Source organism: Molossus molossus, unplaced genomic scaffold (assembly GCF_014108415.1).
Source record: "Molossus molossus isolate mMolMol1 unplaced genomic scaffold, mMolMol1.p scaffold_m16_p_20, whole genome shotgun sequence".
Taxonomy (NCBI): domain Eukaryota; kingdom Metazoa; phylum Chordata; class Mammalia; order Chiroptera; family Molossidae; genus Molossus; species Molossus molossus.
Window position 1 is genome coordinate 18,391,067 of NW_023425356.1, and position 144,179 is coordinate 18,535,245.

Sequence of the window (144,179 nt, forward strand, 5' to 3'; positions counted from 1 at the left end):
TGAAGGATTTTAATATACATGCTAAAGTTTAACTATTAATTTGCATTAATGTTATACTGCTTGACATTAACTATGAAAATATTGCAACAACATAATTTCATTTGCTCTTTCGCAAATCCCTTATGCTGAAATTGTTATATATTTTACATCTGAAGATATAAATGCCACAAGAAAATGTTGTAATTTTTGTTTTAAATAGTACTGTATAGCATAAAGAAATTTAAAACAAAAATATTCTTTTACATTTACGTATGTAGATATTTGCCATATCCGATGTTCTTCCTCTCCTGAACATCCAAGTTTCTGGATTATTTCCCATTAGCCTGAAAAACATCTTTTGGCATTCCCTGTACTGCAGATCTACTGACAATGAATAATCTCAGTTTTCTTTTATCTAAAGATGTCTTTATTTCACCATTATTTAGTATCTTTATTGGTTATATAATTTTTGGCTAAGTATCTTTTCTCAGTAGTTTAAAGATGTTGTTCTACTGTTTTATATTTTCCATAATTTTTGATGAAGAATTAGCTACCATTTGTATCATTTGCCCCCATATGGAATAAATCATTTTATTCTGATTGCTGTCAGGATTTTCTCTTTATTTTTGGTTTTCATCTGTTTGGCATTCTTAGGCATGGCTGCCCTTGTGGTTACCTTGCTTGGAGTTGTTGAGCTTTTTGCATCTGTAAATATATGTATTCTATCAAATTGGGGACATTTTCAGTCGTTACTGTTGTTTTCAATATTTTTTCTACCCCATTTTTTTCTCTTTTGCCTCTTGAACTATAGTTACATGTATGTTTTACAGGTGGCTGAGACACTTTTCATTTTTTTCAATTCTTTTTACTTGATTCTTTCAAATTTTTTTTTTTTTAATCCTCACCCAAGGACATTTTTCCATTTTTTGTTCAGATATAGTGGGAGGGAGAGAGAGGAAGAGAGAGAGAGCAAAACATCGATGTGAAAGGGGCACATTGAGTGGTTGCCTCACGCACGACCCATCCAGGGCCGGGGACAAAGTGTAACTGAGGCACTCACCCCTTAGCGGGAACCGAACCCGGGTCTCTCCGGACTGCAGGCCGAAGCTCTAACTGCTGCGTTAAACCAGCCAGGGCTGATTCTTTAAATTTTTAAACTTTTATCTGATCTGTCTTCAATTCAGTGACTCCTTAGGTGGCTCCATTTTGCTTTTAAGCCCATCCAGTGAATTTTTAAAATTTTAGCAATTGTGTTTTTCAGTTCTAAAATTTCCATATGAATATTTTATAAGTTCAATTTCCCTGCTGAGATCTTTTCATTTCACCCCGTTCATTCATTGCAAGCATATTTTTCTGTACATCCTTGTACATAGTTATAGTAGCTCCTGTGAAGTTATTTTCTGCTAATTTGAACATTTGGGTCACCTCTGGGTCACTCTCCATCAGTTATCTTTCTCTCTTATATTTATCTGGTTCTTCACATGTAATTCTGGATTATATCATGGGCATGGTAAATATTATATTTTGGAGACTCTAAAGTATGTTATATTTCTCTTAAAAGTTGTATTTATAATGTTGTTTTATCATGAAATTAGCTTGACATTTAAAAATTCTGCATTGTAACTCCCAGCTTCAGTTTCAGTTAGCTTCTTTAGTGTAACCTGGTTGTTTGTAGTCTGCTCTGCACATGCCTAGTTCAGGGTCAGAGGCAGTGGTTGACAGTTTATTCACTAAATTTGAGGCCCTCCCTGGTTCTCTCCTTTCTGAGATACCACCTTCACTTTCTAGTGGCTGTGGTTTCAGCAGCCTCTGCTCTGGTTCAACCCAGACAGACGATGAGTTTTCTATCAGTTCTAGCTGCTGTGCTATGTGTCAGCCTTGGCCTACACTATGGCTGAGCCGTAACACTGACGACTCAATCCTGAAATTTCCTTCTCCCAAGTATCCACTCCCATCTGGAATCTGCCTGCTGTTTTTACTCTCAAGAGCTTTCAGGTCCTTGTAATTGCCTGCAGTTTGTAATTCTTATTTGCAGAGATTAGACAGAAAGTGGAACCTTAATAGCTCTTTTAAAGTTCTCTCTGACTGTGATTCTAACACCCTTGTCATTCCTGGGGCTATTTCTATTGGCTGATTCTACTTCTGGTATTAGTCACATTTTCCTGCTTCTTTGCTTTTTAAGAAATTTTTAATTGTTTGTTGGGCATTGTAGATGCTTGCTCTCTTCTTTCAAGGGGCTTTGAATTTGGTTCTGTGGGTCTAATTTGTCCTAATTTTAGCCTCAGTGTAATCTTGCTCCTAAACTGTGGACTTTCTGGGAAAATCAACTGAATGCCTGGAGTATTTAGCAATAGCTCTCCATTCTGGATGGTTCTAGCTGCATCTTCCAGTCCTGTGTGATCTCTGGAATATTTGTAATTCCGAGATCCCTGAAGTTAATTTCTGTCAGGATCTCTCCATATACACATTAGTGTTGAGCCAAAGCTCAAGGAGCCTCTATGAAGATTTCTGGAGTTCCTTTTCTGCATGGCTTCATCCTTTAAGGATCTGCCCTGCAAATTTCATCTGTCTCTGAACTTCAGAAAGATCACCATGCTCTCTTTGGGGATATGTTTTCCTGGGACACCGTCTGGAAACTGACTGTGGGCAGAAAGTTGGTGTGATTTGAAGCTCACCTCATTTATGTCTTTCAGAGATCACAATCCTGCACTGCATGTGTTCCTGTATCTGCAAATTATTTAATATATCTTGCGTACTTTTATAGCTATTTGTAGTGGAGGGCTAGTCTAATACCAGTTCTTTTGCTACAGTTGGAAGTGGAGGTCCCTGTTTCCATAAAAGCTGAACAAATGCAAATTTATTTTTGCATTTGTCTTACAACAAAGACCTTGATTAAATATGTTTGTAAAGGGACCCAGGGTCTTCACTTAGTAGCCTTCCTCTTTTCACAATAATTTTGATGTAGAGTGTCATACTGAGATAGAGCTAGGATAAATGAAACAATACCATCTAAAATTTATGTTTATTATAGTTAAAGTCAGATTGGAGGCCAAATGTCAGCATGGTCATAACTTGAGTAATTCAGATAAAGTCAAGAAAGGCAGTCAGCAGTGAGAGACACAGACCTTTTAGAAATTGGCAGGGGTCTGATTGGAATCTGGGACCAAAGAAATAAAAATGCTGTTTGAAGTATTAACTGGGAGTAATTGGAAACAGAAGAGGAGACTCTTCCCGCCCGATGGGGAAGATGCTGGTAGATACACAGACTAACGAGGCTTTGTTCTAGATTTGGCTTCTGGTCACTCACGACATGGCCCTTGAGTACAGACTAAGAGTTTTCCTTCTGATCTCTGGTGCCACGTTTCTCACCACCAAACTTTGCAGCCAAGTGTTCCCCAGGCTCTTGGGAGAATGGCAGGTTCCTCCAAGCAGAGCTGCCATGCTTCTTGGCAGATAGCGCTGTTTATGTCAACCTGCTCTCAAGAGCTGTCTGAAAGAGTGAAGGGATTTACTGTTCAAAGGAGATGAAAGGTTGGAAGAGGCCAAAGATCTTAACTCAGAGAGAACCCATTAAAAATATTTTGCCTTGTCAGAGCCGGTCTTTATGCCAGTTCTGTAAAAAAGGAACATCTAAAGACACAGATTTATAAAGAGACAGAATGGCAGGTAAGAAGGTGTTAGCAAAACTTGTTTTCCCCTACAGGTCCAGATAGCATTCACACAGCTCTGTTGACTGCCATGTAATATTTGATTTCCTTCTCAGCCCTAGCCTTACCGTTCCTTGAGTTAATTATTCTTAGTAGCTGGTTTTCTGACTGCTTGATTTTGTTGAGACTTCACCTTCCCTTAAAGTCCCCATACCCAACCTTAACTTATACTTGGAAGACAAGGTTGGAAGACAAGGTTGAAAAGACAGGCCCTGAATAATATTTTCTACATTCTCAAACAGTGATTTTCAACTGGTGTGCTGAAAGAATTTTTAAAACATACAATACCTGACTGTTTAGTCAGGGGCACTGGCCTGTTTTCTCTTAGATCTGGGGTGGGGAAACTTTTTTCTTCCCCATCTGCCATTTGGATATTTATACCATCACTCTCGGGCCATACAAAATTCTCAATTTAAAAATTAGCTATATTTGGTCAGCCTAATTTGGTGAGGTGTATGATGTTAGCTGACATTAATTTCACAGGCTTTATATGGCTTGCGGGCTAGACATTCCCCACCCCTGCCTTAGACTGTCAAAAAAAACTGACAGTAGCCAACACAATGATAGCTGTCTGGTGTGAATGAATCAAAATGATACCCATTTCTTTTTTTTTGGCAGATCAGCAAAAAATATAACATTTTTTGGTGTGCTGCAGAATTTTAGTAATTAGCTTATGTGTGCCATGAGATTAAAAAGATATAAACAAAGTCTATTCTTGCTTACCCATGGCTCCAGAGGTTAACCTTGGGCTTTAACTCTCAAGTCCCTCTTGTTTCATTTCAGGTTTTTTGTTTAGTTCCTACAAGAGCCATTTCTCAGTACATCATTGTTCCTTGGAGTGCTGGTATCAGATACCAGAAATGCTGGCATTACAGTTTCCTTATCCCAAACCACCACCAACTGCCTTAAAATATAGTTCTAGCTGCTAGATCTCCCAATGGGGGACAAAGCAGGGTTGCTGTCATGCAGAATCACAGATGAAAATATCAGGCAGCTTTAAAGGCATCAAATTATCTCCCTAGTTCAAATTGCCAGCCTCTGTCAGAGTGACATGGTGCTTCCTGGTATTTTGAAAGCTGCACTGTGATGAAAGGAAGAGAGTGCCTTATCGAGCTGAAATTCTGCACTGGATACCCTGTGGGAGTTTTGTATACACTTTTTGACTCATCATGATAAAGACTGGCTGCTGACAGCTCATCAACTTTGACGCTTGGCCAAAACTCCACCACCCGGCTCCCTTTTCCTTCCCCTGCAAACTCTTCCACGTCTCCTTTTTTAACTTCTTCTACCCACTGGGTCTGAAGGCAGCTCTGACCATGAAGTGGTACTAGTCCACTAGCTCACACGCCAAAGAATGCTGGGTGTTTTGGTGCCAATATTGTAATACAGCTAATATTTATTGATCACTCTGTTAGATGCTAGAGATGCAGAAGTAAAGAAACATGGTTGCTGTCGTCATGGAAAACTTCTGAAAGTGTGTTCCTAGGGCCACTTACATCAGGATTCTTGGGAAAGTTTGTTACAAATACAGATTTCTGGGTCCCAGTTAAGTTTTACTGAGTGGAAACTTCTAAAGTTCGGTGAAAAAATCTACATTTTTAATGAACTTCCCAAATGTGTTTTAAACACATTGCAGTTTGAGAGCCACTAGTAGACATGCAAATATAGACTTAACATTTATGATAAAGAACCTAAAATATAGGAAGGTGACATGGGCAAGGTGAATTTAGATTGAAACACATGGATTCAAAAGGGCCTAAGGAAGTGGCATTTGAACCAAGACTAGAGAAATAAGTGGAATTGTTCAGCTGAAGGATGGGGAGAAACATTTTTCAAGCAGGAGGAAAACTTAGCAAAAGTCCTAAGGTGATAACACTGATGTGTCCTTGCCCATATGCTTGCCCCGTGTCTTATCCTAAAGGAAACATCAGCATGTAAAGACAGACACTTCCTAATCTGGGTTTAACTTCACTCTCTGCTTTTTCTCTAGCCTAAAAAATTTCCCTGCCAGGACCTGAGTTAAATAGGAAACTTTATCCAATTTAAGCTTTACTAAAACAAAACCAGTGAAACTGATTTTATAAATTTTTATATAGTGCACATTCAAAAAGATAAATATTTATTTTCAAATCACCCCTCATCTCAATTTTTCCTCTTTCTTCTCAGTAATGAATGTGGTTTGTGAGCATGCAGAGTTAAAAAAAAAAAAAAAAAGATCAAATACTATATATACTGTATAGTTTATAGAAGCCCATGTGTACTTCTGGGCCAGTATAGCCAGTAGGAACTTTGTAGTTAGATGTGAGGGGAATAAAACTGTCTGATGATGAATTTCTAGAAAAATCAATTTCATGTGGCAGTTTCACACAGTCTGAACCCTGTAGGGATTTTGGAAATTCTGAGCAAAGTTCAATGAGTTATTAAACTAAATATTTGTGAGAGAAATTAGCAATCTAAAAAGTAAAAAGTGCTCATTCTGACTGATAATGTGACTCCAGAGCTGCACAGGAGGCTATTTGTAGAGAAGTTGTATTCACACTGTGCAATCTGCTGATGATACGTGCACTTCTGCATTCATCTGCACTGACAAGGAGGAAGTCCCGTTATTTGGAGATGACATACTTCTGTACTTAGAAAATATAAAATAATCTACATATGTTATTAGAATTAATAAATGAGTTTGACAAGGTCAATATATAAAAATCAATTTATATTTTAATGTACTAATAAAAAGCAGTTAGAAAAATGATCATAACATCCAAAACTTAAAACATGGACTATATTTAATGAAAAATGTGAAGACCACAGAAAAGTATAAAACATCATTGAGAGGAATTACAACATACTTATATTAACGGAGGGTTTATATGTCATATTCGTGGATTGGAATCTAATTTTCCAGAATTGATGATTTTACGGCTCCTTAGTCTCTAAAATCACAACATATTCCAAATAAGGATAAATCACTCATAGTGATTCAGCAGAACACCAAATCAAACAGATGATCTTAAAATGCCAGACAGAAAACGGATTTCTTAGAGTGGAGGGCAGCTAGGCCGACAGCCGACAGCCGACTGCCAGGCGCAGTGGGACCCAAGGGGCCATAAAATAATATCTAGAACGTGCTGAAATCAAATAATTGTTGACTTAGAATTACATTCCCAGTGACCTGTCCTTTAAAAATGAGCACATAATAAAGGTCTTTTCAAATAACAAATAACTGAGAGCACTTGTAACTAATGGAACTTTTAAAGAATGTTATCATGAAGAAGGAAGATGAAGTCAAAAGGAATATCTGAGATATAAAAAGAAACTAACAAAAGAAATTGCTAAACATGCATAATTACAAGTAAGCAACAAACAAAAATGTGAAGGATTAAAGTAATGCTACGAAGAGCTAAAACACAATAGAGGGTTTAAAAACTCTCCAAATAGCAGGCAGTGAGAGGCGGCAGTGTGCTCTGGCTTCTCTGTGGCTTGGAGAGGGGATAAGTCTGCTATCAGTTTTCCACTCTGTTAAGTTTAATTCACATGTTAAAATTTCAAGGATAACTTCTAACAAAATAGAAAAAATAATTTCCAAACCAAAAGAGGAGAAAAATAGAATTTAAAAAAACAACAGCATAAAACCTCAAACAATTAAAAAAGAATGCATGAAAGAAGTCATAACATAAGACAAAAAAATGAAGAAGAAAGTACAGAATGAGTTGGTAAAATAAATGCAAATGTATTACAATGTAAGTAAATTGATAAAATCTTCAGATAAAATAACAAAATCCACCTATATGCTATTTAAAAGAGACTCACTAAAGTATAAAGACAAAAAGTATTAAAAATAAAAGTATGATTTAAAAAGCTACAAGGTAAATACTAACTTAAGCTATTCCAGTTGCATTAATATCAGACAAAATAAATCATTTTAAAGCAAAAACATAATTAGGAATAAAGCGGGTCAGTACAAAATGATAAAAGGGTCAATTCAAAATGATAAAACAAATACAATTGTTCTAAACTTGGGTAAAGGTAACAACATAACCTCAAAATAAATCAAGCAGTAGAAATAAAAGGAGTAATGGACAAATTCACTCCCTTCTCTGAGCAAAAACAAAAAGTAAAGAAGACAAACAGTAAGGATTTAGAGGATCTGAAAAACAAACAATGAACAATTCTGATATATATAAAATCAGAAAATATATAGAAGCTTTCATTACACAATTTGAGAATACAGTTTTTGAAGAACACAGTTATATTTATGAAATTCATAAACCACCAAAGATAAAGCAATGGTCAGTGAATTTCAAAGAATCAGTATCAAATAGATCTTTTCTTGTGACCATAATAATATTAATGACAATAATAAAGCTTAATAAAAAAATACTATGTGTTTGGAAATTTAAAAAGTCAAAGAAAAACGCTAAAAGGCAAATCAATAAACATTTAAAACTAAATTATAAAATATACTAAATAACCAAACTTGTGTGATTCAGCTAAAATAATATAAGAAGGTTTCTAGCCTTAACTGTTTATCTAATAGAAGAGAAAAAATTCTGAAAGAATGAGTTAAACACAGAACTAATAAGTTAGAAAAAGATTAACAGAATAACCACAAATACAAAGATAAAAATGTAAATAATTATAGAAACAGAAAAAAGAAACAAAATGAAGATAAAAATAATTAACAAAGAAACATTTAAGAAAACAAATAGAGCAGATAAATCTCTGGGAGGATTGAGGAGAAACAAAATAGGTGAAGTCACAAATAGCTGATTTTAATATGAATGAAACTCACAAATGTAAATGTTGAATAGGAAAAAGATACAGAAGAATACAAAAAAGTTCAAAAATATGCAAAACAATATACTCTGTATGCATGAATGCATGTGTGATGAAGCTTTGAAGAGCCGGGGGTGGTAAACAGGGTGGTGGACGGTGGTTCCTGCTGTGGAATTAGGTGCCTCTCCAAAGTGCTTGAACCCATGGGCTTGATTCATTCCTTAAAAATGTGTGATTGGTGTTCAGGAATTAATTACTGTATACTAATTCATTTCTCTTAATAAGCATGAAATATTTGTAATAAATTAAACATTCTATGTGTCACTCTTTAAAAAAATATTTTCTCTTTTTAATTGTCTCATTCCCTTGCTTCCCCCCGTGTATTGCTTTATTTGTCACTTTAGGAAAATTAGTTGCAGGGTATCAAGTGAGTCAAGATTTCAGAGCTTTACTATCTAAACAGAATTGGAGCAGAAAAGAAGATAGGTTTCCAATTCCTTCTACCCCACCATTCTGTTTAGTATCTGACATCATTTCCTCAAGGGCCATATATTTACAAAGTGGCTTTCCTACTGTTTCCAACTTTGCCTTAAAATATCTACGCTATAGTCTACTAGAGCCTTGCAGGTAGCATACCTTATAAGATATATTACATTTGGTTATCCAGGGTTTTCAATATTTGTGTTTTAGGTACCTCTTTGGCTTTGGTATAAGTCATGGGGTTTGGCTGAGGCCTATTTGAGGTGATGTGTATGTAAATCATGAAATAACAAATGATGGCTAAGACCCCATATATATTACCTATGAGGAAATTTTTCCTCCTTCCATGGGTGGGATGCCATGGTGACTAGTGTGTGGTGTGTGTATGTGTGTGTGTGTGTAGGGGGGTGTCAGCAATGAGATTTGGAGGAAACGGGGAGATGTTATCAAATTGAAGAGCTAGAAAAATGTATGAAATTGTTCCTCTGATGGGCTTGGGCTACCAAGTGCCCAGTTGAAATTCCTGGGATTTCTTGAGTTTGCAAGGTTTTCTGTCACCCCTGTGTTGGCTCACCAGCCACAGCTATGGCAGAAAATGGATTCTGGACCTCTTACCAATAACAACAACAGAATCAGTAGATTTAGGACAGAATTGTAAACCCAGGTGAGATAGCTTGTCACTCATCCGAGCAGATACTGAACTCAATATTCATTGTCATTATTCCCCCTCTCCCTTCATGTGGAAATGCAGTTCTTGCTGGTGGAGAGGAACTGATGCAAAATAATGGGGACAACTGCCCCTCGTCTACCAGTGGCTGGTCAGGAGAGGTGAGCCTGCAACACACAGATAAAGCCTTTCCAGGGAGAAACTTAATGGGGGGTGAAGTGTAGTAAATAAAACAGTCAATGGAGAAACAGCAAGAAAGCACGGTGCCAAGGGGTGGGTGGGGGGGGCAAACAAACTCAGATGTGAGAATAAAGTGAAACTGTCTTGTCAGAATGAGAGAAAGCAAAGCAAGTCAGAGGAAAAAGTGACAGAGGCAGAATCGAACCTGAACTTAATAATTTCTTGTTATTATCTCACTCGATTCTTGGAGCTCAAAGTGCTTTCCGAGATTCTGTCTGACATGGTTTGTTAACATGAAGTAACATGAAGACGGCTTATCCCCTCGGAGTTTTAAGCCACACGCTGGAGGTAGTCAAGGGGAGAATTATTTATAATGTTTCATAAGCTAAGCTGCTAAACTTGTTTACCCTTGATTTTTTTTTTTTTTTTTTAAGTCAGTGGCTCCACTTGAGTATGGAGAAGAGGGGTCAAACCGGGGGAATGATTTCTTGATTCTTGTCTCTTTGTATTGCTGTTTTTCCTTCTCTTTATTCCACATACTGTTCTCATTTCACTTACTCTTTTTTTTTATTTCACTGCAATTTCTAGTCCTACAAATGTTACCTTTTCTCGAAGCTCATTTTTCCCTTCATCTCCAACCTTGCTTGTGCTCCTTCCCAATGTGCTCCTACCCTTCCCGACGGACACCTGCATGTACCTCCTTGCAGCGGTCTCAGGCTGCTGGACTTCCTGTCCTTCCACACGTTGTCTTCAGGGTTTCCCCAAGCCACCTGCTTTGGCTGTTGTAATATCTGGGAGCATGCATTATTAGTGTTTGCATTTGTATCCTCTCCCTTTTCAGTTTTTTTTTGCTGCACTGTGTATTTTTTTGTTTTTGGCTTTTTTTTTTTTTTTTTTTGGTCTGTCTTAAGTATTGATGTTTCACAGGGCTCTGAAAGTGGCCACATTATATCTAATTCCATGTGCTTTCTCTTCATGGATCATTCGATCTCCTGGATTCAATTATAAGCTCTTGACTTCAAGTCTCTTATCTCCAAGTGAGCCCTCTTCCTTGATTTCCAGGTCTAACTATTAAATTATTCCCTTGATGACACCAGTTAAATGTTTAAAACTTATCTTCAAGATCTGAAATCCTTACATTTTTTCTAGAATTTATTTTTCTCCTTTTACTTCATGTTTTGAAGAGTGACACCACCATATGTCTAGCCCCCAAAGCTAGAAACAGAAATCACTCAAGACTTCTTTTTTCCCCTCACTTTCCACATGATATCAACAAATCTGGACTCAGAATCATCCTTAGAACTTCTCACATCCATTCCCACTGCCATGCCCTGGCTTATCGTTATCTGGGACCATCCCAGTAGTCTTCTAATTGCCCTCCCTGCCTCCAATGCTTCTTTCTTCCAGTCTGTCTTCTTTATTAAGGCGAGAGTGTTCTTTCCAAAGTCTGAATCTCACCAAGTTTCTTCCTCGTCTGAAACCTTTCCCAACTTCCCATTGCTTACCCAACACTTTTTAAACTTTAGAGAATGCATATGAGGCCATTGATGGTCTGGCTTCTGCCTACCTCTACAGACTTTTTTCTCACTCCCTTTCTTTCTCTTCCTTTCACTTCTCACTGACGGCCAATACATTCTGTCATTGTTGTCAAATACTAACGTTTATTGAGCACTTATTATATTCCAGGTACAGTATCCATTGTTTTACATGTTCTGTCTTCTTTGATTCCCAAATTAACGCCACGAGGAAAGAACTTCTACTGAGTCTTTTTTGAATGAGCAAGTTGTGGAGCCAGAGTTTAAACTCAAGCAACTCTACCACATTCTTTACTATTTTCCTAATTATCAGGCTGTTTTCCACTCCAGGGTCTTGCTTAGCCCACACAAGTTTCAGGACTCAGACCACATACCATCTTCTGTATGAACCCCGCCTGACACTTCTAGGTGGCACTGACGTTTTTCTCCTTCTGCATTCTTTCTATCATAGTTTCCATAGACTTAATCACAATTATTTTCTTGTTTTTCACTTCGTGAAGATTGTGAGGTCTGGTACTGAAGTCATTTGTGTTTATTTGATGAGGACCTAAAACAAAAGCCTTATACTTGGTTGTAGCTTTGGATTTCTGTAATCTTATCCTCTCGTTATTTATATGTCGGTTACCTCCACTATAGAATAATCTTGTTGCGATGGTAAATTTTATAAATGTTACATTCCCATATTCTTCTATCCTATTGCTAATCATAGTACCTCAAATATAATAAATATTTAGTAAACATTGGTTAATTAAAGCATTGTATTCCTCCAATACATGGCAATTCAAATTTAAAATATTCTTGAATTTATGCTGTAAAAGAAAAATGTGTGTGCAAAATTTAATTTGAGTACTATTTCAGAACAAGCTAGATATAACATGAGGTACATATATTAAAGTATTGTTTTCTATTCTTTTGTGCAGCAGAGAATATGAATTTATGAGTCACATAAGAGCTTATTCTTCTTTCATTGTATTGTGTTGTTTAGACTTGTGCTTTAGTATTAACCTCAATAAATGCATAGAATTTCTCATTTAGCAGCTAATCAACTCTCAGTCAGCTAGCTCTATGGCAATTTTCTAGTTTGGGATACACAAATGGAAAGGAACCAGAGAGGTTCTTCTTGCCCTTGCCAATCACAGAAGAGGAGTTAAATAACCCCATTGATACAAATACATATGGATTCTTTTTGTGGAGTTTAAAGGTACTCTTTCTCAGACTTTAGGACAGAAATACTTTAACTTGTGATAGTACCAGTGGTAACCATATTTATGATATAGCAGTAAAAACAATCATAATCCCAAGAATAGATTAGGGAGTGGACTGACCCCAGGTCCCTAAAGTATGGCAGCTACACAGTAAATCCTCAGGTACATCTAGCAGTGCAATGATGACGGGCTTACGTAAGACCAAGGTAGGTTTCTGCTGGGCTTGCATTCAATAGCTGGGAATTGTGGAGAAACTCTGCTTTTGGTAATTAACTTCTAATTGAGAAATTATTTGACTAGGAAAGGGTTAAAATCAATGTCAGTCTTTGCATACTGCAGTTTTTCTATTTTCAGAACCTATCATCTTGAAAAAAAAAAAAAAAAAAAAGAAAGCAACAACACAACTCTAATGCCCTTAGCAGATGGATCTGTGTTATTGCAGAACAGGGACCTGGAAAATCTCCATATACCAAGCTATAAATATTCCTTTGACATTTATTATCCTCACTTGAGTTCAGGTGCTTAAATACTTGGACTGAAGTCATGTTTGTAGCAGAAAAAAGTTGATCTTTAAGCATACCTTGTCTCTGGCTAAATTATTAGCAACAGACAAAGATGGAGGGTAAGTACACCAGAGCAAGGGAGTCTCCCACTTAAGAAAGGTCACAGAACCTTTAAGTCAAATTAGTTGAAGTTTAGATTCACTTGTAGTACAAATTCCCAAACATCTCACCTCAGACAATTTGATGGATCACATCCCAGCAACTCCCCACCAACCCCCAACTTTCCAAATATGTATCTACTAGTGTGGTATTTTGTGGTCTTGAATTTGAGGCCCAGCCCTGCCAGCTGCATAGGATTGTAAATTCAAATTCCTATGAATCTCAATACATATTGCCTTAAGGGAAGTATAGGATTATATAAACCAGGAGATGATAACCCATATAAAATACTTATAATAAAATAAAATCAAGCTAAAGGTGTCAGCATAGATTAACAGTCCTTCTCCATTTAGGGGTTTGGATTCCTCATATGTGGTTATTTGTGGTTCAGGCTAGGATTTAGCAGTATTGTTCTTAATTAGGGACTACTTAATTCCCTTGGGGATGATTACTGGGAGCCTGGGGTAGGTTTCATTCTGAGAGGAAAAGAATCCATGCATGACTTTGCCTGGGATGTTGCGTAACAAAGTCTTACAGGGATATCCATCCCGTGAGTGACTCCTTGGTGGCTGTCAGAAAAGCTGATCCAGTGGGACGCTACACCAGTACCTTTACAGTGTCTGGATCTGGGCGACACATTTTATTGTATTTTATTTTTATTTTTTAAAATCCTCACCTGAGGATATTTTTCTATTTTATCTTTAGATAGAGTGGGAGGGAGGGAGGGAGAGAGAGAGAAACATCAATGTGAGAGAGACACATTGATTGGCTCCCTTATGTTCGACCCCAACCAGGGCCAGGGAGTGAACTGCAACCGAGGTACATGCCCTTGACTGGAATTGAACCCGTGACTCTTTGGTCTGTGAGCCCATGCTCTAACCACTGAGCCAAACTGGCCAGGGTTGGGCAACACATTTTAATTCGACATTGTCAAAATGAATTGTCAGGAGAAGAATGAGAGTCCTAGAAGTTATGAAATACAAATATAGTCAAAGAAATTAGACGTCCCCTTTCCAAAGTAAACATCAGTAAGATATTGTAGTGCCAGATGCACAGGCTCAGGGCCAGACTGTCTACTTCAAATGTTGGTTCTTCCACCGAGTAATGTGTGAACTTGGGCAAGTTATTGAACTCTTATGTGCTCCAGTTTTCTCATTTTTAAAGGAAAAATAATAGTGCCTACCTTATAATGTTGCTATGAGGATTAAATACTAAAGTGCTTAGAACAGTATTTGAACATAGTAATGCCTTCATCAGTGTTGGACAAATAGATGAAAGAATATAAAAACTGTTTTCACAAATTTGAGGGGCTGTAGTATAGAAACCTAAGTAGGCTTTTATTCAAGTTGTTATAGGTCAAGGATTCTTAATTTGGGAGTTTGTGAAGATTTAAAGGAGCTCTCCAAACCTATAAAGTTACATGTGAGTTTTGGGTATATGAATTCACTTTTGGGGAAAGGTTCATAGCTATTCTTTATATTTCCAAAGAATACTACAACTTTCAAGAAGATTAATTATTAAGAAAAAACTAAAATCAACAGATGAAAGTTTCAGTGAGGTTCACTTTGGCTTGCAGGAAAGGAATTATTCTTAGGCTTTAATGATCAAAACGCAGTGGATTGTTCTGGGAACATCAAAAGCTCTACCCGAAGAATTGTTTCATCTGATTCTAGGTGAACACATCTAGGAATTGGAGGGTAAACTAAAGGGACTCTCATAATCAGAGACCTTAGAGCTGAGATAGGTCTCCGCATTCCTGCCTACCCTACACCCCTCTCTTGCTCGTCCTGTATCACTCCTTCCCCGTGATTGAACAATATAAGAGCCTTGTGGGTCTTGGATTTTTGAAGCTGTAAGTTTACATAGTTCATCCATAGTACCAATTACTCAATGATAAAACCAACCATATCACCCCCTTGTTGAAAATTTTCTGGTGACATTCCAATGCCTCGGTAGTTCTTTCAGGAAGAATGTAAGTCCAATTGTAATATGACCTTGTCCCACTCTTCTATCCTTATTGCTCACCTAATAGGCTCCTAATCTTTCATTAATATCCAATTCAAATGTTATATTCTCTGCGAAGCCTTTCCTAAGTCCTCTAAAAAGAGTTAGCTAGTCTGTATTATGAATTGCTATGACATTTAATCGAAGTCTGTGCTGTAGTATTCATGATTGTAGCATGTCTCCCATATTGTAATATAAACACATGAAAGGCTGAGACTATATATTTGTATTTCTATGGTAGATATTGCTAGTTATGTACCAGATATCTTTTCCCCACTTTTTCTTATTAAACTCTCTTGCAGCTAGAAGTTGATCATGTGACCAATGAGCTATATAAGAAAGCCATAAGATTGGGTTCTGGCTAAAGCAATATGGATTCAAATGTTGTTTCTACCACTGGCCATAAAATCCCCACGCATGGTCCTCTACATGCTCTTTTCCCCTTCTATTATTACCTTGTCTACATGCTGAGGGTAAAATGGAAGGAGCCTTGTTTCCTGAATGACTACCTCATCCTCATGGACCACATTTTTTTGTGTTAAACTTCTAAGATGTCAGGGTTTATTTGTCACAGAGGCATAGCCTTACATACTCCAACTAATATACAAAGGTTGATAAAGTGAAAGCTGAAGAAGCCTGGTTTCTTGATAGCAATCTAGAACTCCTGTGACTATGCCTGGACTTCTTATTGTAAATAAATGCCTATTTGTAGTAGCTTTTCTATTATTTACAGATGTTAGTGTTACTGATGTCAATATTCTTGAAGTAGTAAGCAACATGGTTCTAAGAAGGTATATAGTAATATTATCTCAGAGTTTTAAAAAGTATCAAGTTAATTGAGAAATGGTAACATATTAAGTTATTTAAAAGAAATTCCAGCAAAGAAATTAGACCTGAAGCTACAAAAAGAATTGGTAAAAAAAAAAAAAAGGGGGAGAGAGAGAGATAGAGTAAATACCATGTAGGATAAGACATTAGAATGTGAGTTTGATACAAAATTAATTGGGGAAAATGAATAATCAAAGGAAGAAGAAGCATGACAGAAAACACCATGTTTCAAAAGTTGGATCCAGTTCCAAGGTGAAGTTCTCAAGAGAACAGAGGGAAGCTGCATGCATGTAAAGCAGGGCAGTTGCAATGCAGCACTACTGCAAGGGATTTTTGAGATCTGATTTCCAGGGTGGATAGACTAAGGCTTTCAGTTTTTCTTGTACACGCAGGGATTTTTTTTTTTTTTTTCAGAGAACTTCAAAAAATTATTTGTAAAGGTCCTTGTAAGACTTTAAGCATTGCCCTGGCCAGTTTGGCTCAGCGGTTGGAGCGTCGGCCTGCGGACCAGAGAGTCCGGGTTCAATTCCTGCTAGGGGCACGTATCAAAAAGAGAGAGAGAGAGAGAGAGAGAGAGAGAGAGAGAGAGAGAGAGAGAGAAAAGTAAAAAAAAAGTCTTTAAGCATCAAAATAGCCATAGACCTCTTGTGAATGAAGCTAAATGTGACTTTTGAGGCAATGAAACTCTGAGTCCTGGAATCCAAATGGTGAGGCTTTGTCCCCAGAGGGAACAAGTGCATATAAAATTAATTAAAACATGGAAATACTCAGAAGTTTAGTTAAAAGACGTTAAAAAGTTTAAAGGGCAGAGAAGAGACCCTCATTTAGGGCTAAGGCTTATTCTCAGATTTGTTAAATTGCTGCATCTTATGAATTTATGTAGAATCTAAGTGGATAAAACATGCACTTGTGTGTCACAATATTTTATGTAATACTTTAAAGCTCTATCACATATATGAAGAGTCTGACCTCTTTGCACCATAAAGAGCAACACCCTTTGAGAGAGATATCTGCTTCCTCGGCTGGAGGAACTAGATTTTTTAATTTTTTTTATTTTTATAATCCTCACCTGAGGATATTTCTCCATTTATCTTCAGCTAGAGTGGGAGGGAGTGAAGGAAGGAGAGAGAAAGAGAAAGAGAGAAAGAAACATCGATGTGAAAGAGACACATTGATTGGTTGCCTCCGCACAACCCCAACCAGGGCCCGGGACTGAACCACAAGCAAGGTACTTGCCCTTGACCAGAATCGAACCTGATATTTGGTCCACAGACTGATGCTCCAACCACTGAGCCAAACTGGCCAGGGCATGGAGGAACCAGATTTTATGTACAATCCAAACCTAAGTTAAAGAAAGGTTTAGTTGTTTTCTACCTGTTTTTAGTGGTGAGTTATTCCAAAAGTGACACTTGTCATTTGTTGTTGATAGATCTTTGAAAGAGGTACTATGGTTATTTTTAATGTTCTGTATCTGAGTTAATTTTCAAATAGCTATACGATGCTCCTTCATGCCTATCTTTGTCTTCTGGACAATTTTTCTAGTGCCAGCTCAGAGATGTGCTCATTCATTTGTGCTTTCTTTCAATGGTTGTTTAAAAAACATAAGCCGTAGGCTAGGCATTGCCCTAGGGACTGAGGCTAAAGAAGAATAAGACATTTCCACCTTTTAAGGGGCTTAGCGTTGAGGAGAGAAGGGGAGGAAGTGATGCATAGCCACTTGTAAGAAGGTGTATAGGTTGATGTACAACAGGGTAGCCCAAAAGCATGATAATATACTGAATTTGGGAAGAGGACTGAGAGACAGATAGGAATTTTGATGGTTCTCTGATTTCTGTCTTTGAAAACATTGGTTAAATGGTTTTTACAGTCTACCAAATGAGGAGAATGCAGAGCGAGCTGATGAGTCTGGCTGGTAAGCAGTTGCCCATGGCATCAGTCTATAAAAGCTACTAAAATACTGTTGTTATCAATCAGTGGTGCCAATTAATGACTCAGGTTTTCCTGGTATATTTGTCCTAATCTTGATAAACTAAACAGCACGTGGAGGAGAAGTAAACATAATTTTCATTGATGTTACCCTCTCCCCTTCAAGAAATGATGGGAAGCATGAATTGAGGTTGCAAGGTGTAGCTATGTGTCTTGTCCCCAAACATGAGATCATCCATGAGTCACCTGATGCAGACAACTACTGTCTGTATGATTCTGAAATTAAAGTACGGCAAGGTGCTGTTTGCCTGGAACATGTGTCTCATTATATTTAGTTCTCTTATCAGCTAAAATGTTAACACCTTAATATGTCTGTCAACTTTTTCACTGGTAGACAGGACAAAAAAAAAAGGGAAATAGAGATTCCAAAATGGCGGCAGAGTGAATGGAAGTTACACAGACCATCTCTCAGAACCAAACTGAAATTACAACTATAACACAGACAAATCGACAGAAAAAATCACCAGAAAAGCAGCTTGCGAGGACCATATAACCAGGGACATTGACTTGATTCTGGTAGGATTGCGAAGGCGTGAGAAGGGGGCTGGGAGCCCACAGACAGCAGTGGCCCTAGCTGTGAGCAGCAGCCTGGGGTTAAAGTCCCAAGTGGCTCCACAGTGCAGAGCCGGGACAGAGGCTAAAAAAGCCATAGCCACTCAACTTGGGCTCCGGCAGAGGGAGGGCGGACTGGACTGGAACTGTGTGGGGACACTTGGGATTTGGAGGGTGCTCAGAGCTTTTGCTGAGTTGCAGCCACGCAGGACAGTGGCCATCTTGCTCCTTCCCAGGGCTCTTTGGAGAGACAGCAGCCCTCCCTTGGAGATCCAACCCCACCCTGTGGGCCACTGAAATGCTAATTGAGGCTCACTAACAACCAGCACCTGCCCCACCCTCCAGAAATCCCCTTACTATGATCACCTGATGGAGTTTTCCAATCAACTGACAACCCAAAACTCTTCAAGTAACCTTGACTGCTAGCCTCCAGGCAAAAAGCTAGAAGATAACAGTACCTTTCCTGGGCTAGCAACTTTAACCAGGAAAGTAAGACTTGACAGTGGTGTTTAACGTGGGTCCTCCCTCACTCATCTAAACCCAGGAGAGGGAGCCACAAACAGCAGAATACCAACACCCACAGGAAAAACTTGACAGGCTCCAAAGCCAACTGTGATAGCCAAAATGGTAAAACACAGAAACAAAAGCCAAATGAAAGAACAAGAGACCTCCACCGAAGATGAGATTAATGTGGAGCAGTTAGGCAAGTTAACAGAGCTAGAATTCAGAGCCATGATCTTGAGGAAACTCCAAAGCATGAGTAAGGACATAGAGATGCTGAAAATAAACCAATTGGAAATTAAAAACCACCAAGAAGAGATAAAAAACGACATATCAGAAATAAAGAACACATTGGAAGGTCTAAAAAGCAGAGTAGAGGAAGCTGAGGACTGGATCAGTGAATTGAAGACAGGGTAGAAAAAATCAACCAATCAGAAAACCAAAAGGAAAAAAACAGGAAGACAGCTTAAGAGAACTGTGGGACAACTGGAAACATAATAACATTCGCATCATAGGAGTCCCCGAAGAAGAAGAAAATGAGCAAGGGATAGAGAATATATTCAAAGAAATAGTGACAGAAAACTTCCCTAATCTGGTGAAGGAAGAAGACCTTCAAGTTCAAGAAGCACAGAGAGCCCCAAGTAAGAAGAACCCAAACAGGCCCACACCAAGACACACAGTAATTAAAATGCCAAAAATTAAAGACAAAGAGAGAATCCTAAAAGCAGCAAGAGATAAGCAACAGGTTACCTACAAAGGAAACCCCATAAGGCTCTCAGCTGACTTCTCACAAGAAACACTACAGGCCAGAAGGGAATGGCATGAAGTAATCAAGGTCATGAAAAACGAGGATCTGAATCCAAGACTACTCTACCCAGCAAGGCAATCATTCAAAATAGAAGGTCAAATAAAGAGCTTCCCAGACAGAAAAACGCTAAGGGAATACATTAGCAACAACCAGCACTGCAAGAAATGTTTAAAGGACTGCTGTAATTAGCAGAAGTAATGGGAAGAAAAATAGAACCACACTAAACAAAAATGGCAATAAATAAGTACATATCAATTATCACCTTAAATGTAAATGGATTGAATGCTCCCATAAAAAGACACAGAGTAGCTGATTGGATAAGAAAGCATGACTCATCTATATGTTGTTTACAAGAGACCCACCTCACAACAAAAGACTCACATAGGTTGAAAGTGAAGGGATGGAAAAAAAAATCTTTCAAGCAAATGAAAAGCAAAAAACAAAAAAAAAAGCTGGGGTAGCAATACTCATATCTGATAAAATAGATTTGAAAATGAAGGACATAACTAGAGACAAAGAAGGCCACTACATAATATTGAAAGGATCTATCCAACAGGAAGATATAATCTTGATAAACATATATGCACCCAATATAGGAGCACCAAAATATATTAAAAATCTTCTGGGGGACTTCAAAGGAGAAATCAACAGCAATACAATCATAGCAGGGGACTTCAATACACTGTTGACACCACTGGATAGATCCTCTAGACAAAAAATTAGCAAGGAAGCAGAGACTCTAAATGAAGCACTTGACCAAATGGATTTAATAGATATCTATAGAGAATTACACCCCAAAAGTACAGAATTCACATTCTTCTCAAGTGCACAGGGGACATTCTCAAAGATAGACCACATGATAGGACACAAACTAAATCTCTACAAGTTCAAGAAGATTGAAATCTTATCAAGCATCTTCTCAGATCACAATGGTATGCAACTAGAAATCAGTTGCAACAAGAACATGCAAAGACATTTGAACACATGGAGGCTAAATAGCATGTTATTAAACAATGAATGGGTTACTGAGGAAATCAAGGAAGAAATTAAAAACTTAATGGAAACCAATGAAAATGAACACACAACAACACAAAATCAGTGGGATGCAGCGAAAGCAGTTCTGAGAGGGAAGTTCACAGAACTACAGGCCTACCTCAAGAAAGAAGACAGATTTCTAATTGACTGTCTAACCTCACAACTTAAAGAACTAGAAAGCAAACAAAAAGAAAACCCCAGAGCAAGTAGAAGGAAGGAAATAGTAAAGATCAGAGCAGAAATAAATGACATAGAGACCAAAAAACAATTCAAAGGATCAATGAAACAAAGAGCTGGTTTTTCGAAAAGATAAGCAAGATTGATGGACCCTTAGCTAGACTCACCAAGAAACAAAGAAAGAGAACCCAAATACACAAAATCAGAAATGAAAGAGGAGAAGTAACAACTGACACCACAGAAATGCAAAAGATCATTAACAACTACTATGAACAATTATATGGCAACAAATTTGTCAATCTAAGCGAAATGGACAAATTTCTAGAAACACACCATCTCCCAAAACTGGACTGGGAAGAGATAGAAAACTGCAACAGACTAATCACAACTAAGGAAATTGAAGAGGTAATCAAGACTCTCCCAGCAAACAAAAGCCCAGGCCCAGATGGCTTCATGGGGTAGTTTTACTGAACATTCAAAAAAGAACTAACACCCATTCTCTTCAAACTATTTCAAAGAATTCAAAAAGAAGAAAGACTTCCAAACTCGTTTTAAGAGGCAAGCATAATTCTAATTCCAAAACCAGAAAAAGACACTACAAAGAAAGAAAACTACAGGCCAATATCTGTGATGAACATAGATGCCAAAATCCTGAACAAAATACTAGCAAATCAGATCCAGCAATACACCAAAAAAAATTATTCACCATGACCAAGTGGGATTCATTCCAGGGATGTAAGTCTGGTACAATATTCGCAAATCAATAAATGTGATACACCACATAAATAAAATGAAGAATAAAAACCACATGATCATATCAATAGATGCTGAAAAAGTATTTGACAAAATCCAGCATCCATTTCTGATAAAAACGCTCAACAATGTGAGAATACAGGGATCATATCTCGACATAATAAAGGCCATCTATGAAAGACCTACAGCCAACATCATACTCAATGGGCAGAAACTAGAAACATTTCCCTTAAGAACAGGAACAAGACAGGGATGTCCACTTTCGCCACTCTTATTTAACATAGTACTAGAAGTCTTAGCCACAGCAATCAGACAGGTAGAAAAAATAAAAGGGATCCAAATTGGAAAGGAGGAAGTGAAACTGTCATTATTTGCAGATGACATGATATTATACATAGAAAACCATAAAGACTCCATCAAAAATCTACTAGACTTAATAAATGCATTTGGCAAAGTAGCAGGATACAAAATTAACTTCAAGAAATCGACGGCATTCGTATACACCAATGATGAACGCACAGAAAGGGAAACTGAAAAAACAATCCCGTTTACCATCATGGCAAAAAAATTAAGATACCTAAGAATAAACTTAACCAAAGAAGTAAAGGACCTATTTTCTGAAAACTACAGGACATTGAAAAAAGAAATAGAGGAAGATATAAAAAAGTGGAAGCACATACCTTGTTCATGGATTGGAAGAATTAACATCATTAAAATGTTCATACTACCCAAAGCAATCTATAGATTCAATGCAATCCCCATCAAAATACCAATGATATGTTTCACAGAACTAGATCAAATACTTCAAAAGTTCATATGGAACCAAAAAAATCCCCGAATAGCCACAGCAATTTTAAAAAAGAAGGACAAAGTAGGTGGGATCACAATACCAGATATCAGGTTATACTACAAAGCCACTGTAATCAAAACAGCCTAGTACTGGCACAAGAACAGGCATATAGACCAGTGGAACAGAACAGAAAACCCAGAAATGGGCCCAAGGCAATATGCTCAATTAATATTTGACAAAGGTGGCAAGAGCATACAGTGGAGTAAAGAGAGTCTCTTTAATAAATGTTGTTGGGGAAATTGGACAGCTACATGCAAAAAAATGAAACTAGACCATCAACTTACACCATACACAAAAATAAACTCAAAATGGATAAAAGACTTAAATGTGACCCGTGAATCCATAAAAATTCTAGAAGAAAATGTAGGCATCAAAATTTTGGACATCATACACAGCAGAATTATCACTGATACATCATCTAAGACAACAGAAACAGAAGAAAAAATGAACACATGGGACTACGTCAAACTGAAAAGCTTCTTCACAGCAAAAGAAACAATCATCAAAATAGAAAGGCAACCTACTGTATGGGAGAACATCATTGCCAATGTTACATCAGATAAGGGGTTAATTTCCAAAATATATGGAGTACTTATACAACTCAACAAAAGGAAGATAAAGATCCCAATTAAAAAATGGGCAGAGGAGCTGAATAGACACCTCTCCAAACAGGACATACAAATGGCCAAGAGACAAGAAATGCTCATCATCACTAATCATCAGAGAGATGCAAATTAAAACAACAATGAAGTATCACCTCACACCTGTCAGAATGGCCGCCATCAACACATCATCAAACAACAAGTGTTGGCCAGGGGGTGGAGAAAAGGGGACTCTAGTACACTGCTGGTGGGAATGCAGACTGGTGCAGCCATTGTGGAAAACAATATGGTGTTACCTCAAAAAATTAAAAATTGAACTTCTATTTAACCCAGTGATCCCACTTCGAGGGATATACCCTAAGAAGCCCGAAACACCAATCTGGAAGAATATATGTACCCCCATGTTCATAGCAGCACTACTTACAATAGCTAAGATCTGGAAACAGCCCAAGTGTCCATCAGTAGACGAATGGATAAAAAAGCAGTGGTACATATACACAATGGAGTACTATGTAACTGTAAGAAAGAAAGATCTCTTATCCTTTGAGACGATATGGAGGGACCTGGAAAGTATTATTCTAAGTGAAACAAGCCAAGCAGAAAAAGACAAATACCACATGATCTCACTTATATAAGGAATATAATGAACATAACAGTCTGAGGATTATGGTAGACCCAGAAACATAGAAGTAGGGTACAGACTGACAACCCTCAGTAGAGGGGGTGGTGGGGGAGGGAAGAGGGAAACTACAGAACTCATATGCATGTATGCATGACCTATAGACATGGACAACAAAGCCGGAGATGGGGCGGGGGGATGGGGAGGAGGGTGCCAATGGGGTAAAAAAGGAAAAACATCTGTAACAAAAATAAAATTAAAAAAAAAAAAAGGGAAAATACACAATGATAAAAAAAAAATTGAGAACATGCAAGTGAATTAGTCAATATATTTCTATTTCTGCTCTTACGTTAGAAATTTTTTTGGACTTCAAGTAAAAAAATAGAGTAACATTCAACCTCTGCTGTGTGAGAAATTTACTTTCAAGATTTTGTTTCTGAACGTTGATTGCTTGTAAGTGTTCTTCTTGCAGAGCCGACGCTGCAGCTTGCACAGCACAGTGCTCTCTGGCTAATCGCTGACACTCCTGTAATCTAGCTAGGTGGCCGACTGTGCTTGATGTACCAATATGAGGCCAAATTGTATTGCAGTGCATGTATACAAAAAAGAACAGTGAGTTTATTTGTTCTCAGGATTCTAATTATAACTGATGCTCTGTTTCAAATATTATAGCAAAAGTGCTAAGGAATTTTGTTTGTAAATCTGGCTTGTGGTTTTAGGAGCATTTAGAATAGCTCATTAAGATGAATTTACTTACAATCTTGTACAGATTCTAGATGGATACAACATTCATTGACATGTTAACAACGTTTATTTCCATAGTAATTTTGGTTTACTTTAAAATTCTGTCACATATGTGAAGAGTCTGGCCTACTGGATCTAGAAACACCCATGTCATAGACCATCTGATTTATTTGACTTTATTTAAAATGTTACTACTCAAAAAGTGGTCACAAGTGTTATGATGACCTATAAATCCGAAAAATAAAAATGTTAAAATGTATTATAAAAAGACTAATCATATCCACAAGAGTTAAACTTCTTCCTTATTAATCGGTCATTTATTTCAGAGTGATGGAGAACTATGAAATACAAGACAATTTCAATACTATCAGATGTTATTTTGTATCAGGGGATAGAGTAAGTCTTTTTTATCATAAAGATATAAGTATGCAGTGTTTATTAAATCAATCTCTCCCACCATGTCTACTTAAATATGACCAGATAATGAAAGGATATCAGTTTGAATATTAGCCTGACCAATGTTGGTTATACTGGGAAGAGCTAGTTTTTAGAGAGAGGTATTGAATCAAGTTTTGAATATGCTGAATTAGAAATACTCAAGTGATAGTAAAAGGAAGATATCAAGAATTTATAATATGACAGGAGGACAGCACAATGGTTGACAACATACCTTTGGAACCAGACTCTGAGTTCAAGCCTTTGCTTTGCCCACCGTTAGTTATGTGACTTTGGGCAAGTTATATAACCCACCAGTGCTCAAATTTCCTTATGAATTCCTACTTTATAGGGGTTGTTATGAGACTAAATTAGTTATAATTTGTAAAGCTCAGTGCCTAGAACATGGAAAGCACTATTTAAGTATTTGCTAAATAAATATGTGGGATCTAGAACTTGGAAATGACATTTGGGCTGGGGTGACAGAAGCGGGCCAGGGACAGAATCTTCAGGAACACTAACATTTAAGGAGTAGCTACTGCTAGTAGGTTCAGTAAAGGAAACCAAGAAGGAAAAGTCTCAGATAGGAAGAAGCTAATGAGAAAGTATTATGTCAGAAGTCATAAAAGCGAAGAATGGAATTGGGAATAGCCAACAATATCAAATGTCACACAAATACACTGAAAGGTGTTTACTGGGTTAAGCATTTTGAAAATTATTATTTTATGGACTGGGTTCAGTTGAGTGAGTGAGGGGGGCTAAGACAGATTGCCGAGGGTTAACTAGTAGAAAAGACTATGGGAAAGGAGAGATAGAAGGGTAGATTTTGGGAGGAACTTGCTCACAAGAGAAGCAGAACAGCAACTGGAGGCGAATATTAGATCAAGGGAAGTACATACTCATTTAAAAAATGTTTTTCTTTTCCCCCTTTTAAATGAGAGGAAGTTGAGCCTGTATATCTATGAAGAAGGTGACTGTAGAAAGGGAAATCATACAAAGACTTAAAAGAGGCAGGAAGGGATCAGATACAGAGCACGGGTAGATAGCTTGCTCTGACCAGGAGAAAGAACCTGTTCTTTTAAACTGAAGGAAGAAGGGAGGATGGATGCAGATACGTTTGGGAATGGGAAGCTGAGGGAGTTCAGATCTCATCAAGAACCTGTTTCTGCTGTGCCTGCAAAGGGCAATACCAACCAGTGTGAAATACAGGGCTGTGATCAGTAGCTTACCATGGGTTGCTGAAGGGCACAGATACCTACGGTTGTTGAGCAGGTAAAGAAACACTGGTGCTAGATTGGCTGAAGGGTCATCCATGTACACAGTGAAGTCTCCCATGATGATGGCAGGAGTTGGGGAAAGTGAGACAGGGAATGACAGCACTGAGGAGTGTAGAGGTGGTGGAGTTGAGTTACATAAGTTTGAAATGAAGGAGGGTTTTTATATGGAGGTGAAACATCAGGTCTTAAGGGATGTGCTGTTTATTCTCTGCTCCTTCCCCGGTAAAACCTTCACCCAAGGCCCGCATTACTTGGGTGCCCTTTGACTGGCTTGTAGGTGGGTTTGGACAAAGAGAGACATGGGTAGGAGATTGCAGGATGAGAGAGAGGTTGCCTGACTGCTTCCCTGCTGCTCCTGTATTTCAGCACCACTTGTGGAGCAGCTGCGTCCTCCCAGGACTACAGGCTCAAGGGCAGCCCTGCCCCACGGCTCACCCCCCCACGGTTCTGCGGCGGCGCTCCTTTCCCTTGCCCCGCTGCCCCGGGACAGTGGCACCTTCCCATCTGTGTCCATCTCTGCACGCCCAGTGTTCCCACTTCACCCGCGAACCTGCCTGCTTCTCCGTGAGTAGCCATCTCATTTAGCTAATACAAGCCATTCTTTGCCTGCTGGGCCCCTCTGTGATTCACGAGGCAGTGTGGAGTTGTGCGAAGGCTTTACTTCGCGGCCCGAAGTATGACAAGTACGGGAGAGCCAGCACCTTCCACTGCTGGGATATGCATGAGGTGAAGTCAGTGAGCTGTTCCAGGAAAAGTCGGAGAAAGATACATAAGTTGGAAATCATTTGCTTAGGAGTAACAAGGTCAGAGTTTTAGATTCCTGTCTAAATTTTGGAATGATAGAGGCAAAAATAAATTAGAAAGTGACCCTAAAAGTAGAAAGTCAAGGGGAAGCACAAAAGTGCTGTATGGGTTAAAATAAAAATGAAGAGTAATGACATAATTGAGAAATATAAAGGAATAACTATCAAATAGTTGAAGAGAATTAACAACAGGTGGTCTTAATCTGCTATGGGGTGGAAACTGGAAATTGTCTATTTTGTTTATCGTAAGCAAATTATTTTGGCTGGAGACCAGACTGAATTTTCTCCTTTCTTTGTTTGCTCAGGTTTCCCAGCCAGCAGGTTATTGTGAAAAGCTGTTCTGGTGTTTGCAGGCCGCTTGCACTCAAGACTGACAGCAGAGTCGGGCGGTTGGATACTGAACGACGGGATGTAGCCGAACAGTGGAAGGGCTTTCTTTTCTGTAAAACACTGGTGACAGAGCAGTCGCAAGTGAGTGCTGGAAAAGGGAAAGGAATCGAATGCTACTAATCACCTTCTTTTTCTTTCTTTTATAAAAGGAGTAGGCAGTGTTTTGTTTTAATTTATGTTTTTTGGGGGAGCAATAAATATGGATGTGCTATCAAGCATTTGTGTATCCAGTACCGAGAATTAAAGAATATTAATATTTTGGCATTAGTGCTTCAGATATCCTATTTTGATATTTTTGCTTAGGTATACTTTATATATGAAAGAAAAGTTCACTTTTCCACTCATTCTTTTATTTATTTATTTTTTGTTAATCCTCTCCCAAGGATATTTTTTCCATTGATTTTTTTTTTTTTTTTTTTTTTTAGAGTGGAAGGGAGGGAGGGAGGGGGAGAGAGAGAGAAAGAAACATCGATGTGAGAGATACACATCAATTGGTTGCCTCCTGCACACACCTGGACTGAGGCTGGGAATCGAACCTGCAACCCAGGTACGTGCTCTTGACTGGGAATCAAACTCAAGACAGCCTGGTCCAGGAGCCAAAGCAGGCAGGGCCACAACTTTTTAATCTGCTCATCAACTGATGGGCACCTGGGCTGTTTGCAGATCTCAGTTCTCTCAAGGATGGTACATAACTAGTACCATTTTAAACATGTAGGAAGAAGTTAATTCATTACATATAATGGATGCTTTAGGCCACTTGGGCTTAAGTCTCTCCTTGACCTGCACTTGAGAAAGCCTACCTTGTTTAATTACTGCTATGATTTATTTCTTTACTCCCCTACTGACTGCATTTAAAATGTTACTTGCACAACTAAACTTCCCTCTACATATACCCTAGTGCACATGCACAAGAGTTTCTCTGGTACATTAATCTAGAGATAAAATTGCTGAACTGTGGAGTGGGGATGTTACCGAGATCGCAAAATTGCTGTTTAAAGCAGTTGTTCCAAGTCATACTCTTCTAGCAGTGTGGAGATCTCACACCCCCACGTTCTCACCAACACTGCTTATTGGCAGACCTTACTTTGGCCAATTTGGTGGGTTTGCAATTAGAGGCTCAACAGCAGTCCCCTCTAATCCATAAGGGGGATATACTATGTTTCTTCCTACACATACATACCAATTGTAAAGTTTATCTTAAAAATTAGGCACAGTAAGAAATGAACAATAATTACCAATAATAATACAGAACGATTATAATAATATACTGTAATAAAAATTATGTGAATATGTTCGCTCTCTGTCTTTTAAAGTATCTTACTGTATTGTACTCACCCTTCTTGAAATGATGTGAGATGATACAATGCTTATGTGTTGAGATGAAGTCGGGCACTCAGTGATGTGCATTAAAAGCTTATTAATTGCATATTTCTGGAGTGTTCCATGTAATATTTTGAGACTGAAGCTGACCATAGATTACTGAAACTGCAGAAAGTGAAACCACAGATAAGGGGGAAACTGCTGCTTCCTCAGTAACGAGACAGAATAAGCTCCAGGCAGTCTCCTATTCTTTTCCTACCTAAAAGATTGAAGTACAAGTTTGAAAGGATCAGACTTTTCCCTAGTAAGTTAAATGTGCTTTAGAACGAAGCCCCTATTTTTTATTTTATAGGAAAAAGAAATATTCTGGCTGGTGTGGCTCAGTGGTTTGAGCGTTGTCTCATGGACTGAGAGGTCCCAGTTCGATCCCTGGTCAGGGCACATGCCCCGGTTTTGGGTTCGATCCCCAGTAGGGGGCGTGCAGGAGGCAGCAGATGGATGTATCTCTCTCACATCGATGTTTCTGTCTCCCTTCCTCTCTCTCTCTAAAAAATCAATTAAAAATACATCTGAAAAAAAAAGATAAAAACAAAAGCCATCCAGTTTGTTGTAAATGGAAGGATTTTCCTTTTTATGGCTCAGTAATATTCCACTGTATATATATAACACATTTTTAAATTTATTTATCTGTGGATGGGCACTAAGGTTGTTTTTAGGTTTTAGAAATTGTGAATAATGCAATTAACATGGAATTGTAGTGCAGATATGTCTCTGAGATAGTGGTTTCATTTCCTTTGAACATATACCCAGAAGTGAAAATGCTGGATGAAGTAGTAGTACTATTTTTAAATTTTTGAGGAGACTGTTCTTTTTCCATTGAGTATTCTTGTCAATATTAGTTGACTATATATGGGTAGGTTTATTTATGGACTCTCTAATCTCTTCAGTCAATTTGTGTGTCTGTTTTTTATGCCAGTACTATAATGTTTTAATTACTATAGCTTTGTAATAACAGTTTGAAATCAGGAAGTGTGATGCCTCCAGGTTTGTTGTTCTTTCTTAGGATTGCTTTGGTGGTTTTGGATCTTTTGTGGTCCATACAAATTTTAAAGTATTTTTTTCTATTTCTGAAAAAAATGCCATTGGAGTTTAATAAAGATTCTATTGAATCTGCAGATCACTTGGGTAGTATGGACATTTTAACAATATTCTTTCAACCTGTGAATATGGAATATGTTCCCATTATTTTGTGTGTCTTCTTCAATTTCTATCATCGGTGTTTGGTCATTTTCAGTGAATAGATCTTTCACCTACTTGATTAAATGTAATTCTGAGTATTTAATTCTTTTTGATGATATTGTAAAAAGAATTGGTTTTTAAATTTCTTTTCCTGATAGTTCATTGTTAGTGTGTGGAAACACAGCTGATAGTTTATGTTGATTTTATATCCTGCAATTTTACAAAATTTGTTTATTAGTTTTAAGTTTTCTTGGGTGAGGTCATTAGGATTGTCTAAATATACTATTATGTCATCTTCAAACAGTGATAGTTTTACTCCTTCCTTTATGATTTGGATATCTGTTTTTTTTTCTCTCATCCTCCCTCCCTTCCTTATACTCTCTCTAACAATCAATTGAAAAAATATCCTTGGGTGAGGATTAACAACAACAACAACAAAAAGTGGCAAGAGTGGACATCCTTGTCTTATTCCTAATCTAGGAGAAAAAGCTTTTAGCTTTTCACCCTTGAGTGTGATGTTAGTTATGGGCTTCTCATATATGGGCTTTATTATATTAAGATATATTTCATCTCTACCTAATTTGTTGACAGTTTTGTTCTGGAATTATATTGAATTTTGTCATATACCTTTCTTGCATCAATTGAGATGATCATGATTTTTTATTATATGTTTTTATTGATTTTTTAGAGAGAAAGGGAGAGAGATGGAAACATCGATGTGAGAGAGAAACATTAATCAGCTACCTCCTGCATGCCCCCCACTGGGGATTGAGCCTGCAACCCGGGCATGTGCCCTGACCAGGAATTGAACCCAGATCTCCCAGTCCATGGGATGATGCTCAATCCACTGAGCCACACCACCTGGGCTGATTTTTATCTTTCATTTTGTTAATGTTGTGTATTTTGTTCAGGATTTTGGCCTATGTTCATCAGGGATATTGGCCTGTAGTTTTCTTTCTTTGTAGTGTCTTTTTCTGGTTTTGGAATTAGAATTATGCTTGCCTCATAAAACGAGTTTGGAAGTCTTCCTTCTTCTTGAATTTTTTGAAATAGTTTGAGGAGAATGGGTATTAGTTCTTCTTTGAATGTTCGGTAAAATTCCCCCTTGAAGCCGTCCGTGCCTGGGCTTTTGTTTGCTGCGAGAGTCTTGATTATATCTTCAATTTCTTCTGTTGTTATTGGTCTGTTGAAGTTTTCTATCTTTTCCTGGTTCAGTTTTGGGAGACTATGTGTTTCTAGAAATTTGTCCATTTTGCTTAGATTGTCGAATTTGTTGCCGCATAATTGTTCATAATATTTGTTAACAATCCGTTGTAGTTCTGTGGTGTCAGTTATTATTTCTCCTCTTTCATTTCTGATTTTGTGTATTTGGGTTCTCTTTGTTTCTTGGTGAGTCTAGCTAAGGGTCCATCAATCTTGTTTATCTTTTCGAAAAACCAGCTCTTTGTTTCATTGATCCTTTGAATTGTTTTTTTTTTTTTGTCTCCATGTCCTTTATTTCTGCTCTGATCTTTACTATTTCCTTCTGCTTGCTCTGGGGTTTTCCTTTTGTTTGCTTTCTAGTTCTTTAAGTTGTGAGGTTAGATATTCTGTTAGAAATTTTTCTTGCTTCCTGAGGTAGTCCTGTAGTGCTATAGACTTCCCTCTCAGAACTGCTTTTCTGCATCCCATAGATTTTATGTTGTTGTGTGTTCATTTTCATTGGTTTCCAGGAAATGTTTAATTTCTTCCTTGATCTCCATGGTAACCCATTCGTTGTTCAATAACATGTTACGTAGCCTCTATGTTTTCAAATGTCTTTGCATGTTCTTGTTGCAGTTGATTTCTAGTTGCATGCCATTGTGATCTGAGAAGATGCTTCATATGATTTCAATCTTCTTGAACATGTAGAGACTTAGTTTGTGTCGTAACATGTGGTCTATCTTTGAGAATGTCCCATGTGCAGTTGAGAAGAATGTGAGTTCTGCAGTTTTGGGGGTGTAATTTTCTGTAGATATCTATTAAATCCATTTGATCTAGCACTTCATTTAGAGTCTGTGTTTCCTTGTTAATTTTTTGTCTAGAAGATCTATCCAGTGATGTCAGCAGAGTGTTGAAGTCCCCTGCTATGATTGTATTGCTGTTGATTTCTCCTATGAAGTCCTCCAGAAGATTTTAAACATATTTTGGTGCTCCTATATTGGGTGCATATATGTTTATCAAGGTTATGTCTTCCTGATGGATAGATCCTTTCAATATTATGTAGTGGCCTTCTTTGTCTCTAGTTATGTCCTTCATTTTGAAATCTATTTTATCAGATATGAGTATTGCTACCCCAGCTATTTTTTCCTTTTTGTTTGCTTGAAAGATTTTTTTCCATCCCTTCACTTTCAACCTATGTGAGTCTTTTGTTGTGAGGTGGATCTCTTGTAAACAACATATAGATGAGTCATGCTTTCTTATCCAATCAACTACTCTGTGTCTTTTTATCAGAGCATTCAAACCATTCACATTTAAGGTGATAATTGATATGTACTTATTTATTGCCATTTTTGTTTAATGTGGTTATATTTTTCTTCCTATTTCTTCTACTAATTACAGCAGTCCTTTTAGCATGTCTTGCAGTGCTAGTTTGGTGTTAATATATTCCCTTAGCCTTTTTTCTGTCTGGAAAGCTTTTTATTTGACCTCTATCTTGAATGATAGCCTTGCTGGATAGAGTAGTCTTGGATTTAGATTCTTGTTTTTCATGACCTTGATTACTTCATGCCACTCCCTTCTGGCCTATTGTGTTTCTGTTGAGAAGTCAGCTCATAGACTTATGGGGTTTCTTTTGTAGGTAACCTGTTGCTCATCTCTTGCTGCCTTTAGGATTCTCTCTTTGTCTTTAATTTTTGGCATTTTAATTATTATGTGTCTTGTGTGGACCTGTTTGGGTTCTTCTTACTTGGGGCTCCCTGTGCTTCTCGAACTTGAAGGTCTTCTTCCTTCACCAGATTAGGGAAGTTTTCTGTCACTATTTCTTCAGATATATTCTCTAACCTTTGCCCATTTTCTTCCTCTTCAGGGAGTCCTATGATGCGAATGTTATTACATTTCCAGTTGTCCCACAGTTCTCTTAAGCTATCTTCCTGGTTTTTAATTATTTTTTCCTTTTGGTTTTCTGATTTGTTGATTTTTTTCTACCCTGTCTTCAATTCACTGATCCGGTCCTCAGCTTCCTCTATCTACTCTGATGTTTAGTGCTTCCAATGTGCTCTTAATTTCTGCTATGTCATTCTTCATTTCCACTTGGTTGGTTTTCAATGTTTCTATATCTTCACTCATGGTGCTGATGTCCTTACTCATGCTGTTGAGCTTCCTCAAGATCATGGCTCTGAACTCTACCTTTGATAATTTGCTTAGCTGCATTTCATTGATCTCATCTTTGATAGAGTTCTCTTGTTCTTTCATTTGGGATTTGTTTCTGTGTTTCACCATTTTGGCTATCTCAGTGGTTTTGGAGCCTGCCAAATTTTCCTTGTGGGTGTTGGTGTTCTACTGTTTGTGGCTCCCTCTATTGGGTTTGGATGGGCCTGGGTGGGCCCACGTTAACCACCACTGTCATGTCTTACTTTCCTGGGTAGATGTACAAGCCCAGGAAAGGTTCAGTTATCCTCTAGCTTCTTCCTGGAGGCTAGTAGTCTCAGTTACTCAGTACCTTGGAATGTAGCCCAGATGTTCTGCATAAGAGGATTTCCAGAGGGTGGGATAGATGCTGGTTGTTAATGAGCCTCAATTTACATTTCTTTGCCTCACCTGGGACAGGCTGAATCTCCAAGATGGGGGGCTGCTGCTTTCCCCCACAGCTCTGGGTAGGAGTACATTGGCCACCATCCTTCGTGGCCATAACTCAGCAAAAGCTCTGTGTACCCTCCAAATCCTGGTTGTCCTCACAGAGTTCTAGCCCAGTCTTCCTTCCCTCTGCCGTAGCCCCCAGGTGAGTGGCTGTGGCTATTTTAGCTCTCTGTCCTGGATCCCTGGGCTGTGGAGTGGGCTTGGTCTTTATTCCCCAAGGGTGCTGCTCACAGCTAAGACTGCTGCTGTCTGTGGGCTCCCAGCTTGCCAACCTCTTGCGCCTCCACAGATCCTACCAGTGTCCCTGGTTATATGGTCCTATCCTACTGCTTTTCTGTTGCTTTTTTTCTGAGTATTTGTCTTTATTTTAGTTTTAATTCCTGTTTGGTCTTGGGAGATCGTCTGCGTAGCTTCTATTCACTGCGCCTCCATTTTCACATCCTCCAGTATATGATTCTTTTAATGTGCTATTGATTTCAGTTTACTAATATATTGTTGAGAATTTTTGCATCTAAATTGAGCAGGGGTATTGACCTGTAATATTCTTTCCTTGTAGTGTTCTTGTCTATCTTTGTTTTCAGGAGAATAATGGTCTTATGAGATTAGTTTGGATGTGTTCCCTCCTCTTCTTTTGTTGGAAGAGTTTGGGGAGGATTATTATAAAGTTTTATTTAAATGTTTGGTAGAATTCATCAGGGAAGCCATCTGGTTCTGGGCATTTCTCTGTGGGAAGTTTTTGATTACTGGTTCAATCTTCTTATTAGTAATTGTTCTGTTCATATTTTCTATTTCTTCATGATTCAGTTTGGGTAGGATATATGTTTCTAGGAATTTATTTATTTCTTCTAGGTTATTCAATTTGTTGGCATATAATTGTTTATAGTACCAGGCGATTCTTAATGCACTAATATGTGAGACCCAGTGCTCTAGATGAGATGTGAAGTTTGGTTCCTTTTCTGACAGCCCAGCTGAAGGAAGTCTCATGAAAGATCATTTAGAATTTAGCAAGAACACCTTTGATGGATGGATATACAGCTGTGAAAGCATTATCATGAAATGGAGCTAAGACAAGGACAGGTGTAGTGAGTAGCAGAGGCCAGACCACAAATCAGATCAGGATAGTAAAGAAGTTAAGTATAGCTATAGTTTTAACTATGGTTAATACCAGAACCAGTTCAAAGATGGAATGTGAACATTAAAAGAGTGCAGTGCATATTATTTGCTGCTATGATAAAAGCCAGTCTAGGATGCATAGTGGCCAATTATGTCTGTCAACCAATAGGAATCATGCGCTGAGATGTAGTAGGTCTGGGGTGACCAAAACAGAGTCTTGCTCTCAAGGAGCTGACCATCTGGTAGAGTCAGTGTGCAACTGACTCTCTCCGGACTCTGGAGTGACACCTGGCAGCCAGATTCTGGTGAGGAGATATGGTGAGAAAAAGCACAAGATTGGATGGAAAATAAGCTTGAAGGGAAAAGACTATACTCATTTGCTCTCACTCTTTAATGTGTGTGTTTGTGTTTTCCAGTTTCATTTAACATGAAACCACAAGGGGCAAATGAACTTGTTTTGAGAATGAAGAATACAGCCAGACCCCAATCATTTGGATTTTATTAGTCAGAATTTGTGATAATTTGGAGAGTGACTTAGCTGAAGTTTATCTAATTTCATTTATGGAAAAAAAATTCCAAACTTTAATTCTATAACTTTGAGCAAACCTGTTTTCAAACATATTCTAGCAAGTGTAAATCCAATTACAAATCAGTTTAGAGCTGTCCCTGGTGAACCTAGTGCATGGAAGCACTTATTTAACCTATTTTGCAGTATTTCAAGTATCTTAAATCAATATAAGTATATTACCTTTTGAAGTGGACTGTAATTCTTCTCCCTAGTTTTCCTCTTCTTTTCCCCCTTTCCTTCTCCTCCTGTCCAGCCCCCTTTATCTTCCCCTTTCTTCCCCTTTTTCTCCCCTTCCCCTTATTTGTCCTTTTTTTCCCACCCTCACTATCTCCCTCTCTCCATGTCTCTCTTCCCTCTTCTCTCCACTTCCACACCCCTCCTCTCACTCCTCTGCCTCTCACTTCTGTTTCTAACCAGAAGTTGTAGATATTCATTACTAAATAACAAAAAGGGCATTCGGAATGTGTCTAGAGTGCTAATTAGCTTTTCTCTCTGAATTTCTCTGGGATGAGGTTGGTGGACCTTGACAATGTCTGTCGTCTAAGCAGCAGGCTGCAGACTAGCCACACATGCTGCCTGACTACTGGTTTGGAGAGCTTGGAGGCCTCAGGGAGAGCTGTTTCTCTTGCCTTTTCAGTTTTTTTTTTTTTTTTTATATCAGCCAATCTGTAATTTAAATGACACGCATTGATTACTGTGGAAACATCCACCAGCACATCTTATAGAAATAAAGAATTCTGGTGGCAATCTATTAATGTTAGATTGCCTTTGCAGTGCAGAAGGAGAAAAAGACTCTAATTTGCACACACATTCTTCTGGAATGAAAGGATCTTTACCATCATGAAGCCATTTCAGCTGTCTCATCCCTAATTACCATTTGGTATCTTTCTCTCTCTCTCTCCCTTGTTCCTTCCCCAGTGTTCTCTTTGTTTTTAATTGGTGATTCCAGCCATCTGGATCCACTAGCTTATGAAGGCATGAGAGAAATAGAACATAAAAGAAAACAAACTTCACCCATTTCAATCAAGTCCACATCTGAAAGCTCCCATATTCCACAGCATTTCCTCTGCTATAGGAAATATGGTGTCAGAATAAGTCTAACTGAGAGGATGTCTGCGGATGAATGCAAAGAGAAATGCTAATGCCCCATTACAGTTAGGCCTGGGCTCCAAACCACTTTAAGGAGAAGCTGCCCAGCATGTCGGCTTGCCACATGCTGGGGGAAAGGACCTAGGGCGTTTTATGATGAGGCGTCTGGGCCTCCCAATCAGACCCATCTGGGTTTGAACCCTGGCTCAGTCATTTTGAACTCTCTAATTTGGGGCAGGGTTTTTTCTTTATTTCAGTTTTATGTCTGGAAATATCAGGAAACAATAAAGTTGTTATTACTAAATGAAGTGAAATATGAAAATGCTCATTAAATGATATTTTAAAATGTTGGTTGAAAAGTTACAGTAGTACATATGATGGCTTCTCGGGGACAAGGTTGTATAGGAGGGCCTTAGGGGTTGAAAGGAATAGCTGTGAGACTTACCTCGAGGTTACATTTACATTGTCAGCAGCACCCTATTTTTACCTAAACTGTGTTCTATTGGGGTAAAACATATTAGATCAGGGTCCAGTATACCTCGAAGCTACTCTTTGGTACATCTTCTGCATCTCCTGATGATGACTATTATTAACATCTCCTCCCCACCCCCAGCCCCATACTATTAGGAGTATTTCATGAATCCTATCCTACTTCCTAAATGTTATTCCATCTGCTTATCTCCAACTCTACTGTACCCTAATCTAGGCTGTCATATCCTCTCATCAAGCCACGGCACGGCCTTCAAAACCGTCTCCCTTTCTCCTGTTCTTTTTCATTCCTCTTACTTAAGCCCAAGTAATCTTTTAAAAATAAGTTTTTTATACACCAAGCATGGCATTTAACTTGTAAAAACTATAATGAGTTTTCACTGTCCAAAATATGTAGAGGCTTTACGTCTATTAGACTTCATTTCATTCCAAAGAAGTGAAGTCTAATAGATGTAAAGCCTCTACACATTTCATTGGCTACTGCTAACCTCTCCACCACTACCGAGTGCTGGCCTTCCTCAGCCCTTCTCTCCAGCCTCACTGGATGTGTCTGAATCCAGCACTGTTGTGTGTTCACGCTCATCTCAGTGCCGTTCCCTCTGCCTGGAGTGTGCTGCTTTGTTCTTCTCACCTGTCTCATTTCTGTTCCTTCTCTCAGTGTCTGTGGGGATGTCATAACCTCATGGAAGCCTTCCCCGATGGCTCAGATCATTTTAGGAGCACACAACACTTGGAGTAGTTTATTAGTAATTCCTTCATTCTTTCTTTCATTTATTCAATAAATACATGTTTAGGCACTGTGCCAGACACTGGAGACACAATGATAAGCAAAACCAGATAGGAATCCGTCCTTATGGAGCTCAGCCTACGGGGAGACAGAACTTCATCAAGTAATCACATAAATCTATAACTATTAATTATGTAAGTGCTGTGAATACAGGATGAATTGTGCTAAGAGAAGTTATTAACTGGGAGATCTGATCTGACCAAGGAAGTGATGCTTGAGCTGAGATCCTGAGAATAAACCGGACATAAGAGATGAGAAGGTCAAGGGGGGACAGCATAGAATCTGGTGGTAGGACGGCACATGTCAAATGTGAAGAGATGAAGAGGCCAGTCATGGCAATAAAGTGACAAGGGTAGAGATGGAGGCAGTAAGCAGATCCCAGAAGGATCTGTAGGCCAGATGAAAGATTTTTCACTTTATCTTGAATACTCCCGTAAGTCAAGAATGGATTGGAGGGGAGGCCAGAGTGGGTATGAGATACCAGTTGGGAGATTTCTGGTGTGCTCCAAAAGATGGTGGCTCACGTCAGACTGGGACCTTGAAGATGAAAAAGGGTGGATGGATTTAAAAGATATTTAAGAGGCAAAATGTATAAGACAAGGTGATTTGGATGTAGAGGTAATGAGAAAAAATTGTTAAGACTGAATTTTAGCCTATAGAATTTTGTAGAATCTTATACAAATGAAACCTATAAGAAGCCCAGAGGGATATTCTGGAATTTAGTTTTATACACATTGGCTTGATTCTTTCTCCCCTGCTAGATTGTAACAAGGTCAGGGATTATATTTTTGTATACCTGGAAACTATTATATCACCTGGTATGTTACAGGTATGCAATAAATTTGTTGACTGACTGATATAGAGCTTGAATTCTTTTTTTTTTTTTTTTTCAGTTCTAAGGTACTTTTTTATTAATTTATTTTTGTTGCAGATTTTTCTCCTTTCCCCCCCCCAGACACCCTTCTCCCAATTCCATCCCTCAATCCCAGCATTGTTGTCAGTGTCCATTGGTTACACATACGTGCATATACATTCTTTGGTTTATTTCATCCCTTTTTACCACACCCCTCATCTGAGGTTTATCTGTCTAAACTGTACTCCTTTCTGTGTCTCTGGGTCTGTTTTGTCCATCAGCTTATTTTGTTCATTATATTCCACAAATAAGTGAGATCATGTGATATTTGTCTTTTTCTGATTGGCTTATTTTGCTTAGCATAATACTCTCCAGGTCCCTCCATATTGTCTCAAAGGATAAGAGATCTTTCTTTCTTACAGCTGCATAGTATTCCATTGTGTAAATGTACCACAGTTTTTTAATCCTCTCATCTATTGATGGACACTTGGGCTGTTTCCAGATCTTAGCTATTGTAAATAGGGCTGCTATGAACATGGGGGTACATATATCCTTTCTGATTGGTGTTTCAGGCTTCTTAGGATATATTCCTAGAAGTAGAATCACTGGGTCAAATGGCAGTTCCATTTTTAATTTTTTGAGGTAACACCATATTGTTTTCCATAGTGGCTGCACCAGTCTGCATTCCCATCAGCAGTGTACTAGAGTCCCCTTTTCTCCACACCCTCGCCAACACTTGTTGTTTGATGATTTGTTGATGACAGCCATTCTGATAGGTGTGAGGTGATACCTCATAGTTGTTTTAATTTGTATCTCTCTGATGATTAGTGATGTTGAACATTTTTTCATATGTGTCTTGGCCATTTGTATGCTATTTTTGGAGAGGTGTCTATTTAGGTCCTGTGCCTATTTTTAATTGGGTTCTTTTGTTAAGCTGTAGGAGTACTCTATATATTTTGGAAATTAACCCCTTATCTGATTAGAGCTTGAATTCTTGCTTTGGGGTGAATTTATTGAAGTACCTTGTGCTATCAATATCAAAATAGGATACTAGTGCCTCCTCTGATGTGGCCACAGGAGTTGCCTCCCCTCTGAATTCAGAAGTTGACCTCAGCTTCAGTTCTGTTCCTTTTCACTCAAACAGTGTCAGTCTTGCTGATAAAATCATGTGTCTCCAACCAATGCAATCTCCTCTTGCTTTACCCCATGTGATTTTCATCCAATGTTTTTACTAGTGTAAAAACTTCCCTGAAGCCAGACTTAGGCTATAAACTCCTGAGAAATCTGGGCTTGTGAAAACCCCTGAGGTCATCTGAGGATACTTTGAAAAGTTATCATCCTGATATTATTCATCACTTACCCATTCCCAGTTACTGGTCCCTAATCCACGCTCCTATAAATTTCCAAAACTTCTTTGTCCAAAGTTGACTCTTGCTTAAACATTACATAAAACACTGCAGTCTTCCAAGTGCAGTATAACATTGAACTCACACAAGTACTTCTTGACTCAGAACAGAACAGCAACCCAGCAGGTCTGATTCTTACCACTAACCCCATTATTCCTGAACACATATATCCTTCGTTCCAGTAAGCAGCTAACATTTATTGATCACTTACATTGCTCCATGTGTTAGCCTAAACTCTTTACTTGTATTAATTTATTTAATCCTCACAATTCTATGTGATGGGCATTGTTTCGATTTTACATATGGTGACACTGAGGCATGAAGAGGTTAAGTGACTTTCCCAAGTTCACTTGGCTGGAGCGTGGCAGAGCCGGGACTCCCACGGAGGCAGCCTGCCTTCAGAGTCCTTATTCTTACCCACTCCACTGTGCTGCCTCTACAGCTTTCCCTTACACTCCAGGGCCAGGACTTCCAGGGACAGAATTCCAGTTACATAGTGCATTTACTCCAAAACGTTTAAAGGCAATCTGAGTCTACATGAAGTTTAAACATTTTTACTTTGGCTAGGTCTTCCTCAGTATGCTCAGATGTGTTACCAAGCTTAGATTCCCATCCTGTGCATGGACCCAGTTCTCCCACCAAAGGCTTCTCTGCAAGTTCTTACCTCTGGATCTCTGTATGAATGCTGCCCTGTCATTTCTGTCTAGAATTCTCCATCTCCTTCTTCAAGAAGTTCTTCCTCATATGCCCAATTCTTCATTTGAGCTCACAGAACTCTTTATATGTTTTCTTGGTGCTTGTTACCCTTTTAGAAATATATGTATTTCACAGAATCATAGTTGTGCAGTTTTAGAGCTGAGATGGACCTTAACCATCACCTGACCCAATATATTTTTTTTCCTTAAAAAATAATTTATTGGGCTAATTTGATACATTCACAATGTTTACACTCAGCACTTCGATCTAGTTCCAAAATAGTCCCATTACTCCAGAGTAAAACACTGTACCTATTAAGTAGTTTCTCCCTATTCTTCCTTCCCCAGCACGTGAAAACCACCAACCTGCAGTTTATCTCTATCGATTTATTAATTCTGGATATGTCACAAAATAGAATTATATAATAGGTGACATTTTCTTGCACTTGACATAATGTTTCGGAGGTTCATCCACATTGTAGTATATGTCGGTACTTTCTTTTTATGGATCAGTAACATTCCATTGTATGCAAGCACCACAATTTGTTTATCCGTCCATCCACTGATGGGCATTGGAACTACTTCTGATTTTTGACTGTTGTGACTAGTGCTCTTTTGGGACAGGTGTTTGGAGCTGCCTACTCTGCCATTTTACTGATATTCAGCCTCATTTCTTTTTTTATTATTAGAAGCCAGATGTATAACAGATACAAATGGGTCTTCATTGATACAAATAGAAATGGAGCTTCTTTAGTCAAAGTCTGGTGTGTGTCCCTTGTTCCTCAAGTTAGACTGTGGAGGCCTTCCATGAAGTCCGGAGTCCTCCCTGGAGCCCAGTGTGAAGGCCTTTGAGTCCGTCCATCAGATGTGTGTTATAGGTAAAGAAACTGAAGCTCAGACTTTGCACTAAAACTAAACAGCTAGTCAGTGTGACAGTATTCACTCATCAGAATACGTTTATATAAGAACATGATGTATCAGGAATCAAGCAAACTGGGATTAAATGACACATTTTCAGGATGTGTCCTTTATAATAAACATTCTACGTCTTTGTTCAGGAAGACATACAGAAGACCCACCAACCAAAACCTGAACTCTTAAACTAACTCACAAATATAATATTTTATCATGAGAGATTGATATATCTGAGTCTGTGGAAATGAGTAAATCTACAATACAGTATAATGTAACACCTTCGCTGCACATTAGAATCACTAGGGCACACTTAAAAAAATTCTGATATCAGGTGCCATCCTAGCTCAATTAAAAGCAGACTTTCTGGGGGTGGGGACCAGTATCAGATTTCTAAAAGATCTCCCCAGGTAATTTTAATATGCAGGCAGGGTTGAGGACCTCTGGCTCGGCTGTTGTCTCAAGTGTATTGTTCTTATTCTTTCTGTGTATTCAGTTTATCCTTCCTGCTAGGCTAGCTTTACAGGCCACATGATCTTTCTAGGCCACTCCAGTTCACAGTTCTTTGAAGAACTAGGGCACTTGTGAGTTTCACTCATTCTACTCTTAACCACGCCCTGACCAGCCGCATTGTTTCTTGGCTCTTGCATAGGTTGCTCTTGTGTCCCCAACTGGAATATAAGGTCTGCATGATCAGGAAGAATCTGCTTGCTTGTACTCTTACACTCTCCTTTTATTCCTCCCTCCTTCCCTCCATCCCCTCCCTCTCATCTCCCTCTCTCATCTCTCTCTAATCTCCCTCTGTCATCTCCCTCCCTCCATCCCTCTCTCCTTCCCTCCCCTCTTTTCCTCCCTCCTTCCTCCCTCCCTCTCTCTCTCTTCCTTCACCCCTCTAAAGCCTAGTTATTCTGCTTTTGGCTTAGGGTTGAAGCACTGGGACTCTGAAGATAGCATGTGACACAAGTTGATTGTGAACATGCTTTGGAAAGCATTACATGGTATATACACACAAAAGGCTGTATTGCTGTTGCTACTAGTAAGAAGAACAATCATCTTTATTTTTTGCTTCCCTTTCTAGTTTAATTCAAATTTGCTTCCATAGAAAAAGGACACTGATATTTCGTTATTGTTGGGGAATTACATATCTCATTTAATTTCCACAGCAGTTTTCAGAGGTTACCTTTATTTTGGCAGCTGAAAAAGCAAAGTTGTTTAAGACTCTACTTATAAATGCTATAGATTGAACCCAGGTGTGTTCCACTGTAAATCCCATACCATTTTACCACACCCACATCTTTCTTTGGTGTTGAGACTTAGAGTAACAACAGTTATGATTGCATAGGATTTCTTATTCAAGGTTGTATAAAAATGACATGTAGCCCTGGCTGGTTTGGCTCAGTGGTTAGAGCATTGGCCCATGGACCAGAGAGTCTTGGATTCGGTTCCTGCTAAGGGCACGTACCTTGGTTGCAGTTTGTCCCTGGCCCCAGTTGAGGTTGTGTGGGTGGCAACCAGTCAGTGTGTCTCTCTCACATTGGTGTTTCTCTCTCTCTCTCTCTCTCTCTCTCTCTCTCTCTCTTCCTCCTGCTCTATCTGAAGATAAATGCAGAAATGTCCTCAGTTGAGGATAAAAAAAGTGACATGGTATAAAATGATAAGTTTTCATGGAAAAGTCTGAAAGGGATTTCCTGCAAAGTAAGTGTCACCAGGACTCAAAGATGGAGTGGTTCTCGATAGAGAATTATCTTCTCTTGAAACAGGTTCACCATTCAATACAGTGGGTCCCAGGGGTGTTCTTCCAGTCTTTCTGTGCTACTAGTTGCATCAGGTACTGAATGCAGGATCCTCAGAGGGAATCAGCAAAGCATGGAAGGAGACAAGCTAACTTATCTATTGTTCTGATCATTTCTATTTGCTTTACATCTAGAGATTCTGGACAGCCTTTGAACAGGAAGCATGATAGGTACCCATGTACAGAGACTTCAGACACTCCAGAATGGCCTTCTTATCCAAAATATTTCTCCAAGAGCCTTGGAATTCCACAACTAGAGACATATCAATAGCTCTTGGAAGGTTTTGAGGAATTCAAAGAATGCCTAATATAAATAAAATGGGTTTTGAAGGGCTGGCAACTCAAGTTGATCTTGATGAGAACCAGGATAGGGGCCAAAAGAGCAGAAAGCAAAGTCCTCTTCATTATAGAGTGGAGGCAGAAGTGACCGGGACAGAGGAACCAGTCTTCTATCCGCACCCCCGTCAGTCTGGACACTCCATCCTCCAGTAAGGCTTTTCAGGGCCTCCTGAATTGAGCAGCTCACTCCAGACAGACTCAGACGAGCCACCAGGGAACGATGGTGCTCCATCTGAGGCCAGACTCCAACAGTCCCTACCAGCAGGGTAATGAATGGAGTCTTCTGGCAGGCACCTGAAGGCCAACTCCTGTCTTTTAGGCTTGGATTTCAGGAAACAGCTTGGGAGGATGCTCTCCAGGCCCCACAACTCCTGGGACTTGTTTGAGGATCCAAGGGAGAGTGGAGGCTAAGAGGGATTAAAGTTGCTTGAAACCTTGTAGCCTGAGGGGGATTTGGTGGCTGGAGAGGAGGGGGCAGATCAGCTCAGCTGCTTCACCTTCCCAGATAATCCATCACTGCCACCAGAGCTGCAGGAAAGCAGTCCCGTAAACTGTCTGCCTGGAAGGAAGAATAACCTGCTGCTGGCTTTTATTTTCAGTTGAATTATAACACTTACCTTCTCATCTGGCCTTTCATCAAGAGGCTTAAGTGTTTTTCTTTCTGTGGGCCTTTCTGGCCACATTTCCCCATTCATTATCAGCATCGGGGCCTGCCATACTCAACCCATGTGCAGCCCTCCAGCCCAGCTCCCCATCCCCCAGGGGCTCCTTAGCAGCAACAATTTTCTAATTCAGAACAGACTCTCCTCTGAGCAATTGATCTTACAAGTACATTACAACTGGCTTTAACAGGAGTTACCAAAGGCAGGGATTTCAAAAACAAGATGTGAACTCCCCAAAAGATGGGGCACCATAAATACCTCCAACATCTTTGAGTTTACCTAGTACTGGACTATGCCTTTTGAAAATCTTCTGTGTATCTGGGGTTGAGGGGAGTGTTGGGGATGCGAGTTTGGGGTCATTTGAAGATTCTCGTTGGTAGGTGTGTTACCTTGAGGAGAGACTTGTGGGTTGTTCAGGCCCAGTCTGCTAAGGACTCAAGTCAATGTCTGTGTTCTAACCTAGCCTGTATCACTGAAGCAAGTGAGTTAAACTCTCTGAGACTCAATTTCCTCATATGTAAAATGAAGTACTACTAATAATACCTACTTCATAAGATTGCTGTAAGAGTTAAATGTCATAATCCATGTAAAAACTCTTAACACAGAGTTCAACACAGCATGTGCTCAGTAATTGTTAAGCATCCTTGTATATTCCATTATTCATTTAATCCTGAAATGGTTACCAATCATCTACTATATACTTGTTGGTTCTACATCCAAAATATACCTCAAGTCCAACCATTCATCTCTATCTCCACTGTCACTATTTTTCAGGGAACCGTGGTCATCTTCCATCTAAACTTTCCCAGTCGTCACATGACCTCTTGTCTCTCAAATTCATTCTTCCCACAACGAAGAGATCTTTTTAAAAAGATAAAGCCAATCATGTCGCTTTCATGGGTAAAACTTTTCAGTGGATTGCCTCTGCTCTCTGATTAAAATTAGAATTACTTTCTATGACCTAAAAGGCTTGCCTGATTTTGCTCCCGCATACTTCTCACTGTCAAGTTATTTTATTTGTTTTCCTCCCTGACCTCTTCCCCAAACTCCCTTTTCTCCTTCTCTTCTTCCCTCAGTCCCAAACACACCCAAAACTTAAATGATTAACCTCTAGACACACTGGCTTCCTGTGTCGGAGACTGGCTAGTTCTTCAGCAAACCACTCCTCTGAACTCGCAGTTATACTGAAATCCTAAGGTGATTTTGCTCATTACCCCTTGCTGCTAGGTGTGGCCATTGACAGTCCTGCCAGGGAAATGGGAAGAAGGGCGACATATCACTTGTACACCTGTACCTAAAGAACCCCCAGACATAGTCCATTCTTCCTTCCTTCATCTTTAGCTGGATGTTAATGTGGATGAAAACCTCAGCCATCAATTAGACTTTAAGTAAATGGAAAATAAAATGTTTACTCTGTCAATCCACTGAGAATTTGGAGTTTAATGATCTTAACAGCTAGCATAACCTTAACTGGTGCATCCCCTTTCTGTTTCTCAGAGTCTTCGGATTCCAGTCATCGCACTCGCTGTTTCCTCTGCCTGGAACATGCGTTTCCCAAGCGGGGCTTCAGCTCTTAGTGTGGTGAGGCTTCTTCGCATCTCAGCTCAGATATCAATGCCTTACACGGGGTTCCTGTAATCCCCCCATCTAACTAGCCTCTCTCTTATCACTGTATTATTTCCTTCAGGGCATTTATCCCAAGTTATATGTCCCCTTTTAGTGTCTGTTTTAGTCACCAGAATGTAAGAAACAGGTTCAAATCATCTGTCTTATTCAGTGCAGAATCCTCAGAGTCTGGTATATTACCAGGAAAGAAAGAAATGAATTGAATGAACAGTGAAAAAGAAAATGTTCCATAGACACTGAGCCGTATCTTGGGACTGAAGGAATTTTTGAGCTATTTTGTGATAAGACAATGAAGTTTTCTTTATGACAAATATATTAGTCAGGGTTCTCCAGAGAAACAGAACCAATAGACAATGTCTATATGATCTACATATCTGTATTCTTATAAAGATATATAGATAGTTGTACAAAAGATATATAGGGCCTACCTTTTATATGATATATAAAACCAATAGGAGATATATAATAAATATAATGTAATGTAATGTAATGTAATGTAATATTAGATTTATTATGAAAAATTGACTCAAGCAATTGTGGAATCTTGTAAGTCCCACTATCTGCTATATACAAACTGAAGACCCAGGAAAGCAATGTTGTAATTCCAGTACAAAGGTAGTAGAAGACCAATGTCTTAGTTCAGTAGGCAAAATGACAAATCTTCCCTTTTTCTGTGTTTTGTTCCAGCCAAGCCCTCAGTGGATTTCATGACACCTGCCCATATTGGGAAGGCAGTCTACTTCTTTGAGTCCACTAATTCAAATACTAACCTCATTTGGAAACACCCTCACAGACAGACTCAGAAGTAATGTTTTTAATCTGGACATCCCTTGGCCCAGTCAAGTTGGCACATAAAATTAACCATCAAAAGTTCATACACACACACACACACACACACACACACACACACACACATTTATAAGAAACATGAAATAAAATGAGATGGTATATATTTAAAAGAAGAGTTGAAAGATAGAGAAAACTTCACAAGAGTCTAAAGAATTTATTATTATTTTCCTTTTATAGATGAGGATATAGACTCAGAAAGTTTTCCTTATTTGCCCCCAAATCATGCATCTAGTTAGTGGTTGAGTTAGGACTGCAAACCAGTCTTGGACTCCAAATCCTGTATTCTAGCACCAAGATACAACCTTATTTTTTAATTTAAATCCTGCCCATCACTCAACATCCAGTTTAAATATCAGCTTTTCCTATAAGATTTTCTGTGGTGTATTTAATACAAACCTCCATTAATGAAGTACTGAGCAATTAATGTACTGCTGCCTGTGCAGTAATTGTAAGTTTACATCTACCCTCACCACTTGTCCTCCATTTATTTTTTATTTATTTATTCATTTTTGTTTTATCCATTTATTCATTCACATACTATTTAGAGCGAACATCTGATTAGATGCTGTGGCTAAAATAGGAAATAAAGAATGATCTTTGACCTTGAAAAAAATGACAAATTCATGATAGTGATAGGTAAGCAAGCCTCTAGGATCATGAAGAGAGAAGACATTGGCTAAGATAGTGGAGCTCAGTTCTTGAATGAAACCATGCTTACCAGCTTGTAATCCCCATTTCTAGACTAATTTTACAGGAAACATAAATTAATTTCTACATTAGTTAAGCCACTTTATATTGATCTGTTTTACTAGTAACTGAATATTAATTATAACTGATAGCTGGACCTAATTAAAATATTTGAATAGTCAGAAAATTATATTCATTTAATCATAGTTTTTTAATCTACAAAAATATGTAAATCAAATGATTATGGAACCACTCAGGGGAAATGATCACATATATGTTTCAACTTAACTAAATTGTATAAACTAAATAGATACTGTTCATATCAAGAATATAGAGTTTCTATGTATTATTCTTTAATGTTAGGTTGTGTTCTGGTGGTGTGGGACATGCATGGGAGGTTTCACACCCAGCAAATTCAGTTAACTTGGGACACTGCAGAGGGGCTCCAGAGGTGGAATTAATAAGACTGGGTGCCCACCCTGTAAAACCATCACGTAAATGAGAGACACACTCTGCTGTGGGAAGCAGGCAGGTTTCTTGCTAGTTCATTTGTATCTTAATTGAAAATTGGCGTCGATTGGGGAGAAGGTGGAATCTTGGGTGTCTCTTGATGTTGAACAGATCTCATACTTTAAAAGGTGAAGAGACTTACATGGTCTGGAGAGTGTGAAGGGGGAGAGACTGCAGTGTCCTTCTCCCTTTCGATCAGGGTATAATTGGCAGGGAAGGTAGAACTGGGCAGGACTCCCGCTTGTGCTTATAAAGTTGTACATCAGAGTTTTTTTGTGTTTTAATTTTTTTTATATTTATAAGACTTTGTTAATATCAACAAGCATAAAATTGAAAGGACAGCCATAACTTTTTAAACAAAACAAATACTTGGGCCCAATGGCGGTGACATCCTTTCTAATCCTTCACTATTTTTTATTTATTCCAATCTTAATTGATGTAAGGCTCAATTTAATATGTTAGTGGGTTTTTTGTGCCCCATTCCACTTTTTCTTTTAAGTTATTTTTATTGTCTAGGGTATTACAGATGTCCCCATTCCCTCCACACTTTTGCTCCCCTCCACCCAGCTCCTGCCCACCCCAGGCCTTTAGGGCACTATTGTGTGTGTCCATGGGTTATGCATATTTGCATATAAGTTCTTTGGTAATCTCTCCCCTCCTCCCCCCCTTTCCTCTGAGATATGTCAGTCTGTTACATGCCTCCATGTCTTGGATCTCTTTGGTTGTCTGTTTTGTTTGTTAGATTTCACATGTAAGGAAATCATGTGATATTTGAGTTTCTCTAACTGGCTTATTTTGCTTAGCATATAAATAAATCTCCAGGTCAACCCATGCTGTCTCAAATGATAAGAGATCCTTCTTTTTTATATCCTCATAGTGTTCCATTGTGTAAATGTAACACAACTTTATTATGTACTCATCTACTGATGAACACTAGGGCTATTTCCAGATCTTAGCTATTTGTCTCCCCATTTTTGCTGTTTTTTGTGTTTGTTTTATGTATTAGCTAAAACTGCTGCACCTCTCAGTATCTGTAGGGTAGCCGTGTGTGGAAAGTGTCTGTGGGACCTAGTGGTGGAGCCTCCTTGATGTCCAGTGCTGAGTGCTCTTGGAATGTCCATGTGTGGGTTATTTGGGCTCTTCTGTTGTACTTAGGTCTTGATTACTGATGCCCCATGTGAGGGTGGGGTCTGAACTCAGGTTTTGTGACTCTAAAGCTCACTCCAGCTATGTTGTACCAGCTGTTATACCTGTGCCTGACTTCTGGCTGTAGGACTGTGGAGCCTGGCCTGGTGTGGAGGTTGTTGTTGAGACCGGGTGGAGGCAGCGATGTGGGCATGCTGGTTCATGGCAGTGGGGCCGACAGTGCTCAGTTGTGGCAGAGGCCTGGTGCCCTGGGTCACAGTGGCAGCAGTAGGGCCAATCTGCTGTGGGCACTGGGGCCCATAGCAAGGCTAACTGGGGCTTGGGGTACCAGGTCGCAGGGGCAGGTCCGGGTGTTTGGAGGCATCAGGTTGTGGTGGTGAGGTCAGAGGCAAATGCTTAAGCGTGCCAGGTTGCTGCAGTGGAGCTGACATGAGGGGACAGTGGGGCCGATTAGCTGGGGACACTGGGTCCTGGCGGCAGGGACTGGGGCTCTGGGTAGCTGTGGCGGGCTGGGCATGCTGGACTTTGGCCTCAGTGCGGTGTCATGGCCACTCCCCGCAGCCCCTTTCCAAGGAGGAGCATATAGATCCTTTCGCCAGATGTTTTCTCCAAGATCCCGTTGCTTCTTTTTAATCACCTGTAAGCTTGTCCCTTCAAACTGTGTAAGCCTGGAATCCAGCACCATAGTAAGTCCGAGAGTCTGAAAAGCTTTTGACTTTAGAATCCTTCCAAACAGGACACCGGGTACATATTCCCATCTTACATCATGACTAGAAGCCCATGGACCAGGTGTCCGGTTCTCAGTCCTGTTGCCACAGAGTGTTACGCTGTCAGGTGCATCAGTGTTTTGTGGAGGATTTTTGGTCTTGTCCCCTCAAAGTATATTCAGCAACAAATTCTTCCCCTACCCTCTTCATTTCTAAGCCCTTGTTTATCTTAAGGTATTTTGCAGAGGGCTGTGCATAGGAAAGTTGAACATAAATGTTTATGTTTAATTAATTTATAAATAACTTTTCAAGTATGTTAACTTGTAAGAACTAGTGGAGTCTTGTTTCCTTAGATGCAGGGAATTCCATTTTGTCTGAAATAAATAAGACCTGCTGACATTCTAGTTGGCCTTAAACCTGTAGCATTTGTGACCAGAGTTGTTTTTAAATTGTGTGTTGGAATTGGACCCAGTTTGGAATTGGCGCCACAGAAATAGATTCAGGCTGCTACATTCAGTAGGTGTTTGTCATTTTTTTCAAGAATAAAAAAAACCTTGATTCTCAAGTTTGCTAATAGAGGGCTCTTTAATTGAGAGAACCAGTAATTAAGCTAAATCACTAATTTGAAAAGATGGTAGTTTCAACTTCTTTGGGCTAAAGGTGTTGTTGGAATTCAGAATTCCCTTGAGAGTGTATCTGAACCATGGAACTTTCTAGAATATTAGTTTACACTCCTGACCCAGAAACCTAGGGGGGAAAAAAGGAAATAATTTAAAATAATGCAGTTTAAACTCCTATTTGGAATAAATATTTCTTTTGCTTTGTTAAATTTAATAGAGACTCTTTCATTTATGTGGGTGTTAAGCTCAGAAAGGGCATAGCTGGAGGCATCGCCTGGGAGGGTTTCTGTGTCACGGAACACCCTGTTTTGCTTGGGCATCTCCCCTTCCGAGAGAGAGAAAGGGCACGGCGTTGGGAGGCCTGGTGGGTGGAGGCAGTGTTTTCTCCCCCCAGCGTAGAGCAGAGTAGCTATTCTCAGATGTGAAGAGAAAAATGAATGCATCATCCTCAGCAAGTGAATGCATCAGTCTCTCCTAACATCCATTTGGTTGCAAGGAGCTGAGTGACTGGCACTGAGAAGCTGGGGGCACGTGTTCCCATGTTTGATATGTAGTAGTTGTGAAGTAGTGTCCTTCTAAGTTTGGACACAGAGAACTTTTCCACATGGGACCTGTGGCAGATGTACTTTCCAATTATGGCTTTGTGTGTGTGTGTGTGTGTGTGTGTGTGTGTGTGTATACACACACACATATTCCATTCCACGTGGTCTTCCTATAACGCGACATTGCCATTCCTCCCTCTCCTTTAACCAGAATGGACATTTGTAACTGACTTACTTGATCAACAGAATGTGGCAGAAGTGATGTTGCTTGACTTCTGACACCAAGCACAAAAGTGGCTTTTTCTTTGAATGCCTAACTTTCGAATAAGCCAGTGTGCCATGAGGAAGCCCAGACTAAACTGATCAAAGTGACCACATGGAGAGGCCCACATGGAATAAACTGAGACTCAGCCAACAGCCAGAATCAACTACCAGACTTGTGAGTGAGTGAGCTGTGAGCTTCTTCAAGTCTCTACCCCAAGGGCTTTTCCAGCTGATACCAAATGGAGCAAAGATTAACTCCCCACTGAGCACTGCCCTAATTGCAGATTTTAGAGCCAGATAAATGAGGTCTTAACTTGAAGCCAACAAGTTTTGGGATGATTTGTTACACAGCACTAGATAGCAGGAACTGGATTGTTGAATGTTAATTTACAGTGCACTTCTAGCCTCTCAAGTATTTATACCAAGTGCTCTTCTTATTATAGGTCTTAAATTCAAGCCCAAGAAAACTTGGTACTGACGTAATACATTTTAGTAACCTCAAATTAATCTGTGTGTGTATGTGTGCTTGTTTGCCTGAATGTGACAGTCTTATTTATTCTTACGATGATAAAAGCCAGGGAGGAAACAAATGTAATTATCCTTGGTGTGACTTATAAAAGGACCTCTTTGAGATGGGCCACCGGGTACAGTAGAGAAAATAAAGAACCTTTTGGTAATGTGTTTACACTTCCAGTAGCAACTTGCAAGCTGTTAAAGAACCTGATCTAATATTTCAATCATAAGCCTAATTTACCTTTTTTACAGCAAAACAACCTGGTTATTTTTTGCCTAAAGGAATGTCTATAAAATTAAAAAAGAAAAAAAAATCCACTAACTCCAACTTTACCAGATGCTTTTTACACAGTGAAAAAATTTTACTCTTAAAGTAATAAAATCTGTAGGCTACCAACAGAAATCCAACTACTAAAACGAAGCTTATAAAGAAAACCTGAAAAATAAAACTTAAAAATGAATTAACATGTGCGGTATGTGGATAGTATGAGTAAAAGTGCATGAGAAAGTAAGAGACATCATAACAGTGGCTTGGTCATGGCATAAAGTCATTGAAGGATCATCTATGGTGAAGAGGAACCATGCTGATGGTGAGGATTATATTCAGATAATTCTTAAAATCAGGTATTATCCTGCAATTATTTCCATGAAGCTTTACTATACACTTAGAGCTTTCAAGATCTGTTCCTTTAAGGCAGCAATTTTCAGCCTTTTTCATCCAGTGGCACACATAAACTAATTACTAAAATTCTGTGGCAAACCAAAAAATATATATTTTGCCAATATGACAAAAAAAATAGGTATGATTTTTTACTCATTCACACTAGATGGCTATCGTTGTGTTGGCTGTTGTCTTTTTAAGTTTGACAATCTAAGGGAAAGGAGGTCAGTGCCCCTGACTAAATTGTCAAGTATTGCAGGTTTTAAAATATCTTGCGGCACACTGGTTGAAAATCACTGCTTTAAGAGAACCAGCTGAGAACCAATCCCTCCCCATCCTCATGAACTGTTGCCATGTTTCCAACAGGAACAGGCTTTTGCCACCTTGTTCTCCTTCGTGGTTTAAGTATGTCTTGAACTGATACTTCATTTTTGCAATCTGTATTTCAACCTTTCCTAGATCTTCTCAGTTCTTAACCACTATATACATTTTTTAATATACTTCTTACTCAGTCTTTAGACTTGGGAGATTACTACTTCTTCTTTGACTCCGATTTTTGGCTTCCCTCTAGAGGTATACTTTGACCTCACCTACTTGATAATGGTATTTCTAGTTCCTCTGGGTCTGCTCCAGGGCTGTCCCTGTGATGCTACTCTTGGCGTAGCTTTATGTAGCAATATTTCTGTCTGCAAATGGAACCTAGTCAAGGACCAATTTAAGAATAATCTAGCAGACTCTTATTTCAGATATGAACCCAGGGCCTCTAAAAGTTGAGAGCCCTGTCCACAGTTATACACATAGTATTGGAAGGTCAGGGCCATTCCCCTAATCTCTTGAATCCACTCATTTTCTAGTTTTCTTTTTATGTGTCACTGTTTTCTCCCTTACACTTGAAAGATTGGTTTATGTCTGACTGCAATCAATGACCAAGTCTTTGGAGAAAGATGCAACAACATTGATACAATATCCCCATTAAATACTATTTAAATATTATTTCTTTAACTACTATTAAATACTATTACACCTTTAAATACTGTTTTTTTTTCTGTAGGTGTGTTCATGGTTAGACTCGATCAGCTGTCTGCATGGCCTGGAGGCTAATCCAGAGTTTGATATTACTTTAGCAGTAAACTCACCCAAAAGCCAAGCTTATCTTCTTGGTTTGTCTTTCCTGGTTTTCCATATGTAAAAACAGTTAAGAACAAAACTTCGTTGTACATTGCAACCAGGTAGAATATTTGATTCTGATAGAAAGTTAGCATAGACATCAACTTCACCGTGGTGCAAGGTCTTTCCCACCAAAATTAAGGGCTGTCTGTAATTGTTCTGACCACTGTACCTCGGCCCAGAAAGACTGAGAGGAAGAGAAAAGCCACTCTGGGCAGCCAGCGCCTCCCAAGGGCACGCTGGTAGGGCATGTTTTCCTGGAGCTCTGCCTTGACGGTTTGGTATGGCTGTAGGATGGAGAGTTTGTACGTAAAGGCTGTAAGTTTTACATGACAGAGATGAAACATACTTTCAGTTGGTGTAAAGTATCTTGATACAAGGAAATACCGGTTCCCAACGTGACATGCATAAGATGATCATGAAGTGATATAAAAGCTACGTTTGATGTTAGGAATTTAGAGGTCTTCATCCTAACAACAAGTAAAAGCTGAACAATCTGAAAAATCAGCAACTCTTCTTGCTCCACCAGGTAAGTGAGGTCACAAGGCATTCTGCCACTCTAAAAATTGGAGAGGCAGACAGGCAGATACAGAGAATCACGACTCACTGAAGCAGAAACTTACAAGCAGAAACATCCATTGGAACCAGTGTCAGGGCTGGGAACCCTAAACTCTAATGGACGCATTGCTGGAGGCTCAGTTGAACACGTCTGAGAGTTAAAAACGCCAGGGCAGCCTGGCCGGTGTGGTTCAGTGAACTGAGAGACATCCCATGGACTGAGAGGTCCCGGTTCGATTCCAGGTCAGGGCACATGCCCAGGTTGTGGGCTCGATCCCTGGTAAAGGGGCATGCAGGGAGAAACCAGTCGATGTATCTCTTTCACATTGATGTTTCTATCTCTTTCTCCCTTCCTCTCTCTCTAAAAAATCAATAAAAACATATTTAAAAAAAACAACAGCTCTAGGGGCGATGATGGGAATGGGGTCCCATACTTTTGTGAATTTAACCTCCAGGAGCTTTACCAGATTTACAGCGCTTATTGCGGGGGGGGGGGGGGGGGAGAGCAGGGATCTCCTCATGCTTCTGGCAGGAAGAGAGGAAGGGAACTATTTTGAAATATACCATAGCACTCTGTTCTTAACAAGTTTCTCAGGGAAACTTCTGTCATCCTGTCCCACCCAAGGGGTGGGAAGAGCTGAACAGCACAAATGGAGTTTGCAGTCCAAGGGCACAGCTCACCAAAAGACTGAGACCTGGTCATAGGACTATAGACAGGTTGCCCTCACTCCACACCTTACCACTACATTACTAAAGGTCTATTGCCACAGCTTCTTTTACCCAGTACATCATGTCCACCATTCAACAAAAAAATTACAATGCGTCAAAACAAAACACAGGTTGAAGAGACTGAACAAACATCAGAACCAGACTCAGATATGGCAGGAATGTTGCAATGATCAGACCAGGAATTTTTAAAATTATGATTAATATACTAAGGGATTTAGTGGGAAAATAGACAACATACAGAATGCATAGTGTAAACAGAGAGATGAAAATTCTGAGAACAAATAAAAAAGAAATGCTAGAGGTAAAAAACAGCATAACAGAAAGGAAGAATGCCTTTGTTGGGCTTCCTGGTAGACTATGTGATTGAAGAAAATGTCTGAGCTTGAGCATGTGACAAGGGAAACTTGCAAAACTGTAAATCAAAAAGAACAAAGACAATAAAACAGAACAGACTCTCCAATAACTGTGGTACAACAAAGGTATATTATACCATAATGAGGATATCAGAAGGAGAAGAGAGAAAGGAACAGAAACATATCTGAAACAACAATGACTAAGAATCTCCTCGAATTAATGTCAGATACCAAACCAAAGATCCAAGAAACTCAGAAACACCAATCAGGATAAATACCAAAACAAAATCAATCAAACAAACAAACAAACCCCAAAACCCTATTCGTGGGCATATCACATTCACACTTCAGGAAATCAGAGATAAAGGAAACAACTTGAAAGAGACCATTGGAAAAATACATATTTGATAATTATCTCAAACATTTGAAGAGCTCTCAAAAGTCAACAATACGGAAATAAACAACCCAATTAAAAAGACCCAAACAGACACCTCACCAAAGAAAATATTCTAATGGTAAGTAAGCATATGAAAAGATGCTTCATACCATAATATACCATCAGGGAAATGCAAATTAAGGCAACAATGAGATACCACTGTACACCTGTTAGAATGGCGAAATCTGGAACACTTGACAACACCAAATTCAGGAGGAGATGTGGAGCAACAGGAACTCTGATACATTGCTGTTGGGAATGAAAGTGGTACAGCCAATTTGGGAGTTATTTACAAACCTAAGTATATTCCTACCATATGATCTGGGAATCATACTGCGTGGTATTTATCCAAATGAATTCCAAACTTATGTCCATATAAAAACATTGAAGCTTTATCCATAATTGCCACAACTTAGAAGTAACCAAAATGTCTTTCAGTAGGTGAATGGATAAATAAATTGTGGTTCATCCAATCAGTGGGATAGTATTCAGTGCTAAACAGAAATGAGTCATCAGACCATGAAGACACAATGAAGTGCATACTACTAAGTGAAAGAAGCTAATTTCTAAAGGCTGCTGCTTTTTTATTTAAAGCACACGACATTCTGGAAATAAAAGCCTATGGGGGCAGTATAAAGATTAATGATTTCCAGGGGTGAGGGGCAATGGAAGGGTGACTAGATGGAGCACAGAGGATTTTTAGGGAAGTGGAACTAATCTGTATATTACAAGGTTAGATACATGTCATCATTTATTTCTCAAACCCACAGAATTTAAAACACCAAAATTGAACTCTGATGTGGACTATAGACTTTGGGTGATCATGATGTGTCAATGTAGGTTCATGTATTGGAACAAATGTGCCGCTGTGGTAGGGGGTGTGTGGGGGAACAGGAAGTAAATGGGAATTCTCAGTTCCTTCCTCTCAATTTTCTCTGAATCTACATCTGCTCTAAAAAAATCAAGTTCATTAATTAAAAAAAAAAAAAAAAAAAGCCAGGTGACCAAAGAAAAGGTCCAGACAAAACCAGGGCAGTCATTTTTTTCAGACATTATTGGCTGAAGAATTCCTCAATGCCCAAGTGAGGAGGAGGCAGTATTCATGGCAAATACACTAAACTATTTAATAATGCTGTTTTCTGTTTCTCTGTATAAAGACATCATCTGGCCCAATTTTTGTTCCCAGGATCCTGTATATACATATGTATGTCTAGATGTATATGATTTATATATTGCAATGCATGGGTGTGTGTATGGAGCATGATTTTTAGTGAAATGTACATTTTCATATTTGAATGTAATATTAATTTGCAATCCACACTTTTCCTTGGTGCGTACCTTCCTCTCCTATCATTGTCGGCTTGTTCTGTCTGCAGCAGCTGTTAAAAGCTAATGATAGTTCCTAAAATACTTTATACTACATTCCGTATTTCTGCCCTTTTCCACATGCCACTCTCTATTTGTATTTCTCTCCCTTCTTTATTTTAACCTTCATTGACTTGAATTCATCACACCAAAGGTCCTTTCCAGAAGATATTACTGACTTTCCAACATCATTTAGATAACCCTTATTTGTGACATCATAAAATATTCTATCATATTATTTGCCATATTGTACAGTAATTGAACCTTTATTATTCTCTTTCCCCCATAATTCTAAAATTCCTTGCAGGCTGGGAAAGCACTTCTTAGTAGATAAGTAAATCTACTTTCTGTCTTCCCTTGCACCAATGCAAATGTTTTTGTAATCATATTTTTTGATAAATTAACAATCAACATTTAGATTATGATTATATAAATATTTTTCACAGGTGACCCATTTATTGTATTATGATTATATTTTCCTCACTATACATTTATTTTCTGAATGTAATATTCGTTGCTTAACTCCTTATTTTTCTTTAAGTTTAGATTGTAATTTTGTTAAACTATATATCTATATAGTTTAAACAAATGGGGGAAAAGAAGAGAAGCTCCCCTTCTCCCATTTTTATTACTCCAGAGGTAACCATTTTAACTAGTTAAACCGATTCTTTGGACACTTGCCTCCATATAGCTATATAGTGCCTGTATGGCCACTTGATTTTACTGGTTAGACCCTTACTATGTCTTGCTTTCTACTGTGGCTTTTAGAGTCTCTCTTTTCTGTCAGCTTCCCTCTTCTCCCCATTACAACATGCTTATTTTCCATGTGTTCTATACCGACCACTAATCTTAAAAAATTGTACAAGTCCTATCAAAATGCTCAAATACATGTGTCATCTTAAAAATTTTTTAAAAATTATTTTTATTAATTTGTTTTTGTTACAGATGTTTCTCCCTTTTCCCCCATTGATACCCTCCTCACCATCCCCCCTGCCCCTTCTCCAGCTTTGTTGTCTATGTCCATTGGTTATGCATACATGCATATAAGTTCTGTGGCTTATCTCTTTCCCCCTAACCCTCTCTCTTCTGGGGTTTGTAAGTCTGTACCCTACCTCTATGTCTCTGCGTCAGTTTTGTTCATCAGTTTGTTTAGTTCAGTATATTCCACAAATAAGTGAGATCATGTGATATTTGTCTTTCTCTGCTTGGCTTGTTTTGCTTAGCATAATACTCTCCAGGTCCTTCCATGCCATCTCAAGGAATAAGAGATCTTTCTTTCTTACTTACAGCTGTATAGTATTCCATTGTATACATGTACCATAGCTTTTTTATCCACTCACCTACTGATGGACACTTGGGTTGTTTCCAGATCTTAGTTATTGTAAATAGTGCTGCTATGAACATAGGGGTACATATACTCTTTTTGATTGGTGTTTCAGGCTTCTTAGGGTATATTCCTAGAAGTGGGATCACTGGGTCAAATGGCAGTTCAATTTTTAACTTTCTGAGGTAACACCATAGTGTTTACCATAGTGGCTGTACCAGTCTGCATTGCCATCAGCAGTGTACTAGAGTCCCCTTTTCTCCTCACCCTCGCCAACACTTGTTGTTTGATGATTTGTTGATGGTGGCCATTCTGGCAGGTGTGAAATGATACCTCATAGTTGTTTTAATTTGCATCTCTCTGATGATTAATGACGTTTACATAAGTCTCTTGGCCATTTTTATGTCCTGTTTGGAGAGGTGTCTATTTAGGTCCTCTACCCATTTTTTAATTGAGTTCTTTGTCTTCCTTTTGCTGAGTTGTATGAGTACTCTATATATTTTGGAAATTAATCTCTTATCTGATGCATCATTGGCAATTACGGTCTCCCATATAGTGGGTTCCCTTTCATTTTGATGATTGTTTCTTTTGCTGTGCAGAAGCTTTTTAGTTTGATTTGGTCTCATGTGGTCATTTTTTTTTCTTTGTTTCTCTTGCCTTAGGTGTGGTATCAGTGAAAATTCTTCTGCGTATGATGTCTGAAATTTTGTTGCGTCCATTGTCTTCTAGAATTTTTATGGATTCACGAGTCACATTTAAGTCTTTTATTCATTTTGAGTTTATTCTTGTGTATGGTGTAAGTTGGTGTTCTAGCTTCATTGTTTTGCAAGTAGCTGTCCATTTTCCCCAACACCATTGTTGAAGAGATTGTCTTGGCTCTGCTGTATGCTCTTGCCACCTTTGTCAAATATTAATTGGGCATATTGTCTTGGGTCAATTTCTGGGTTCTCTGTTCTGTTTTATTGATCTATCTGTCTGTTCTTGTGCCAGTACCAGGCTGTTTTGATTACAGTGGCTTTGTAGTATAACCTGATATTTGGTAATGCAATCCTTCCTACTCTGTTCATTTTTTTTTTTCAAGAGTGCTGTGGGTATTTGCGGTCTTTTTTGGTTCCATATAACCTTTTTTTAGTGTTTGTTCTAGTTCTGTGAAATATGTCGTTGGTATTTTGATGGGAATTGCATTGAATCTGTAGATTGCTTTGGGTAGTATGGACATTTTAATGATGTTACTTCTTTCAATCCATGAACAAGGTATGTGCTTCCACTTTTTTATATCTTTCTCTATTTCTTTTTTCATTGAGCTGTAGTTTTCTTTTAAGAGGTCTTTTACATCTTTGGTTAAGTTTATTGTTAGGTATCTTAATTTTTTGCTGTGATAGTAAATGGGATTTTTTTTTTAGTTTCTCTTTCTGTGGGTTTATCTTTGGTATATAAGAATGCCGTCAATTTCTTGATGTTAATTTTGTATCCTGCTACCTTGCCAAAATCATTCATTAACTCTAGTAGATTTTTGATGGAGTCTTTGGGGTTTTCTATGTACAATATCATGTCATCTGCAAATAATGACAGTTTCACTTCCTCCTTTCCAATTTGGATCTCCTTTATTTTTTCTTCATTCTAATTGCTATGGTAAGACTTCCAGTACTATGTTGAATAGGAGTGGCGAAAGTGGGCATCCCTGTCTTGTTCCTGTTTTTAAGGAGAATGCTTTTCAGTTTTGCTCATTGAGTGTGATGTTGGCTGTAGGTTTTTTATATGTGGCTTTTATTATGTTGAGATATGATCCCTCTAGTCTCACATTGCTGAGCGTTTTTATCAGAGATGGGTGCTGGATTTTGTTGAATGCTTTTCAGCATCTATTGATATGATCATATGGTTTTTATCTTTCATTTTGTTTATGTGGTATATCACGTTTATTGATTTGCGAATATTGTACCAGCCTTGCATTCCTGGGATCCCACTTGGTCGTGATGAATAATTTTTTTGATGTATTGCTGGATCCGATTTGCTAATATTTTATTAAGGATTATTGACAGCATCTTCTTAAGATTCTTTCCCCTCTGCTTGAGCACAACTTGTGGGTCTGTAAACTATGGCAAGATTTTGCCCATGGACTTGCCTTATGATTAACATGAAAATTAAATTATCTTCACTTCTCTCTTGTATTGGATCATGCTTCCTGATCCCATCTTCTTTTTCCTGGTTCCCTCCCTCATTTTACTGAAGCACATCATCTAATTTATTTCAGGGAAAGAAAGCTGGGTAAGATTTTTAAGAATTTATGAGGCAGACAATGTATTAAAATTTAACATTTTATTTAAAATTTGGCTTGGTTTACAGTTTTAAGGTGGACATTATTTCTATGCAGAATGGTGTAGCTATTTGTTCTATCAATCTATCAAACTTTCCTTTTGAGGATTCTGTTGCTATCCTCATTATTGATTTTTTGTAGGACTCATTTATTCCCTCTTGAAGAGTTTAGAATCATTAATCTTAGTGTTTTACCTTGATGTAGATCTTTTCATTCATTTTGTGTGACATTCACTGTGTTTTTATGTGGAAGCTGCTATCCCTATTGAGAGAATTACTATTGTATCTTTGATAATTCTATACAACCTAATCTCCTAGTATTTTCATTATTATCATTTTCTGGAATTTCTGGTAGTAAGATGTTGGTCTTCTTGGATATCTATATATATCTACATATGTATCTAATACATATATATTAATCAACAATTTTTGTCTCTCCTCCTGTGTTCTTACCTAATTCTGACACAATTTTACAAAGTATTTTGAAAATTTAATTATTTAGTTTTAGTATTTAAATAATTTTTTATTTTTCAGTTACAATTGACATACAATATTATTTTAGTTTCAAGTGTACACCCCAGTGATCAGACATTATAAAACTTCCTAAGTGATTATCCCAATAAATCTTGCACCCATCCGACACCATACATAGTTATTAGAATATTATTTTTTAATTTTTTAATTTTTATTTTTTGTGTGTTACATGCCCCTAGCGGGAACCAAACCCGGGACTCTTTGGTCCGCAGGTCGATGTTCAACTGCTGAGCCAAACTGGCCAGGGCTAGAATATTATTGGCTCTATTTTCTATGTTGTACTTTACATCCCTGTGACTATTCTGTAACAACCAATTTGTACTTATTAACCCCTTTACCTTTTCATCGATCATTCTAATCCACCTCCCATCTATCAACTGTCAAAATGTTCTTTGTATCTATGAGTCTCTTTCTGTTCTGCTTGTTTGTTTTTTAGATTCAATTGTTGATAGACATGTATTTATTGACATTTTATTGTTCATATTTTGACATTTTTTCTTTTTAAAGAAGACCCTTTAACATTTCATGTAATACTGGTTTGGTGGTGATGAATTCCTTTAGCTTTTTCTTGTCAGGAGTTTTATTCTGCTCTTTATATGTCCTTCAATTCTAAATGATAGCTTTGCTGGGTAGAGTAATCTTGGTTATAGGTCCTTGCTTTTTCATCAGTTTGAATATTTCTTACCAATCCCTTCTGGCCTGCAAAATCTTGATTGAGAAATCAGCTGTCAGTCTTATGGGACCTCCCTTATAGGTAACTAACTGCTTTTCTCTTGATGCTTTTAAGATTCTCTCTTTGTTTTTAACCTTTTACATTTTAATTATAATGTGTCTTGGTATGGGTGTCTTTGGGTTCATCTTGTTTGCAACTCTCTGTACTTCCTGGACTTATATTTCTGTTTCCTTTACCAGGTTAGGGAAGTTTTCCATCATCATTTTTTTTCAAATCAGTTTTCAGTGTTTTTGCTCACTCTCTTCTCCTTCCAGCACCACCAAGATGCAAATGTTGGTATGCTTGAAGTTGTCCCAGAGGCTCTTTACACTATCCTTTACACTATGCTCTTTTTTAAAATTATTTTTCCTTTTTGTTGTTCTGTTTTGGTGTTTTTTTGCTTCCTTATATTCCAAATCAATGATTTGATTCTTGGCTTCATCTATTCTACTGATGATTCCTTGTAAATTCTTTTTTTTTTTTTTTTTTTTAAATCCTCACCAGAGGATATTTTTCCACTGATTTTCAGTTAGAGTAGGGGAGAGGTAGGGAGAGAGTGAAACATTAATGTGAGAGAGACACATCGATTGGTTGCCTCCCACACAACCTTAACCAGGGCCAGGGATCAACATGCAACCAAGGTACATGACCTTGACTGGAATTGAATTGGTGACTCTTTGGTCCATGGGTTGTGGCTCTAACCACAGAGCTAAACTGGCCAGGGCTGTAAATTATTCTGCATTTCAGTTAGTGTATTGTTCATCTCTGACTGGTTCTTTTTATGGTTTCCATGTCCTTTTTTATGCGGTTGAAGTTCTTACCATGTTCATTGAGCATTCTTATAACCAGTGTTTTGAAGTCTGCATCTAGTATAGATTGCTTGTTTCCATTATGTTTGGCTCTTTTTCAGGAGTTTTATTCTGTTCTTTCATTTGGGACATGTTTCTTTGTCTCCTCATTTTGGCAGCTTCCCTGTGTTTGTTTCTATGTAGGTAGAGATGCTATGTCTCCTGGCTTGGTAGAGTGGCCTAATGTAGTAGGTGTTCTGTAGGGTCCAGAGGCACAGCCTCCCGAATCACCCAGCTGGGCAGTCCAGGTGTGCCCCTCTGTGTGGTCTGTGTACTCCTTCCTGTTAAAGTTGAGCCTTGATTATAGTTGGTGCATTAGTGAGAGGGATTTACCCCCCAGCCAATTGGCTTTAAGGACTGGCTGTGACCACTGACCACTCATCACCATGGAGGATCAGCTGTGCAGGGGCCCACCCAACAGAACAGGACTTACTTCAGCAGGGCCCTGGTGCCCACTGAGTCTGCCCCTTAAGTGTGTTGCTTGTGGAGGTGGTTGGGTGGTACCTCGACATGGTGTGAAGCTGTCCACCAGGTATGTTGGCTCTTGGACCTCCCAGGAAGTATAGACCAAGATCAACCACTACTTATGTTTTTCCTGGGGCAACCCAGCATGAGCTACAAAGTGGTCTGCAAATGGCTGCTACTTGTGCTGGGCTTGGAGATGAGCAGACAATGCCAAGCTGCGAACCAAGGCCATTGGCTGCTCTTACCAGGTCTGGGGCCATATATTGTGAAGTACATTGAGGCCAGAGGCTGCTTGTTTTAGAGATTTTAGGTAAATCTGAAGCATGAGCCAAGATAGGCCAATCCTATGGAAAAGTCACCAGAAACAGCTTGGGTGGTCCAGCAAGTTAGGTGGGAATGAGGGTGGCGGGTCTCAGGGAATCACTAGGGTGAGGAGAACAATGTGAGCCTGGTAAATGGAGACTTAGATATGGTACCCACCAGCTGGCTCTGTGGGAGTAGGGATCTCAGAAAAAGAACAGTGACCTCTGCTAGACTTCTGTCCGGCAGAAAGCTGTCCTTCCATCCCCCGCAGCTCTTGTCCTGATGCCAGACAATTCAGTTTCTTTCCATATGCCTCTGGTGCCTTTCGAGTTGCTGCCCACAAGCTGGAGCTCCAAAAGAGTGAGTCTGAGTAAGTCCTTGTGGGCCCTTTAAGAGGAACTGCCTAGGATTCACAGCAGCCCTCTGTCTCACACTCTGAGCTGGTTTTCACAGTCAGAAGTTATGGAGACTTATCTTCCTATCACTGGAACCCTGGGTTGGTAGGCCTGGTCTGGGGCTGGGACCTCTCATTCCTCAGTGAGGCCCTCCACAACCGACATACCCCTTCAGATTTTTATCCACCACGTGTTTGGTGTGGGAACAGCCTGTTCTGCGTCTCCCCACCTCCTACCAGTCTCAAAGTGCCTTCTTTAACTCTCTACCTGTAGTATGTCCATTCAGCTAGATTTCAGGAGGTACTGAATGATGGCTGTTCTGTAGTTCAGTTGAAATTTTGCTGTTCTACTTTTAAATGTAACATTATCATATATGTTTATCTGGGTATGTATATTTTGTTCCTCTTTAACCACTCTTTTTAATATTGTTTCTGTATTTATTAAAATATAATTCGTATACAATCAACTGCAGAGATTCTAAATGTACAGTTCATTTTGACAAATGTATATACTTAGTGTATACAGAAATGTAAATCATCCCCTCAATCATGATATAGAATATTTCATCATTGCAGAAAGTTTTATTCTGCCCCTTTGTAATCAGTACATCCTCAATAAAAATTGAGTTTTGTCTTATTAGTAATGTTTTGGAGGAGTCCTTCATATAGTCTAGATGAAAGTCTTTCTTTAGCTATGTATATTGCAAATATTTTTTCCCAGTATGTGGCTTTTCATATTTTCAGTGTTAGTTTTCAAGTGAAGACATTTTTATATTGATGAACTCTAATTTATATATTTTATGGTAGTGCTTAGTATGCCTGGTGTAAGAAATTTTTGCCTGTCCTATAGTGACAAAGAAACTCTTCTATATATATTTAAAACTGTTTATGGTTTTAGCATTCCTATTAACATCTGTAAGTGGTCTTCAGTTAATTTTTTTTGCATGGTGTGATGTAGGGAATAGAATTTTTTATATGAATATCCAATTGTTTCAACACCAGTTTATGAAAAGGCTAATTTTCCCCATTGAATTAGATTGGCTCTATGTTAAAAATCAGGTGTGTGGCCCTGGCCAATTTGGCTCAGCAGTTAGTTGGCCCACGGACCAAAGAATCATGGTTTTGATTCTGGTCAAGGGCACATACCTCAGTTGCGGTTCATCCCCGACCCTGTACGTGGTCGTGTGGGAGGCAGGTATTTGATATGTCCCTCTTATGTCAATGTTTCTCTTTCTCCCCCTTTCTCTCCCTTCCACTCTACCTGAAGATAAATAGAAAAATATCCTCAGGTAAGGATTAAAAAAAAATCAGGTGTGTGTGTGTGCACACGTGTCATGTATGTCTGAACTGTGTATTCTGTTCTATTATCTGAATGTCTTGTTATTCTTCCAGTGCCTCAATGTGTTGATTATGGTAGCTATGTAGAAAGCCTTGCACTCACGTAGTAAGTAGACCTTAAACTTTCTTCTTCTCTATATTTCTCAAAATTTGTTGGCTCTTTGCATTTTAATATAAATTTAAAAATAGCTTTTCCCTTGTGTAGCCATCATAGAAGTACCAGTGTTCAAAATTAAATTCAATCCCTTTGTGACTTCTGACTGGAGGAAGAACCATAAACAGCATTTCACTGTATCTTCCCACATTTGCAAGAAGACTATGTCTTCTTCTCTTTCCAAAGAGCTGAGATAGAAGTACAGTGTTCAATCCATGCTCATCCAAAAGAACGATATTCAGGTTGTGTGAGACACTTCAGAGGGTGGCAAATTGACAAAGTAGTCCAGGTTTACCGGAAGAAATATGTCATCTACATTCAGTGAGTGCAATGGGAAAATGCTAATGGTACAACTCTGTTCAGTTCATGTGGGCATTCACCCTAGTAAGGTGGTTATCACTAGACTGAAGCTGGACAAAGACTGCAAAACGATCCTTGAACCTAAAGCCAAATCTTGCCAAGCAGGAAAGGAAAAGGGCAAATACAAGGAAAACAATTGAGAAGATGTAGGAGTAAATTAATCTTAATCTTACATACAACTTTCATTAAAGTTTAAAATGAAGAAAGAAAGAATCAGTTTCAATTTGAGAACTGACATGAGTTTTTTACTTCAGAAACTGGCAAATATATTAGATCATTTTTACTTTCAGCAATATTTTGAAGTTATCTATGTACTGATCTTTACATCTTTTGTTATATTATTTCTGTTGTATATTTTTTAGATGCTACTTATATAAGTGGTAATATTAATTTTTCCCTTAACATTTGTTACCAGTTATATAAAAATAAAGCCTTTTTTTTTTTTTTTTACTATTTTGATCTAAAATCATGCAAGTTTGATAAATTCACTTAATTCTCATAGTTGTTTTGTAGAATCCTTAGGATTTTTTATATAAACAATCATAATCTTTGTGACAAAAACAACATTTTTAATCGTTCCTTTCCAAACTCTTTTTTTTTTTTAATGAATTTTTTATTTATTTATTTTTTTGTTACAGATATTTTACCTTTTTACCCCATTGTCACCCCCCACCCCACCCCCCCTCCACCCTGTCCCCGGCTTAGTTGTCCATGTCCATTGGTCATGCATACATGCATATAAGTTCTGTGGTTTATCTCTTCCCACCCCCGCACCCCCCATCCCCTCTTCTGAGGGATGTCAGTCTGTGCCCTACTTCCATGTTTCTGGGTCTACTGTATTCCTCAGACTGTTATGTTCATTATATTCCGTATATAAGTGAGATCATGTGGTATTTGTCTTTTTCTGCTTGGCTTCTTTCACTTAGGATAATACTTTCCAGGTCCCTCCATGCCGTCTCAAAGGATAAGAGATCTTTCTTTCTTACCGCTGCATAGTACTCCATTGTGTATATGTACCACAGCTTTTTTATCCATTCGTCTACTGGTGGACACTTGGGCTGTTTCCAGATCTTAGCTATTGTAAATAGTGCTGCTATGAACATGGGGGTACATATATTCTTCCTGATTGGTGTTTCAGGCTTCTTAGGGTATATTCCAGCAGTGGGATCACTGGGTCAAATGGAAGTTCAATTTTTAATTTTTTGAGGTAGCACCATATTGTTTTCCATAGCGGCTGCACCAGTCTGCATTCCCACCAGCAGTGTATTAGAGTCCCCTTTTCTCCACACCCTCGCCAACACTTGTTGTTTGGTGATTTGTTGATGGCGGCCATTCTGACAGGTGTGAGGTGATACCTCATTGTTGTTTTAATTTGCATCTCTCTGATGATTAGTGATGTTGAGCATTTCTTCATATGTCTCTTGGCCATTTTTATGTCCTGTTTGGAGAGGTGTCTATTCAGCTCCTCTGCCCATTTTTTAATTGGGTTCTTTGTCTTCCTTTTGTGGAGTTGTATGAGCACTCTATATATACTGGAAATTAACCCCTTATCTGATACATCATTGGCAATGATGTTCTCCCATACAGTGGGTTGCCTTTCCATTTTGATGATTGTTTCTTTTCCTGTGCAGAAGCTTTTTAGTTTGATGTAGTCCCATGTGTTCATTTTCTCCTTTATTTCTGTTGCCTTAGGTGATGTATCAGTGAAAATTCTGCTCCGTATGATGTCTGAAATTTTGTTGCCTACATTTTCTTCTAGAATTTTTATGGATTCACGGGTCACATTTAAGTCTTTTATCCATTTTGAGTTTATTTTTGTGTATGGTGTAAGTTGATGGTCTAGTTTCATTTTTTTGCATGTAGCTGTCCAATTTTCCCAACACCATTTATTAAAGAGGCTGTCTTTACTCCACTGTATGCTCTTGCCATGTTTGTCAAATATTAATTGAGCGTATTGCCTTGGGTCCATTTCTGGGTTTTCAGTTTTGTTCCACTGGTCTATATGCCTGTTCTTGTGCCAGTACCAGGCTGTTTTGGTTACAGTCGCTTTGTAGTATAACCTGATATCTGGTATTGCGATCCCACCTACTTTGTTCTTCTTTTTCAAGATTGCTGTGGTTATTCGGGGTCTTTTTTGGTTCCATATGAACTTTTGAAGTATTTGTTCTAGTTCTATGAAATATGTCGTTGGTATTTTGATGGGGATTGCATTGAATCTATAGATTGCTTTGGGTAGTATGGACATTTTAATGATGTTAATTCTTCCAATCCTTGAACAGGGTATGTGCTTCCACTTTTTTATATCTTCCTCTATTTCTTTTTTCAATGACCTGTAGTTTTCTGCAAATAGGTCCTTTACTTCTTTGGTTAAGTTTATTCCTAGGTATCGTAATTTTTTTGGAGCGATGGTAAATGGGATTGTTTTTTCAGTTTCTCTTTCTGTGAGTTCATCATTGATATACAAGAATGCCATCGATTTCTTGACGTTAATTTTGTATCCTGCTATTTTGCCAAATTCATTTATTAAGTCTAATAGATTTTTGATGGAGTCTTTAGGGTTTTCTATGTACAATATCATGTCATCTGCAAATAATGACAGTTTCACTTCCTCCTTTCCAATTTGGATCCCTTTTATTTTTTCTTCATGTCTGATTGCTGTGGCTAAGACTTCCAGTACAATGTTAAATAAGAGTGGCGAAAGTGGACATCCCTGTCTTGTTCCTGTTCTTAATGGAAATGTTTTCAGTTTCTGTCCATTGAGTATGATGTTGGCTGTAGGTCTTTCATATATGGCCTTTATTATGTCGAGATATGATCCCTCTATTCCTACATTGCTGAGCGTTTTTATCAGAAATGGATGCTGGATTTTGTCGAATGCTTTTTCAGCATCTATTGATATGATCATGTGGTTTTTATTCTTCATTTTGTTTATGTGGTGTATCACGTTTATTGATTTGCGAATATTGTACCAGCCTTGCATCCCTGGAATGAATCCCACTTGGTCATGGTGAATAATTTTTTTGATGTATTTCTGGATCCGATTTGCTAATATTTTGTTCAGGATTTTGGCGTCTATGTTCATCAGGGATATTGGCCTGTAGTTTTCTTTCTTAGTAGTGTCTTTTTCTGGTTTTGGAATTAGGATTATGCTGGCCTCATAGAACATGTTTGGAAGTCTTCCTTCTTCTTGAATTTTTTGAAATAGTTTGAGGAGAATGGGTGTTAGTTCTTTTTTGAATGTTCGGTAAAGCTCCCCCGTGAAACCATCTGGGCCTGGGCTTTTGTTTGCTGGGAGAGTCTTGATTACCTCTTCAATTTCCTTAGTTGTTATTGGTCTGTTCAAGTTTTCTATCTCTTCCGGGAACAGTTTTGGGAGACTGTGTGTTTCTAGAAATTTGTCCATTTCACTTAGATTGTCGAATTTGTTGCCATATAGTTGTTCATAGTAGTTGTTAACGATCTTTTGTATTTCCATGGTGTTGGTTGTTACTTCTCCTCTTTCATTTCTGATTTTGTGTATTTGGGTTCTCTCTCTTTGTTTCTTGGTGAGTCTAGCTAAGGGTCCATCAATCTTGTTTATCTTTTTGAAAAACCAGCTCTTTGTTTCATTGATCCTTTGAATTGTTTTTTTTTTTTTGGTCTCTATGTCATTTATTTCTGCTCTGATCTTTACTATTTCCTTCTTTCTACTTGATCTGGGGCTTTCTTTTTGTTTGCTTTCTAATTCTTTTTTTTTTTTTTTTTTTATCCTCACCCGAGGATATTTTTCCATTTTTTGTACAGATAGAGTGGGAGGGAGAGAGAGGAAGGGAGAGAGAGAGAGAAACATCGACGTGAAGGGACACATCGAGTGGCTGCCACCCGCACGACCAACCAGGGCCGGGGACAAACTGCAACCGAAGTACGTGCCCTTAGCGGGAACCGAACCCGGGTCTCTCCGGACCGCAGGCCGACGCTCTAACCGCTGAGCCAAACTGGCCAGGGCTGCTTTCTAATTCTTTAAGTTGTGAGGTTAGACAGTCAATTAGAATTTTTTCTTGTGTTTTTGAGGTAGGCCTGTAGTGCTATGAAGTTCCCTCTCAGAACTGCTTTCGCTGCATCCCATCGATTTTGTGTTGTTGTGTGTTCATTTTCATTGGTTTCCAGGAAGTTTTTGATTTCTTCCTTGATCTCCTCGGTGACCCATTCATTGTTTAATAACATGCTATTTAGCCTCCATGTGTTGAAATGTCTTTGCATGTTCTTGTTGCGATTGATTTCTAGTTTCATGCCATTGTGATCTGAGAAGATGCTTGATATGATTTCAATCTTCTTGAACTTGTAGAATTTTAGTTTGTGTCCTATCATGTGGTCTATCTTTGAGAATGTCCCATGTGCACTTGAGAAGAATGTGTATTCTGTAGTTTTGGGGTGTAATTCTCTGTAGATATCTATTAAATCCATTTGGTCTAGTGCTTCATTTAGAGTCTCTGTTTCCTTGCTAATTTTTTGCCTAGAGGATCTATCCAGTGCTGTCAACGGGGTGTTGAAGTCCCCTGCTATGATTGTATTGTTGTCGATTTCTCCATGGAAGTCCTCCAGAAGATTTTAAATATATTTTGGTGCTCCTATATTGGGTGCATATATGTTTATCAAGGTTATATCTTCCTGTTGGATAGGTCCTTTCAATATTATGTAGTGGCCGTCTTTGTCTCTAGTTATGGTCTTCATTTTGAAATCTATTTTATCGGATATGAGAATTGCTACCCCAGCTTTTTTTTGGTTTCCATTTGCTTGGAAAATTTTTTTCCATCCCTTCACTTTCAACCTATGTGAGTCTTTTGTTGAGAGGTGGGTCTCTTGTAAACTGCATATAGATGAGTCATGCTTTCTTATCCAATCAGCTACTCTGTGTCTCTTTATGGGAGCATTCAATCCATTTACATTTAAGGTGGTTATTGATATGTACTTATTTATTGCCATTTTTGTTTAGTGTGGTTCTATTTTTCTTCCCATTTCTACTGCTAATTACAGCAGTCCTTTTAACATTTCTTGCAGTGCTGGTTTGGTGCTAATGTATTCCCTTAGCTTTTTTTAGTCTGGGAAGCTCTTTATTTGATCTTCTATTTTGAATGATAGCCTTGCTGGGTAGAGTAGTCTTGGATTCAGATTCTTGTTTTTCATGACTTTGATTACTTCATGCCATTCTCTTCTGGCCTGTAGTGTTTCTTGTGAGAAGTCAGCTGAGAGCCTTATGGGGTTCCCTTTGTAGGTAACCTGTTGCTTATCTCTTGCTGCTTTTAGGATTCTCTCTTTGTCTTTAATTTGTGGCATTTTAATTACTATGTGTCTTGGTGGGGGCCTGTTTGGGTTCTTCTTACTTGGGACTCTCTGTGCTTCTTGAACTTGAATGCCTTCTTCCTTCACCAAATTAGGGAAGTTTTCTCTCACTATTTTTTTGAATATATTCTCTATCCCTTGCTCATTTTCTTCTTCTTCGGGGACTCCTATGTTGCGAATATTATTAAGTTTCCAGTTGTCCCACCTTTCTCTTAAGCTTTCTTCCTGTTTTTTAATAGTTTTTTCCTTTTGTTTTTCTGATTGGTTGATTTTTTCTACCCTGTCTTCTAATTCACTGATCCGGTCCTCAGCTTCCCCTACTCTGCTTTTTAAACCTTCCAATGTGTTTTTCATTTCGGATATGTCATTTTTTATCTCTTCTTGTTGGTTTTTAATTTCCATTTGGCTTATTTTCAGTGTCTCTATGTCCTTACTCATGCTGTTCAGCTTCCTCAAGATCATGGCTCTGAATTCTAGCTCTGTTAACATGCCTAATTCCTCCACATTGATCTCATCTTCGGTGGAGGTGTCTTGCTCTTTCATTTGGCTTCTGTTTCTGTGTTTCACCATTTTAGCTATCACTGTGGGCTTTGGAGCCTGTCAAGTACTCCCTGTGGGTGTTGGTGTTCTGCTGTTTGTGGCTCCCTCTCCTGTGTTTAGATGAGCGAGGGAGGATCCACGTTGAACACCACTGTCAAGTCTTACTTTCCTGGTTAAAGTTGCCAGCCCAGGAAAGGTACTGTTATTCTCTAGCTTTTTGCCTGGAGGCTAGCAGTCTAGGTTAATTGATGAGTTTTGGGTTGTCAGTTGATTGAAAAACTCCCTCTGGTGCTCAGCCAAGGGGCTTTCATGAGGGTGGGGCAGATGCTGGTTGTTAGTGAGCTTCAATTAACACTTCAATGGCCCACAGGGTGGGGTTGGATCTCCTCAGAGCCCTGGGAAGGAGCAATGTGGCCACCGTCCTGAGTGGCTGCACTCAGCCAAAGCTCTGAGCGCCCTCCAAACCCCGAGTGTCCCGACACAGTTCCAGTCCAGTCTGCCCTCCCTCTGCCGGAGCCCAAGGTGAGTGGCTGTGGCTGTTTCAGCCTCTGTCCCGGCTGCGCTGTGGAGCCGCCTGGGAGTGTAACCCGCGGGCGCCGTTTACAGCTAAGGCTGCTGCAGAGCTGCTGACTGTGGGCTCCCAGCCCCCGTCTCGCGCCTTCGCAAGCCTACAGGGATGGAGTCAGTGTCCCTCGTTGTATGGTCCTCGCAAGCTGCTTTTCTGTTGGTTTTTCCCGTCGATTTGTCTGTGTTATAGTTGTAATTCCAGTTTGGTTCTGGGAGACGGTCTGTGTAGCTCTGTTCACTCCGCCGCCATTTTTCGGTTCCCTCCTTTCCAAACTCTTATGTCTTTTATTTTTCTTGTGTTATTGCACTGGCTATGAATTCCTGCAAAAGATTAAATGAAAGTATTAGAGGTGATTTTACTTGCCCTCCCCCACTTTATTGCTCTAGTCATCTAAAGAGAAGGCTCCAGAGTCACAGAGTTCAGGCAGAAGGCTGCCCTGTGGGCCAGAGGAAGTGGTGGAGGAGCCTTATTTAACCTTCTTGGTGTACAGGTTGTTGGTGTGACTGTACTTCTTGTGACAGTTGTCAGCATGGGGGTACTGGCAGGTGTAACATCTTGTCACAGATGTACTTCTGGGTGAGCTAGCAGAGGTAGGCCTTGATGATGCTACTCCTCAGATGGAACACTAAGTGCAGGGTGAACTCTTTCTGAATATTACATCCTGAGAGAGTGGCCATCCTTTAGCTGTTTGCCTGAAAAAATCAGATGCTACTGGTTAGGTGGGATGCCCTCCTTGTCTTGGATTTTAGCTTTGACATTTTTGATGGTATTATCACTGGGCTCCACCTCAAGGGAGATGGTCTTGCAATCAGGGTCTTTGCAAAGATCTGCATCTCTGTGTCTGCTGGGGAGGCTGCTGTGCCACCTTGTTGAAGGAAAAAAAGACCTTCTTGCCTTGTGTTTTTTTTTTATATTCCTCACCTGAGGATACTTTTTTGTTTGTCATCAGATAGAGTGGGAGGGAGGGAGGGAGAGACAGAGAGACAGAGAGAAACATCAATATGATAGAGTCACGTTGACTGGTTGCCTCAATCATGACCTGACCAGGGCCGGGGACAAACCACAACCGAGGTATGTGCCTTTCACTGGAATCAAACCCATTACTGATTGGTCTGTGGGCCGACACTAACCGCCGAGCCAAACTGGCCAGGGCTTGCCTTGTTTTTGATCTTCAGGGGAACATATATATCTTTTCCTACATGATATCAGTCATGGTTTCTGAAATCCTCTTCTATTCCTAGTTTTCTGAAAGTTTTTTTTTTTTTTTAATCATTAATAGACATTGAATTGTGTCAATGCTTTTTCTAATCTACTGGGACAATCATTTTTTTTTAACTTTTAGTTAAAATACATAGATTGAGTTTTGAATGATAAACTAACCTTGCATTCGGGGAAAAATCCACTTAACATTATGTATTATCCTTTTAATAGATAGCTGGATTTGATTTGGTGATTTTTTAAAAGCAGTTTGTTTATGTTCATAAGTGCTATCAGTGTATAATTTTAATTCTTCTGATGTCTTTGTCAATTTGATGTCAGGGTTATGTTGACCTTATAAAATTGTGTGGCAGGTGTAATCTACTCCTTTTTGTACAATTAAGAGATTCAGTAGGTGTGGAATGAAAGTCACAATTGAGGTAGAAATAGACCTTTTTTTCTACATTGGTTACTGTTTCATTTTATGTTAACTTAGGCATCTTCACTAGTTTCTACAATGACCAGCTAACCAACCAAACAACTGAGAATTACAGCTCATACTATGAATATAGAAAATACTATTTAAGCGTTTAGACAGAGGAGATCTCACAGGAAATGATCATATTACAAAAAGGAAACCCCAAACACCATCTACAATATCTTTTCAATTATCCTTTTTGTTCAACTCCTGATGAGGGTGTTCTCTTAGTTCTTCCTTCACATAACACTTATTTCCTCCTTCTTTTATTTTTTTTTTCAGTTCCACCTCCCTTTTTAGGAAATAAAATTATTCTTGTCTAATGCAGAATAATTGTGTTGTTTTCTATGAAATTTTCACCCCGAAGATACATAGGTTCTTAGTAACTTACCTTCAGTTCCAAGCACATTTCTCCGAATAGAGATAATTCCCTGTTTAAAAAGAATTCTACTGCCAGATGATATGAAGTTATTAATGTATAATATGTATAATCGCCTGAAAAAATCTATGTGGCAAGTTGGTGTTTCAGGAAATGTCTACTGGAATCTCCCATTCATACCTTACAGTACTCAGCAACACGCTCTGATATGCCTGGGAGGAGAAAATGACCCTCATTCTACTCTCAAAACCTTCTCGCTCCTTGATGCTACCTAGGCCAATTTTGGATAATCCTTGGCTTCTCAGCTGAGCACAGACAGAGATTCTGTCCACTATAGTGTTCAGATTGGTTCTGAAGATTCCTTGATAGTTGCCAGAGCACAGTGGCTAGAGTAAAGGGCTGGAATTTGGAGTCTTCAGATGTTTTCTTAATGTAGTGGCAAGACCTCTTATCTAGGGGACCCCACCCCCGGGTTCTGGGCTACTTCTGCCATTATTCTGCTGTAAAATCTGGCAAGTTCTCCATCTTCTGAGCCAGGTTTGCTCAGCCATGAAGTGAAGCAGATAGCTTAGATATTTAAGTTTAGAGTCTAAAATTAATACTCAGATCTTATTTGCTTATATTAGGAAGATATATACCTCAACCTTGCTACAATTTCTACCCCAAACACTTGCATATGTAAGGACAAGGGAATAAAATCCAGGGAAGGCTAGAGTTTTCCTCTTATTTGACTACTAATTTAACAGAGTCACTCTTGGTTATTTCTGCCTTGTCCTTTTCTCCCTCTGCCCTTTTTTTTTTAAAGCTGAAGAATCAAAGTTTATTTTGGGTATCCTTAATCTAAGTAGGTTCTCCCTGTAAGCCATCTTTTCTGATTATACATGCCACTACTTCAATAACTTAGCCTCTTTAGTGAGAAATAGCTAGAAAATTATATGAAATCAGGCTGTAACTGTTCCTAAACACATCCATACACTGTGTTATGGCAGAATTTGTTTGTAATGTGTACTGATTTAGGACTCACCCTCCCAGGCCACTTCTTCCCACCGATGGCTTCCTTTTTTCTCGGCCTTATGTTCGAGGTGGGGAGAATGCAGAGGGGTCGTTTCCTGGGAAAGGAGGCCACACTAGTAGGAATTGCTTTGGAGTCAGTCAGACCTGAGCTTGAACTCTGGATGTGCTTGCCTGATCTTGGGTATATTATTTGCCTTCTCTGAGCTTCTGCTTTCTCAACTCTGCAAAGTGGCATTTACAGCATCTACCTCAGACAATAGCAACAAGGAAAATTTACCCGAAGGTGTTTATTATGCTGTGTGACACATATAAAACAACCAATAACTTTTAGTTTCTCTCTACTGATTCTTTCTGCTGTGGTCTTTAATAACATGGCTCCAGTGAAGAACTCCAGTTTTTTGGCATTGCTTAAACATCTGTCATATAACAGGCATTGCTTTAGGTTTTGAGGTTACAGCAATAAGTAAGGCAGGAACACTGATCTCAAACACAGTTAGTAGGGGAGTCACATGTCTAAACAAGGAGTTGTTCCCAGGTGTGGTAAGTACCTGTGCCAAGATATAGAAGCAGTATAAAGGAAGGAGGATTAGCTCTCAACTTCCTTTACCCTTTTGCTTTTTCCTCTCTTCCCACTTAATCCTTTTCCTTCCTCTCACCCTTGCTTTTCCTGCTGTCCAAAGTGACAGATGTGCTTAGGAAAGTCTTCCAGTTTCTTTTTCTCCCTACCTCAAGCCCAGTGCATAGGAACATTACACAGGGAGCCATAAAAAAATTCTTTCTTATAGCACGTTTCAGGGTTTTTTCCAGTGACATCATGGGCCATCTGGATTTGAAGACAGCAGCTTCATCCAGAACACACACAAACACTCTCCCCTGCCAGGCCCCGCAGGCCTGCCCTCCAGGATCAGGAACGCTATAAACGTCCTGTAAAGCTGTCTTTTTAATAGCCCCTTCAGAAGCAGTCTAGGGAAGATGGCCTTTTCCTCCTGCAGTCCCACAGATGGCAAGTGAGTGGACTCTCAGCAGAGAGGCCATGAGGAGAAGGTAGAAGTGAGGTTCTGAGGTTTCTACAGAAATATCCTACTGCCTCCTGTTGGGAAGAAGAAAGCCATTCTCCAACAGAAAACTTGAATTTAACCTCAACGTAAAGGATTCAGTTTAGGTGTAAGTACACATATTTAACACTGGAATGTTTTGGGAATTGTCCTGGTGTTATTTCAGAAAAATAGTCACAAAAGCCACAGTGCTGAAGCTTGACCCTTACATTTGCCCAAATAGAGGAGAGAATTTACAAATGGAATAGATGAAGCTCGTTTCTGCCCTGTCCCTGAACAATCTCAAATCCTCGGCATGATTTGAATGTGCATGCAACTGATTCTCTTTTGTGAACTAGAAAACATGAGTCCCTCTTCTTCGATGAGGTATGTCCCAAGCCATAGAACTGGCTGGTTCTCAATCCAAAACAATGACTCACCCACTTCTCCATGGTGTCTCTCTAGAGCCACTGCACCGCAGACAGCACTGGTCCTTATCTGAAAAATCGCTTGTGTTGTGTTACAGATTTTTATCTCTGAATAGAATTACTAGCTAGAATACAGGTGTCCTCTCAGACTTACTGTAGTCCCATTCCTTGATATGGATACTACGAAGGCATTTTTTTGCATAACCAAAGTAATGTTACTGGGCTCTTAAAGGCAAAAGGGGGGTACCTTTTAGCACCTTAATAACTGCATGATCAGGAGAGTGGGTTATCTATATTAGCTATCATGAATTGCTCATCAGAACAGCCCTTTGAAAAAATAATCTTTGAGCAAATATCCATGCCAAATCAGTTATCTGTATCCCCACCTATTCTCCCTTCCTGTAGTGGACACACCCTAAGGTGACCTCCAGTGAGCTCTTGTACGTACAATCCTTAGTCCTTGAATGTAGGTGGAACCTATTATTTGATTTCAGCCAATAGAATATGGCAAAGATGATGGGAAAGTCAGTTTCCTGGCTACGTACATTGTATAAGACTTCATCTTAGCTGACTAGAGAGAAATTCTTCTGCTGACCTTGAAGAAGTAAGATGGCATATTGTGTGAGAGCCTGTAACAGGACCTGTGGCAGGGAACTAAAGGTTAAAAACAAATCCTGGCTGAAAACAACCCTTGATTGACAACAACCCCTGGCTGACAGCCAACAAGAAAACAGGGACCTCAGTCCTGCAACCATAGCAATTGTATCCTGCCAACAACTGTGTGAGTTTGGAAGAGGACTCCAAAATACAGAAAGGAATGCAGTGAGACCCTCATGGGAGGACCCAGCTCACCCATGCCTGGACTCCTCACTCACAAAAACTGTGAGATAAATGCATGTGCTTTAAGCTGCTACATCTGTGTTAAGTTGTTATATAGCAGCAGAAAACCAATGCTCTGCTCCCTGGGCTCTGTCTAATCCCTTCACTAGTTCTTTTGACTTCCTCTTGTTTTCTCTAGAACTTTGTTTCATTATTTATCTTCTCATTTTCCTTTATATTAGAACTTTCCTTCTAAATTGGTATAATTCTCCCTCGACAAATTAAATATCTCACCTCTCACAAATCAATTAAATTTTTTCTACTTAATTGTTTATCTAAAACAAACAAACAAACAAACAAACAAACAAACAAACAAACAAAAACTTTCCTTGAACTTATTAACTCCTTCTCTTGGGAAGAAACTGGCACAGTATTTCCGTGTTTCCTTGAATGTCACACAGTTTAAAAGAAGAGTCTTCCTGTCTTCCACTTTTTTACTTTTATTATTCCTTAATCCATTGAAGTCTAGCTTCTGCTGTCACTATTCCTCTTGGGCAAATGAACTCCAGACACACATCACACTACCTAATAACCAACTCTTAAAAACGCTTATGTGCTTCAAACTGAAATCTCCAAAATAAACTCATTATCTTCGTACTCTACTTTAGGTATTTATTGCATAATAGATATTTTCATAATATATTACACCCAGATATAGTGGCTTAAAACAGCAAACACTTCTTATCTCACAGCTTCTGTGGGTTAGGAATATGGACAGAACTTAACTAGGTGACTCAGGGTCTCTCTGAAGGTTGAAATTGAGCTGTGGGTTGGACCTGCAGTGAGTCTTCTCTTGACTGGGGAAGGATCTACTTGAAAACTCATTATGTTGGTAAACCTCAGAAGATTCATTTCCAAGCTCACTCATGTAAATTGAGAGCCTCAGGTTGTCTAGAGACATCAGTTCCTTGCTATGTGGTCCTCTCTAATGGGTTTCTGACAACATGGCAACTGGCTTTGCTCAAAATGAGGGCAGAAAAGGAGAGGGAGGGAGGGACAGAGGGGAGAGATAGAGAGAGAGAGAAAGGGAGGGAGAGAGAGAGAAAAGAGGACAAGCAGGACATGAAGCACAGCCTTCTGTGTCACCTAATCTTGGAAAAGACATCCCATCACTTTTGTCATTAAAAGGTTTAGCCTTTACTTCCTCATTCAGGGGGAGGAGATGAATACCAGGAGGTGGGAAGTCTTTGGAGCCAATGTAGAGGCTGCCTACTACACATCCAAACTCTCTTTTCTTCCATGGTCCTTGTCTCTGTGTATGGAACCACGGTCCTTCAAACTGACTTATCCAGAACCTTGAGAATAATTATTGCTTTTGCCTTTCCTCCACGTCACCCCCAATACTGTTTGATCTCCCATCAAAAACAATAATGTCTTTATACTCTTTAAATTATTTTTTTTAAGTCTCACTTCTTTGTTCATAATATCAGCCATCTTTGAGTGCGTGTGTATGTGTGTGTGTGCATGGGCATGTGCTTACTACAGGCTATTAGAGTGTAAGGACTACAGGGTGTGAGCTTAAGGTACGTCCTATTTACTGATGTATCTCCAGTGCCTAGTCCAGTATCTAAGACATAGTAGGCATTCCATAAATGTTGTTAAATGAGTGTAGGGTTGAGAAGCATTTTTTACATACTGTTTACATATATTACTTTTGAATTCTCACAACCCTATGGAGTAGGCATTACCACCATTTTATAGATGAAGAACTGAGTTACGAAAGTGAAATAATTTACATGAGTTTATGCTGTAAGCAACTTATGTAACAATATATTTTAAAGGGCTTTATAAACTCTAAAGTACTCTACAAATGTGAGTTGTTATCATTATTATCATTTGCTTTCATTTTGAGCCTGTTCATCTCCCCAGCCATCCATCTCCCAGTTCACTCATGCTTCATGTGGAGACAGGAGGAAGCACAATTCCGAGAGAAGGAGGGAAAGTAATAATATTAAATGGCTACCAAGGGATCTGAGCAATGGATTCAACAGACTGGATCAGTCCAGCTCACCAAGGTGGCCATTCCCTAACTGGTCTCCTGGGCCTACAACATGCTACTTCACGGCATGAGAGATGCGATGACACAATTTAGTGTTGGTGTTATGCCTCATGGAAGACATGGCGTTGCCATTATTCATTTCGGAGACAGCCTGCAGTACAGAAAGAAATCATGTCAGACAGAAAAGGAGAGTCTTTCAATATAGTGTTTTATCCTGAGGGGGAGAGAGAGAGAAAAGGACCATAACAAGTGGGCAAAATTGACTTCTGACTTCACCCCTCATGGGCATCACTCAGGCTGACCCTGGGCTGTCATCCTCCACCTGTGAGGAAGAAGCAATGGGGAAGTGATACTTTACATTACTTCACCAATGTCCAATTTGTAAAGTTATTTTATACAATCTTTTCTCATAATCCTTATAATTAATCATGAAGGAGATAGGGTAGCTATAATTATTTTTTATTTTACAGCTTAGGATTCTGGGACTTATTGAGTTTGAGATTTACTGAAGGGCCTGGTTAATATGAAGTCCAATGTAAAGAGTGTCTCTTTACAGATACTATTTTTTGCATATATTATTTTATGAACTGCTCACCATAAAACTGTCAGACATTACTGTTGTCCTCATTTTTCAGATGTGGGAGTTAGAGCATAAGGACATAAAGCCTTTTGCTTAAGGTCATACTGCTAGTATATAGTAGAGTTGGATTTGGAACTGAAGTCTTTTAATTTTTTTATGTTCCTAATTCTTTCCAATAAGCAAATGATATGCTTAAAGAGAGTAAGTTTGGAGTTCTAAGCCTGGTGACCTAAAAGAGAGGAAGAAGGAAAGGGAAAAAGAGGAGCTTATAAAGGATTAGTAAGAAGGAACTAGTATTGGCGAGAGAGGTGGATGTATCATTTAAGAACACACTGCGATCCCCAAAAGTCATTATTTTGGGTTTAAGTTATCAAGACGGGATAGCATGATACTCCCAGGTAAAGCATGAAGGAAGTCAACTGTGTTCTATTGTTCAGTTCCCGAGTCATCATCTCAGAGGACTCTCCCCATGGAACATGAGGCCATGAGAACAATTTGCCAAGGAACTTCTAAAACGTAGAAGACGAAATGTACACACACCCAGAGAAGGGGAAGGCATGGGGCAATCACACAGGTTTCGGTGCCTGCATTTACCAAATAAATTTAGGGTTCCTTGCTTCACCCCTCAATTTATTTTTTGTTTAAGCCCAAGAAAGGCCTGCAAGGAAAGACTTTATTTTGTGTTCAGACTTTAAACCCCAGGGAAGACAGAACTTGTTCAGACTCTTAAGGCTCTAAACTCTAAGTATGAAAATAAAATGTCAAGTCTAAATGTAATCATGTGTTGGAAGCTAAGCAAAGGCAAAACTGAAAGTTTTTCAAGTCAGTTCCCTTAGTGCATTACAGCTCAAAAACATCCCAGCAGGTCATTCTGCATTCTCCAAAAATATTTGCTGCAGGCTTGAAATCAAATATGAAAAGTTGTTGCTCAAAGATGTCATGATGGAGGAATGTTTAAGCTACCTGGCCTGTGTGCCTGAACCTTGAACTAGCTCAGCTTCTCTCACTAAGGGACTCCAAGGACTCTGCCTTTGCCTTGACTCACTGCCACAGTCCTCATTTGCTGATGAGGAAATTGAGATGTGGGCCCAGTACACTACCGAAGACCACACAACAAGTCTACGGGAGACCCAAGCTGGAACTCCCTTAACCGACATATGTTCCTAGCCACACTCAGACCAAATCTAAGCTTTACTCACTTCCGAAAGAGGGATTAAAACTCAGCCTTCACTCGAACATCTCCTCCCAGGCCACCATTTTATGTATTACTCCTTTTATTTTTCTGAACAAAAGTATCTATTTCCTGGCCATCAGCTATGAGATAGGTGCTGGTTCAGGACTTGGAAGAGTCTGATGCAGCAGAGAGAGAGAGAGAAAGAGAAAGAGAGAAAGCTTGAGTGAGCATGCTCACGAGAGTGAGCTTTCCTTTGGCTAAGTCCTCTGCGATTTCACATTCTTGCAGTGGCCTCACCTCTTCTGGCCACTGACTCACTTTCAGGTGTGACAGACATGTGGGCACCTCCCACATCACTCAGACTTACTGGGCATGAGTCTGAACTGCCTTTTTCCAGTCCCTTCCATCACTTAGTAGGAAACAGACCTGGAGAATTAAACTAGAGTTTTTTGGCAAAGCTGTGTAAATGGCATGCCCATAGTATCCCGTCTTCCCTTTATTCCTCCCCTGTTAAATAATAACCAGCTTATTGCAATGGCATCAGTACCACTTAGGATTACTATGAAAATTAAATGAAACAAATAGTATTGCCAAAACTTTCTTAGTGATAGTAATCATCTGGAATGTTATACTTCACCCAAAGAGGGGGAAGATCACCTGGACAAACAAATTCCTGGTTCCCATCACAGACCCACTGAGTGAGGGCAGGGGTCAAGGAAGTTGTTTAACAAGAGCTTCAGGGAATTCTTATCATGGAGAAAATTTGAGAAAAATTAGTGGCTATATGTGAAAATAACTTACAATACAGTAACAAGGACATAATTGGGGAAAAAAGGTGAATGAATGAACCATCTAATGACCAGGCGATATTTAACAATTACAAGTTTCTTGACACAGTCATCCTCTTTAGGTATTCAGGGGGAGGACTGGAGTCTGTTAGCAGAATTTGCTCTGAGCTCTCTGGAAGTTAAGTGCTGTGTAAACACCAGCTGTTAGGTTTATTGGTTCATTGGAAGTAGGTAGGAAAGGTTGAGAAATATTTGTCTCAAAGAGTTAATCTCTCGAACTTGGATCCACAGGTTATAGCTATGAGAGGACAGGCTCTGCTCGGGAATGGGCAGTAGGGAAGAGCAAGGACTGCAGTGCCCAGCAGCTGATCTCAGAGCTCCAAGGCCAGGCAGTGACGGGAACAGAGCCATCCCCACTCTGGAGAGCAATGGATCCTGTCCCATTGACAAATGATTGCAGGAAGAAAGGATGCCTGAGTTTTCCAGGTGAAATAATCTAGTCCCCAGGAAGAGGATCATTTTTAATGGCCTGGAACACTCCACTGACAGTTGTCTCTGGGGTGTCATGAAGAGGGATGAGGTTCAAAGACAGGCAATCTGGGCCTTCGCCTTTCGCCATCAACAGCCTGTGATGGAGTTAGCAAAGTTGAACCCCTAACTGGGTGGGGTGAGGACGGCTCACACCATGTTCTGCAAGGGTAGCTCTTTGCTTCACAGAAGGTCTTAAAACATCTGCCAGTGGGGAGAAAGTCTGCTCTGAGCAAGTGCTGATCACCAGAGCCTAGGATAGACATTCTCCCTTCTCTCTGCCAACTCATTCTTCACCTGCCTCCAAACCCAGCTAAGAATCCCTGCCTCTGAATGCCTTCCCGGACTCCTCCTGTCTTAGTTTTCTTCTCTTCCCTGGATTCCATTCAGTTCTTGGAACATAGTTCAATTTAGTGGCCATGGAACAGTTGAAACACCACGGATCTAAAAGCCAAACTTATTGGTTCCATAGTTTTTTTTAATGTTTTGAGTATTTAAGCTAAAAACACATTATTCTCTGTGGGTTTGTTTTTTTTTTTTTTTTGGTGTTTTTGTTTTTTAATATAAGATTGTGTACATGTATTTTCCCTTCTTTGGTTACTAATAAATCATCGTATAAAGAGGAACAGTGTTCTTTAATTGCCTATGGTCCCCCTCTAATGTAATAGGATAATAAAGTTTATTTTTAATTATCTAGAAGGGGCATAATGTTGGTAACTCCTATACACCACATAATAAAAATATGATATGCTTAAAACTCCAGTTGTTTGGTTTGGTCTGATACTACCTTGAACGTTTCCACACGTTTCCACACCAGCTAGAAGGTGGAGAGTAGCTCTCAGAAATATACTGTCGAATAGAGAGAATCTGTGACTGAAATGTAATTAGAAGTATATGTTGGCTGTGGAAAAGTCACAAAATGAAAAAATTCACTTGGATATCAAGAATTAACAGTAACAGGACATGGCTTCCTCTGGGAAACATATAATAATACATGATTTTAAAATGTAGGAAGTAATTTGTATTCATTAGAAGAAAAGTTTTACATATTACTTGGATTTTTCCCAGAGGGTAGAGAAGTAGTACAATAAAATCTTCATTATTCAGAATTTATGATTATTTGCCCAAGAACTGGTCTAATGTTCACCTTTGTCCTCACTATAATTGAAGAACAAATTGGATACAAATGTGATGGAAATATAACTTGGAAATATTAAAATTGTTTGAGAAAATATTTTGAAAAACTGTTTAATTACATTTAAAAGTTTATTATAAATCATCTTTATCTCTTTGTTATGCAGAGATTCTTAGGACATAGATATTTGGAATAACTTTATGTCTTATTAGAAAGAATACAATGACGCACTTTAAAAAGCTTCTACAATTCAGCCTTCTCACTGTCAAGCTTTCCTCGAATTAGCTTTTCTTTAATGTATTTTCCAGCTCTTCCCACACTTAGCTCAGTATCATAGCAAATTTGAAATTGATAGAAATCAAGTAACGAGAGTAATGGTGATGATACAAACAACCCAGAGAATTGTTATGCTTGGAAATTATTCTTATTTGGGGTAATATGATTTCTTTGGGACTGCTATGACTTTTTAGGGTGGTTGATTTATAGGATTAATAAAATAACTCTGGGAATTGTGCAGCCTGAAGTCCCTGTTCTTTATAAAGGATTAGAGAGTTCTGTGAGTCCTTGTGAGAGAGCTGGTCCAACTCATGTCACATTGGATGGGAGGCTTGTGATAAAGAGGGTGAGGAAGGAAGGGATGTAGATTTCATCATTGCCCAGAATTAGCTTGAGGAGGGGTAACTTATAGCGTGCAGCTAACCAGAGGCACCAAGATCAAAGGCTGACTGCCATGTATCCAGGAAGCATAGGACTGTGCATGGAAGAAAGAGGAAAGCAGATGTTAAAATCAAAGAAATCTGAAGAAAGGTTTGGTAAATGGTTCTAAATGGGCCACAGGGGACATCTTCATAGGAAAAGTTGAGAGGAATCCTGACAGGTTGGGAGATTAGTTGATTTCTTTTTTCTCATCTCTTTCTTTGCTCCTCACTCTTTTTCTACTTCCCTCTCCCCAAAGGACCAACAATTAATTGACTAAACCACAAGCGGTCCCTGGGTAGATGTTGACTTTCATCACTTCTCCTTCCTCCTCTATCAGTTGGGCTGAAGGTGATGGCTACAATGAAAAACAGGTTATGCCCTAGAGCAGAGAAAGAAAAGTAAAACTACAGAGAGAGAGAGACAGAGAGAGAGAGAGAACGAACACGTGTGCATGCAATGGTGCTGGCATTTATTATCTAACAATACATCCAGAAACGTTTCCTAATAATCTGTAGGTCTCTTGTCCCTCTGGGCATCTGTGTTCCAGCCCTTGAGCAGGTAACTGGTAGTCCTAGTGTGGAAGGGGACACTCTTCTAGTGTCAGCTGTCCATTCCTCCCTAGTGCCCTGCCGCGGACGATGAGGGCAGTGCAGGGTAAAGAAAGCCTGGTTGTGCTGCCACATACAGTTGAGCTGGAATCCCAGCTCTAATACTAGCTGCATGACCTCGAACAAATTAACGTTTGATTCTCAGTTTTGACACATCTATCTTTCAACATTGCCATGAGGAGTAGATGCAACATCTAAAATACTGGTAGAGTGCTGGGAGCATGTAGGTGGACAGACCTTGGGAAGATGACATAGCTGCTCCAAGTTTCAGTTTTTTCTTCTGTCAAACAGGATTAACAATAGTTCTAATTTATAGGGTTCTTGGGTGGATTAAGAGAGAGCATATGACACAGGCTTTGGGATCATCCTGAAGGTTCAAATCCTGGCTCCATCCTGATTGCTGTGTGTTGTGTGCAGGTATTTAATCTCTTCTTGCACAGGCTTTCCACCCTATGGCATGGGGAGCATAATAGCACTTGACTTATGGGATTGTTACACAGAAAGAATTAGTATTAACCTTAGAACACCTGGTAAGTAGTAAGTGCTATATAAATATTTGTTTTAAAAAAATGAGATATAGCCTTGGCTGGTTTGGCTGTGCGGTTAGAGCATCAGCCCATGGACTGAAGGGTCACAGGTTTGATTCCCGGTCAAGGATGGATGCCTGGGTTGCAGGTTTGATCTTGGTCATGGTCGTGCAGGAGGCATCCAATTTATGTGTCTCTCACATTGATGTTTCTCTCTCCCTCCCTCCGTTCCACTCTATCCAGAAATCAATGAAACAATATCCTCGGGTGAGGATTAATAACAACAAAAGATACAGTATATAGAGTTCTCTAGCACAGTATATGTAGTACATAAGGAGAACATTAATATTAGTATAATTAGCTAGTGATTATTGTACATGGTTTTAGTTTAACGTTAAATTTTCCTCATGTGAGATTTGAAAATCTCTGCAATAAAACAAATCACAGAATTATAAATCCCAGGGTAGTGGAGCTCACCTAAAAATCTTCTTGTGTGGTGGTTGTAAAACTTACCCTAAAATTCTTCGGCTCTCATCCCATCAAGAAGTGGAGTTTATTTTCCCTCCTACTGAATCCAGGCTCTGTGACTACTTATATGTTATAAAAATGTGAGAGTAATGCTTCAACTTCCTGTCTCTTGGGATGCTTGCTCTTGGACCCCAGCCACCATGCCCATGGGAGGAGGAATGGGTGCCTCAGTTTCCCTGAACTCCCAGCTGACGTGTGAGGGAGCCATCTTGAACATGCATCTCTTTTCCCCGGGGATGCATCAGTGAATGATAAAAATGGTCTTGGCTACAGAATTCCTCAGATATGAAGGGAGAAAGACAAAAAAAATGAATAAATATATAATGTGGTATCTAGTATTGATATGTTTTATGAAGGAGAGGAAAATGATATAAAGAATGATGAGATGTGTGCGTGTGAGCGCACGTATGTGTTGGGGTCAGGTGTTACTATCTCAGAAACGGTGTTTAGGGAGCACTGTCTAATGAGGTGATACTTGAGCCAAGACCTGAATGAAATGAGGAAGCTGGTTATAGATCCATAGAGGAGGGTTTCTAGCAGAAGGAAGAGCAGTGTAAGGTCTGAGGCAGGAGCATGCACACATGTTCAAGGAATAAATAAACCTTTGAAGTCGGAAAGGAGTGTGCAGGGAGCAGATTGATAGGAAGTCGGTCTGAGAGAAGCAAGAGACTTAGAGGCCATGCAAACGACGCATGTAATTCTAAGGGAGACAAAAAGTCATTTTTTATTGAGGTAAAATTTACATGAAACAATGCACAGATTTTATGTGCATAATTTGATAAGTTGTAACAAATATACACTCCTGTGTAAATAACTATTCATCACAAGAAGTTACCTTTTGCTCCCTACCCATCAATCCCCACCCTTGACTAATAGATAACCACCATTCTGATTTCTGTGACTGTAGGTTAATTTGACCTATTCTTGAACTTAATATAAACAGAGTTGTACAGTGCATACTATTTTATGTCTGGTTTCCTTTTTAAAAAGATGTTTTTGAGATTTATCCACATTGTTGCATACATCAGTAATCCATTCTTTTTTATTGCTGAGTAGTATTCTGTTCTAGGAATATGTCACAATTGGTTTATCCATTCACCTTTTGATGGATATTTGAACTATTTTCAGTTTTTATCTACTATGAATAAAACTTCTAAAAACATTCTTACACACATCATTTTGTGGGTATATATTTTCATTTCTTGTGGGTTAATGCCTAAGAGTAGAATTGATGGCTCACAGGGTAAATGCATGTTAACTTGATGATAATCCAGGTAGTTCTCCCCCCGGCAATGGATGGAGTTCCAGTGGCTCAGCTCACTGCCAGCATTTGGAGACATCAGTTCTCTTTCTTCTGCCTTGGCTTCTCACTTTCACAGCAGTTACGAGACCCTTCATTCTCCATGCTCCACCACAGGGCCAGGATGGGGAAAAAGATAGGAAGTTCCTGGAGAGAGTTTCCGTATTTTTATAGTTGTTTCAGTTTTTAAAATATCTCTTGAACTTAAGATCTCTAGCTTCATTTTTATTTAAAATTTTTTTTTCTCTATTTAGAGAGAGAGGGAGGGAGAGAGAGAGAGAGAGAGAGAGAGAGAGATGGAAACATCGATGAGAGAGAACATCGATTGGCCGCCTCCTGCATGTCCCCACTGGGCATCGCGCCCACAACCTGGGCATGTGATCTGACTGGGAATTGAAAACCAATGACATCCTGGTGCGTGGGTCAATGCTCATCCACTGAGCCACACCAGCTGGCTCAAGCTTCATTTTTATAGTACAGTTTATTTTCTGACAAACCTTTGTGAGGCAGTATTATCTTTATCTAATTCCATATCCATCTTTTTTTTTCTGTTGCCATAAATGTGTTATTGTCTTCTGTAATGCAACTTGAATGTATTTCAAAACAGTAAGTTATCACTCATACTTTGCTGTTTTCCATTTCATATAATCCCAGTGTCTTTAATAATTTTCATGTAAATATAATTTTTCTATTCCTTTAATCAAGTGTGTGACTGTTCTCAGAAGTACTTCTGTGGACTACATCTATTCAGTTGAATCAATGATATCAAGTTTCAAATTAGTGAATTCAGCTGAAAATTTACTTTAAGTATCTCTCTGCATTTATGTATATATAAGACATTGTGAACTGGTTCCCATGTGTTGTACAATTCTTCTGTTTATGCTTTCCAAGAATGAAGCTATGACTGATCTCCAGCCGCATGTGAGCTCTGTGTATATGTGGAATGTTATGTAAGTGAATGAACACCGCTGCACTCATTAAATTGTATGACTACACAAGCACACATACATGCGCACACATACACACCCTTGCACACATGAAGAATCCAGATAAATCCAATCAGGGTGTTTATTTGAAGGGGTTATAGTGTGGTCACTCAAGTATGTCCTTTTGCTTGGTTTATTAGGCTCTTGTGTTGTTTGGTGACATAAACACCCTGCCCTGGATTTGGACGAGTCCTGGCTCCAGCACAGTCCTTTCTCTTTTTCATCCTTTACACTGCGTTCACTTCTGCTCCAGGAAGTGAAAACTACATCGCCCTGCACACGTCCTGTGTGTGAATGAGACAGGACAGTAGCCAATAATTGCAAAGCAATTAAACCATCTTTCAAATGTGAGATTGCTATATGTAAAACCATTTAATAATTTAGGTTCTCTTTTAATAATTATTTTATACAGATTGAGGGAGAAAAGAACAGGTTTTGATGGTATGTTTCTGAAACCTCTGATAGTTTTCAGATGGGTTAAACTTTCATGATGAAAAGTGATTGAGATCCTATTATATACATTTCATTCCAACAAGAAGATATATGTTTACTATATTGGGTTATAATTGACCATTTTATTTGTCTATCCTTCCTACCTGGTAATAAATAATAACCAATGCTTCAGTAATCTGTTATCTCTAGTAAGAAGTGTAGTTCTTGGCACAAGTAATTGTCCAATAAAAAACAAATACCATGCTAAATGAAGAATTTCACTAGACTCTCAAAGCCAGCTTATGATAGAAGTAGAGAGAAGAGGGCCATACAGAAAGTTTTTGTTGTGCCCTGGCCGGTTTGGCTCAGCCCTTAGAGTGTCGGCCTGCAGACTGATGAGTTGTAGGTTCAATTCCAGTCAAGGCCATGTACCTCGGTTGCAGTTCATCCCTGGCCTTGGTCAGGGTCATGTGGGAGGCAACCAGTTGACATGTCCCCCTCATATTAAAGTTTCTCTCTCTCTCTCCCTCCCTCTGTCTCCTTCCTACTCTATCTGAACAAAAATGGAAAAATATTCCCGTGCAAGGATTAAAAGAAAGGAAAAAGAACCCAAAAAGTTTTTGTTACCATCAGTCTAATGAAACTACTCTTGTCAAAGTGACCAATAAATTCAATCAGGTTAAATCCAATGGCAAATTATCAGTCCTCTTTTTTTTCAGCTACTCTTATTATTCTCCCTATTTCCACTGTTACCCCTACTATCCCATACCCCACACTTTAATCTCCACTTAGTAATTGAGTTTTTCTTCTAAAACAAAAATCAGATTGTGTCAATATACTGAAAACCTTTTAAAGGCCTCCCAGATCACATAAAATTCAGTCAGTGGTCTTCAAGGCTCTACATTTTTTGCCCTTTCTTTTGACCTCATCTGCCACTTCTTTGATGCTCACTTGTTCCAAACACGCTGCTCTTTGAGCTTGCCAAACATGCACTGACCTCAGGGCTTTTGCACACGTTATTTTCTGTTATTTTTTTTCCTCCAGTGTCTACATGGCTTATTTCTTCATTTCACTCAATGTTAAGTTGTCCTTCTGTGACATTCTCTAGCCCATTTATTTTCATAATATCTACCACTACCTGGCATTAAATATCTCCATATTTGTTTTTGTTTATCTTTTCACTAGAATGTAAACCCCATGGTTACAGGAACTTAGTCAGATTTATTTATTACTATTTTCTGGAAGCCTAGAATAGAACCTTGGCAGATTGGAGGCACTCATAATGTTTGTTGTACAAATAAATGAAGTGTAAGTCTATTAGCTACTTATTTTCCTAGGATATGGTTTAAGTGGTCCTTTAAAATCTCAAGAAACAGCTTTTCCCAATATCTCTTGGTTCACAATGATGAGTCTCGGGGAGGAAGTGGGTAGACATACATAGAGTAAAAACTCTTGCCCTGACTGGTGTGGCTCAGTGGTTAGAGCATCGACCCACAGACCTAAGGGTCACAGGTTTGATTCCCAGTCAAAGGCACATATGTGGATTGCAGGCTTGACTCCTGGCCCTGGGTGGGGTCATGTGGGAGGCAACTAACTGATGTGTCTCTCTCACATTGATGTCTCCCCCTTCCCCCACTCTATCTAAAAAAATCAATGGAAAAATATCCTCGGATGAGAATAAAAAAAAAAATCTTCCTAGAACAAGAAATGAGGTTCAATGTTACCATTAAGACTAACCCTGATTAAGAGTTATGGGAAGTAAAGTACACCTAGGGGCCCCAAAATAAGTTCATAGGGAGAAAAAGAAGATTCTGCGATGGCTTGGATTTTTGGAGGGAGGTGATAATGGCCTAGCTTGTGGCTGAAGCTAGAACCTTCCCTAGGTACAGGCACCTTTGCACAGCTGACATGCCTCGGGAAGAATGGCTAAGCTCAGGCACAGAAGCTCAATACAACCGTAACCTTAGAGTCCCAAGCATACTACATTGCTTAACCAACAAAGGGGACAGCCATACATAGAAACTCATCAGACCATGTGGCAGCAGCAGAAACAGTGGCAACTTATCATGGCAGACATCCAGTTCTTTTTGTTTGGCATTTGGAAGCAGGCTTGATTCCTTTGGAAAAAATAAATACACAGATTTCTTGGAAAATTTGGGTGAGAGAACTTAAAAAGACTGTGGGTGCATTTCTATCTTTGTTTTTATTCCCCAAAATCTTAGAGCCAGAGATAGTGCCCTAATATTGGAATCAGTTAGGACACAGTACATTAAAAGTCTTTTAAAAATTATTGTAATATGTATTTTCTTTTCATGTTCTGTTCATCTGACATTTCAGTCTGTAAGTCAATTAAATCCTTTAGGAAGTTACCAGTATACAAAATGAAAATGCATATACTTGAAAATTTAGATGACTGCCTCACCTTATGATTTTATTATGATTTTTCTCTAAGTCAAATGGGAAATCAGTGGCAGAGATGAAAATCAGGTTTTATGTCTCTTAAAGGAGTATGAATTTAATGTCTTTTCCTGAACTTTTACATGGAATTCTAAATATGAATAACATATAGAAACTTCTATTGACTACGATACATTTTAATATACCATAACAAAAAGTTATTTAGAAATGTATAGCATTTCTGTTAATGCAATATAATACCAATTGCGATAGAAGCCTTGTATATTGTTAGCAATAAATCTTATAGCCTTGATTTCATAATTTCACAGGCATGAAGAAAAATGGGATTTTTTTATAGTTCTTTTTTTTTAAATATGTACAGTTTATTGTATATCAATTATACCTCAATTTTTATAGTTCTTAATGTGGAGTCCACTAAAATGGCCCATTAAGACTGGGAATGTCAGCTACCAAGGATCAGACTATTCTGAATGAAAGGTCTTTGCAGAAATGATAAGGCCATGTCTATACATTGTAACAACATCATCCATGGAATAGTTGATTCAAAACTCAGACCATCTTGTTGATAGACTGGTGATCAGTTGGTGGCACATGATAATCCATGTGACCCTCCAAACCTGCAAAATGACCAAATTGTCTAAAATGTTAGTTTTTATTGTTGTTATCTAGTTACAGTCAGTTTGAATGTAGCAAAGGTGTGCTGTGCTTTAGGTAATGATAAAATTAAATAAATGCAAGTTTTGGCATTAATGCAAACTTAAGCAAAAGAAGAGGATATAGTCGTAAAACTACATTTAGTCATATGGGTTCTGAATAAAAATATAGATAACTGGACTAGAAGATAGAATAGTTGAATAAGGAGTAAATGAAAGAGAAAGGAAAAGCATACGTTGTGTTACAGAAAAAGCACTGGTGTTAGTGAAGGAAACTAAGCTTGAGGCCTTAATGAGTCACATCCCCTTGATGAAATATTCCAATTCTGATTCTGTTTCTTCCCAGGTTTCTGAAATCCACCTCCATTTCTAGTTTAATGTCTCCTTGAGATTTGCCTGTTTTAAATAAACTTTATTGAGTAATTAACTCTTTTAATCCCCTTTTCAAAGCCTTAAAGATGAATTATTACTTAAATAATTAGCAACCGTAATCAGTTACAGCAACAATCGGCAGACCTTTTAGTTGTCTGAATACAGAAATGAAGATGAACTCTATTCAGGAGATTTTGTTTTTCAAGAAAGCTAGCTAATTTAATAAGGTGAATGGGAAATACTATGCAAATAATATCTGAAATAATCTTCTGAAATCCGGATTGTTCATTTGAGTATTCCTGAATTCATCTGCCTACTTTTGAGCATCTACTCAATGGTAAATCCAGTGTTGAATCCTGAAGGGTACTAACTACGACGTCTGTCCAATGGCCTGGCGTGTAGCAGGTGAGGCAGACCTATAAATCATTAAAGAAAAGGAGCAGTTCGAAGGGCATTTTCACCTTTTAAACAATTATACTAGCATCAATTTCAGTGGAAAAACATTTTTTTAATTAACCAGTTGTTTGACTGACTTGACCTATGAAGTCAATCAAAATCATTAATCCAGTAGACAGCTATAGATAGAGCCATACTTGGATGTTTTAGTAATTCCAACAGTGTTAAATTTGAAACTGTCATCAATTAAACTTATCAAATCATAGTTATTTGATAAATATTATTTAACAAGTACTTGCTAAACATAACATGTGCTGAATAAATGAATGATCATTTCATTCAGTCATTCGTTGAATAATTATGAAATTATTTTCTTGAGTTTTAAATTTTAATGTACATGTGAATCATATGCTAATCTTATAAAAATGCAGATTCTGATTCAGTCATCCTGGAATGGGGCCAGAGATTCTACATTTCTAACAGCACCTAGAAGGTGCCAATGTCACTAGTCTATGCGTCTCATCTTTAGTAACAAAAATGTCCTCATTAGACAACCATATAGGAAGCTACTAGAGGTCATGGCTTCTACAATATAGTTGCATTTCTGTTATATATCAGTGGTGTGATCTTGGGAAAATTACTCTCTTTGAATCTTACTTTACTCATCTTTTAAGTAGGGAAAACTATACCTAACTGATTGATATGTAAATCAAATGATAAAATGAGTATGAACATTTTTTTTATAATTTGAAAGTGTTCTGCATGTATATTAGAATTGCCATTATTATTATTTCCTAAATAGAGGTGATTAATAATGAGGATCTTTCTTTTAGTACATAGTAACTTTATTGGCAAACTAATGCAAATGAATATTCTGAGATATAAAGCCTTAATCAAGTGCTTACTAGGACATACAGGTATATACATGTGTAGCATGTTTCTTAACTACAAAGCTGTTAAATAAGTGACCCAATTTTGTATGGTTTACAACAGGATACTCTTTCATCGTAGGATATTAATTATTATTTACAAGTTCATTATAAAAAATGAGATGTCCTTGTATAACAAAGGCCCACTGCCAGTGTTTTATGGATAGCACACAAAGAGGTTAGAGATTGATGATTTATAGATCAGGAAATAACAGTTAATCAACTCTCCTGACTTCCCAAGCCACGTTGCACAGTTTTGCATCACCTTTTGCTTGTCAGCGATGTTTGTATTAATGGTGATACCTTTGCAGGCTGAAACAGGATATGCACACTCTTGGAGGTGCTGTCTGGAAATTCTCCCAGCATGACTGAGAGGCCAGGGGTACACTGTTGTTGCCCATCCATCAGAAACATCATGTGTTCTGACCTCAAACACAGCCCATGGTGTTCACTGTCCCAGGAAAAAGGGTCTGACTATAGTCATACACACCAGTGCTCACCAAACACTACATGGTGTCATACCCATTTGAAAAATATTTATTCATTAATTTTTGCATTTACACCAGCCCAAGTATTGGACTCTGGGATTTGAAAAGCTTGGAAATGATTTCATTAGAGCTGCACGTATTTAAAGATTTGAAAAATAAGATATATAAGATGGATGAAAGAGAAAGCCAAGGGCACCTTAACACACCTTCTTACTTGAAACATTTGGAATTAAGCCTCACACCCTGCATTAGATCTAATTATGATTTTGTTTATATTCTTCTAAGAATTTTCTTGTATTCATCTTATGACATATACTTAATTCTATCGTGTGTAGTTAGCGTGCCCCAAATAATGATTTCTTTCAATAAATGCTTGTTGAATAAATAAATGGCAAATAAGTGAACCACTGTTGTATACACATAATTAATATAGGTTTAGGAATTCTCAAGTGACAAGGACATAGAAATTGTGCTGGAAGAGACTAGAACTAAGTATCATCTACAAATAGTCTCAGATTATGGTGGTATCACCAGCATGTAGAATAACAAAGAGATTCTGAAATATTTACTGGGAAATGCACAAAATTTACTTTCAAGAAAACTTCTTTCGCAGGCAAGTTGAGATGCTCCCTCCATTAAGTCAAGAATACAGTATCTCTTTATTCACGTGATAAGACGTCTTTGCCATCCCCATGCCTGGTATCTCTGAGCACATTGCTTTTAAGAAGCAGCACACTACCTTCTCTCAGGTTCTCCAAGGGAATCCAGTTTTGATGCAAGATCCACTAGTTGATTATCAATAGCCTCTCTGGGACAGCTGAAGTTTGAGAGACACGACTTACTATTTTCAAGGCCATTGTCCCTTTCACAAGGACACTGGTGTCAACAGTGTCCAGTGATCTTGGGATGACTGAGTCTAAAGGACACTTCTCAGACTATCTGACTTACTGCTCTGCGGCCATTCATCTGGTTGACCACTCTCTCCTCGAAAGGCTCAGTGTACTGGCTTCTTTGTTACCACTCTGTCCTTGTGTTCCTCCTCCTCTCGGACCACCCCTTCTCGGTCTGCTTCTCCTTGGCTATGCCTTAATAGTGGTGCTGCCCCGGGGTTTGTCATCCCTTCTTCTCAAGCTGCACACTTCTTTCAGTGGCTCATCTTTCCATATGGTTTTCAGGACTGTTTGTTCCGTCTTCGTATGTAATGTGGAGTTTTGTATGGACTGCTCTCCATATTTAGCTGATAATGCATGTTCAATTTCTGAAATGCAGCCAGTACGTGCATAAGGATAGTTCAATGTCAATATATGAAAAATAAAAAACATATAGGCATACATGATTTTGTGTTTGGAAACTGTGCATCCATCTTTTTGCCAAAGTTAGAAATCCATACTTGGTGACCTGCCCACCACCGCCCATAACCTGCGCTTTTCTTTACCCTCTTGAGCTGCTCTCTAACTTTGCGTAGACTCCACTTTTGGGAAACTTGACGAGCCCTTCTTTCTGGCCACGAGAAGTTGTCATCAAGTTTCACAGAAAGTTTTCACCATTCAGAAAGAGTTTATGCTTTACCAGAAGAATTCACCTTCAGGCCCTTTCAAATAACTCTCCAAGGAAATTTAATATCTGATTCAACTAATCAAATTAGATTTACTCACATTTGGAAAACATGTCTATCATGCTGCCTCACTTCATGTAACTGGTGTGTCCCTGAAATGTGTACAAATCAGATAGCTGTAAGTGGAGTAACATTCAAAATGTAATAACCAATTTGATAAGGAAAACAGACATACTTTTGTAAGGTAAACAATAAGTACATAATATATATTTTGTGTAAATTTGGACTTTATTAAGTGCACTTATTTTTTAAGGCATGCAAGTGTACAAGAGGGGGAGGAGGTGAGAGTAACATGTGTTTCGGACCTGCCAGGTGTCGGGCATCATGCCAGGAACTGTGCGGCGTGCCGTGATCAGAGTGCTTAGGTTTTTGTTTTGTTTTGTGTGTGATAGGATAGAGGTCAGAAGATCTGTATTTGTTCCACAGTCAAAAATGTTTTTGTTCCCCCAAATCCAAATGCTTTGAGTTTGCTGTAGCTCCAACTGCCACCACCCAGGAAATTTCTATCAGGCAGACTTCTTAGGTGTTTCTTTCCACTCATTCTTTCTGCTTCTCTCCTTTTCCTAAGATATCTCAGAGGGACAGATCTCATGGCCAAGCTTATTTACTATTAGGTGAGTTACTGATACAAAAATAACTATTAAATGCATATAGTCTATAACGTGTACACACACACACACACACACACACACACACACGAACGTTTGTTTTTGTTTTTTTGGTTTGTTTTTTTTGCCTTGGCTAATAAATGCAACTTAAGTGATAGTAACTACTTGAGGTCCCTGGGAACTGATTCCTTTCATGTCTGTTGTTACATACAAGTCTTTTCTCCCATCTGGATGCTGGGACAGCCTCTTAATTCCACTTGTCACAAAGATGGGGGCGGTCTGTGGACCACAGCTTCCACCTCTTTGACAAGAGTTTCTTAACTAGAGTATAATGAGGTGGGAAAGGCGCTGGAGACCACTTAACTGCATTAACACTTAGAGAACTCAGGCCCCGCCCTCTCCTCCTAATCGCCCTCCCACCGGCTCCCATGGCCCTGCCCCTATCCCAGCCACTCTTCTTGGCCTGTAGATATGAACAGCAGCACTTGTGTTAACAACTTGGCCACCGCAGGAAGCCAGGCCCCAGGAAACAACAAAATATTTCCCTCTGGGAGGCCCTGGCTGGGGGCTTCTCTTCCTTTCCTGTGTCAACAAAGCCTATGTTTCCTAACTCACAGGCCATAGAATAAGCTAAATTCCTGGGAGATTTTTTTTTCACCTTCCTCTCTGAATGGAAAGGGACCTATTAGACAGAATTTATATAGCTAAGTTGTGTTGATTTTACTCTCATTAATGGCTCCGACTCATAAAGAAAAAACATTGGGGATTTAAAAAATGTATCCGAAAAATAAACAAATACACGAACTCTAGTTCTTTTTCCAGAACATGAAGCAAACAAAATACTCTGAGTAGGAGTGCCTAATTGTGTTTCACAAAGTATAACGAGTTAATAAATCACACAGCAGCTATGTAAATATGTCTAAAGTCTATGTGGAGAATAGTTAATATCCCAACAGCTAACGTAAGTAGATGTTTATTAAATTATGGGAACTTTACAAAGTAGGCTGACCAAAATGTAAAGGAATGCAAAACATATAGTCTTCATCATGCTATAGTTGTTTTTTAAGGAAGAGTACAGAAGGATGAAATAATAAGCAAATATCAGATACTCCAAATTATGTTTTATTTAACACGCACATATACAATTGAACACATTGGCATGAATGGACACATGTGTGGCCAGTATCTGCATACTCCAGTTCTACCTGTTTGAAGCACCGGAAACCTCGTGCCTCATGCAGAGCCTCAACTTGACATTGTGGCTTTATTTGCTACTCTAGACTGGCCTGATCCATCACTGTAGCCATACGTCTTCTAAACACCTTGCATGTTTCATATTTTCCACTTAATAGTATCTCTGTCTTCAACTACGTCCCACTGATCCACATTTTTCAGTGCTATTCAAAACCCATTTTCTCTCTAACGCCTTGTCTTCAAATGTCCAGTGATTTTTCTTATTTGAACTCCCAATCCTTAATTATCTTCAATACTCCACACCATTTTCTGGGAGGTACTCTTATTTCTCTTGATAGGTATAAAGATTTTACCTCCTGAAACTTGATTTTAAGCTCTGGAAGACATTATTCATATATTACTCTTCTCAGAAACCTTTTATTACCCAGCACATTGCCTTGTAAGAAGTAGGTACTAAAAGGGTAGATGCATAGGAATGAGATGCAACCAGAGAGAGTTGTATATTAAGGCTATGTAAACCACTGCCTTTGGACCAGATTTAATAGCAAACATTTATCTGTTGTCATTTTTGTTAAGGAAGATGGTAAATTCATCTCAGTGGGTTAAATCTCTGATTGGCAGGTAAAGGAATTATAGATAAAATCTTGGTTAATAGAGAGGGTTGAGCAAGTCAAGAAGGTGAATGATACTGCAAAAGTGTTGTGTTTGCATATATATGTGCAAAATAATAGTATGTTAAGGGACGTCCTCACCAAAAAGGGGACATTTCAACAAAGGCCTGAAGGGAAGTGAGGAAGCAAGTCCCTGCCTTATTTAGGGAAAAAGAATTTCAGGGGGAATATGCAGCAGGGCTAACACTGGCAAAGAGGGGGCATGCTTGGTGTGCTTGGAGAAGAGCAAAGATGTTGAAGAGAATGAGTAAGTAGTGATCGATAAAATCAGAGAGTAGCTAAGGCCTAGGTTATGTAGGACCTTGAAGTGACTTCAGTCTTTCCTCTGAATGAGATGGAAAGCCATTGAAGTATTTTGATCAGGGGAGAAAAATTACATTGCATGATTGAAAATCTTAGTGTAAAATTAGATTTGTTGTCAGCTTTAGTTCACAACACATTCAAACCATTGCTACATGCATGGCACTGTTTTATATATTTAAAAAATAATAATAACATTTAAAAAAATTTTTTGAGGAAACACCATATTGTTTTCCATAGTGGCTGCACCAGTCTGCATTCCCACCAGCAGTGTACTAGAGTCCCCTTTTCTCCACACCCTTGCCAACACTTGTTGTTTGAGGATTTGTTGATGGTGGCCATTCTGACAGGTGTGAGGTGATACCTCATTGTTGTTTTAATTTGCATCTCTCGGATGATTAGTGACATTGAACATTTTTTCATATGTTTTTTGGCCATTTGTATGTCCTTTTTGGAGAGGTGTCTATTGAAGTCCTCTGCCCATTTTATAATTGGGTTCTTTGTCTTCCTTTTGTAAAGTTGTATGAATACTCTATATATTTTGGAAATTAGCCCCTTATCTGATGTATTGTTGGCAGTTATGCTCTCCCATACAGTGGGTTCCCTTTCCGTTTTGATGGTTATTTCTTTTGCTGTGCAGAAGCTTTTCAGTTTGATGTAGTCCCATGTGTTCATTTTTTCCTTTGTTTCTATTGCGTTAGGTGATATATCAGTGAAAAGTCTGCTACATGTGATGTCTGAAATTTTGTTGCCTGCATTTTCTTCTAGGATTTTTATATTATACTTGAAGTTACCATTTAACCCAAAACTTTAGCAATAGCTTATATCTACCTTTAATTCTTAATGGTAATTTTTTATTTACCATAATTATGGTAGATTGATTTGCACTCATTTCCCTGATTATTATTATCATTAATTTAAAAATATTTGTTTGCCCTGGCTGGCTTGGCTCAATGGTTATAGTCGGCACACGAACCGGAGAGTCCTGGGTTCGGTTCTCGCTAAGGGCACGTACCTCAGTTGCAGTTTGTCCCTGGCCCTGGTTGGGGTCGTGTGGGTGGCAACCAGTCGATGTGTCTCTCTCACATCAATGTTTCTCTCTCTCTCTCTCTCTTCTTCTCTCACTCTCTTCCTCTCTCTCTTCCTCCCTCTCTCTCTCCTGCTCTATCTGAAAAAAAAAAATAAATAAATAAAAATAAAAATATTTTCTTAAGACTAAACCATATTTGCAGATTTAAAAAAACATTTATAAACACATATAAACATAGACAGAATAATAATTTACCTTTTCATCTCCCACAATGATCAACTAATGGCCTATCTTGTTTCATAAATTTCCGTACTCAATCCTACTCCACTCCCAGTTTACTTAAAAAAAGAAAAAAAAAAATGTATCTTGATTGTTGAAAGTATTACAGATGTCCCTCCTTTTTACCCCCGCTGATACCCTCGTCCCCACTCCCACCACCCCTGCTCCCAGTTTACTTTTTCAGTCAAGTTTATTTAAGCACCATTTGCATACAATGAAATCCACCACTTTAGGCAAGCTATAGTGGTACAGCCCACACTATTACCAAGACACAGGATTCTCTGTCACACCAAAGAGTTCCCATATTTCCTTTAGGAGTCAGTGCTCTTCCTCTGTCCCTGTTTTCTTGAAATGCTATTCTCTATCACGGTAATTTTGCCTTTGTAAGAATATAATTTAAACATGAACATACAGTATTTAATGTGTATATGAATCTGGCTTCTTTTACTTAGCCTAAATGCTTTTGAGATTCATCTGTGTTGCTTGAAATATGTGTAATTCATTATTCTTTATTGCTGAGCAGTATTTCATTGTGTGAATGTACATAGTTTGTTGATCCATTCACCAGCTGATGAATAGTGTTTTATTTTCAGTTTTTGGCAATTGTCAATAAAGGTACTCTAAACATCTACAAATAGTTTTTTTATATGGATATACAACAGTATAGCTTTATTTCTCTTGAACAAATACCTGGGAGATTGATGAGGTATATAGTAGTTTATATTTTTTATAGGCAACTGCCAAAGTGTTTTCATTTTGCATTTCCACCAGCGATGTATGAAACATGTAGAAGAACCCTGTACCACACCAGCACTCCAATAGGATGTATTGGGATCTAACTGTTATTGTATTATGAATTTTCCTAATAAATAATGATGTAGATCATCTTTTCATTTACTCTTAGCCTATTGTACCTCATTTTTAGTGAAGTATCTGTTCAAAGCTTTTGCTTATTTTTAATAATTTGTTTTCTTATTGGGTTTTGAGAAGAATTCTTTATATAGCTTATCAAGTATAAGTCTTGCAAATATTTTCTCCCATCCTGTGAATTATCTTTTTATTTTACCTCAGAGTCTTTCAAAGAACTGATTTTTTAAATTTGATGAAGTTTATTTTATCCATTTTTAAATTTTATGATTCATAATTTCTGTGTCTAAGAACTCTTTGCCTGAAAGGTCACAAAATGTCCTCCTCTTTGTTCTTCTAGAAGTTTCATGGTTTTAGGTTTATACTTAGATTTATGGCCCATTTTGAATTAATTTGGCATACTTTATGAAGTATGTTTCAAGATTCATTTTTATTTTTATTTTTCGCATACAGACATACAGTTATTCCCCACTAATTGTGGAAAAGACTATTTATTTTTCACTGAATTTCCTTGGCACCTTTGTAAGAAATCAGTTGACCAGAAATATGTAGGTCTATTTCTGGACTTTGCGCTCTGTTCAGTTCCAGTGACCAATGTGTCTGTCCTTTCATCAATAAGACCCCGCTATCTTTTTTTTCTTCTTATTTTTATTTTTTTCATCCTCACCCGAGGACATTTTTCCATTTTTTGTTCAGATAGAGTGGGGGGGGGGGGAGAAACATCGATGTGAAAGGGACACATCGAGTGGTTCCCACCCACATGACGCAACCAGGGCCGGGGACAAACTGCAACCGAGGTACATGCCCTTAGCGGGAACTGAACCTGGGTCTCTCGGGACCGCAGGTCAATACTCTAACCGCTGAACCAAACTGGCCAGGGCAAGACACCGCTATCTTAATTAATGGAGATATATATTGTGTTGAAGACAGGTAATATAGGTCCTCAAGCTTTGGTCTTCTTTTTCATAAAGTGTTTTTGCTATTCTAGGTCCTTAGCATTTCCATATAAATTTTAAGATCAGCTTGTCATTTTTAACAAAAAAAACTGCTAATATTTATGTTGGGATTACATTAAAACTTTAGATCAATTTCGGGGAAGAGATCATTGTAACAATATTGAGCCTTCCAAATTCATGAATATGGACTATTTCTGTTTATTTAGATCCTTCATTTCTTTCATCAGTGGTTTGTAGTTTTTAGTGTATAAGTGCTATACTTCTTTTGTTAAAATTATTTATATTTTATTTCTTGATTACATTATGAATAAAGTTATCTTCTTAATTCATTTTCCAATTATTCAATGGTTGTATATAGAGATTTGATTTTTTATATTGCTCTTCTATTCTGCAAACTTATTAAACTCAGCTGTTAATTCTATTAACTTTTTGCAGATTTCAACAGATTTGCTACATAGACTATCATGCAATCTGTGAAAAAAGACAATTTTACTTCTTTCTGTCCAATATGGTTGCCTTTTTCCCCCTTTTCTATTGCATATGAACCTCCTCTACACTATTGCATAGAAATGGTGACAGTGGGCCATTCTTGTCTTGTTCTTTATCATACAGGGAAAGTATTCAGGCATTCACTATTAAATGTGATGCCAACTATAAGTTTTTTGCAAATGCCTTTTTTCTCCCCCTACTTCAAGCAGTTCCCTTCTCTTCCTATTTTGTGGAGATCTTCTATCATGAATGAGGATTAAATTTTGTAAAATAATTTTTCTGTGCCTATTGAGATGATCATAAATTATTATTATTATTTGTCCCACTAATATGGTGAATTACTTTGATTGGTTTTCAAATTATATACCAACCTTGCATTCCTGTGATAAATTCTACTTGGTCATATTGTAAATTTTCTTTTATATATTGTATTCAGTTTAATATTTTGCAAAGAATGTTTGAATCTGTATTTATGGGAGCTATAATCTGTACTTTTCTTCATTTGTAATATCTTTGATTTTAGCGCTAGAGTAATATTGGCTTCATGGAATGAGGTGGGCAGTGTTTCCTCCTCCGTTGTAGTCTGAAGAAGTTTCTTTCTGTAGGATTTACTTTTTTTTTCTTCTTCAAATAGTTAAATTAATTTATCAGTGAAATCATTTAAGACTAGTCTTTAGATTGTGGTAAGGTTTTAAATTAATTAAACTTTTGTAATGGTATACTTTTTATTTCATGTGCGTTTTCTAATATGTTAGCACAATGTAGTTTATGAAATTCTTTTCATTTTTGTAGGTGTGGTAATGATATCCCTTTCTTCATTCCTGAGTTTTGTAAGTTTCATCCTTTTTTTCTTGGTTAGTCTAGCTAAAGGTGTGTGAATTTGAAAAAAATCTTTTTCTAAGCATAACTTTTGGTTTTTACTTATTTTTCTCTATTGTGTTTTCTTTTTCATTGACTTTTATTCTGATCTTTATTTCTTGCCTTCTGCTTGCTAAATTAAATTTAATTTGCTCTTCCTTTTAGTTTCTAAAGGTGAATGCTTATTCATTTGAGATGCCATAGTATGTGGTTTATTTTGGAGAATCTTTTCTCTGTGCTTAAAAGAATGTGGAATCTGCTATAGTTGGGTGGCATGTTATGTAAATGTCAGTTAGGTTATGTTTGTTTGTTATATTATTGTATAAGTCGTCTATATCCTTGCTGATTTCTAATCTAGTGATTCCATCAATTATTGAGAATAGAACACTAATAGTTCTAATTTTAATTGTTGAGTTGTGTATTTCTTTCAATTCTGTCAATTTTTGCTTTATGTGCGTAACTCATTAGTTACTTTATTCTAATTCATTCATCCTTTTATCATTATGAGATAGTCCTCTTTGTCCTAGTAATATTTCTTGTCTTTATGTCCGTTTTGTCTGACACGAGGATAGCCACTCTAGCTCTCTCATGGTTAAGTTCGCATGGCATATATATTTCAGTATTTTTTCTTTAAAACTATTTGTGTCTTGAATCTGAAGTGTACTTTTAGTAAAAATAGTGTGTGGTTGAACCTTGCTTTTTTAAAAATCCAGTTAGACAATTACCACTTTTGACTTACATAGTTTATGCTCATTTAATGTAATTATTTATATTTAAATTTATGTGTGCCATTTTTGTTTTCTATATGTCTTGTGACTATTTTATGTCTCTCTGTTCCTCCTTCACTGCTTTCTTTTGTGTTAAAAAAAATATGTTATATACAGTTTTCATTTCTCTGTTGATTTTCTAATTTTATCATTTGAGTTATTTCCTTAAAGGTTGTTCTTGGGATCACAGCACGCATTTTAACTGATACATTCAATTTCAGGCAAATAGTGACTTAATTGCAGCAAAATATAGCAGTTTTATTTAAATATACCTACATTTACCCTCGAACACCCCTGAATTTTTGCTATTATTAACATGTATATTATATCTATATGATATAAATCTATTAATACAGTGTTATAATTAAGGCTTTTACAGTTTTTAATTTTAAGGAAAGTGAGAGAATAAAAGAAAAGATATATTTATTCAAATTGAACCATTTTCATTTATCTTCAAATTTACTGATTCTGCCTTCTCTAATGTTGAGTATGTGTAATAAATTATTATTTTGATATAACACTTTTCAGCTCTAGAATTTCCTTTTGTTTCATTATTTGGGTACTTTTAAATCCTTTACTGATGTTCTCCATTTGTTGAGTCATTGTCATCATATTTCCTTTAATTCTTTAAACATGGTTTTCTTACATTAGTCTTTGAATGTATTTATAATAATTGCTTTGAAATCTTTGTCTGCTAAATCCAAAATTTGGATCCACTCAGAGGAAGTTTTATTGAGTACTTCTAGTAAAGGTCACACTTCCCTATTTCTTTGCATGTCTCCTAACTTCTTGTTGAAAACTGAACATTTAGCAACTCTGGATTCTGATTATTTCCCCTGAGTGGTGTTACAGTTTCTGGGTTTTTTTTGTTTGTTTGTTTGTTTTATCCCAATGGAATCTGTCACCCCCCACAATGTGTATTTGCTGGTGTCTCTGCTGAGTTTATTTTTGTTTTTAGCTTTGCTTCCTAGGGATCATCTCTTTTTCTAAAGAACTTAGCCAGTGATTGATAAGAGATTATACTTAAGAAGCTCCAGCACTAATTCTTTTACCATCTGTTAGTGTATCTGTGTGTAGGTTTAATAATACATTTCAAGTTCAGGCAGTTTTCAAGACTTCTATCACTTTTATTTTCCTTGAGGAACTTTCAGGTCTCCCCTGTGTATACACACACTTTATCAGTCAGCTAGGATATATGGAAAGTTGACCAACCCCTTATATTACTTTCTCATTCCAAAGATCTCCGTTAAGTCTCTGGCTAGTCCTCTGCCATTCATCCCAACAGAGTCTGTGACGTTAGGCCAGGAGTGGGGAACCTTTTTTCTGCCAAGGGTCATTTGGATATTTCTAACATCATTTTCAGGCCATACAGAATTATCAACTTAAAAATTAGCCCGCTATATTTGGTCAAGCATTTAATGAACTCACCCCTAATGTGATGGCTGGAACTATTTCTTTTTGGTGAGGTGTGTGATGTTAGTTGGTATTGATGATATTGCTATTCTCAACTGCTTTTCCAGATGTGCATTGATCAGTCTGGAGTACAGTCGACTCTTTGCTATGGTAAGTTTTGAAATGAACTGCTCATAGCTGTAAGTTGTTCTGAACCCAGATGCATATTTCAATGCATGTCTCCTCAAAGTGGGAAATTCACCATTGCTTATGTAACGTTCATAGAACTCAAGCAGTGGGAGATTGTTGCACCTACCTTTCAGATCATCATCGCTTTGCAGCTTAATGACTTTGTGTTGTAAATTATCAGGCACATCAGCTGGTTCCATGCGGAACAGTTCAGCAAAGATGTTCAATTCCATTTGTTTACTTTTCATGTCCTTGACTCTTTCATTAAATGCCTCAATTAGCTTTACACATTCACCAGCACATTCAAGTGTCTAGAAGGCTTTTGTCCTTCCAGAGTGGGGAAATGCACCGTGTTATTCCTTTCGAGTTGTACTTTCCACAACTGTAATTTAGTTTCAAATGATTTCACGTTTGAAATCAGGGAGCTGAGAAGCTGGTTGGGGCCCTGCAGCTTGATGTTCAGCTCTGAGAGGCATTTGGTAATGCCCACCATGAAAGCTAAATCACACAGCCACATGCTGTCATTGAGTTCCCTGGCAGGTTTTCCCTTCATCTCCATGAACTGCTTGACTTCATCCCGCAGTTCATAAAACCTCATGAGCATGTTCCCACGACTCAGCCACCGCACTTCACAGTGATAAACAAGATCACTGTACTCAGAGTCAAGATCATTTAGTATCTCCTTAAACTGGTGGCTGTTAAACCCTCTGCTTTTTTTTTTTTTTTTTTATCCTCACCCGAGGATATTTTTCCATTTTTTGTACAGATAGAGTGGGAGGGGGAGAGAGACAGAAACATCGACGTGAAGGGACACATCGAGTGGCTGCCACCCGCACGACCAACCAGGGCCGGGAACAAACTGCAACCGAAGTACATGCCCTTAGCAGGAACCGAACCCGGGTCTCTCTGGACCACAGGCCTATGCTCTAACTGCTGAGCCAAACTGGCCAGGGCAAAATTTATGCAGGACACTACTATTGACATCACATTGTTGAGCTGCAATGACTGTGCACAGAGATTTTCTTGGAGTACGATGCAGTGGCATATAATTAAGTCACTTGGATCAAGACTGAATCCATTGAAGTTCTTTCTTCACAAATACAGTTAACCATTTCTGTGACCCAACCATAGCTGGAGCTCCATCTATAGTAAGGCCACTCAACTTTTCAAATGTTGGCTCAAGTTTTTTCATTGATAAAATAAGTCTCTGAAACAAGTCCTCACCTCTTGTAGTGCCATGCATGGCTTCCAGTGACAGCAATTTCTCCCGTGTGTCAAACTCTGCAGGTATCCTACGAATGAAAACAAGTTGGGCAGTATTTGTTATATCCGTTGTCTGGTCATAAGCCAGAGAGAAAAACTGGAAATCTCCTGCAGAATTCTTCAGTGTTTTTTCAATATCCTTGTGCTAAGTAAGTAATCAGATCTGAGATGGTTCTCCAAGAGAAACTAACACTGAAACAATTTTACTCCATCTGGTGCTAACATCTCCACAGCTGCCACCATGCACTCTGTCACAGACTCTCCCTCTGCATGAAGCCTCAGCTTTACAGATTAGCTCTCGCTCACTACAAAACTCATCTGAATAATGTTATCTCCATCACAAGGCCTAGTGAAAGTGCTTATTGTGATTCCAAACTCTGCTGAAGAGCATTGAGACTCATTTGGCCTCCCACTTCATTGAGTTCAGTGTGCTTTGAGCTGTAATGATGCTCCAGATTGGCTTTTTCTTTACTGCTAACGCATAGCCACAAACTAGGCACACGGGTTTGCCTTTGACTTCAACAAACACATAATCATTTGTCTGTTTCTCTTGGAAAGATCGACACCGTATCACCTTTTTTTTTCTTTGCAGTCACCATTTGTAGGATGTCACACCACTGAAGTTTTAATAACTATCCAGTGTGTGTGTCACCAGTGATGCACTTATTTTGCTTTGATTGCTGTTCTAATCCTGCATGTTGGATTTTGAACTTATCCAATGTTCATATCATATCTCTTGGGGTCTTTTCTGTTTACTGGAATTTCCTTAATCCTCATCTGAGATTCATTTTTGCATAGATTGTTGATCATGGATGTGTAGATAAAGATTGGATTGGAATTATATCATCTGTGTTGACAAAGGAGTAGAGAACCTTGTCAAGGCCATCAGTATTGTGAGGAATCATCTGATCGCACCTCATCCCATCATTACTGATCACAGTAGTTTTGCCACAGTGTGTTAACACCTTTGTAATGTGTACACTCCCAGCCTGCCTGGCACTGACTGTCCTTTAAGTCACCGAAATACAGGCAGATGAGCCATGGGCATCCAATGAGAAGCATATGTGTCTGTTCCATCATGTACTTGTATGTATCCTGTCTATCGTGTAATGGACTTCCCTTGCTTGTCCCTCAAAATGTATGTTATTATTATGATTCACTTAATAAAATTTATGTTGCTATGATAAAAGCTCCTAGATTCATTTAATTTTGAGTCCTGCCTGTGGTCGCCTTGTTAGGGCCAGGCCAAATGATTTCTCCACCCCTGCCTTATGCTCATAGGCCTATAGAATTTCTCTCTTTCTTACTCAGTTTGCTACTTTTATGACAGTGCTTCTGAAGAAAGATAGCTTGCTCCAACAGACGAGCTACTGGTTTCACAACTGCCCATCTGTGAACTACCTTGTCTGCAGGACTGGAGAAGGGATAGAAGCAGCTCCAAGTAAGACACATAGTCCCACTATTTTTACCAGAAGTACAGTAGTTTTTCATGAATAAAGACTTTTTTATTTATCCTCACCCGAGGACATTTTTCCATATTTTGTTGAGATAGAGTGGGAGGGAGAGAAAGAGAGAGAAACATCAACGTGAAAGGGACACATCAAGTGACTGTCACCCACACAACCCAACCAGGGCCGGGGACAAACTGCAACCGAGGTACATGCCCTTAGCAGGAACTGAACCCAGGTCTCTCTGGACCACAGGCCAACACTCTAACTGCTGAGCCAAACCGGCCAGGGTGAATAAAGACTTTTTAATTTGTTGACTGCCTTTGGTCAATTTTAAGAGCTCTTAATCAAAACATCTAACAATGTTGTTCAGTGTTATGTTATTTATTTGAGGGAGGATTTGTAGAGCTCTTTGCTCCACCATAGATAGAAATCCTGCCTGTGCTTTTTTTCTTGTCATATCATGTTTGCTAGGACTATTGAAAAGGAATAAATAAGTGGACTCCTCTAATTCTTGTTCTCAGAAGAAAATCATTTAACATTTTATCAGGAAAATTATGTTTTCTGAATTTTTTTGCTAATTTAAAAATTATTGGATGCTTTTATCTATTTTTTACAACTATTATGATTATGTTTTTTCTCCTTATTATAATAATATGGTAAGTTAAACTGGCTTTGAAATATTGAGTCAACCTTGCATTCCTAGTATAAATCCAGTTTAGTCATGATATATTATTACCCTGTGGTGTATATATTCAAATTATGAGGTTTTTTTGAATTTTTTTCTCTGTTTGTGAGTTTGGTCTGTAATTTTAATAACTTTTAATGTTCTTGCCAGGCATTGCTATTGAAGATTTCTGGCTTGTAAAATGGTTTGTAATCGGTTCTTATTTTTCTATTTTTTAGAAGGGTTTATATAATAAGATTGATGTTATTTTCTCTTAAATGTTAGTAGAATTCATTGCTGAAGTCACTTGAATCTGGAGTTTTCTTAGTGGATAGATTTAATAGTATGGATTCATTTAATTTAATATATATTAGACTTCCCAGGTTTCTTTGTGTCTGTTTTATTAAGTTTTATTCTTCTACAAATGTCTGTTGTACCTACATTTTGAAATTTATTGGCATAAAGTTGTTTCTAATATATACTATTATTATATTTTTAATCTCTAAAGGATTTGCAATAATATTTTAAAATTAAAATTTCTTGCTATAGGTAATCCTTGCCTTCTGCTTTGTCTTTCTTGAATAGTTTTTTCAGAAGTTTTAATTAAATTGTATTAGTCTTTAAAAAATTACTTTCAGAATTATTGATATTCTTTCTTATATATTTATATTTTTAGTTAATTAATTTCTTATCTTTAGTATCTCCTTTTCCTGTTTCTTTTATGGTTTAATTTATTTTTGTCTTCTAATTTTGTAGGATGGCTAATGAAAAAAAAATGGGTTATAGTCTTTCTTCTTTAAGGATATGAATGTTTTTCTGAGTACAACCTTAACTGCATCCAAGAAGTTTTGACATGTGGTATTAGCATTCAGTTCAAATCATTAAAATTTTTAATTGTCATTTTTTTTTTTTTTAGTCTCTCGTCCTAAAGTTTATTTCTTAATTTCTAAGCATGGCAATTTTCTAATTATCTTTTTGTTATTAATTTCTGACTTAATTCTACTGTCTTTAGAATGGGAACTGTGAATAATTTTCATCCTCTGATATTTGTTCAGATTTGTTCTGTGGCTTAGCATATGTTATTTTTATAAATGTTCTGTAGTTGTTGGTTGCGATTTTATATTTATACCTTATCATTTTCTTAATTGTATATTTCAAATCTTCTATATTCCACTTCCTTTTAAATCCTTGATCTATTTGTAACTGAAGGAGGTATGTTAACATCTCTGGCATTGTGGAATATTTATGTTTATTCTTCATTTCTAACAATATTTGCTTTTGTAAATTTTGGGGCTATATTAGTAGATGTATATAAATTAGAATTGTTTTATGTTCTTAGGTACTCCCAAGTTTATTTTTATTATTCATTATTATGAAATATCTATTTAACAATGCTTCTTTTCTTAAGGTTTACTTCAATATTAGTAAATCTATACTAGGTTTCTTTTAGTTGGTGTTTAAAATGTATATCTTTTTTAAACCTTTTTACTTTCAACTTTTCTATATCTTTGTATTTAAAATGTTCCCCTTGTAAGCAATATGTGGTTGGGTTTTAGGTTTTTTGAGCCTGATGATCTTTGTCTTTTAATTCGAGTAATTAATCTGTGTATATTTAATACAATTATTGTTCCAGATTAAGTATTTAAAGAACTTTTGTTATCCCTCTTTATTACAGTAAAACCTTCATATAACAGACCAATTGGGCAAGGGTGTATCCATTAAAGCCGAAAGTTTATTATGTAATAAAGTAGGTTTTCCAAATGTGTATGTTAAAATATTGCAAGTAAACAAATGTGCATGGCAGGGGCGTGGCTGAGAACATGTGGGAACATCATCTGCTTACATTAAAACTGCTGCAGAAAGTCATGCACGCAACAACAGAACCATAACCACATGCGAAGTGGTGTGATCACCATTCATGAATATTGTCTACGAGTGGTTACTCTTGGATTTAAATATGTGGCCTGTAGTTATAGATCTGTAATACTGTGTTTCTTTATGTTGGCAAAATTACTACAGTGTTTTTCCAACATATGGCTTATTCATTAAAATTTGTTAAAAATAATAGTGAATTAATAACAAAAATAACCTGTTAATTTAATTATAAGCAAATCTTGGTTAAAAACATTTTAAAATTAACAGGGTGTTAATTTTCAAATATGACATATGGACCAGAAATGTTGTCTATTAAATCCGAAATTCGTTAGTTCGAGGCACACCAAGTCAAGGTTTTATTGTAGTTTCTTAACTTTACATTGTTTTTCCTTTAGAGGATCTCTTTTGACTACTTTTTTCTCTTCTTAGTGAAATAGGAAACAAGGTTATCAACCAAAAGTGAAAATAAAGGAGGGGATAATAGAGGGTTGGAGAAGAGAAGAGAAGATTATTGGATAGCATGTATAAGAGGAGAACATTTAAGAATCTAAGGAAATGGAACAGGACTGCCAGGTAGCATGAAGTCCTCCTGGTGTTACTATCCATGAAATTAGAATAAGATTCATCAACTTTGATATGTGTTTTTCTTCGGACTATTCAACTATATAAAGGCAGGTGTGGGGTAGATGGAATTTATGAGTTAATCATTGTTGGTATTTTGCCAGAAAGGTAATATAAATGGAGAGTTAGCCAAAGGAATTGATGGCGTTATACAAGAGAGTGATTATAGTGATGAAGGAGGTGAGATCATAATGTACTAAAAATTCATGCAAATATACACTTTTTTTTGTCTTTGGGAAGTCATATAATTGATGGGAGTCAGAGTACTAAAGTAAATAAGATGGAGAGAGAGTAGCTACTGGCTAGAGTAGTATACTTAAAATTGAGAGTATATGTGGTATGCACTTACTTTAATGGCAACATGTGGGGATGAGCATGTGTGTGAGTGGCTGTAGGGGGATGGGAGACAATATCACTAGAGGTGAGAAGTTCAAGAAACTGAGTGGGAAGTGAACTGAAAAGATCATCTCTATGAATATTGCATAAAAATATGACAGGAGTAGATTAAAAATATACTTTTTCATAAATGTTCTTATTGTCAAAAATCTACATCTAAATTATTCTCCCTCATTCACTGAAGACTTTAGTTAATGGAAATTTAAGAGGTAAGGATAGAGTAGAATAATAAATTAACAGATCCCATAATTAAACACGAACAATAACAATAATAGCAGCCCGGCCGGTGTTGCTCAGTGGTTGAACATCGACCCATGCACTAAGAGGTCAGTGGTTTGATTTCTGGTCAGGGCACATGCCCAGGTTGTGGGCCCAATTCCCAGTTGGGAGCATGCAGGAGGCGGCCAATCAATATTCTCTCTCATTGATGTTTCTGTCTCTCCCTCTTCCTTTCTCTCTCTAAAAAAATATATAAAAATAAAAATAAATAAAGAAAAACAAATTTTAAATAAAGATTTTCTTCCAAGCAGCCTCAAGTAGTAGAAAGCTATTGGGTTTGGGAGTTTGTCTTGGGAGGGTTATGTTTATTGATGTGCACCTGATATAAGCACCTGATTCTTTTGGCTTGGCAGCTGGTTTTCCATTGATCTGAGGCCCACTGCTTCCTGTTTTTTGGTAGGGCACCCAGTCTGACATCTAGTCTTGTGTATTTGTGCTAGAATAGGGTGAGGAGGTGGCAGCAATGATGGGTCTGGGATTCCCATCCTACCCAGACAGCCACCTGGCACAATGCCTGACATAGAATTAACCCTCACAAGTGAATGAGTGATTAAATTATGGGCTGCACTTAATTCATTAATATTTCTTCCCCTTTAGAAGTGCCTAGGCCACATTTCCGACCAGCACTACCAGCTCGGGGATTAGGTAGGGTGGGGGTGGTAAATATATATGCTAAAGAATTATGAATGCTTTGCCATTGGATGGTCTTGAGCATAATAGTGTTGGCAGTAATCTAGGACTCAGTTCCTCTTTTGACCGTATTCTGCTGACATAGTTCTGGTCATTTTTATTCATTGTTATAGTTGGAATATCCATTCTTCTTCTAACTCTGAGTGGAGTCACCTTTATTAAAAGTCAGTTTAGGACTCCATTCCTTGGGGAATCTGTCCTGGTCTCTTGAACTCTCAGAGTTTATCTTGAAGCTTAGGACTTACTTTATGATGTCCTCTGAATGTCACAGGAGTTGGTCCCTGGAAAGTTGCTCTCTGCTGAGTGGAAATTCAGCCATTTGGGGGATGCTTGCATCTTTTTCATTTTTCCCTTCTACTTTTTTCTCGTTTATTCCAGTCTTTCCTGTCCTTAGTATGTCCTTCCTTCCTTCTTTTTTTTTTTCCCCCTAGAGTCCAGCCCCAAACCTGCCTCACTTTCTCTAGTGAACTACCATCCAAAAGGGCAGGAATGAACCTGCTCTTCTCTCTGCTCTACTCTCCTGAGAGAGCACCCTTCTGCAGCTCAAACAGGAGGCATCGGCTTTTCTTTAAAAGGCACCAGGAGTGGGCTCTTGGAAGCTTTCCTCACGGGAGCATGTGGTCTGGCCTGGATGACGTGACTGGCAGGGAGGCTGAGAGGATGATAGAAGCTTTGTCCTGACTGATGCTGGCTTAGCCATGGTGGGGAGAGCGTTGTTTTCCCTCGGTGCCTGTCCCTTTATCTCATACACGTGCACTTCATTGAGCTAAAGCTGTAGGGGAGTGCAGCCTTGATTTATGAGGCTGTGTTTCTTCCCTGATCCTGGCTGGCACAGTGCTGGAGGCTTTGCTTTTATGTGTCCATGTTAGGGGGCAACTGGCGACCAGCTGTTGGAAACTGGTTTAAGAAAATAATAAAAATAAAAATACTCACAGACTATCGTGTCATTTCAGGTTTCTGGTACCTGCCATCAGCCTGGGAATGAATACGGAAGTCTTTCCCCTTGGAATGAGCTTGCTCTGGGACAGATCCATACTGTGCTGGAATGCTTGGTAGACACCAAGGGGTTCTTGCCCAAGGGCTAACTAATAATGAGATTATTAGAACAGTACCTCACATGGTCCCTACCCCCTTTATCCCTGAAGGTGCCCAGGTGCCTATGTAATTCACTCCCAGGCCTGGAGGTCCTGCTAAACTCAGCGGCGTCTGGCATAGAAGGTGAGACCTGAGAGAGACTGGGTTCAGGGAGTGCCAGCAGCTGTGAGGTTGGTAACCAGGGTGAGAGGTTATCATAGGGGCAGGAGCCGATGGCAGAAAGAAAGAGACAGGTCCTTTTGGGGGGAGTGGCACCCTCACAGACATGAACACTGTTGTAGAGAGGGAAAAGGGAAAGAAGTCTTCTGAGTCACGTGTCCTTCGTAAATATTTTATGTACTGGATATGTGATACATGTCAACCACCTCAGGGCAGTTCCCTATTTGTTGAGAATTTGTTTGTTGCGTGCTTTGAAAGGAAGACTTGAGATGGCTTGCAATGAAATACATGTAGGATAAGACAGCTAATATTGAAATAGGAGGTGAAAATCGTGTAGACTGAGGAGAAAATAAACATATCAAAAGCTGAAGCCAGTATTTGTCAAACTATGTTCCTCAGTCAGTCCCACTGGTTGTCAGTAGGTATTTCTTGAAAAGGTTATTCTGGAATCAAACAAATTAAGCAAACTCTGGGTGGAGAAAAGCTAAATAGGTATGCTTTTATTGCAAAATTCCCCAGATCCTTTAATTTGCTAAAAACTACTATAAACTTCCAAGACAGTGATACCACTACATGTTTTTTTCTTGGTGCTCTGTAGGACACGGGTTGTGAAAAATGGACCAATGCCAAAATGATTTATGGAGCCGAGCAACAGTTCCAGTTCCAGGCTCCTTAGGCATCAAGGCAAAAGGACATCCATGATGGAGTATTGTCTAGCTCTTTAGATGAGAATGACACTTATTTTTTAAAATAAATTTTAAAAGGGATTTCTTCCATGAATCTCTATTCAAAGGGTACTAGATAATGGATAGGTATTTTCATGACCAGGGGCTTTGTAGAACAGGTACACTTGGTTTTGTTGTGGCTATTTCTTTTGACCTATAACACAACATGGACAACATTGGAGAAGGCATCAAATTTAAAAAGCACAAGTTCCTAGAACTTGTATGTAATTGGGATTGCAAGGAAAGTTGCAGAGCACCCAGTAAAATTTGAATTTCACATAAACAAATAAAAATTTAGTGTATGTGTAAGTATTACATAGAACATAATACTTTAAAAGTTTTCATTCTTAAGTTAAACTTCAAATTTAACAGAATGTCCTGCATTTTTATTTGCTAAATCTAACAACCCTACTGGAGAGTGCCACAGTCTCAGGCATATGTTTGAACCACCCAGCAGCCTTCACTGTGCAGTGACCCCTGGGCCTGGCATTGCCATAGCCCCTCTCAGCCGACCCACACTGGCGGGGGAGTCCACAGGTTGTCAAGTCTGTCTTCACCTGCCCCACCACCAAGTCTCAGGAGTTCCAACCCTTATCTTTGCATTTCTCTGGGAAATGGTTCGACTGACCCTTTAGAATATTCTCAACTTGGCATTCAGCCCTTTGGTTCCCTGAAGTCGATGGTTAACCTTAAGAAGGAACATTTATTTGGTTGTCAAGGGCCAGCAACAATTTCACCTCCTAGGCAAGCACCCTCCGCCCCCCCCCGTATTTATCACATTGTCTCTGCACTTGTAGTATATTATTAGCCTTTTCTGCCTTTTCTGTCACCTGTTGAAATGAGAACGTAAGGTCTCTGGGCCTCTGCAGCCCTTTCTCTTACATTAACTTAAGTCACACCAGATGTGGGCCTTACTGCGCAGGAAGACTAATTGATTTCACTAGTCACAATACTACTATTGTTTTATTTTTTTAAACACAAATAAACACTGTGGCAGATTTTCTCTTCCTTCTCTCTCTCTCCTCTTGCCAAAAGAGCCAAAGGTTATTCAATTAAAGTCATCCAGAAGTGTGACGAAAAATCCATGGATGAAGTACATTTACTGTTAAAGAAAAAAGGGGAAAAAAAAAGAAAGAAAGAAAGGAGGAGGATAAAGGATTGTAGGGAAGAGGGGAGGACGCCTCTCTGGGACCAGCAGTAACTCTGATGGATGGCTGGTGTGTGTAAGACGTTATTATTTGTTCTGTGAGTGGAGGGAGATGGCAGCCGAGCTGAGCAATACACCTGCTGGGCTCCAAGAAGCCAAAACAGCTGCACACATTGATTTAGAAGCTTGCTACTTGGGGCTCCAGGAACGAATCAAGCGACAGCTCGTAAAAAAAGAGGGTTTTATGATTTCCCCCCTCTTTTTGTAAGCAAACGGCCACATCATATGTTTTCCTAACGCGGTCATAACTCAAAATTAAATCCCAGCCTAAGGTGTCAGCCTGGTGCCATGTCAGGATTGTAACGGCTTGTTTTAGAGGTCACCATGGAGATGGTAGAGAAAGGATTGGGGGGCAGGACTTGGGAGGTGAGAAGGGGTACAAAGTGCTCTCTGACTCAGTGTGGCTTAGGCACTTAAGGACAATTAGCTGTAGGTTTTTGTTTTGTTTTAAAGAAGTGAGCTAACTAGCAGTGTTTAGTTGGTGATTTTCTGCTAATTACAATCTCACTTCATAGTGTTAAAATGCAAAGCTCTTTCCCACCTAGAGAGTTATGCCTGCCAAAGTTAGCAAGGATGAGTTGTACAGCATGTGATGCCAAGGTGAGGGGCAGTCCGCCCCCTCACCCGTCAGATCCAGCCGTTGATTACACAAAATGGTATATAGTCAAAATACATTTGATAAATGAAAGTGCTTGGACATGTAGAAAAGCAAAGCTCTTCAAAGGGTGATTAGATTTCTCTGGGCTGCAGCCTGAAGATGCCCTGCCACATTTCAGCTACCACACACCTTCACGATGGTGGAAGGAATCTTCTCACATGGACAAATGAATGAGAGAATAAGCGAATGAAAAACATAGATTTATGCCTTATTGCTAATAGTTCTATAACAGCATAACCATGACAAGAGAGAATAAAATAATGCTTCCAAAGCCCGAGTCTGTATAATCCCCGAGCTTCAGACCTCAGTGGAGCCTCCTGCCTTGACATTTTTGCTTGCAGGGAGGTCATCCATCAACCCGTTCCCTACCATTACTTGGAAGGCAACGTATCTCAAACCCAAACTCTCTCCTGACTTTTCTTTCTGCAACTACACCTGCCTATAGTACATTTTACTTAACTTTTATATTACTTGAATTAATTATTCTCCCTCTTCTTCCCCAAATCATTTTCTTTCTTGATTTTCTGCCTTTTTATTTATTTATTTTTTATTGATTTTAGAGAGAGAGGAAGGGAGAAGGAAAGAGAACATCGAGTGGCCACCTCCTGCATGGTCCCCACTGGGGATTTGGCCTACAACCTGGGCATGTGCCCTGACCGGGAATTGAACCGGTGACCTCTTGGTGCATGGGTTGATGCTCAACCACTGAGCCACACCAGCCGGGCAACTTTCTGCCTTTCATTATGGCACCATATTAGTTTTGGTCATTAAATTTCAAAATATCAGATATACCTTAGTTTTCTCTTTGGATTCGAATAGATACCATATATGCCCTCTCTTCATGGTGTCCCTCAAGTCTGTACCCTCCTTCTCACCTCTGCTGTCATTTCCTAGTTCAGGACCATATCACCTCATGTGTAGGCTGCAGCTCGCGCTCCCCATTCAATCTGTTTTCCTCTGGTTCCTGAGCTCCCATCTGCCCAGCACTCACAGCAGCCCTGGCACCTTGCTGCCAGGGTAAATTTCCCCGATTATGACATGCTTCCAAAACCTCGTCACTCCCTCATTTCCTGCATATTGTCATCTGGCATGGAAGGAACAGTCTTGCCTTTATAGTTCCATTTCCAATGTGTAACAAGTGTAAATAGTCTGTGTTAGCAAAAATAACATTAAATAAAAAATAAAATTATCAAATGGATGTGTTCATTACTGTGCTGAGCATTTCACATGCATGTTTTTTCTTTTTATTCTAAGCATTGCTGTGAAGGTAGGTGCTGTTCTTTCTTCTTCAGATGAGAAACCGAGGCCCAAGAAGCTATGTGTCTTGCTTAAGGCCCTCAGTGGGAGAGCTGGGATTCGACCTACACAGTCGATTCGGACCACACAGGCCCATAGAAATGGTACCACCACCTCTTTGCCACAGTGACTCACTCTGCCTCCTGCAGACATCCTGCGCTCCACTGCCTCGCTGGCCGTGCATGACTCCTCCCTCGCCCAGGCTGCCCTCCTGCCTCCTCTGCTTCACGTAATCACAAGCATTTTTGAAGTTCTGCTCAAATGTTCACTCTTCTATTAAACACATGCTGGACGGGAATTCTCTCTCCCCAGCACTGCTGTGGTATCGACTGTCTCCACCATGCACTGGCATTCATGCCTTATCCAACAGCCACATGTCTGACTCTCCCCTGGGCTCCCCTTATGCGGCACAGGAGCCTCTAGCAGTGCTGACTTAACCAACAGCCGACTGGCAGGACGAAGAAATCTGAGATGAACGGTAGCAGGGTCCTGACGCAGGGTCACCTTTCACACCTTATTCTCTGTCCTCTTTCCTGGTATTAAAACTTGATTTTGTACCACTTTACTTTTTAAAAAATTATCTTTTAATATTCTTTGGGCTATGGTTTGACTCCTTTGAAAATCTCTGGATGTTGTTCTTTTCCCTAAAATCCTAGGAAGTGTTGAGCAGGTGAACAAGAAAGCATCGGGTCTAAACGAGCAGATACCATCAGACTCTGGGGGCACTCCAGTAGGCTCCTCATCATACCGCCCTTCCTTTGGCAGCTTCTCAAGATGGCAGATTATCTCCACTTCCTCTGTTAGTCTTGAGTCTCCCTACTCGGTGCTTTTACTAGAGGGGCCTCCTTGGGCAGTGCTGCGTACTTGGAGCTTAGCCTCAGCGTTTCCCAGATCAGCGTCCCTCAATTATAACACATTCTCTTGGGAGCCTTCTTAGCTGTTGCCCTGTGGGAAAACAATCAAATAATGAGTACTTCGGTTTCAGTGACTGACAAGGTGCTACCTCTTCCAAGAATACCAAGAAAAAAATTTGTATCTGCCTTTCAGCCTGAAGAATGAATTTCTGGTGGTGTGATATTTCAGGCTTTATGGGGGAAGGGCATTCAAGGATTTGTGTGTGTAGCAGGGAGGACATATCCAGATCCTTGATTCACAACTTCTGCCACTAGAAAAACCAGCCCTGAGTGTGAGCATTCATGCCCTGGCATTGCAAGAAAATATATCATGCAAATATGAGAGTTACCAGAATCAAAAAGTTACTACACACACTTTGTCAACTATTAAGTGCTCTCTCTATAGAATAGCTGCTTCTAGCAATAGCACATACTAGGAATTGCTGTTTCAAAAAGAGATTCTCTAGAATGTGAATCATACAGGCGATAGGTAAGAAAAGAGAAACTCAGGGAAGCTGAGGGGGGGGGCGGATACTGATTTTAGCAGTGGTAGGAGGCAGAGGGGAGTTTGTCAAATCCCTTATCAAAAAGTATCTGATAATCCCATCCTCAGTTTAGATGGTGATGTTTTGGGGAGAGATGAGACGCTAAACCACCTAAGTTCCCCCACCCAATAATTATGAGTTTATTTATTAAATATTGTGATAAAAATTAGTTATCTATCACATTACCGAGGGATTTGGTATGAAATGGCACATTCTACTAAGGAAGGGAGGAAGGCAGTAGTAGGCTTGTTTGCATGGGGCTTTGCCAGCAAGCATGGTTCCAGGGGGGCAGCCATCAAAACCGCAAAGGAACAAAAAGAGTCCAGAGAGTGAAAACATCGGAGGTGGTTGCAGAAACAACATGGTAGCAGATTTCAAAGACTTGTTTCCTCTGTTTTATTCCCTATCTTTGTCAAATGAGTCACTTGAGCATTAAAGCATTAAACTAATTTAAGCCGATCAAATATGTGTGTCCTGAACCACAAATCACTTAATTCTGAACACTTAACTCTGCTATCTTAGTGCAGTGTCTGGACTCAGATGAATGTTTCTATAATTAGTTGGGTGACAAGAAGATATATTAGGTCTTTATGTTATTTGTTTTCCTCAATTATGAAATATGAATATGATCAGAGAAATTTTATAAGTAATTGATGCTAAGTATTTGACCACATTTTGCACTTGTAAAATGTTAAATGCTACGTAAGAGAGCTATATGTTTTCTAATGAAGATTGAATTTTCCCACAGGATACTCCTAAAATTAATCTGCTATATGAAGAAAATTATTAAGTTGTATGTCTATGTGGGAGCTTCTGAGGCTGCCAGATTAAATGAATTGATGAGTTGTTTTCCTATTATGACTCTCTCTAATCATAAGCATTTTATTCTGCATTTTTTTAATGGTCTGAATTCCACAGGGGACATTTCAACGTATTCCATCATCTTGTCTTAAGACCTTATCTCCCATTAGTAATAAAAATGAATCCTATAGTTTTCAAGGCCCACCCCAAGAATTTTTGATCCCTGCTTCTTAAACATCCACTTATTCAGCAAACATTTATAGAATATCTATTATATGTCAGAACTAGAGCTATGTACTGATGACAGAGTTTGCTATCTAATTACTTTATCCCATCCAGTCCTAGGTACAAATTTTTACCATCTGTTTTTAACTTCTTTTTTCTTATTAAAATTTTAACTGCTGATATTGTTGCAGGTGTCCCCTGTTCCCCTCATCTGTTTGCCCCACTCCACCCACCCCTTTTTCCCCCTCCCTTGGCCTCCACCAAAGTACTGTCTGTGTCCATGAGGTATGCATGTATGTTTTTTAGCTCATCCCTTCACCTTGTTTTTTTAAATCCTCACCTGAGGATATCTTTCCATTTATCTTCAGATAGAGTGTGAGCGAGGGAGAGAGAAAAACATCAACATGAGAGAGACCATTGATTGGTTGCCTCCAGCACGACCCCAACCAGGTCTGGGGACCAAACTGTAACCGAGGTGGTCTGCAGACCGACATTCTAACCACTGAGCCAAACCAGCCAGGGCTCATCTGCCCATTTTTTAATTGTAGTGTTTGTCTTCCTGATGTTGAGTTGTAGAAGTTCTTTATATATTTTGGAAATTAACATCTTATCAGAGGTATCATTGGAGAATATGTTCTCTCATTCAGGGGTTCTTTTTTCATTTTGTTGATGGTTATTTTTCTGTTTGATATAGTTCCATGAATCTTTTCCTGAATTTCCCCTGTTCTCATATTGGCAAAAATATTGCTATGTGAGATGTCTGAGATTTTACTGCCTATGTTTTCTTCTAGGATTTTTATGGTTTCATTACTTACATTTAAGTCTTTTATCCATTATAAATTCAGTCTTGTATATGGCGTAAGTTTTACATGTGCCTGTCCAATCTTCCCAATATCATTTCTTGAAGAGACTGTCTTTCCTCCATTGTATGCTTTGCCTCTTTTGTCAAATACTAATTGACCATAGAGGCATGGATTGGTTTCTGGGCTCTATGTTCTGTTCCATTGGTCTATATGCCTGTTATACCACCTGTTGTTTGTTTGTTTGTTTTTTGCAATTTGGTTTATCTGAGTTCTATACATGACCATTGCACAACTCAGTTTACAAATTCCTGGGAATTTTATTCTGCCATTAAATGTTATTTTTAATTAAAAGCAGTTTGTGACCATATGTGATGAGTACTTAAAAAATAATAATACAAGAAAACTATGGCCCTGGCTGGTTTAGCTCAGCAGTTAGAGTGTCAGCCCGTGGACTGAAGAGTCATGGGTTTGATTCCCAGTCAAGGGCATGTTCCTTGGTTGCAGGTTCATTCCCTGGACCTAGTTGGAGTTGTGCGGGAGGCAACAGATCAATGTCTCTCTTACATCGATGTTTCTCTCTCTCCCTCCCTCATACCCTTCTGCTCTCTCTAAACATCAATGGAGGTGAGGACTAACAAAAAAAAGAAAGAAAGAAAGAAAGAAAGAAAGAAAGAAAGAAAGAAAGAAAGAAAGAAAGAAAGAAAGATCATGTACTCATTACTATTACTTGTGCCTGGAGACTGATTGATCTAGAGGTCTCTGCCACCTTCCTGGATTAGTCTTGTTGTTTATACCTTTAAAACTGTATTGTCTTGGGTTTTCTTGGTGAACAATCATGTTATCTGCACATAATGATAATTTTCTTTCTCCTAATGTTTACATTTTAAATTATTTCTCTTGTCTGATGGGTTTTCTAGTACTTTCAAACAGTGCTAAATAATGGTGGTGATAATGGACATCTTTCCTCTGTTCTTTTTTGAAAATAGCTTTATTGCCCTGGCCAGTGTGGCTCAGCTGGCTAAGTGTCCTCCCGTGCACCAAGAGGTCACTGGTTCGATTCCAGGTCAGGGCATATGCCAGGGTTTCGGGCTCTATCCCCAGTAGGGAGTGTGCAGGAGGCGGCAGATTGATATCTCTCTCTCTCCCTCCTTCCCTTTCTTCCAGCCTCCCTTTCTTTCTCCTTCTCTCTCCCTTCCCCGTTCTCTCTAAAAATTAATAAACACATAATAATAAAATAGCTAAATTGAGGTATAATTGATTACAAAGAACTATACATATTTAATATGTACAATTTGATTAGTTTGGACATATGCAAACTCTCACAATACTGTCACCACAAAGTAACAGACATATTCAGCATCTCCTAGAGATTTCTATTGTCTCTTTATTGGATTTTTTGGTGTGTATGTGTGTGTGTGTGTGATAAAGAACACTTAACGTGAGATCTAGCCTCTTAAATTTGGAAGTGCACAATACTCTATGATTAACTATAGCCACAATACATCCAGCAAAGCACTAGAATTTATTAATCTAGTGTAACTGAATAACATTCTCTGTCTCTCCCACCCTCTAGTCTGTGACAGCCACTATTGTATTCTCTGCTTCTATTAATTTGACTGTTTTAGATAACTCATATAAGTGGAATCAGGAAGTATTTGTCCTTCTGTGACTGGTGTATTTAACTTAGTAAATGTCTTCAAGGTTCATAAACTATTGTTGTTGCATATTGCTGGCTTTCCTGCTTTTCAAGGCTGCATTCTGTTTCATTGTATGTACACATCACTATTCTTTATTCATTTATCTGTTTGATGAGCACTCAGATTGTTTCCATATCTTGGCTACTGTAAATAGTGCTTCAATGAACGTGGGAGTGCAGATATCCCTTGGAGATCCTGATGTCAATTTTCCCGGGTGTATACCCAGAAGTGGGATTTTTGGATCATATGGTAGTTCTGTTTTTAAATTTTAAGGAATCTCTATACCGTTTCCATAGTGGCTGTACTGGTTTACATTCCCATCGTCAGTGGATAAGGGTTCCATTTTCTCCATAGTCTTGTCAACACTTGCCCTTTTTTGCCATCCTAATAGATGTGGGATGATGTTTCATTGTGGTTTTGATTTGTATTTTCCTCATAATTAATGATGTGTTAAGCATCTTCTCGAATACCTGTTGGCCATTTGCATGTTTTCTTTGGAGAAAATGTCTGTTTATGTTCTTTACCCATTTTTAAAAATCAGCCTCTTTGTTTTTTGCTATCGATTTGTAGGAGTTCCTTATATACTTTGAAAATTAACCCCTTATCAGATACAATGCAGATATTTTCTCCCATTCTGTAACTTGCCTTTCCATTCTGTGGATATTTGCTTTGCTGTGCAGAAGCTTTAGTTTAAGGTAGACCCGCTTGTTTAGTTTAGCTTTTGCGGCATCTGCTTTTGGTATCAAATCTAAGAAATAATTTTGAAGACTTATGTCAAAAAACTTTTCTATTATGCTTTCTTTTAGGAGTTTTACATGTTCAGGTTTTATGATTTAAGTCTTTCATCCATTTTTCATTGATTTTTGTGTGCGGTGTAAGGTAGGAGGAATCCAGTTTCATTCTTTGGTATGTGAATGTTCAGTTTTCCCGGCACTGATTGGTGAGAAGGCTATCATTTCCCCATTGCATGTCTTGGTACCCTGTCCAAGATCAGTGACAGGATGTGGTTTATGTCTGCACTCCCTATTTTGTTCCATTGGTCTGTATGTCTGTCTTTATGCCAGTACAGTACTGATTTACTTACTGTAGCTTTGTAATATATTTGAAAGCAGGAAGTGTGACACCTCTAGCTTTGTTTTCTTTCTTAAAATCACTAGACTATTCTGGGTCTTTTTGGTTCCGTATGAATTTTAAGATTTTTTTTTCTATTTCTTTTTAAAAATGCCATTGGAATTTTTATGAGGATAGCATTGAATCTGTAGATAATTTTGAAAAATATGGGTAAGTCTTATCTATAGACACAGCATATATTTCTTTTTATTTGTTTCTTCTTCATTTCTGTCATGTAGTTTTCAGTGAGCACGTCTCTCGCCTGCCACTGAAGGAGAAGTGACAGGGAAGTCGTAGCAGTGAGCCCCTGCAGTAACACACAAGAGATATGTCATATAGACAACCTGTCCTTACACGTCATGGAGCTAGGAAGAGAACAAACTGCCCAAAGTTAGCAGGAGGAAGGAAACAAAAATAAGAGGAGAAATAAATGAAATTCAGACTCAGAAAACAATAGGATAAAAACCAATAAAAGCAGTAGTTGGTGTTTAAAAAAAAATTGACAGCCCTGGACGGTTCAGCTCAGCAGTTAGAGCATCGGCCTGCGGTCCTGAGAGACCTGGGTTAAGTTCCCGCTAAGGGCATGTACCTCAGTTGCAGTTTGTCCCCGGCCCTGGTTGGGTTGTGTGGGTGGCAACCACTCGATGTGTCCCTTTCATGTCAATGTTTTTCTCTCTCTCTCTCTCTCCCTCCCACGCTATCTGAGCAAAATGTCAAAGAATGTCCTCGGGTGAGGATAAAAAAATATATATATTAAAAAAAATTTGACAAACTTGTAACTACACTAAGTTTCAAATGATAAAATCAGAAATGAAAGAGGAAACATTACAAGTGATGCTACAGAAATACAAAGGTTCATAAAAGATACTATGAGTAATTATATGTCAACAAATAGCATAAGCTAGAATAAATGGATAAATTCCTAGAAATACAAAACCTACAAACACTGAAAATTGAAGAAATAGAAAATCTGAACAGTCCAATAATGGCTAAGGTAACTGAATCAGTAGTAAAGTGTTCCCAACCAGAAAAATCCCAGGACCAAATGGCTTCACTAGCAGATACACCAAACATTTAGAAAGAGCCCTGGCCAGGTGGCTCAGTTGTTTGGAGCACTGCCCTGGTGCACAGGGGTTGTGGGTTGATCGGGAATCAACTTGTGGTTGGATGGGTGGGTGGGGCAACAGCTCAGATCTCTCTTTCTCTTCTCTCTCTCTCTCTCTCTCTCTCTCTCTCCTCCCTCCATCTCTCTCTGTCTTGAGTCAATAAATAAACATAAAAAAGAATTAATGCCAATATTTCTCAAACTTTTCCAAAAATGGAAAAGGAAGAAACACTTTCCAACTCATTTTATGAGGCCAATATTACCCTGATATCAAAGCCAGACAAAAAAATTACAAGAAAAGAAAACTACTGGCCAATATCCCTGGTAAACATACATATAAAAAAACCTCAACAAAAACTAACACACCAATTCAACAGTACACTAATAGGATCATACATATGATCAAGTGGGATTTATTCCTGGGATGCAAGGATGTTTCTCTGTATGCAAACTAATTACCAAACCAAATGAAGAATATAATCATAATCTCAGTAGATGAAGAAAAAGCATTTGACAAAATTCAGCACTCTTTCATGATAAAAATGTTAACAAACTAGGTGTAAATGGAATGCACCTCAACATAATAAAGGCAATTAATGACAGAGCATATAATACTGATCCCATTATACATTTCACATCATAGTGAAATGTTTAAAGATTTTCTTCTATCAGGAAGCAGACAAGGATACCCCGCTCTTACTGCTTCTATTCAGAATAGTGTAGGAAGTCCTAGCCAGAGCAGTTAGGCCAGAAAGGAAATAAAAGGAACTCAAATCAGAAAAGAAGTAGTATTATGGTATGTCTGTGGATGACATAGTCTTACATGTAGAAAAACTAAAGATCCACCTGAAAACTCTTAGAGCTAATAAGTAATTCAGTAAAGTTGCAGGATACAAAATCAACACGCAGAATCAAAATATGTATACACAAAGAGGGAACTATTTGAAAAGAAAATTAAGAGAACAATCCCATTTACAGTTTAATCAAAATAAAATCCTTCCTCTGTTCTTGACTTTAGTTGGAATGTTTCTAATGGCTTCTCCATGAAGTGTGACCTGTGTTTTGAACAGGGATAGATATATTTTATCATATTAAGGAAATATTCGTGTCTTTCTATTTCATGAATATATTTGTAAAGATCAGGAATGAATTGTGTCGACTAGTGTTTTTGGCATGTGTGGGGATGGTGAAAGAGAGGTGGGGTACCGTGTGGCTTGGTAGAGTCGTCGAAGCCAGACACTGCTGGGTTCCAGAAAGTGCTTCTATCATTTACTAAGTGTCTAATCCTGAGCAGTTTTTTTTTAATCCTCACTCAAGGATATTTGTCTGTTGGGAAAAAAAACAACACTTTAAGATAGAGTGGGCAGGACAGGGGGAGAGAGAGAGAGAGAGAGAAACATCGATGTGAGAGACACACTGATTGGTTGCCTCCTGCATGACCCCTACTGGGGCCTGGGATCGAACCTGTAACCCAGGTACATGCCCTGGATCGGGAATCAAACCTGCGACCCTTAGGTCTGAGGGCTGATGCTCTAACCATTGAACACCACTGGACAGGGCTGTCCTACCTTTCCTATCCTCTCTCTATACTGTCTCTGCTCCAGTCTGCCCTCCGTCTGTCTTGCCACCCTTGCAATATGTATTCTCATCTTATTTTCCCTACGGTTTACTTTCGTGTCTCAGAATCTGCTCCCCTGTATGCCTCACTCAGGTTTTACTAGCCAGTCATGCCTCACTAACCCTCCCGAACGTGATACCAAATATTAAATCGTGCAGATAATAGAGCAAACTCAGTCAAGCCTCACTTTTTTTTTTTTTTTTTTATCATTTGAACTAGCAACAGAATAGAAAATTTTGCCACAGTACATTACACTGTCAGTCTGCAGTCGCTTTTATTTTAAGTAAAATTGATCTGTTATACCTCCACATCCTTTTGATCTTGAGTGTGTGTGTGTGTGTGTGTGTGTGTGTGTGTGTAAAGATGGGAAGGGGCATAACAAATGAACCAAGAAAGCGAAAGAAAAAAACACACATGAAAGGAAATTCAAAGGAGAAAGTGTCTGCAGACAGATGCCTCATACCAGAGGTCTGTAAATTTGTGAGCATGTGTGTAAAGTTGTCCATTATACAGTCACTCAACATGTGTTTATTGGGTGCTTGCTATGAGACCCACACCATTCTAGAGGTTATGAAGTTGACCCCAGGGGCAAGCATTGCACTGGATATAATTCTATCACTGGCCTGGATCAGCCTTTTTGGAGTAAGATTTTGGCATAAGAAAAGGTGAAGGAGAGGAGCCAGGAAGCTCCCACATGCAACCTCAGCTGATTGAAACCATACCCTCTCCCATGAAACACTCGTTTTGACTTTACTGTCAGGAGATAAAACATTCTTCTCCCTTCTCTCCATGTGGAGATGTTTTATAGATAATGTACTGAAGAGACCTTCTCTGTGAGATGGAGCCTCCTCCCCATTCCTCCCAAGGGCCCGTCATCTTGCTGACCAGCAGAGAAGGCAGGACAGGCCGCGGTTGGAGGCCGCTGGAAATTACTTCCACCTAAGGAAGCCAGGAGGCAGGAGTGTTAGGTGAAAACCAGCAGGTCTCATTTCTGGTTCAGTGTCAGAGTCTAAGACTCAACTTCAAAACAAGATTGAGTGACCTGACTCCCATCAGGAGCACAAAAACACAAGTGAGACAGTGAGGCTAATTCCCTTCTTCCCCCTTGGAGAACTGACACATTCTGTGGAAGGAGAGGGAAGGAGAAGTTATCTCACTGTCCGGCTCCAGGGTTCTTACTTTCACTTATGTTGGTGATGATGATAATAATTAATAACACTTGAGATTTCCTAAATGGAAAACACAGTATTTGACAACTGCCATACACCATTTTGCTTAATGCTTACAAGTCAGATAAGTACTGTTCTTCCTACTTTTCAGGTGGATACACTGAGGTTACCAGGTTCTATTCAGCGCCAAAGCCCATGGGCTCTCCTAAAAGGCAATGGTCATAGAATGAAAGAATATTAAGTATTTGAAGAGAACTTGTAAGTCAGCTGGTCCAGCTTCCCATGTAACCCAGAATCTCTTTCTGCACCAGCCTTGATAAAAGTCTGTTCCGCCTTCGTTTGAATGTATCTCAGGACAGGGCTGGTGAAATGGGAAAGTCCTGGATGAAAGTCACAGGCTTGGATTCAGATTCCAGCTCTGCTGTGTACTGATAACTGTGTACCTACCTCGGCCAGGCTACTTCACATCTTTACACCGATGTCTTCATCTGTGAACAGGAGAGAATACCCAAACATACAGTGACTATGATGATGAAATGAGATGATATATTTGAATGTTCATTCAATCATTCAACAAGTTTTATTCCTTTTTCTCAGCCACTCACTCTGCTGCACACAGTGGATACATTAGTGAAGAGAGAAGACATGGTCCCTGCTCCCCAGAAGCTTGCATGTTCATGGGGGAGTCGGAGAGACAGATAACCAGGGCCGAGACCAGGGTGAGAGGAAGGAGCACTTGCCTCTGTGCAGGTTTTAAATGGATGCCAAAAAACTCAATAATCAAGATTAATAATATCTTTTTTTTAATCCTCACCTGAGGATATTTTTCCATTTATCTTCAGATAGAGTGGGAGGGAGAGGCGGAGAGGGAGAGGGAGAGAGAGAAGGAGAGAGAAACATCTACGTGAGAGAGACACATCGATTAGCCACCTCCCGCAGGACTCTGATCAGAACCACGACCAAGGTATGTGCCCTTGACCAGATTTGAACCTGCAACTCTTTGGTCCATGGGCTGACGCTCTAACTGCTGAGCCAAACCGGACAGGGCAAGGTTAATATCTTAATGCAATATTTAAAAAATAAAATTATTATAAAATTCAAAATAGTAAGTGATGTCAGGATCAATATTATTAATTTTGTTCTTTTGACTCAGGGTCCAGCATGGATTAATGTGATGCTTCAGATAAACAAATAGACACACACAAAACAAAAAATATATGTAAGAATTTAGCTGATAAAAGGGGAGATGCCTGGTAAAGGGAACAGCATTTGCAAAGGCCCTGAGATGGTAATGTGCTTAAAATACTGCAGAGCCTGCAAGAAAGTTAGTCTTGTCGGACTGTGATGGCCACGGACAAGTGGAGCGTGGCTGGCAGGAGCAGTGGTCAGGGCCAGGGCACAGGGCTGGGTGGCCAGCAGAGTATGTATTCTAAGTGCAGTGGAAAGCCACGGAAAGTCTTTAAGCAGGGAAGAGACTTGTTTGTTATAAAAATATTATTCTGCCTGATGAGAAAAGAAGAAATAGGTAAGGGAGGAATAGAAGCACAAAAGGCCAGCTAAGAAGCCAATCCAACTGTCCAAAGCCAGAGGAGAATGTCTTGGCCTATATTACGGCGATTATTTGCGCGTTTTGCTGGGTAGGAGGCACACAGTGTGGGCTTTGTCTCTCTCACTGTGTGACTTTCAGCAAGTTATTTTGCCTCTCTGACTTTTGATGTTCTCTTTTGGATATTGGAGAAAATAATAGTAACTACTACTACCTAGCATTGTTGTGAGGATTACTTTAGATAATGCATGTAAAAGGCTTGGAATAGCACATGGCAAATCGTAAGTGAAAACATTTGTATAAAAACTGTTTCTTATCTTTATATTCCTGTCAGTGCCTAAAACAGCACCTGTCTTCCAGTAAGTGCTCAATAGAGATGCGGTGAATTAAGATACTGTTACTGATGTGCCACCAGTATCTTATGTATGCAGAGTTGTTGTTTTTTCATTAGTGGAGACAATCCTGTTAATGATATTTCTAAGTATTTCTCAAAGTCATCCTTTGCTCTCCAACTCCACCCTAATTCTGGTTTTCATAATCTCTTGCATAAACTATTGCAATAACATATAACTCATCTTCCTGGCTCCAGACTCCTTCCATCAAGTCTATCCTACATATTGCTTCAAGCCTTGTTTTCCAAAAGACAGGCCAGTTCATGTAATTCCCCTTCTCAAAAATTTCAGGGGTTTCTTAGTGCCAACGAACGAAGCCCAGATTTCTTAGCGTGGTGCTCAGAGAAACCCTGTGTAATCAGGGCTGACCTTCCTGTCTTCAGCTGCCCATCCCATGATGCCTGCCTAGTCTGCTTGCTAGTCACCAAACACGCACATACACGCATGCCTTGGTGCTTTTGTTCTGGTGGTTTCCTCTATAAGAAGTGCACTGTATCAACCTGTATCCATCCAGCAAGACCCAGCTAAATACCACCTCCTGTATGAATTTCTATGTGATCCTGCAGTAAGAAAAACAAACATCTCTCCCTGCATCGTGTTGCTATTATACATTGGATTCTTCTCCTTCCTATGGCACATTCCATGTTACCCAAATTCCACGTCCCGTCTCACGGTGAAGTGAAGAAACGTGGCTCCAAATTATGGTAAAATAGTTGTAGTTAAGGATATATTTATATTTCAGACTTGCTTCAAATTCCAGCTGGCCATATGGCCTTAAAAATCACTTAACCGCCCTGGCCGGTTTGGCTCAGCGGTTGGAGCATTGGCCTGTGGTCTGGAGAGACCCGGGTTCGGTTCCCGCTAGGGGCGCGTACCTCGGTTGCAGTTTGTCCCCAGCCCTGGTTGGGTCGTGTGGGTGGCAACCACTCGATGTGTCCCTTTCACGTCGATGTTTCTCTCTCTCTCTCTCCCTCCTACTCTATCTGAACAAAATGTCAAAAAATGTCCTCGGGTGAGGATAAAAAAAAAAAAAAAAAAAAAATCACTTAACCCCTCCGACCCGCAGTTTCCTTATCTGTAAAATGGAAATACTGTAGAATCCATTGTATTGTTGTGAAGAATACATGAGAAAATATCTTTAAAGCTTCTGGTCCAGAATGGGTGTATGATAAACAGTGTTGTTCTTATTAGTGTGATATTAGGGCAAGTGGGAGACTAAGGATCAAATACCAGCTTAATTTTATTGCGTTTGTCTTTAGGCAAGACTCTTAACCTCTCAATTTCTTCACTGGTGATAATACTACTCATCAATCATAAGGCTTTTGTTGAGATTAGAAAATAATAATAATGTATCAACAGCAAACACTTGAGTACTCACCATGAATGAGAAATTATTCTTAATGCTTTACATGTATCAATTCATTTCATTCCCCAAACAACTTTATGAGGCAGATGTTATTACTGTCCCCTTTCTATATAGATTAGGGAACTGAGATACAGAGAGGTTAAGTAACTTGCTCAAAATTAAACACTAAACAAATTGTAGCTCTGTTATTTAAACTCAGGCAATGGAATTGAGTGCCTGGCATCTGGTACGTTCTTAATGAATGTTGTAATAAATGTTAAGAGCCCCTCTTCCCTTCTCATTCCCTGTGTCAGGAGAGGGACCGTGTTTTACGTAACTCAATAGCTTTGGCACACGCGCCATGCCTAGCACATGGGCAGAGGTGTGCCAGACTTGACTTGTACAGGTTCTCAAAAGCCAGTTGTACACCTTTCTTCCCGACTGCACATTCAGTAAGTCACATTGGTAGCTTGAAATTGATTATGGGGAACTATTTATCTCATAGGAATAAGGCAGTGCCAGAATGAGTCTTGGGCTTTGCAATCAAGCCAACAAATTCACTTTTTTGCTTAAGCTCCTGTAAGTTGGATTTCTGTCATTTGCAATCCAAGGAGATCAGCCTCAAAAATCAGTTATTTAAGATATTTTCAGGAAGGCTGAAGATGAGGAAGTGTGCCATATGGCAATATTTATGAAGTTAAACACGTAGGGAGCATTCCTGTGAGATTATAATAATGATGAGGCTTTCTTATTTGGGGGAGGTGACATTTGTTCTAAAAGTTCTGCTTCCCCAAACTATTTCTTTAAACACCTAGATGTGCTGTCCCACATGCCTAGCACACCCACCTGAAGTAAGTAGGGGAGAACCAAGCTCATGGATTTTTAATGTGAGAATTAAACTATTGGTCACTCTAAGAAGGTATGAGATATTTTATGGATCCGGATCGTAGACTGCCACATGGAGGCTTCTGCTACTATCGTTGCTTCTATTTTGGTTCTAGCAGCTAAACAAGTTGTCTCTTTTGCCAAAGAATGCAGCAACAAAACTAAAAAAAAAAAATAAAAAAAAAAAAAGAACTTTTTGTTTGCAGATGGCAATGTGGGTGGTCACAAGGATCCATAAGATTTTGTTTAATTTGTACGGCTCCACATTTTAAAAGCTTGTTTGTAACAATGCTTTATACTTTCATTACATTTTATATTTTTCAAAGTACAAAGTTTTTAAAATGTATTATTTCTTTGGAGCCTCATAATACCCTCTAGCAAGGAACTAGGGGACAGGGAGGTTAAGGGACCTGTTCAGTGTCACAGCCAGGTATTGGCAGAGATGGAATAATAATAACTCAAGTCTATAGTGTCAGCCATTGATCTCGCACTACCATGCGCTGCTGCAAGGTTTCAGATGGCATTCCTCTGGGTGGTCCACATTAGTCCTCCAGGTGTTTGAGAAGCTGATCAAAATGAAAAGCAGATTAAAAAAAGAACACAACAACATTTTTCTCTTGCACATTTGAATCCACAATAAAATGCATAAAAATAAGCCAGAACTGGAGAAAAGGGGAAATAGCAGTTTAAAGACTACAAATGATTGGTTATCTAAAGAAAAGAGCTGCACAGTTTATTTTATTATCCCCTGCTCCCATCATCCCCCCATGGTAGAAACAAAAATAAGAAGATGGCCCAGGAAATCTTCAGCCTGCCAAGTAGATTTTAGAAAACTAGATAATTCTTACATCTCAAACCAAATCAGAAAGATAGCCAAGAGATATCACATGTGTCCTATTAGGATATTTCTTCCTTTAAAAAATATTTATTGAAAACTGAGTATGTACTAGGCACTATGCCCAGTGCTGAGAAGAATTCAAAGGTGCATAAGATAGTTTCTGTTTATGATTAACTAAGATATAGCCATAAACATAGGATTCTCAGACAGAGAGAGATTTGATCTGTTGATAATATTCACCAAGAAGGCCGAGTCTTAGTTTCTGTGTGAAATGGAAGCAAATACAAGAGGTGAGGGAGACCACAAGCAACAGCTGGTGTTCGGTGTTGCTTAGCAAATTGAAATTCTCTTAATTATGCTGTTAACATTCATTCTTGTTTCCAGTTCTTTAATCCTTTCATATACCCGGAGAGCACCGCGCTGTTGGCCTTTACTTACTCCTGACTAAATTCACCATTGGAAACGAATCGATGTCCAGTAATTATTGAAGGTGGACGGAAAGGCTAGAACACCAACTCAGAAGAGACTCCCCCAAGTCCATGCCAGTCAGTGGCTTGCAGGCCTGCTGTGTGCAAGGGCTCTCAGAAAAGGCAAGAGCCAATGGTGACTGGAAGTCCCTGTTACATCTGGACAAGTTCTGTGAATTGGGACAACACAGCGGGTTAATTGGTGATCTCTAGGAACCATGAGTCCCATGGAACTTAATTTATGGCCTCACAGATGATCGATCTATCCTGGAGAATGTCCCAGTGCATGTGAGAATAATGTGTGCGCTGTTGTGGCTGGGCAGAGTGCTCTGTGTATGTCTGTTAGATCTACTTGGATTATTGTGTTGTTCCAGTACTAAATTTACTTGTCTTCTGTCTGGTTGTTCTATGCAGTAATGAGAGTGGGGTATTGAAGTCTCTAATTGTTCTATTTCTTTCTCCAATTTTGTAAATTTTTGCTTCATGTATTTTGATGGTCTGTTATTAGGTGTGTAAATGATTACATCTACTTGCTGTATTGAAACTTTTATTAATATATAGTATTTTTCTGGAGTCTTTTTGATAAAATCTAGTTTTCTAATTAGTGTAGCCATTCCTACTCTCTTTGGATACTATTTTCAAGGAATATCATTATCTATCCTTTTACTTTCAATCCATTTGTGTCTTTGGATCTAAAGTGAGTTTCTTGTAGACAATATATATACTTGGATTCTTTGTTAATCCAGTCTCTGTCTTTTAATTGGTGAGTAAATTGAGTTTATTTACATTTAAATTAATGATTGATAAGGAGGAACTTACTTCTCTTACTTTGCTGTTTGTTTTCTATTTGCTTCATAGTATTTTGTTCCTCATTGCCTGCGTTACTCTCTCCTTTTTTCTTTCCATTTAGATGTTTTTTTGGGAGTTTTTTTTTTTTTGTAGTGAAACATTTTAAATCTCATCTCATTTTTCATTTCTCGTTGCTTTTTAACTATGTATTTTGTGGTTACCATGGAGATTACCTTTTGCTTCCTAAATTTATAACACTGTAATTTGAATTTATACCAGCTTCATCTCAATAACATGAAAACTTTGCTCCTCTGTAACTCTGTCCCCACCTTTTCCAGTGATGGATGGCACAAAACTACATCTTTATGCATTGTGTTTCTAAAACCATAAGCTAAAAATTGTGGGGGTCTTATAATGAATTAGTTTTTTAAATCACGTAGAAAACAAAATGTGGAGTTACTAAACAAAGTTACAACAATACTTGATTTTAGACAAATAACTTTTTAAAACAGAAAGTGGAGTTACAAACTCTTTTTACCATAATACTAGCTTTTTATAATTCAACCCACAGGACCTCATTTATCTTTATTTATAGGAGCAAGTCTAATGGTAATGAACTCTCTCATCTTTCATTTGTCTGGGAATATCTTAATTTGTCCTTTTTTTTTTTTTTATCCTTACCGGAGGATATTTTTCCATTTTTTGTTCAGATAGAGCGGGAGGGAGGGAGAGGAAGAGAGAGAGAAAAACATCAAAGTGAAAGGAACACATTGAGTGGCCGCCACCCACACGACCCAACCAGTGCCGGGGACAAACTGCAACCGAGGTACATGCCCTTAGCAGGAACCGAACCTGGGTCTCTCCGGACCGCAGGCTGATGCTCTAACCACTGAGCCAAACTGGGTAGAGCTGTCTTTCGTTTTTTAAAAAATAGTTTAGCCAGACATAGGATTCTTGGTTGACAGTTTCTTTTCCTTTTAGCAATTCCAATATATCAAGCCACTGCCTTCAAGCCACCAAAGTTTCTGATGAGAAATATGCTAATATGCTTATTGAGGAGCCCTTATATGTGAGGGCTCGCTTTCAAGATTTTCTTTGTGTTTTGAAAGTTTGATTATAATGTGTCCTGGTGTGGGTGCTTTGAGTTCATTCTTTTTAGAATTAATTGAGATTCTTGAATGTTTATATTCATGTCATTCATCAAACTTGGGAAGTTTTTGGCCATTGTTTGTTCCAATAATATCTGCCTCTTCCTCTCTTCTCCCCCTGGACCGCCCACAGTACAAATGTGGATTCGTTTGATGATCTCTCACAAGTTCCTTGAGCTCTGTTCACTTTCCCTTAATTTTTTTCTTTCTATTTCTCAGACTTGATCATTTTAATTGTCCTGTCTTAAAGTTCACTGATATTTCTGCTTGTTCAAATATACCTTTGTATCCCTCTAGTGACTTTTTTAAGTTTTTAGTTCTAGATTTTCTTTTTGGTTTCTTTTTAGGTTTTACATTCTTTATGGGCATTTCTATTTTGAACATATAGAATTTTTTTTTCACTTTCTCCATGTCTACTTTTAGGTCTTTGAGAAACTTTTAAGTCATTTTAAAGTCTTTGTCTACTAGGTCCTACATCTGACTTTTGTCTGGGAAAATTTCTGTTGGTTTGTTTTTCTTTTGAATGGGACATACTTTGTTTCTTTGTATGCCTTGTAAGTTTTTGGTTGAAAACTACATTTCTAACAAATAGCAACTCTGAAAATCAGATTCTTTCTCTTCCTATAGTTTGCTGGGTTTTGTTTTGCTTTACCTTGCCTTTAAAAAAAAAGTGAGTGTTGTAGATTATCTCCATGCTGAGGATAAGTCTGAGATATAAACTTAAGGGTTTCTCAGGTATATTCTGAGCTGGTGCCTTTCACTGGCCATGTGCAATGACTTTTTTCCTCTTCTTCTTTTTCTTGTTTTGTTAAAACTCACCCAGTGATATTTTTTCCATTGATTTTTAGAGAGAATAGGAGGGAGGGAGAGGAAAAGGAGAGAGAGAGAGAGATTGGTTGCCGTCTGAATGTGCCCCAACCAGGGCCGGGGATCAAACCTGCATCCCAGGTAGATACCCTTGACCAGTAATCAAACCCATAAACTTTGGTGCTCAGGCCAATGCTCTAACCACTGAGCCACATGAGCCAGGTTGTGCAGTAACTTTCTAATTTTCCCCGTGTATGCAGTTGCTTTTGAATGTCCTAATCTTTAATGTTGGACTTACAAAAGGGAAAAATAAAAAAGTGAAGGGTAAAAAAGTGAACGGTAGAGAAAAGGTATTAGCCCTTTAAATACTTTAGAAATTGTTTCAGCTGGAGAGAGAGGAGGGGCTTGCAACAATGGGTGGGTGGTACAAAATAGCTGCCTGCCTCTGCACCTGCACCTTGGTCATCATAAGCACAATCAGCAACAGAACACAGATCCCCAGTATTTGAGGGACAGGATCCTTATTACCCACCCTGGTTCCTGGAAGCTGTTGCAGGAACACACGCGCAGCTGCCTGCCATGGGGCTCAGGAATACGGGATGGCTAGCCTTTTCTGAGCTAGGAGCTGAAAGTGATAGAAATTAATTGCAATTTACTGTCCAAGTCTTCCCTTACAAATTGCAAGTCTTCAGGAGACTGGAGAGTTCCAAAATAGTTACTTTAGACAGATTCTGTGAGTACAATTGTCCAACTAGGGAGACAGGTTTGGTGTGTCCTCCTCAGCCATTTTCACAGAATCTTTCCCACTATCTGTTACCATTTTAAAAGGCCAGTTTAGCAGAATCTATTTAACGGCTTTATATTTCAAAAATTCCATAATTAAAAATTAGTCCCATAGAAATTATTCACAAACATACAGTCACACACAGTTATATGAACAAGAAGTTCTCTGTCAACATTGTTTATAATAGTGACATATTGGAAACAATCTAAATGTTCATCAATAAGGGAATGGTTTTATATATATATATTAAAGTGATAATATAATTATAGTATATAATTGTAATGTGTATAATAAACAAAATATTTATATAAGTACATATATAACATAATATAAGTTACTATATGTTATATATTGTAATATAATATATATTACATTAAATTATATATAATTTATATAGTTATTATGTATTTATAATATATAAATATATAATATATCATAAATGTAATGTATATATACTGTAATACTGTACAGTAATTAAAATATTAGGATATATAAAATGGATTGGCATAGAAAGATGTCAAGTTCTATACTTGGTTACAAAAATTAAGTTGTAGAAAAATATATGTATTATGATTCCATTTGTGTATGAGAAATCCATATATATGTAATGGTAAAGAAATAGTTCTAAAAGAATAAACAAATATTTTTATAATTGTTATCTCTAGGAGAGGCATGGGAATGGAGGGTGTGACAAAGAAAAATTTAACTTTTTATTTCATATACTTCTGTACTGTTTGAATCATTTGTTTTAAAAAAGGGCATGTATTTAATTCATATGTAATTTTTATAAGTAATAAAACAATCTCCATTAATATTTTTAAGTTTCTGCATGGTCAGGGCTTATTTAACAGAAATTTCTGGAAACTGAGGTTAAAGAATTATTGAATGGCAAACAAACCCTGGAAGTTAGATAGTATGTAATTTTCTAGAAGGCTTTTAAAGTTTTCTCTCCCCAGAGCCATTTGTTTAAACTATTTCAGGGAGATAAAGGGAAGCTAAAAACTTCTTGTCCTCTTCGAGGAGAAGACCTGTTTATATTCTAGAGCAAAGGCGTTCTCTCTCTCTGTGTGTGTGTGTGTGTGTGTGTGCGTGTGTGTGTTAGGAGCTCCTATATAAGCTCCAAGTGGCATAATTTCCATGTTCCTCTTATGTGTTGCAAACCCTGGTATACATGCAAGGACATCTGGCTCTCAATATCGCCCTGTGACAAATTGTGTCTTGGAGAGCTGAGTAAATAAAAGGTCTTTTCCCTGATTCAGAGGTTTTGTGTTTCTGTAAGTGTGTGTGTAATTATGTATGTTAACTGTTAGCTTTCAAGTAGAAAAATATTTTATCCTCTTCACAATTTTAGACTCAACATCAGTTACAGTCAGTTGAGTTGTGTGGTGTATTCTTCCACTCCACAAACTAGACATGGAGAGACTAAAGAGATACCTCATTTTATTGTTTTTGCTTTATAATACTTCGTAGACATTGCGTTAAAAATTTTTTTTTAAATTTTAAAATTAGAGTTGACATTCAATGTTATATTAGTTTCAGGTGTACAACGTAATGGTTAGACATTTATATAACTTACAAAATGATCCCCCTGATAAGTTTTGTACCCCCTGATACTACAGTATTATTGACTATATTTCTTATGTTGTACTTTACACCCTTATGACTATTTTGTAACTGTCAGCTTGTACTTCTTAACCCCTTCACATTATCACCCACCCCCCAAAACCCTCTCCCTTCTAGCAACCACTGGTTTGTTCTCTATTATGAATTTGTTTCTATTTTGTTGGTTTTCCTTTTAAATTCTACATATAAGTGACATCATATGGTGTTTGTCTTTCTCTGTCTGACTTATTTCACTTAGCATAATACCCTCTAGGTCCACCTGTGTTGCCACAAATGGTAAGATTTCATTATTTTTTGTGACCAAGTAATATTCCATTGTATATACATATACCACATCTTCCAGTCACCGTTAGTGGACCCTTAGGTTGCTTCCATATCTTGGCTATTGTAAATAATGCTGTAATGAACATATATCATTTTGAATTAGTGTTTTGGGTATCTTTGGATGAATACCCAGAAGTGAGATTGCTGGGTCATATAGTAGTTCTATTTTTAATATTTTGAGGAACCTCCATACTTTTTTCCACAGTGACTGCACTAATTTGAAATTCTACCAACAGCGCATGAGGGTTCCCATTTCTCCACATCCTCACTAACACCTGTTTATTGATTTCTTGATGATAGCCATTCTGACAGGTGTGAGGTGATATCTTATTGTGGTTTTAATTTGCATTTCTTTGAGGATTAATGATGTTGAGCATCTCTTTATATGTCTATTAAGCATCTGTATGTCCTCTTTGGAGAAATGGTCCTCTGCCTATTTTTGTTTTTGTTTTTGTTTTGTTTTTTAAATTATCCTCACCCAAGGACATTTTTCCATTTTTTGTTCAGATAAAGTGGGAGGGAGAGAGAGGAAGAGAGAGAGAGAGAGAGAGAGAGAGAGAGAGAGAGAGAGAGAGAGAGAAACATTGATGTGAAAGGGACACATCGAGTGGCTGCCACCCACACAACCAACCAGGACCAGGGACAAACTGCAACCGAGGTACGCGCCCTTAGCGGGAACCAAACCCGGGCTTCTCTGGACCGCAGGCCAACGCTCTAACCGCTGAGCCAAACCGGCCAGGGCACCTCTGCCTATTTTTGGATTGGATTGTTTGTTTCTTTTGGTGTTAAGCTGTGTGAGTTCTTTATATATTGCTATTTATATATTTGGGGTATTGACCCCTTATCAAATGTAGTAGATACTGCATTTTTATCAACGTTGAGGTAAGATGAGGGTAGCATTTCTTAGCAATAAATTATATTTTAATTACGGTATGTACATTTTTTAGACATAATGCTATTGCACACTTTACTGCACTATAATATAAACACAAGTTTCATATACACTGGGAATCCAAAAATTCACATGACTCACTTTATTGTGATATTTGCTTTGATGTGGTGGTCTGCAATTGAACCCACAATATCTTTGGAGTAATCCTGTGTAGTCACGAATTGTTGACAGTGCTGAGTTTGTTTTCCTGAGGTCGTGCTGGAATGAAACCCTGGGTGTGTGGCCTGGTGAGGGAAGAAGGCACTTGTTACATGTGGTGGCCCACATAAGTGGAGGAGGCCAGAGCTGGCTGAGATGCAAGTGAATCCCATCTGGCTTCACACAGGGCATTAGTCTGCCTTCTGTCATCCACAATCTCTGCCTTTTCCAAGAGAAAGAAAGTGATTAAGATCATTTTAGAAAAAATGTGCAACTTTGAAGGTAGTATGCATCCCAAAGTGCTTACTGAGGCCTCTTCCAGGCAGTCTTCCGGACACACCAGGAGAAGACTCCCCAGCCCTCCCTCTCACGTGGAAAAGGACACTCCTGTGCTTACATTCACTTTCCTAGGATGACCGTCTCAAGACTCTCTGTTTCTGGACAGTCTTTGTCTTCTACTTCGAATGCCCCTTGAAGATTATAATTCTAGATTATTAGGGAAGGAAGGGACTAGAGAAAATACTCATTTTGGACATGAAGCAATTACAGCTCTGAGGGGTGTGGAGTCTGTTGTCTTCTGATAGTCATTTTTCTGTTGATGGACTCACTTCTTTTGTTACTCATGATTTTGGATTTCAAGGCTTATCACCTTTTCCTGTCAGGTGGATTTGGTCTTAATCATTTTGCATCTTTAAAGTTGCTTCTCTAATTACTTCAGATTTGATCTAGGCTTATTATAGTGACCCCATCCACAGGTTCTGGTTAATAACTACATTTCCTCCATTTATTCGTTTATTTAAGTAATATGTTCTGTAGCAGCACTGTCCAGTAGAACATTTGGCCATATTTTATAATTGTCCACTGTCCAGTATGATAGCCATTAGCTACTTTTGTCTGTTGAGCACTTGAAATGCAATGTATGCAATGGAGGAACTTATCATTTGATATTAGTTAATTGTAATTAACTTAACTATATATGGGTAGTGGCTGCCATATTGGAGATCACAATTCTACACAGTTATTAACATTCTTGTTGGCCATTTCTAAGCCAATGAGTGGCAATTCAGAGATGATTTAGATAAGAAGGCTATCTAGACAGCCTGCTATCATGGTCTAAGTCCCAAAGACCCTGTTATATTAGTTTTTTTTTCTAAGACAGACGTAACTTGGCAGCTTTACAATGGGATGTAATCAGAAGAAGACTGAGAATTTCTGGGCCATGAATAACAAGGGAAGATCAAAATAGTGATATAAGAGGATGATTTTAGATGGCCTTGTTTTGCCTCATGAATGTAAGAACAAGATAAAATGTACTGGAAATAAATGTAATTGCTGAAATGCAAAGCACATACAAACAGTGGACAAAAAATTTGAATGGATACTAAGCTTAATATTTTTTTGTTTGTTTTGGTACGTGCCTCTAGCGGAAACCAAACCCGGGACTCTCTGGTCTGCAGGCCGATGCTACAACCGCGGAGCCAAACCTGCCAGGACCTAAGCCTAATGTTTTATGAGCACTTCCTGTGCCCCAAGCATTGTACTATGCCATATGTGCATATATGTACTCTTCCATTAGTCTTTACAATGACCCCAGGAGGTGGATGTTATTATATTCCCCTTTCACAGATGAGGAATTGAAATGTCACACAACTACTAAGTGGAGGATCCAACACCCCAAATCAGGTCTATCTGAATCCAGGGCCTCTGCATATGCTCACCTCTATGCGGAGAGGTGGGAGATGGAGGACATAATTCCAGCCCTACTACCACCGTGTTGTGTGCTCTTGTGCAAGTAATCACACCTCTCTAGGCTTCAGTTTCTTTACTGCTAAAACTTAGGGGTTGCATTCAATGCTTTCTAAGTTCTCATTTGACTTTCACCTCCTTAAACACTCTGATGACTCAGATTGCCCTAATTTCTTTGCAGATTTCAACATGTTAAATTTTATTGAAACAAAATATGATGGGCTGCTTTTCCTTTTTTCTCTTTTCCCCTTCTCTCTTTTCTTCCATGAACCACAAAAGGATTTGATTTGGACAGAAATAACATTCCCAGATTTTCTCTGTGGGTCAAATGTTAAATAGCATAGTTTAATATTCTTCTAAAACGCTAAAGAGACATTTTCTTTTGAAACATACAAACACACACGTGATCGTAGTCATACCTTGCCAATAACATAAAATGTCATAAATTGCTCTCCTGGAGTCGAAGTTTACTACTGAGGAGGGCTTTCTGTGGAGACAGGGCTGTAGTCAGTCTCTAGGAGGGTTTTTGAAAAAGCATGTTCGGCAGCATAATAAAAGTGTGCTATTTGGAAAAATGGCGGGGGGCATTTTATTTTGCTAATATTAAGTAAACCTCTATAAAAGTCTGCTTAGCTGGTGAAGACTGTATGGAAGTTGTGCTTCTCTGTGAGGGAGAGTGGAGCAGGCATAATACCAGAGGAGGAAGATGAGAAGTGGTCTGTATTTTGTAGAGAAGTTTTGAAAGTTAAGTTTTCTTGGGAGTTAAGGTTATTTTTTCATTAATTTTAATTATAAAAGAAATGGTGCTTATTTTAAAAAGTCAAAGTATATAGAAATTAACAAAGAAAATAAGAGAGACTTGTTCATAAAAACCCACATATACATGCGTGCATACAAATCCAATTTATTGTTCTAAACAGCTATATAATATTCCACAATGTGCATATACAATCATTTCCATATTGATGGTCCTTCATTTCCTAAGATATTTTGTGTGTCTATAAAAAGGATGAGAAAAGTCAGCCTTATATTCACATCCAACATTGAAACTCAAAGCTGTGGAATGGTTGTGGGCCACTAATCAGGAGCCCCAGGTACTCTGCAGCTAGGCTGCCTTCAAGATAACAGTTCCCATGCTAGAAGCCGAGTCAGTTCCTCACAGCATAAAGTCATAGCTTAGATGGCTGAAAGGGATTTAAAAATAACTAAGCCCAGTTCCCTAATTTTACCAAGTAGGAAATTGAGGCCCAGAGATGTTGTCTTCCCCAAGGTCACATAACTAGCCAAGTGCAAAGTGTCACAGTCCTGATTAAAGTCTCCTCAGTCTGGAATAGACTTCTTGGAAAGAAAGTAATAAAAGCACTTGATAGGTTCTCCTATGAAAAGGTGCTGAAGTGTTTCTTCCTGAGTTGTTCTAGCTATATGCAGGCAGGTTTTAAAGTCCTGCACAGCGTGGCCCCCATCGTTGTCATATTCCAGAGCCCTTTCCCATTTATTGTATACATAGACATCTAATGTTTGCATTAATGCAAGCATTCAAAGACTTACTGCTTTCCCTACTACCTGGGGAGGCAGCAGAGTAACAAGCCCATGTTGCGATCCCTGCCTCCCTCTTTCTAGTTATGTGACCCGGGCTAAGTTAATTGATCTCTCTAAGCTTCAGGTTTCCCACCAATAACAAGAGAAAACAAAACTCTGCCTTATATTGTTGTTATGAACATTAAAATAGATAATACAGGTAAAGTGACTGTTAAATTATTCAGCCATTACTATAATATATCAGACATTGTGCTAGTTCCCAAGACACATATCTAGTTCCACTTCTTAAAGAGCTGATTATGTATTTGCAGTTCTCTAAATTAAACCTATATTTTCACTGGTTTGTGCCTTTCTAAAAGATATTTCTTTTGTTTAATTTCCTTTTACCCATTCACTATTCTTTACTTGCCATCAAAGCACTGTTGTATTTTAAGACCCAATGGAAATTCCACTTCTTCTATGAAGTCCTTCCAGATTACCCCAGATGGACGGAAGTCATATCTCTTTACAGTTGTCCCTCAGCACTTTGTGCTTCGACTTTCGTGGCTTCATTCTGTCGTGGTCGGTCGAAGCGCGAAGTGGCAAGGGACAACTGTGTAAATAAAGAACCGTACTTCGCGGAAATTCATTTATCACAGTGAGTCTGGACCTGATTAACCGTGATAAACGAGGGCCGACTGTACTTATATTCCCATAACCCCTAGCACATGGTTTTATAGCATTTTTTACCACCTTCCTTGTGTCAGACTTAATGCTGTACATGCCTTCTTTAATCTTTGTAGTCAGTTCTCAGCTGATAATTGGTAAACT